Raw genomic sequence first — 144,179 nt, 5'->3', positions numbered from 1 at the left:
TCTGGTCATCGTTATGCCTTCACCAAAAACTTCACTGTGAAACAATGGGACTATTTCCTCTTCACTAATGGTGATATGGGATGGGGAGGGAAACAGGGAATTGGGGTTCAATATGCTAGAAATATTGTTTCCTAAGTTGTGTTATACTATAGTTGATAATATGTACCATGAGCAATGTCGTTCTATTCTTCATACCATGTTTGAACGGAAATGTTTGTATTAAAATGATGAAGCCTTCTCCTGTAAAACCAATAAAACAAATTAAAAAAAAATCTTAATGGATGACCCAAAGATGCTAAGTAAAATGATACAGTCTGCACTAGATGGCACAAATAAAGGGGAAGCTAAAATAGTGGACCATAAAATGTTACAATGCCACAATGCCCCAAGAATACAGCTTCATTGGAGACCTGGATTTTAGGAAAGACCTCAACTATTAGTGTTTGGACAGGTATATACCTCAGAAGAATGGGTCGAGGGGATCATGGGATGTAAATCACATGCACTTCTGACAGTACCAGTAGAAGTGGTGCAGAATGCAAACAATGCAATAATGTATGTCTTAAGGAATGGACAAATATGCTAAGTCAAAAATTAAGCAGGTCCTATACTTATAATACCCATAGAAAATGCAACCTTGTGTTTTAAAAATGATGGCCCTGTGAAGGTTGGAGAAAATACTGGATGCCAGCGCACCTTTTCTGTACCAGGCATGAAAATAGAAACAGCTGTGCTAATAGAACTCTATCGGACCTGTGGTTCAAAGGCATATATGCAACTTCCTCCAAATTGCAGAGGATTGTTTTCTCTTCTGGTAATAAGTACACCATCTCTGGCAGTATCCCAGAGTGATATACAAATTAGTGATTTCCCTTGGATGGATACACATTTGAGAAACAAAAGGTCTCTCACCCTTAAATGCAATAAAAGGGATAACTATTTCTCAAAGGTGTCAGGAAAAGCATACGAAAATATAACAGATGAACACAAGTTGTTCAGTTAGAGCGCAATTATTTTCACATACACTGTTGTCCCTGGGTTGCAGGCAGCTATAAATGTGAAGTGGCTTCAGATAAAAAGATGGGAGTTGTTGCAAACAATCAATGCAACAGTGAAGAGTTTTAATGCCATAAGAGAGGAGCTCAGGGCAATCAGATGTATGACTCTTCAGAACAGGTATGTCCTGGATCTGATAACAGCCAAGGAGGGTGGCTTGTGTGCATAAATTGACCCGTCTTGCTGCATGTACATTCATGCTCATGATGAGGAGAATGTGACCTTCACAGAGGCCATAACAATGTTAAAACAATTACAAACAAGAATAACGTAGGAGGTGGGAGATATTGAAAATGATGACTGTCTCACTGATCTGTTAGTTAGCATGGATTCCCTCCTAGCAGGCTAACACCATTTAAATACTAAAAGCCATTCTAGTCTTAGTGATAGTTGCACGCTGTGTTTTGAGAATTACAATACATGGCTGTAGAAAAGCTGCTATAGGGGCAGTTGGAATAAAAATACTAATAAACGTGGATACTCAAGTGTATTAATATACACAAACTGATAATCTACCTCATGTCCATGTAAGAGAAAGCCCTAATATCCCTCCGGGTACGATATTTACTTCTCCCTGTGACACTTGTATTTATCTTGGATGATGGATTTATTCTGATTCAAATGGGGAGTGCTGTCATATAGCCTGGACTGTGGATGAACATATAAGACATGCAAATGACCTGAGAGGGGGTAATTAAAGTATGGACACCCAAAATACCTTATTTGAGCAAGTGCAACAAATGATGAACACGATGTGAGCTAAACATGAGAATAACCAGACAGATGATTGAACCATACATATGCATTCAAAAGACATGAAGCACATGTGCATACAACATGAAGAACCCACACTAGGTCAAATATGCATTTATACATGAAGAATATTAACATTTGCATACCATATTGACATGAATGATGTAACATAAGCAATATACAAGCTGCATGTAACACTAACAGTAGGCAAGTATAGCTCACTAACACAGAAACGTGGTATTAACTGGCAGACATCTTTTTCTAAATGGAGGCTGCAATGTGCCTCTCTAATAGTTATCGAGTCCTCCAGTTACCACAAATTGTTGATTTAATAAAGAAAACTGATCCATGCAGAGCTCTGACAGTAGTACAAAGGCTGAACCAAAGTTACTGAGAATGTATTGGGGGCTTCAACATTACAGAGAAGGCACCAGATAAGGATTCCAAGGATGCAAGAAGTATACTCCTGAATTAATTAGATTCCGGAAATCACAACTTTCCATTGTGAGCCAGATGAAGGGCAATTATACGTCATCAGAGTCTATGAAGAATAAGCACATGGACGTCTCCAGTGTGTAACTTAAGTGGTTATGCAGCAAACTATTTAACAGATTCTTTTTTTTAGTCCTATCTCAGACACATATCATGCCCCTTGTGTCCCTCTCCCCTGAACTAACAATGAGCCAAGAACCAGGCCGGTGTAAGGGAAATATATTGGTATTTATTTAAATTAAAACTAATAGAAATTAGCATGAAAAGGTCAAAACACCACTTTATCTGTGGCAGAACACAATCAACTTCTCTTAGCATAAGCAAATCACAAAAGTGAGTTAAAAGTACACCGCCACAATTCTTCCTTTTCTGTAAATTTTACTTCACAAAATAATTACACTGATCAATAAAGAAGGAACTTATGTAATGTTGTGCAATTTTGATATTCCTGCAGGCTTAAAAGGCTAGCAGTGGATTTCAAGATTGGTTCAAATACATGTGGCAATTATGATTTCACCCACACTTTTGGTTTAAAATAAACACAGGGTAATTTCGCGGTTTGTTTTTCAGACTGCCCTTGCTTTGGTCTATGTTGGGATGTCAGACAGAAAAATGTGAATGATTTGGGGAATTTTGGATTTCAGACCCCCCCCCCCCCCTTACTGGAAGGCCTGTGTTGGGGAAGCTGGATAAAAAGATTGGATTGATTTAAGAACAAAAACACCCATCTTCCTTAAAGAAGTCTGGGTCAGCTGGACAACAAGGATTACCCAATTCAATTATAGGCTATAGTTTTCAGTGCACACTGGGAAGTGAGCTTTGTTAATTTCAAATTGTATCATAATCCACCCAGTAGTGTTCTTCCAAATGGGGAATTAATTAAATGCATATTTGTGGTTACATAGGCTAAGGATCTACACAGTTTTGCCCCCCCACCCACTATAAAGGGAAAGAATTCAAGGCAAGCAGACTCAGCCACCTTTTGGTTTCCCAGGGCTCAGTTCTACTTACACAGCAAGCCTCTGTTTAAGGTTCAGGAAAGCAAGCTGCATCTCAGGACACTGTGGAAAAATATGGCAGGGGTCTGGTCACTCCACTCTCCACCATCGGACCGAGTCAGCTTTGAGACCTTCCTAAAGATAGACAGTTCCATCTAGATGCACTCTCAGCAGTCTACTCTGGTGTCTCCTTACAACGGTCAGATGGTGTTAGCCCTTCCGATCTGAAGAATGTCAACACACGGAATAATTCCAATAAGTTACACTAACCTGATTGAAACTGGTTGGTCTGGAAGCAGCAAGAGCAGCCGATAAGAATCACCCCGAGGTCCCTGCTCCTCCCCTCACCCGGAACTCAGAACCAGCGAGGAAGGAGCACGAACCCCAGGGAAACCCTCTGGGGAAGAAAACCCTGGGAGGCGATGATGACCGGAGCTTAGGAAGGGAAACTTCTAGTGAATGGGATCCTGGGAAGTCCGTAGCTTGCAGTCCTCTGAAGAGAGAAATGACAGGTAAGTATGAGGAAAAGGTAAGTGTTAGAAAATAGAAGGAAGGATGTTCAGAAGCTTACGGGGGGCCCCAAGATGAATTCGGATCCTATCAGTGAGCTGGCTCTTATCGAGGTAAGATGGCGAGGGTGTCCTGAATCCTCCTGAATGGTCTGAGAGAGGAAAAGTGGTAAGTAAAGAAGAAACAAGAACAAGAGGAAAGAAAGTTCCTCCGAACTGAAAGCGAGAAGACTCAAAGCAGTTAGCCACACGGGGAATGCGAAGCAGAATGAATAGGATATTACGGGAAGCGGACCAGGGAGTGAAAGCAAACCCGGAAGTAAAGACGCCTTCAGAAGCACTCCCGAAAGCCCGTACGGAATGGAAATTCTGAGGAGAGAGTAAGGGAGAATAGATTGGGTTAGATTGCAATCGGTTCTTGACAGAAGAAAAAGAGCCTAGTTTTCGAACTTACGGAGCATCTATCACAGTAGCGACGCATTGCAAAGACCGTCTGCGATCCTTAAATATGATCATGTGATTCGTCGTCGCCCTCTGCTGGAAGCGTGGTGAGATCATGTGACTCATGGCAGTCGTACTTGGAGAACGTGAAACAACTAGACTGCTAATGCCTGAATACTTCACCCTTCCTATTCTTGGTACTACATCAGGACGAATCGATCCACATATTCGTTTCTGATGCAACCAAGTCCAACGTCGGAAAAGTGTAACAGATGGTATGTTTCAGCAGGCTTCCTAATGGCCTGTCTCTTCTCTATGTCCTCCTGTCTTTCTACTTTTTCTGTTTTTTTTATCTGTCCTGGTGCAGTCCCCCTTATATAGCAGTGATGACACCACACATTTTACAATCTTTTCTGTTTCTGCTAATCATGGGGAATTACATAAACCCACCACCAAATCTGTATTATGTAGCATGGCCATGTGGCACCTTTCTGCTGTTTCCATATGAATATGTAAGCTATTAAGCATATCCCTAATTTCAATTTCCACCCGCTCACCAACTCTTACATTTGGAACATGTTCAGATCAGTCAGAAACCTAGTTTAACTCCCCGTTACAGTTCCTAGAGTCCCAGGACGATGAATTTTATGTCCCCAAAATCACCTGGAAATTACATAAAAAATGGTACATAGATGAAATCCTTCCGCCTTTTGATGGCTGAGAAAAAGGCCTAAATGACAATAATCCTTTTAAATAATCTGTGAATGTTCATGTGGGAAAAATGGTCCTGCTCCTGCTTCCGGCCATTTGTTTTCACTGGGTCAGCCTGTACCTTTATCAGTCTCCTTTGTATTGGAAGCTTGCTCTTTGAAATGGGTGCCCCCATTTTCACACATATTAGTTGCGCTCCACCCAAGTATGACTTTTCTTGAAGTCCCTGCTTTCCGACCCAGCAGGTCTGGATAACACTGAATTTCGATGCCTTTAGCAGGACATTTTTATTGTGGTTGGTCATTAGATTGGAGATGTGACATCCAGACAGGAAGTGGGAGATGTCCTTGTAAAGTTTTGTCCGCAGCCAGAAAAAGGGGTTGCCTTTGGCTGTCATTCTTTTTATGACGACAAAGTGGCTCTTCAAATGTCAGTGGAGTTTTGTGGGTGAAACATAAAACACATTGCTCTTTGTCAACCCACATATCATGTTTTGTTTCCCTGACATTTTTCTGTGAGCAGTGATATTTTTTTCACTTTTACTTTTTTTGAAAAACGTTTTTATTTGCACACACATTTACAGGCTGTTTTTGTTTTCAATGTTTAAAAATCATGTTTTCCATGTGACAGGGATCTTTTAATACTCCTGATTTTGTAAATTAAATTGCTGCTTATTCATTGGTAATGACATGTAGGCTCCTGTCCACATGGCTCTTTAATTTTAGTAGAAAAGAAAAAACAAATGCCAGGACGTTTTTGTTTCAGTGTTTAAAATCTTGCTATTCATGTGAAAGGGACTTCTGTTTGGGGCCTTTAAATGCACCCACAAGTGGTAGAAAAGACTATAACACTCACATTAACATTAATCCAAATAGTCATAAATGCAGGGTGAAATTATTCAATATGTGCTCCTCTCACATGTGACCCATAATTCAAGAACATTGTCTATTCATTAGTGCAGACACAGATAAGTCACCTGCTTCACTCCTTATGACTATTTCCAGACATGAGGTGCCTCACAAGGTTAACTAAGCACCTTGGTTCATGGCCTAGGAGATGAGAGATGGTATTTTCTTGAACTAAGGGAAAGCAGTCCACAGACCCCTCTCCCCCTACTCTCAATTTGTCTCATCGCTTGATGACTTGTCAGTTGCTCAAGGTTGGTGAGAATAAACCAAACCAATAGAAACCCTCAGTGCTAGGCTGCCCAACATGTATTCAGCTGTTTGCTTTATTGATGATGTGTTTTTGTTGTTATCAATCTGGAGGTGGTCCCAGGAGGAGGAGGCAGTAGATATGAGTTACCCAATTAGAAGTTAAACACTAATGGAAATGCATATGTAGTCAATCCACTAACCAATCCCTTTCCCCCTGTAGTTTTAAGTACAACGTGATGTCATTCATGACGATTATACTGTTTATAGACTGTTGTTTGCAATGAGCTCCCTGAGAGCTGCATCTTGTTTGTTTGTATGCTGTCCCTGCTTTGTTTTTCATTGTCAATAAAGTGGATTTTTCCTTTCGCTTTGACTATTTCCCATCCCATTTGGGATTTCCCAGCCTCTCCTCCTCTGCTTATACAGGGGTTTTCCAGAACACCGGAACCATATTATCTAATATAATTCTTTTTAATATTTAAATGAATGAGACACACAACGATTTGAGATGGGGAGGACCAGGAGTGTTCAGGAACGAGGCACGTTGCCCACATCTAAAAATGACTTAAAAGTCAGACCACGGAGTCTGCACATCCAGCATTTTCAAAATCGTTGGAGAACTCTCAGAAAATACCGTGATAATATGCAATTAAGTTCACAGTGCCGTCCATAGAAAGAATCAGTTCAAATCGATTCCACCCAGTTAGGCTCATGATGGGTTTTCGTCAGGTTATTGAATTTCGGTGTCTAGCAAAAGTGTTGTGGTGCTGATTGCATATTTCATCACAGCGATGCCTATAATTAAACATTCAAAAGTTCTGATTGGTTAATTAGTAGCCCGTGAAAACGGTTCTTATTGCTTTTAAATGCAAAGAGAAAATAACAATATTTTTATTGATATTTACAGCTTTCGGAACATGGCTTGGTTTTAGTGGTCACGCCAAAGAACAGGGTCTTTTTCCAAATGTATTCCCGGAGGGAGGCTGTTTGATTCGTAGAGAAGTTGGCAGTGGCATTTCTGCTTTACTCTTGACGTATTCTTCCATTGTGTGGCGTAACAAATGAGTAAGACTGTGGTACTCCTGGTAACCTCTTTGTGAATTGAATAATCTCTTTCCAAGAGCCTGCCAATAGTAAGACTGAGTTGCTACCAGTTAACTCTTTGTGAGCCAATCCTTGGGAGTGGCCCAACATTCAAAGCAAGGCTCTTGCTCTAGAGTAGAAAGATAACGACACATTATTTGCTCATAATTGACCTCACCACTTACATGTAATGTTCACAGGAACAAAGGAAGTCAAACTACATCCAGAAAAAGCTAATGACCATCCTTATTCACGCCTCCCAAAGACGTTAAGAGAGGGAAAAGTTTCAAAGCAGGGGCTTCTGCATATTCATTTGGACTGTGGAAGCAGACCAATGCATTTGGAATTGAAAGGAAATAGAGAATTGCCACTGGCATCTTTTCAACAAACTCACAGGTGCAGGAAAGGTGAAATTGCATGCCTTGTGATGCTGATGATCATGGAGGATGCAAAAGTCCATGACGTCAACCAGATAACTCTGCAAAAAGGGACAGACTGTGACCCTAAAGAAATCACACGACAATATATAACAACATGAATAATTATTAGCACTATTTCACGGAAACATGAAATCCAGTGCTTGGGACCCTTGCACGCCATGATGGCATATGTTACTGTGCCAATGAATTGCTGGCTGTTCATCCCTTGCTTATTCCTGCAGGCTAAGCTGCCTTATCTTGCTCCTGGCTGTATCGTGTTCCCGTCAGAACTGTGGACTTGTTCTGAATGAACTTGCTCGGGGATAATTGGACCTACCTGAAACCAAGGTGATTTAACGTGTCACAAACATTTAGAGCTTTGCTCGAGAATTTTTGGAAACGTTTTAGGTCAGGGGTAAAATATGAGGACTTTCCAGGGAGGTCAGGTTCCTGTCATCCCCACAAAACCCCTTTGAGGTACCCCAGAGACCTAGTGGGCTGTGGCAGTGCCTCTCAGAACATTGGCATATTAATCCTTTTTTTACCCACCTCTCTTGCATTGGAAATATAAAAATATGTTTTTCAACCACATCATAGGGAGCAGTGTGGGAGTGGGGGGTATAGGAGGGCTCTGGGTGGGTGCGAGGAGCTGCTTCACAACCCTAAAATTGACCCAGGAATAATCGCAGGCCACTGTAACTTCTTACCCGCTTTCTCCCATTGATACCACCCATGTCCTGACCTGAGATGACAGTAAACTCTCAATACCCACATGGTGGAGTTTTCCATTACCTGCCTTTACAGGCCCTTAATGTTTTATGTCTTGTCTGTCTTGTCTGCGCCCTCACACCTGTGGTTTTATGGCTGTGCTCTACAAATGGAATAAAGTAAAGTAAAGGGATCTGCATCCATCGTGGAGAAAGGGGCAATCACTTGGACCTTCTGTAATGCCTGGGCAGTCTTAATTCCAAACTAGCTGCTCTTTCAACCTCATTTGAAATGAGAAGGGATTTTTAATTGCTTGCCTTACTAGGGATTTGCCCCTTCCTAAACCCAGTGACCCCTGCTTATCTGACACCTTAGTATAACTAATCATGACTCCGTTTCTTAACAGTTTCCTGCAAAGGGCACTGAGGTGAGGTGCAGCGTTGCCTTAGCGTGCCTGTCACTGGGATAGAGAATAGCTTCACAGTTTCCTCCCTGTGTCCAGATTGACATGTCAAATGCATATGTTTAAATCCCCTTAAGTCTAGGATACTCAAATGTAGGCAGTTTCATCACTGCCTGAATTCCTGAAACACTCGTATCAAGTTACAGCTGAATACTTAATGCCCACTTGAAAAATATGATCTTTCCTTTCTTATGAAAAGGTCAGCACACACAGGAACATGAAAGTGTTGGGCCGCCTTCTTCTTCAGACATAGGGATGTTATTACGGGTGATTCGTTTCTGCTGGGCACACATGTTAATTGGTTTGAGATCAATAGAAATACCTTACCTTTTCCCTTTTGCGTCCACTCGAAATATATGACGCTGAAAAAAAACAAGAAGCTCCTGCAGGCAAGGAAATCTCAGAGCAGGTAATGCCTCATTCAAGTACAGACACCTTATAGCCTGGGTCTGAGAAATGATCATTGCTGTCATGTAACCAGCATGGCCTTCTTGTTGTTGTAGTCCCTCTTGGGGCATTATTTTCCAGTATAGTATGTTACAGGTAGGTCCAGCTCCCCACAATACCAGTGCTCATCCAGCACCCCCTGCTCCTCTCAAGCATTCCAGGCACTCGGCACTTGGACACAAATAATACAGAGACAAGAAGTGGGGTGAAAAGTGCTGTAATGCTAACACACACCAGTGCTTGGAAGGGCTGTACCCAGGCCTGGCTCATCCTTATGTGTAATTCTCCACCCATTAACACCATGTATCATAACAAAACAGGTCATTTCGCTGAACAGGGGGAAAGAAAGTAGATTTCATAACAGTAGACTGTCTCTGCATGGCAGCCTCTAGCAGCCTTGGGACTTGAGCCAGCAGCATCATCACTGTGTACTTCTCATGCGGGGCTGTTATCATGCTCATCTCTGAGGCCTCAAAGTATCCACAGATCAGCTGTGCTCTGCGTCATCGCTTCCATGGCTGACTTGTTAGGCCAGTCTCTTTGGCAAGTCTTTAGGCCAGTCCATTTGTATCCGATGAATCTCAAAGAAACCAAAAGAAAGTGCAGAATCAGAAATGTAACATGTGCCCACTTTTTTTTCACTCTTCTCATTTTATCTATGAATCGCTGACCAAAGCCTTGCACTATTTCTACATAAAGCACACTGCAATACAACTATTCTGATACATTCAAACTCAATAAGGAAGCTAAAAATGTCAAAACATTATCAAACTAAGACAACTTATGTATGTCTTAACTCGTCTAAAGCCATTCATTCACTGTACTGTATTGCATAAACACCCCCACCTATTAGCATCAGCCATAATCTAGAGTGAATCTAAAACAACAAAAAACAGACATAACTACATGTCCCTCCCTTTCTAGCTCTGGGCATCACTGTTATTCTAACATTCAGCAACACCCTGTTCATATGCCAGCCATGTTTGTTTGCACTGTCCAAGTAACAGTCAATGTTGCTCTCACTTTCCGGTATATAGTAAGCCTCTAGTACCTCCCACTCCATAGGTGCACCCGCAGTCAATGTCAGCAGTTCATTGTCACTGCTCTCTCAGTAGTCCATGGAGAACAAATGACAGCCAGTCTTCCCACGGTGTGCCTTTCACATCCATTTGCTTGAACTGCTCCTTCCTTTGCTCCTCTTTCTGTTTTTTCTTCCAATGAGCCACAAAAATGTCCACGTGCTCCTGCCAGCCTTCTTTTGCTGTGTGCCACCAGGCATCCCAGTCGGGCACTTAAATGCATTGTCTTGCTTCTCTGCATTGATATATTGCATTATTAATTCATCCTCTGCTTTCCAAATCGTCAGGAGCCGCTCACATTTCCTTTGATCTTCCTTCTTGCTCTTCTGTAGGACAATCTTCAGCACCTCAAGCTGTGGGCCCTTGATTACATGCCACTCCTTGTCTTCTATGGATGCCATTAGCTGTGGCTGTATGTCATTGCCAGGTGTCATGGGCCACTCTCGCTCAGATGGAATTATCTTCTTTCTTCGCAGAGCCAACACCACTGATTGGAATTCACCATACGGTGCTCTTTCCCCCCAAACACTATTAAATCACTCTGACACGGACCACCTTCTTTACATGTGGGCCTGTCAATGTCCTTCTCTGGTGCACATGCCCTGAAAGCATTCTGGTGTGATTTGACAATCTCTGACATGTATTCGCCTGACACTACACCTTCCATTGGCATTTTGTTCACTGCCCCGTCTAAGGTGCACACTGTACAGTCACCCGTCATTCTGAAATCCAATTTATTTCATGCCCCTTTGTCTGGGGATGTCTCCCCCCATGTTGTCAGGACCCCGTTTGCCATATCCGTCATTGCAGCTCTTTTTTCCAAAATGTTCCCCTTCCCCTCTGTTGCCCACAGTTGCCTCCTCCAATACCCAGCCAGACTGCGTCTCCCCTGTTTCTCCCCTTTCTCAGAAATACAAGGAGCCACCAACACAGCGTTCTGCGTCATCCACCCCAACCCCTGCAGGCACTGGTGCTAGCACCTTACAATCCTGCCCCTCTGTGTGTTCTCCCTCCTCCTGCCACTTGCACTCCTTCACTGGCACTGCTTTTCTTACTCTCAGCCATGCGTCATCAGCTGCATTCAGAATCTATGCACACCCCTGGTTGGATCTTAACTTTTCCTCCAAATCCACCTTCACTTCCACCACCCTCATATCTCATCTGGCAACAGCAGCCATATTGTGGCCTTGAGGCCTGGAGTTGGGCAACCCTCTAAATAGGTGGACACAACTTTGCAGAACTTCATTCATTTTACACGCTGTATCCACCTTTGATACGTCAGTGCTTATCAGCATTATTAACATGTTAAAAGAAGTTGCTGTGGTGCCCATCACGAAGCATGAATTGTAAAACACTTTGGAGAAAAAAATAAGATCTCGAATTGGGATTAGAGTTGAATTGCTGGAGAAACAAATTCATAGTGTAGATGAGGTAATTGGCAACATTGTGAATTGGCAAAGTAACAGTATGAAGAATGAAAAGTGTACTTTACCTAATATGATAGGCATCACATTGGAAAGCAGTCCGTTTTACATTTAATTTTCCTATTACAGATAGAGCAAAAACAGGAAAACAACATTATCCAAGAGCACCCTGAAGGCATCACTGATGATCAAATCCTAATCGAAGAAATTCCAGTGCAGTTATTTGATTTGAATCCCTATAGCTTTGAATTTGTACATTATGCATGGAAGCAGCTTGTTATAAGTAGTATCCTGGAATGATTGGAAAAGTAGGAGCTTCAGCGTTTGTGATACGATAAAAGGTAGTCTGTGTGGACAAAGTCACTTCCACACCATACGATTCCACAGCATGGTGGTGAAATGAGAAGTTGTGGGTCATGTTAATTGTGGCTCTGCAGCAGACCAGAGCAGGATTGTAATGTAAACGAGATGGAACAGTACAGCCAAAATGTTCTCGGTGTCCCCTTGCCGCCTCCATGCATGTCGCAAGGCACCGGACATACGCTCCAGATTGCTGCACAGAGTACTTCCACCTCGGGCCACTGCACATGAAGGTGAGGAGTCTCCAGTGTCCATAAGGAATTAAATACCCTTTGTCCGAGTTAGGCTCGAGTGCGGCTATCGGGAAACCAGCCCACGGTTCAACCCGTGGCGTACCCCTTCATGGCTAGGACTGCCCCGAACTCCGCCTGTGTGACAGTTAATACAAAATAAGGAAGGAGGCTCTAGCTTTCTGGTTCTAGCCTCCCAACTATGGAACTCCCTCCCTACTGACATCATAGCCATACAAGCATTTGACATCTTCAGGAGAAGTGTTATATCCTGGATACTCAGCAAAAACTAACCCACTGCCACCCAGCTTCACATGAACTCTTCCAAGCGCACTCCGCAAATGCTTACCTGCCTGAATTTTGCCCAGTCTTCTATTACAATGTTGTATGTTCTATAAGCTATGCACGTTTTCAATAGAATGATGTATGTACCATAGACTATGCACTACCTCAATGCCTTGTATATGCTACCATGTATGAAAAGGGCCCAGATACCCCTGGGTCAGGCACGCTATATAAATAAAATAAACAAACAAACAATCCCTTTCATTTTATATCACAACTGTTTCTCTGTTATGCTTCACACCCTTCATGTACTGTATTGTATGTTTGTTTCCTCATTCACACAGTAAATCCCAATCATGTCGCATTCCTACTGGTTGGTTGGTTCTGGGACTAGAGTCTGCAACCTTTGCTCCACACATTGAATGGCAACTTCCCAGTCCTCCCCAGACATTGAAGTCAATAGTGAGGGACCATTGGAATGGTGTGCCAACATATCAGGAAAGCAGGAGGTTGCAGATCCCTGCTTTAGAACCTTTGTGAGGAAATTGACTAGACTTGTAATCATGTAACATCTCAATTTTATCTGTGCGAAACTTGAGGGCAGCATCAGCTAGCACATCTTATAAACATCTTACATGCATACAATTCTGCATCATTACTGTTCATCAAAGAATGAAAAGTAATGTTGGTATGTAAGTGGTATCTCATACTACTTGTTAGCAAGGGTGACAAATGCGCTCTACAAGAACCATTGGTATGCCCTGTTCCACTGTTACCGCACAATGGTCATCCGTATTTGTCGAAAGTAGCTATATCTATTTAATCAGAACTTAGCATTTTGCAACCATGTTTATAGTCAACCTATAAAATACAAACACGCGTCTACCTATGTATTCACATTGCTCTGCGGTGCTGGAGACACAAGACTCCATCAAATCCATTCAGGGGCTCTAAAATAATTCACCAAATCAATTGACACAGTTAATCATCAGTGTGTGTGTAGGGAATGCAGAATCCCTACAAGAAGAAATGACACATAGTGTCATTAAAACAAGTAGATGGTTCACCTGTGAGATGAACAATGCGCCTTTGCTTGCCTTAAACAGCACTGAGGTAGTTAATACAAAACAAGCTCCAACACGATGTCTAAGTTAATTACACTCTATGGGTGCAATGAGTTAACCCATCCCAGGTAGGAAGGCAAGCAGAATATCTCCTTAGTCTAGATGTGTCTAGTGCCTAGTGACTTACTGTACACTGAAGATCTGCTGAGTCTACTGCTGGATCTGCCCCTGATCAGGACTAATTTACGACAGAAGTAGGCAAAAGCCCTGTAAGGACAGCACTAATGTCCAGCCCATAAGAAACTCTTGCCACTTCTTTGACTTTGAGAACCGTACCCAATTTGCATATGCACATTATTGAGCTATGACTAAGCTCCCCTCTTTGGTCCTATCACACTCACCCCCTATCAGTGGGTAACATTAGCCAAAGCACATTAGAATGTCAGATCTTGCCCCCCTTTCCACATAGCATATCCCCAAGTGTCGCTGTCAAGCACATAGAAACACACAGGACCAGGGTACTCCCAAAATACACCCATCAACACCACAGGTTTCGCGTCTGCCTCTCTCGCTATGCAAATAACAAAGTCTTACACTTTTCTTACAAAGCCAAGCAGAGCGAGGCCAGCGAACACAGGGCAGACGGGCCCTATAGAAGACCACTTTACAGACCTACAATATGCGCGAGAAGCAGGCATATATCGATTCTCCTGATGAATCATTGACAATATCAATGGGGAAACACGTGTCGAGTTAAAGACATTGGAACTGAGTTAAAGGCATAGGCACTGTACTGGAATTGAAGTAAAATAAGGATTCATGTACATCAACTGATTTGAAAGACATAAATTGTAAAGCTAACACCAGGCAGGATATGATTTGGTTGTTGTTTCCAATTAAAGCAAGATAATAAAGAGGGTTTTGCTAATACTAGCAACATTGATTTGGATTCCTTTCAAAAACCTTATTTTGGACCAAACACCAATCCAACATTATTATTTAGATGACTCACCTGTGAACATTTCAGTTTGGCGCATTAGAGTAAATTGTTTCCCAGTTCTTTATTTTCTTACAGTGAATCTGTGTAGCAGCCACACAGTCTTTGGGAACTACTCATGCTGACAACCCTGTGTAACACTCTTTCTGTAGCTACTAAACACTATTTATTTTCAAACCTCATATAAATTGGTGCCAAGGGAGTGCTTTGTTGGCTTTTAGCTTTCAATATATCTATTTAATTTTAGTATCCTTTTTGTTAAACCACAGTGCAGCAAATTCACAGAGCAAAACATGTGCCAAATGTGTGCAGCAAAGTGGAGAAATACACAGGTCAGATCCCTCCAGACGGTCATAATTGTGGATTCAGAAAGCACACATCCTCTCTACATTATGGCTGTGAAAGCCCCAATGCAATGACTCGCCACATAGAAGCGTTTGACCACATGACAGCTGGTGCTTTTCACCAGTAGAACTCAGGCATCCTCAAATCCTAGAAGCCACTGTGCACAAAGCACATACCACAGATGCATTCCCTGTAATTGTTGAGTAAGTGAGCAATTGAATCAGAGCTATGAATGGTGCAAGAGAAACCGATGGCGCTTGCCTCTTTCAAACATAATACCATCTTCTGGTGGAGTGCAAGTACAGAATGCCCTAAGAGAGGGGTCAGCAACCTTTGCCTCCCCAGATCTCTTGGACTCCAATTCCCATGAGCCATAACCGGTAGAGTCAATGGTGAGGGACTATGGGCGTTGATGTGCAAACATCTGGAGACCTACAGCTTGCAGGCCCGGTGCCCTAAATCAAGTATATTAATTGTGGATAGCCACATGGGTAGAGTTTTGATCTCTGTCATAGGCGCAAGGTTACATCTCATCACAAGGTTAAATCTGCATGAGGGCAATCTTACCCTTTCAAGGTCAAGAAATCAGGTACCAATAAAAATGAGGCTCTGATAACACCTGTTACTACAGCACTTAGAAGCCCAGGCGCCTGGCACAAAATGTTATATACGAACATACTATTATTTTTATAACACTAAAGTTTAATGAAGCAGCACAAACACTGAGTTATTTTAGGAAACTTTTGTGGAAGATTAAAAGACATCTTAACCTTTCTGGGAAGCAATTCTTCCAAATACATGGCTGAAGAATTCTGAGAAGGTGTGTAGACATTATAATAATAATTGCATTTTTTAATATCTCTCTTAATACCGCAGAAGTGTCTGAGTGCGCACTGGGATTCCAACCTGTGTTGCTCTGCGCCGTCTGCGTGTTGCCACTGAGCCATGCTAGCCTTGTCATCATTGAGCGTGGCTGAAAAATATGCTGTGCAACCGGCGGGAATGGTACAAGGAAATAATTCATGGGAGCACACAACATTTCCAAATGTATCCAAGTAGGGACATCAGCAGGCATCATTATGGCAAATGTTCCCTCCGATGCTCAACATCTCTTTACACATGCACATTGTTTGAGCATGAAAAAACACATCACCTGCAGTGCCATTCCACTTGCTGTGTATTTACCCTGACACTGTTGTGATTACACATGTGCAAACATACCTTAACACTGCATCCCTGTGAACTTGAGCATCAACTATGTAATACGTTGAAATCTAACTCAGGTTGCATAAAGGGGAAAAGGAAACAAGATTTAAAATGTGCCTGGGGATAGCGCTTTCAAAACATTTTACTTTAACTGACATCTGTCAGAAGCTTGACATGTTAGAGCTGACAGTGGAATCAAGAAACAAGCTTGATTGAAATTACCTACCACCGCTTGAAACTCTTACAGAACGTGCCATCAGGTCTTGTTCTTGGAATATTGGTATTTAGAAAACATTTAATGCAGCATGACACTCAATAAACCTGCCCTTTTGTAAATGTATTTATTTATTCATTGTGCATTTGTAAGGCGCTTATACATCAAGTACATTGTGTTTCAAAGCGCCCTTGTTATTCCAGTGGGTCTCTCAAGGGGGCCCAGGTAAGGGCAATGGAAAGGAGGCACACTCAGTAACTTCCATTTCATGGGGCTGCAACAACCACACGTTAGTTGTCGGGTTTTCTACACCATTTACCAATGCATGCATGTGCGGTTCACTGACTTAACAAGGGCAATGTCCAAATGCCATGGTAATGTCATTACAGGGTGGCATTTAATAACCTTGTTATGGTAATTGGTAAAACATCAGAATTTCAAATGAGAAAAGGAGAATAATATGCCGCCAGAAACGAGGCCCGTGACAATGAGACTGCACTCAAAACAAGGAAACGCTTAGCATTTTTCTTTACACGACTGTGTGTCCGATTCACAAAGATTTGGACGGGAGTGAATCAGGAGTTTCCTGTGAGCATCCCAGATATGTACATGATTCCTCAAGCCCAAAACTGGAGCACGTATGGAGCTGGCCGGAATATCTGTGAGATGCCTCTGAGCAAAGCACAAGAGCAGCTGAAAGATTATGCGTGCATTTCCAGACGTGCTCCCTTTTAGACTCAGTAGGTCAAAGGAAGCAGGACATCGAATGCACTCCAGTGCAAATCTCTCTGACTCAAGCCCTTTCTGTGCTGTGCAGGAAGATGTGCTGCTTATATAGCAGTATAAGATTGAGTCTCTGAATAAGTGACCACCAGAGAGGACAAGGAATGAGAGCGCATGATGTCTAATCTTACTCCACACTCCCTACTATTGCAGAGTCTGAGGAGGCACTAGCCCTTCCTAGCTGAGTTCTGATACTTGGCGCTGTACCAGCACATCTCAGCACGGTGGCTCTATTTTGATTAGGTAGTACTAGCATGCCATACACCCTTCTGCTATCCCTCTAATGGAATAGTACTGGCATTATTAGCAGGTGTAATAGACTGGCATTGAGTCAGTACCCGACTTTATCAGAAGTTACAGCAGTTCTCAGAAGGGCAATAATGCTTCTGATGGGGCAATATAACCAAGTTACAGTAGAATGTCTATATTTAAATAATTGAGGTCTACCACGTTTTCTTTATTAATAGATTTTTTAGTCTGTAACCGCACTTCATGCATGCAAAGTCACCTCAGAGCACCTAAGAAGGATGGGGTGGAGTGAATGGAAAAGAGGGTTAATGAGGGTGTGGGGGAAGGGCTAGTAGGAGCCCAGGAAAGGACCAGAGTTGGCTAACATAAGTATCATAGCATGTATCTTCCTAATGGAGATCAGTTTGAGGGCGACACTTGGATGCGTGGCGTTTTTAGTGCCATTTGGCTCCTATCTCACTTCACATGGAAGCTTGCACCAGAGTTCTGGTCCCTTCCCGGTGATAAATGAGCCCCCCGCCTGTTTTCCTGTGCTGATTTGCAAAGTGATCATTCTTTGTGGGAAAGAAGTTGTAAATTAGTTTGCTGATGCGTTAGAGCAGTGATGTCCAACTCCAGGCCGCGAGGGCCGGAAGCATGTCGGATTTTCAGGATACCACTCATTAATTAAATTGAATTGATATTTTATTTATATTGCGCTCGTACAAAAGTGTTTCAGAACTCGACAAGGCAAGGGAGAGGATCAGGAGAGAACAAAAGCACGATCTTACTAGTCCCAGTGACATTGAGAACGCACAAATGCATGGAAGAGGGAGAGGGGAAAAGTGCATGTAAGGGGGAGAAGTGGAAAGCGCGGAGCAAAGGATAAACAGATAAATAATAAATAAATAAATAATAAAGGCAACAAACAAACAAACAGTCAAAGTGCCGCCAGCAAGTGGCAAGTGCTGGGTTTAAGGCAGCAGACAGGGTAGGTTTTATAAGTGCAGGAATAAAAAGGGGGGGGGGCTGTATGGGTACAGATGCAGACCCCAGTGCAAGGAGTGGCCTGGAGGCAGTGCGGGAGGGTGGCAGGGTGAGCAGGTACCTGGGCCCGGAGGATAGAGGGTGGCCAGGTGCACAGTGCGGAGAGAGAACAGATCAGCAGGGGGGAGGGGGGCGAAGGCAGAAGCAAAGAGGAAGGTCTTGAGGTGCTTCCGGAACCAGAGATAGTTCTCCTCAAGTTTCAGAGTGGCAGGGAGGCTGTTCCAGAGGGAAGTCCCAGCCGAAGACAGAGATCTACCTCCAGCTTGTTTCTTTGAAAAATGACTGACCCCGAGGGAGTTAGAGGTAGAGGAGCGAAGAGCTCAAGTGGGGAGGTATTTGCAGAGGGATAGCTGAAGGAATTTTGGACCCAAGCCCCAGAAAGCCGTGTGGACAATGCAAAGGGTTTTGAATTTAATCCTTGCGTCCACTGGGAGCCAATGAAGAGATCTCAGAGCTGGAGAGATACGATCCCAGGGCTTGAGGCCAAGGACAAGTCTTGTAGTCCTGTTCTGGTTTAGTTGCAGAGGGCAGAGAGTAGAGGTAGGTAGATTTAGAAATAGGCTGTTACAATAGCCCAACCTAGAGAGAACCAGAGCTTGGGAGACAGTGAGCTTCTGGGGAAGGAGAGGAAAGGCAGAGTACCTCTGAGTAGGTGCAGTAGGAAGATTTAATTTTAGAGACAGATGTGGGCGGAGAAGGAAAGTCTGGAGTCAAAGGTGACCCCAAGGTTCTTAGTCTCGCAGGTGGGGTAGGAGGAGGGTCAAGAGAGGCCGGCCAGAGAATGAGGGGAAAGGATGGTGAATGTGTGCCCATGAGGAGGATCTCCATCTTGCTGGCATTCAGACAAAGATCGTTGGTGGCACACCAATCTTGAATGGCAGTTATGTTATTTATTTTATTTATTTGCATTTATAAAGCACACAGAACTGCCCTGAGGCATCGTGGCGTTGTTACAGCAGGCTTGAGCTTAACATAGGTATGATGTAACAGTCGGTTGCAATAGTACAATGACAGGTGGTAAGAGACCGAGAGGGTCAAAAGGTTATGCGTTGCTATGGTTACAGTGCAAGCATAACTATGCATGTTGGTTGAAACATTAGCGGAATAGAAAGGTGTTTAGGTTTTTGCGAAAGGTGGCGTATGATTTTTCAATCCTTAGTAAGGTTGGCAGGGCATTCCAGTTTTTGGGTGCGAGATGTGGGAAGCTAGACCCTCCAGCTCTGGTTCTATTGAACGTGGGAACATAGATCTGGTTGGCATGGTGGGCTCTGGTGGGTCTGTTAGAGGAGTTGAGAGTGATTCTTTCTGAGAGATAGGGTGGGGCATCTGATGTAAGGCATCTATGTGTTATGGCCATGGCTTTAAAGAGTATGCGTTCCTTTACCAGTAGCTAATGGGCATCTTTCCTTGCTTGAGAGATGTGTTCCCTTTTGGGAATGGTCAGCGCTGCCCGCAGCGCGTTGTTTTGCGTGATTAGGCAATCAAAGATGAGAGAAGGAGGGGAGGTGGCTGAGGGCAGCCTAAAAATGAGTTGAGTGTCGTCAGGGTAAGAGGTTAGACTCCTGGGGAACACCACAGGTAGAGAGGGAGATAGACAATAGGAAGGACCCAAGTTGGACCCGATCAGAGAGGAACGAGGTCAGCCAGGCCAGAGCCTGATCGGTGACACCTAGGTTATAACAGAGACCGTTGAGCAGGATGGTATGGTTGACCGTGTCGAAAGCAGAAGAGAGATTGAGTAGGATGAGGACAGAGGGAATGTGAGAGTCAAGGTTGAATAGGAATGGAGGTTGAGTTGAGGGATGGCCAGATTTTCCAGGGGTTTGCCCAGAAAGGGAGTAATGGAAATTGGGTGATAGTTAGCCAGACAAAAAAGATCATCTGTGGGTTTCTTGAGAAGAGGATGCACACAGGAGTGCTTCAGAGGGGAGGGGAAGGATCCTGAGGCAAAGGAGAGGTTGCAAAAATCATCAAGGGCCGGAGCGAGGGTATCAATGTGGTCCTTGATGAGATACATTTTAATACAAAGATTCTAAATGTATGGACATTTAATCTCATGAATATTAATGAGGGATATCTGAAAACCCCTCAGGATTCCAGCCGCGAGGCCTGGAGTTGGTGTACCAGAAGTCTCTGTATTTGATGCATAAGAGCTTGATGGTTCATTGTTGCTGGACTGAGAGCCATTATGGTGAATATATAGCATCTTGAGGAGTGTTGATGAATGTTGAATCCTAAGATTAAGTGGGCTGCCAAATGTTTTTAAGTTAACGCTTCTGAATCTTATTTGGTAGGAGTAGGTAGAAGCTCTTGCATTCGTACATTTTTCAGTGGGCCATGTCGTTAACTAATTCTACTTTGTGTTTACTGTCTATGATTTAAGAGTTCCTTTAAGACAGGGAGTTGGCAGTGGCATTTGCTGGACAGTCCCGTTATTTGCAGGCAAGTGAGAAGTCAGCATCAAAGATTGTACCAAGTGTTTTCTTTAAATTAGCAAAAGGGACTGGTCTGATTGCCTGAGTGGCCGGCTGGTTAAGAAGTAGCAAACAGTGACAGAGGATACTTGTTAGCTTCAATTGGCTGATTCTGTTTCAGCCCAGACTGATCACAATCTGAGATTTATGGGCATACAAGTGGAGAGGCAGGTTAAAATCCTACCAGCAGTTCCCAGCAGGGCGGCCATTCCTGATGAGGCACGCCAGGATTTCTTAGCAGCCTTCACCCAGAACCCCGGGGAGGTTTATGTGCATTATCACATTTTTTAAATAAGAATGAATAATAGAAATGATGCGGGAACTGAACTTAATGCAGACTTGAAATGAGGTGCTTAGAAACTAGTAGGGAATGTATATTATGTTAAACGCCTGATTTAATTATTTTTTACATTTGTATATCACACGCAAGCCCTCGGGCATCAGGGCGCTTGAGAAAAAAACAGTTACATGAGGTCCATGGGCAACCAACTTCTTAAATGAATCGCTTAACAGAGGTGTTTATACACGTATATAGACATGCATGTAACATAAAAACACATTTCCTTCATGGGTTACAGAGAAAGGTGCAGTCTGGTATGTCCTGACAGAGATTTATTCACAGAACCACGTTTTGAGGGCTCTGCGGAAGGCCAAGAAGGATTCTTCTGCTCTAAGTGTCCTTGGGAGGGCGTTCCATTGTTTTGCAGCGAGGGTGGGGAAACTAGAGCCTCCCACTCATGTTCGCTTGAATTGTAGTTGTACCAATCTGCAAGTGTAGGGTGTTCTAATTGGCCTGTCTGTTTGGTGTATAATAATGTTTTGGGCCAGATACAGTGGGGCCAATTTTGATATACACCTGTGTGTGATGGTAAGTGTCTTAAATCGGATTCTTTACCGAATAGGAAGCCAATATCCTGATTCCGGGCATCTGATATGTGATCAGTTCTGGATAGGTTGAGGACGTCTCGTAGGGCATTATTTTGAATAGTCTGAAGTGTTTCTATATTGTGTGAGGATGTACCAGCGAAGAGGACATTACTGTAGTCCAACATGGTTCCTACATCCACTCGGGCAGTTGTAAGAGACAGATGTCATTACTGCATATCTTTCCTCAAAGAGAACCTGGGTTAAACAATATCTTTAACACTTTACAGGAATCTTTTCTCTCTGTATTGCCACGTGGTTTTACTTATGGTTATACCACATGAAAGCATAAATTACAAACATATATATTTTTGTAAAACAAATAAACTGTAGGAGAATCTACAAACAGTGTATAAAGTGTTCTTGAAATTCTATCAAAGTCTCTATGTCTGTGTATAGCTACGTATGGAATGTATATAGTGCAAACCAAGCTCACAACAGAGCACTGTATTGAATGCAGAGATGGAAGCGTAGGGAGAGCAGGTGGAGGAGAGGAGAGAGGCTCAGATGGGGACATGGTGCTTTAAATGCTCAGTGAGTGACAGGGCACTCCTTGAAGATAAGGGTCTTGCACACCTTCATGAAGTTCAGGAGAGATGAGGCCATCTGGACGTGGATTGGTCTGCCATTCCAGATTCCAGAGCATGGTAGAGCTGTTTTCTGGTACTTTCCTTTGTGCATCTCTTAGATTCCAGTTTGGCGATTTTGTGATTGCTAGTGCTGCGGAGGCCAGAGGTTTGTTGGTCCTTGCCTTGCCTATGATTGCAGGCATTATTATTATTATTATTATTATTATTATTATTATTATTATTATTATTATTATTATTATTATTATTATTATTGGACTTGTTGAGTGCAGACCTAGCTTCGAGAAGCAACAGAGCGCTTTACAGAGGTATACAACAGCACAGATGCATAACAGAGAGCTTTTCAGAGGTAATAACAGTACATACATACAGCGGGGAGTAGGATACAGTGGGGCACAGAGATCGAGTACATCTGTACCGGGTGACGGGGGAGGAGAGGGCAATCGGTATCAAATGAGTCAGGTTGCGTCGTGATGGCCTAGATGTTGAGGAGAGACTCGTTGAAGAGGTGGGGCTTGAGTTCTTTTCTGAATTGTAGGAGCATGGGGTGAGTATGATGCCGGCGGGCAGGAGGTTCCATAGTCTTGGGGCGTAGGCAGATTTCCGGGCAGTGCAGGCTTCGGGTGGGGTGGTGGTTAGCACAGCAGATCCCTGACGACTGAGGAGATGTGGTCAGAGTTCTTACCACATGCAATGAGACAGGAGCAGCATGAGACACAGCTTTCAGAGGGGCCGGGAAAGAAGACAGAACTCGGGAGAGGGGAACCTTACTTATTTCAATCCTGAAAGAACCAGGACCTGGGCAACTGTTCTGAAGTCTGTGGTTTTTATGAAGAGCTTGATTGGCTGCCTGGGTTTTTATTTGCGATTTTCCACAGAAGTGTGCATCATGCAACCATTTGAGAAAAAACTGTTTTTTATACGTCTAGCGTATGGCCCCATTGCATGAACAAACCACTGGCCATACCCTTTCCAATAGGTTTGGCTTTGCTTGCTACCCTGGCTCAGTCTGGCAGCATGGAGTATCAGCTAAGTACACTTTTGATGAAAAGGGGCTAATTGCATTAAGCAGCTGGTTTCACCTTTGCATACCGTATTAAAATGAAGATTTAATAAAACATATTTAAAAAAAAAGATGTGTTTGGGAGTTAAACCTCTTTATGATTTGTTTAACAATGAAACAAAAATGAAATGCTGGGTCATGAATTCTGGGAATGTCATATTGTTATGCCAATTAAGACGGCCATTTTGTCGTGGTTTATTATGCAGTCACTCTCAACTCAGGGAGTTCCTTTCCCCCCACAAACAAGGTGGTGTGCACCCAAAGAGCTCATACAGATTCAACTTTAGTGAGGCCTCCAACCCCAACAACTACCCTCTGGACCAACAATAAGCTAGGAACCAGGCTGATGTATAGTAAGAATGTAGATATTCATTTAAGGTTTGACAAAATGGAACCGCAACCAAAACTTTCACCATCAATGCTTTGGCACAACTCCATATCACAACTCCAAATGACTTTATGTTAATAAAACAATACAGGTAGAATTTTTAAATATGCAGTTACAACTTACATCAAATTTAATTGCAAATTAACCAATCGAAAACATTCACAATACAATGGAAACATTGTTTTCGCTTTTATTTTGAGAAATGCAATGTTTGGGAAAGAAACTCAATGGGAAAATCGTTTAGGGCTTTTATTTGAAAAGCAAGGATTGGAAAAGGAACTCAAATGGAGGAATTGTTTTTAGGCTTATATTTGAAAGTCAATGTTGGGAAAAGGAACTCAATGGGAAAATCGTTTTTCAACACACATTCAAAGGGCCTGCAGTGCTTTGGGATACTGGTTTGGGATGCACAGGAATAAATGAAACATTTTGTTTTCCCCTTGCCCCATTCACTTGAAAGGTAGTGTTTTAGTATTATTTCTTTTGGGACTCAGGGCCCCCCTTCTGGACAGAAGACAGGGATTTTGGAAAGGTAGTCACCCAAGGATTTTATTGTCTTTACTGGCTCTAACACACTGGGCATGAACTTTGTTAGTTTCAAACTCTAACAACACTCATCCTGTGGTTCTCTATGTGGGAATTAATTGTTTTAACTTCAATTCAGTGAGCTAAGGATCTACACAGCTTCCCCCCTCCCCACATTTTAATGGAGAGGATTAAGGCAGGCTGTTCCCAAAACAATTCAATTGAAATGGATAGGGTAATTTTCTATAGTGGAATTCATTTTAATTGGATTTAATGAAATGTGCCAACGGTCTTCCCAGTACCACCCCCTACCCGCTGGTGGAGGCTCCTCATGCCCACTCAAAGTGTACCACTTGACCACCAACAAAATGGCCACGAGACACAGACACAACCCAGTAATCAACATGGCCCCCGGACAACCCCATTGCTTGAATAGGCTGACCGGTCTAAATGCACAGGTTACGATCTGGGCCTAAAAATCCATGCCCTGGCCCACACCCTGTGCTTTGCGTTGTTTCTGCAGCTACAGCCGCAGGTTGATGCTTACCACTCCGTCTGTCCCTCATGCTTACTGGACCTCTGATCCTGCCTCCAGCTCTGCCACGCTCCTCCTCTGAGCTTCGCCGACAAGAATGGACAACCTGGTGAGGCCACACAGCACAGGGAACATCACTCTACCCATATTTGCCCACCTTGCTTACCTGATAAACTCCCACTCTCCGGGTTCATTTCCTCATACCCCATTGCTGTCGGCATGTGAGCAAGTGCAAGCAAGTCCACCTAGAAGCAAGGGAAACATAAAGGACATTAGAGCCAGCATGTTACTAAGAAGCAGACATTAAAGGGACATGAAAGCAGCATCGCATTGTGCTTGAGAAGACATGAAAGCAGCACTTTGAGTGCATGAGAAGAGGCATAATGAGATAAGGAAGTAGCACCACACTTTATATGCTTATAAGAGACTAGAGACTTTAAAGAGCATTAGAAGAGGTAAGACAGAGAAAGAATCTTGCTGCAGCACTACGTGAGTCACAACAGATCTGGCCCGCTCATCACCAGTGAAGGAACTGGTCTGGTGCCTCATCCTGCACACTTGGGTGCATTCAGCAAAAACAAGAGGTGAGCCAGTCTGGAGGAATGAGAGAGACAAAGGCGACAACAATTGTGCTTGTATTGTGGCAAAGTGGGACATTTCCTGAGAGACTGCACAAGCAAGCCACCTCGAAAACCTTTGGGAGGAATTGACACAGTAGCCCTACTCAAGCTCTCCAAAAACTACCAAGCTCTGCAAGAATAGACATCGCCTTGTCGAGTAAGGAGAAGGCACCAACGGTCTCACATCTCATGATACCCATGATAAACCTCTGTTCCAAACAGCCACAGAAAATGCATGCCCTGGAAGCGTACGTGGATTGTAGAGCCGTGGGGAATTACATGGATGTCACTATCGCCCATCGTGTTGGGATTCCCATAAGACACAGAAAAAACAGACAATGTTGTCTCCGTTGACAGAACACATTTATCTTCAGGACGGGTGACCCAATGTACAGAGGAAGTCATGCTACTCTGTTTCGATGGCCACCGGGAAAGTATCGTATTTGATTTGATCAATGCACCCCAGTTTCAGCTCATCTTGGGAATGTGCTGATTGTAGTGCCACAACCCAATCATCGATTGCCGGATACAAACCCTAGCCTTCCCCGCTGATGGCCTGCTTTCCGGATACTTCTGTCATCGTGCACTCGCAGATTACAGTGACACAAAACAAGAACCATGGCCCAGTATTAGGTATCACTGGATGGCTACCACCTGAGTATGAGGCTTACTAAGATGTGTTCCAAAAGGAGCAGGCCAATACCCTGCACCCGCACTGACCCTACGACTGCCAGGTGCCCTGCAGTCATATTTATGTTATGATGGAGAAATAAAATCAACACCTCCGTACCTACCTTGACCAGTACCTAGCAAACGGGTTCATTTGACCCTCGTAGTCACTGGCAGCCTTGCCCCTTTTCTTCACCCCCAAGAATAGACAACCTGTTGAGGCCATGCCGCACAAGGTACATCACGCAACCCATATTTCCCCATCTTGCTTATCTCCCCTCGTTGCCAGCCGGCATGTTAGCAAGTGCAAGTAAGTCCGCCTAGAAGCAAGGGAAACATAAAGGACATTAGAGCGAGCATGGAACTAAGAAGCAGACATCAAAGGGACATGAAAGCAGTGCCACATTGTGCTTGAGAAGAAGACATGAAAGCACCGCCACACCATGCTGTGCATGAGAAGAGACATAAAGAGATAAGGAAGCAGCATTGCGCTGTATATGCTTATAAGAGACTAGAGATTTTAAAGAGCAAGAGAAGATGTAAGACAGAGAAGGCTTCTTGTCGCAGCACCATGCGAGTCACAGCAGGTCTGGGCCTCTCATCACAAGTGAATGAACTGGTCTGGTTCCTCACCCTGCACAGTTGGATGCGTTCAGAAAAAACAAGAGGTGAGTCAGTCTGCCAGAACCACTAGGAGGCATAGAGGTGATGGGAGGAGGTCAGAATAACTACAGAGGGGTAAAGGTGAGAGCATTCCGTAATTGCCCATTATCTTGCCCCTAGATTCCACACTGTATCCACACTTCGGCCCTGCAACACCAGTGCTGGGACCTAACAACCGAACGCTGAGGAGATCTCATCCAACAACTCCCTACTGCACCGCGCACAGGGCTAATTTCTCCAACTGTGTAGCTGTGGGGGAAGGAGTGGTTTGGAACACGCACTTGACATCAGAAGGACGGACGCTCCTGCAGGGCCTCAGGTAAGCGTTACACCCACTATTTGAGATGCAGATTAAGGCTGGCAGATTCCCCCCCACACTTTTGATGGCATTTAGATGAATCTACTTACATGGGAGGCATTGGTTATGGGGCATGAGGGGAAACAGCAGAACTCCTCTGAGGTCAGCACAGGTCTGGTTGAGGGCTTCAGTCAAGGATTTTCACCTGCACCCAGACTTCCTCTGACTCCTCTGATGGGGGTCCCAGCTAGCTTCTAGATTTCCCTGTCACTGTTTCCAATGAAATGATTGAAGCCTCTCTGTTAGTTGTTCCTCGCAAGAGTTCATCAGTAGAGTACCTCCAGGAATAAGTGTACAAAAGGCACTGTTCTGATGCAAAATTGACCTCTTATTAGGCTGATGACACTCCTACATTATCATAATTCCAACAATAAGGATTGGCTAGTACTTCCCCTTCACCTCTGAACAAGGCGTCTACTGGCTGCTGATAGGACAAGGAGTTGGGGGTGTGTATGATGTAGGCTGAGGGAGGAGTAAAAACACATAATTTCAAAATGACAGGTGGGTTTTACCTTTTTGGTTCTGACAATCTAACAACATGGCAGATATGGTAATATTTCAGATAACTACATAATTCATTATATTTTTGGATTCTTCATTTTATGGACAATATTCATTTAATTTTGGCACGCCCTTCTTGGGTGAGGTATTGTTTTTGTGCTTTGTGGCTGCACTGTAATAGTTACAATGCTGACACTACATAATTCCAACATTCATTTCACTTTCTATCACTTTATCAATTTTTCCAGTTTCTCAGATGTATGAATGCCATAATCATAATTTTTATCATAAATTAAATTACATCCCTCACACAAATTCCGTGTGTATATGATCCTGACAGGCTCTTTATACCCTTTAATATGAATCCAGGCTGGGCTAACTGGAATGCACGATTTTCGTTTTATTAGGGAAAAAGGAGTACAATGTTAATCAATGGTGCTGCATAATATGTGCTCTTAGTTCCACTCTTATGGACCCCACAATTTCTTCCCTTAAGTTAGCTAATGCACAATTTATGGGGTGGCTTGACCTTAAGGGTCATTTCTGTTGGTCATGTTATCTGTAATTCCCTGCAGTTCAGAGCTCTCTCGCACATTTCTTATATTTGTAACTAAATCTTCATGCCCGTTTCCTTGATAAACCCAGCCCAAAGGTCTGCGGGTCACAGTTCCAGATACAACCAGTTCAGTTCAATGGAGGAAAACAACAAAAGCCAGTTATACTCATAATTCTCGAAGAATAAGCTTTTACATTGGCACACTGTGTTTACCATATTGCATTTTGTATTACACTTAGGCCTGTTGTTCATAGAGAAAATCTTTACTACTATATTAGAACAGAGGTAGATTCCTTCTTGTTTCCATGCACACAGATAGGCCACAGTTAACATAAAGAACCAGTGTTCATTTATGCAAAAACAAAATAGATCTTTCTCTTTACATGCTGTCATTTTATGCAATGGAAATTCAGGGGCGATTAATGGAATTATGTGCACCGAAAAACAGGGATTTGTGCGCCATTCTGACCGCAAATCCCCATTTGTTAAACAGGGATTTGCAGGCAGAATGGCGCACAAATCCCCGTTTTTCGGTGCAAATAATTCCATGAATCAGCCCCTAAGTCTCTTTATTCCTAATAAATTCAATCTGTCACTTGACTTTATTTCTTAAATGTCAAACATCATTCCTCCTTTAATCTTCTGAATGTCATCTGTTTCAAATGTGTATTATTTTCTTTCCACGTGTACTGCTGCAGTTTTACACAATTTCTTTCCATTTCACTAAGCCTTATGTCGGAATCACTGTTTTGTACTGACTTTTTATGTTTCAATGGAACTCCACATTAGCCAGCTTCACTCTCATATTTGGGCGTAGCGTGGCCTGTCCATCTCTGTCATTCCGGGGCTGCCATTTTACCCCACAATATAAACTGATTTACCGATAAAGCTTATGCAGCGTGCAGCACTCTGCCCTGTTCTGGCTTTATATCAGACATTTGGGAGCGTATTACACAACATTGTGACAGTGCACTGTAGACTTTGCATCAGAACAAAACAGAGTCAACGCAAACATTTAATGAAAAAATATTTTTTTTTCTGCTGGTGCAAAAATTGCACTGTACTGTCACCACCTTGCTGTAATATGGACCCAGTAGGGTTTTCGGCTCTCGAAGTAGGTTTGAGGATCTAAAGAACTGAACAGTATGTGGCCAGTTTCAAACCCTAGGCTAGTCATGGGTGATATAGTTTGTGGAAAACTCGAACCACCTAAATATTTCGGGATGGTTTGAACCTTTCTGCTATCCATCCAAACAATTTGAGTTCACTGCCATTAGGGGCATGTTATCGACGGAGGCATGCTACTCCCCTTTGGGCTCCTACAGCATTCCCAATGTCTTCGGCTGAGCAGGCCCCTGTGCAGCGCTTGCACATGTTACATTACTTTTTATTTCGGCCAGGGGTGGGGGTGGAAATTAAAAAGAATAAAATATGTGGAGTGCCACGGCAAACAGTAACAGACCTGGCACAAAGGTGCCAGGCAATCCAGCATCATACAATGCCAGGCTGGAACTACTGGCATAAGCCTGCATCCTAGGGCCGTAAGTTGCTTCTCCCCCAGGGGCCGGACTGCAGTGTGCTGCCCCCCTCCCTATATGATCTCCAAAATTAGTAACGTCAGAATGTGACAGTGATTTTTTAAGACTATTATTATGATATGCATGTAGCGCTGTTATTGCGAGGATACACAGTGCACTCTGTTTGCCCACAGACAAGGTTTTACAGCACAGCCTAAGTACCAGCGAACAACAGTTCAAATCTCTCTTAGTATATGGAGCACTGTGCTCAAATTGGAAGCAGAAGAGAGAGAGGGAGAAGCAAAACAAGAGAGGAAGGACAAGGGAGAGGGAGAGAGAAAGAGAGAGAGAAGGGGAGAGACAGAAAGAAAGAGAGATAGAGAGAGAGGGGGAGAGAGAGAGAAAGAGAGAGAGAGAGAGAGAAGCAAAGCAGGAGAGAAAGGGGAGGAGAGTGGGGAGAAAGAGAGAGATGGAGCGAGAGAACGTGAGAGTGAGAAAGAGAGAGATGGCTAGAGAGAACATGTGAGGGTTTGGGAGAGAGAAAGAGAGGGAAACAAAGCAAGAGAGGAAGAGGAGGAAGGGGAGGAGAGTGGGGGAGAAAGAGAGAGAGCAAGAGAGAGTGGGAGTGAGTGATATAGAGAGAGAGGGAGAAGCAAAACAAGAGAGAAAGGACAAGAGAGAGGGAGAGAGAGAAAGAGAGAGAGAAGGGGAGAGACAGAAAGAAAGAGAGATAGGGAGAGAGAGGGGAGAGAGAGAGAGAGAAAGAGAGAGAGAGAGAGAGAACGTGAGAGTGAGAAAGAGAGAGATGGCTAGAGAGAACATGAGAGAGTGAGGGAGAGGGAGAGAGAAAGAGAGAGAGAAGGGGAGAGACAGAAAGAAAGAGAGATAGAGAGAGAGGGGGAGAGAGAGAGAGTTATAGAGAGAGAGAAAGAGAGAGAGAGAGGAGCAAAGCAAGAGAGGAAGGGGAGCAGAGTGGGGGAGAAAGAGAGAGAGGGAGTGAGAGAGAGTGAGAGTGAGAAAGAGAGAGATAGCTAGCGAGAACATGAGAGAGTGAGGGTGAGAGAGAGAGAAAGAGAGAGAGAAACAAAGCAAGAGTGGAAGAGGAGGAAAGGGAGGAGAGTGCGGGAGAAAGAGAGAGAGAGCAAGAGAGAGTGGAAATGAGTGATATAGAGAGAAAGGGAGAAGCAAGGCAAGAGGGGGAGAATGAGAAAGAGAGAGATGGTGAGAGAGAGAGCAAGAGAGAGTCAGGTGAGTGGCAGAGAGAGAGTGAAAAAGAGAGAGAGAGAGATGAGCAAAGCAATAGAGGAAGTCGAAGGAAGAGAGAGAGAGAAAGAGAGAGAAGCCAAGCAAGAGATGAAGGGGGGGAGGATGTGTGAGAGAGAGTGTGAGAGGGAGAGAGGTCTTATGGTTAAGCTAATGGGAATAGAAATAAGGAACCTTCCTCCTAGTATATTTCACTGCGTGAACAAACTGTGTGAATCTGAAAAAAGGGACACCTCATCTTCTTTTAACACATTTCTTTTATCTGCCTGTACTGCCAGTGCCTAACAGCGCCCCCCCTCCCGCACCCTGCAGTATTTAATGTTAGGAAGAAGGACCATTCTGTTCAGCCCAGAGGTGCTTTTTGATTCACTTAGACACAAGAGGGAACCACAGTCTGCACAATATGCTTATGATATATTTGTTTTTTTATAATGGCCTCAGGGGCCCGGTCTCCTGCCCGAAAAACCAACCTGTGCTGTGCAAAGTAAGAATGTTAATACCATTTCAATTCCACTTTCGTTGAATCTGGATACCAGCACCTCCCCAGCCCCCCAGGAAATTCATAACTTGTCTTCTCAGTTCACCAGGCCTTTGTGTTCACCTTCTGCAGTTGTATAACTTTTGATACTATTTTTCCCCAAACGTCTGACTCTGTTTCACTGTCACCCCCACTCTACCAATCTCTTTTATTTTATTTTTATTTTTTGGATTTGTAGAGCGCACAGGCATTGAGGCGCTATTAAAGGGGGAAAGTAGGTAGCATTAATTCAGGATCACAGGAATGTGGTTCAACAGCAAGTTTACTCGGTACATGTTACTCTCTCGTTTGCAGACACACACCTGCCACGCCCCCCACCAGCTCTTCTGCTGATTGAAAACCAAGGCACCTGCATGCATGATGGCACTCTAAGCGAAGGAAAAAGAGTTTCACACTTAAACAATGAAGAATGTCTCCATCATCACGCTGCTTCCTCCTCATGGGGCCTGGCTGACATTTTGCAAAGTGCTGACTACACCCAGTGATATGAGGGACCTGGGCAAACTGTGAGCTCCCATAATCTCACTTATAATGATCAAAACAAAGATGATTATTCTTATTTTTTGCAAGGACTTAATGACATTTTAATACACTTGTGCTATAGAGAAACATGTTGATACGTTGAGCACTTACAGTGCTAAGGATTACAGTTAGGGCGAGCAATAATCGACAAGGAGCAGGTGGAGTCTGAGAGATGGAGGGTGGGGCACACGTTTGAAGTTAAATGGGGGAAGTGAAGGCAAGAGTTATTATGAAAAGGTCAAAGACAGGTAGTGATTGGTAGGTCAAGTAGAGGCAAGGGGTATGGTATGATATGATATGATCGTTTATTTATATAGCGCCTATACACAATGTGCTTCAAGGCAAGGGAGGGAACAAGGGAAAATACAACCACATTCTTACAGGCCATGAACAGTAAGGATGTGAAATTAACTATCGTACTCGGCCTGACGACATTTCAGATAGTGCAAGAGCTAAGACATAGATAAGGAAGGGAGGGGGAGAGTGGGAAGGAAATGGAAACAGACAGGCGACTACCGTACTAGGCCTGACGACATTTCTGGTAGAGCCGGAGAAAAACAAAAGGTGAGGGAGAGGGGTGCAGAAATGGAGGGGAGGAACAAAACAAGTGACTATCATACTAGGCCTGACGACATTTCAGATAGTGCCGGATGGATGGTGGGGAGGAAAAAAACAGTAATGGGAGGGTGGAGGAAACAGACGAGGTTGCTATCATATTAGGTCCAGGGACAATTCTGATAGAATAAGTGCATAGAAGAAAGTAAGGGGAGGAGATAGGAAAAGGGAGAAGGGAAAGGAGGAGAGAAAAGAGAGTAAGCAGTGAAAAAGAGTGGAGAAGCAAGAGTGCAGAGCGAATACAATTGCAGAAGTCAGTAGTAACACATCATGGTGCAAGCCAGGATACAAGATGAAGATGGGAACTGCATGATTCAGGGCCACCATGAGTACAAGATGCAAAGGAAGTCCAGCATGAGAGTTGAGAAAGAGTGACACACTGTGAATGAATGAAGTCCATAAAAGTCAAATCCAGCATTGGCCACAAGGGGGGTAGGGGTCATTATAGACGCAGAGGGCTTTGATATTGACATGAACACTGATAATGATTAAAGGGTCCTGCAAGGATTCATGCCAGGCCTGGATCCAGCAGGGGTGCTCAGGGGCCCACACCCCACAAGGTCACTCCCTGGCCCCCCTAGAAAGGACGCCTTGAATGAGGGACCAAAGGGAGTGGGGGATTTAGGGTGTGGGGGGGATTTCGCTCTAAACGTGCATCAGGAACCTCTGTGATTAGCTTTATGGGAGGCTGCACTACAGGAAGCCAAGGCCAGGATTTGTTTGCTTGCCCTGGGCAATTATCTATGCCTCACATACATGAAAGCACAAACGACCAGGGAGATGAAGGGCCATTCACACCTCTAAGTGAGGTAGCACACTTACTCAAGCATACTCAAGCACATTTACCTAAGCATGCCTACAATTATTTTCGGAATTCCTAAAATCACAAAGTTTGTTTCTGTAATTTAAAGTATGTTTATTTTTTGTGGGAATATAGTTTTTTTCACAACATGCTTAATTAAATGTTTAACTATATCAAGCAATAAATTACACATGATGTTACTTTCACACAGATGTCTGCAGAAAGTGGGGTCCCTTACAAATTACATTGACAATATATATTCTGCTGTAATACCAACTTAAGTATAAGTGAAAAAATAAGGTTGGTATTAACAAAAATGTAATTCTGGAGCGGAGAGGAGTAAAATCAAAAAGTGATATATACAAGGATTTCAATTAAAGATTACCACTATCATTGCTCTGCACAGCATTTAATGCCATAATTCTTTAGTATGTCTGTGCCATTACAGAGGGGGACAAGCCATTAGCAAATGCCTCTTGGTTCTGCCACCAAAAGGTGCAGTTCAGTTTTAATTGCTGGACCATGTATCCTCTGCACTGGAACACAAGCAACCACAGACAGTTTTAGGCCTTCTGGTCTAGCAGTCTAACAGTCTGGGGAATCTTGCTCACATTAGTGGCAGGGCCATGGCTGATTTGCAGACAATGATATGGAAGGCTGACCAATGGAAGGCTGGTGCTTATGATTGATTCTGAGACTTGCATCCATCCTTTTTTGCTGTGCCTACTAAGGGTAAGCCCAAACTCTTGCAGTGGAACACAGTTAGGATGGATACAGGATCTGAGGATAAACCCACATCCTATGGGCGTGTTTGGTCCTTTACCCACCCAATGACCAGCCATGGCTATGCGAATTCCTATCGCATTATTACCAACTAACTGCCCCTCACCACCAAAAGGTACCCTTTGGGAACTCTTTGAGCAAGCTCTATCACAAAGTAACGCCAATCTTTGTGTTGTAGAGGACCTGCCAATTGTATATCTAAGCATTCTCTTGGGTGTTTATTTACTTAATTGCCTCTGTAAATGAGCTCCTGGTGTGATAAAAACAAAGTAGATTTTATGAGCAATATATGCAATGCCTCTGTTCCTTGTACTGGAGTCCTGTCTAAAATAATCACAAAGCCACCAGTGTTGGTTTGCTTATAATTATTAGAGAGATATTTGCCAGGCACTGAAATCATATGCACAGGTACTCTGACAGTTTCCCAGCTGTTATTATGGCAAGGTGGTACCTTCATGGCAGTGCCTGGCAAATAACTAGCCATGCCTAATCGAAAGCAGAAGCTGTTGGCTTTGCCAATGTGTTTTGATTTCAGTTTGTCTGCGTAAGTGAAAATGTGTATGCCCAGATGTGGGTGCCTTGTTTGCCAGGCCTAGGAAATACAGCTGTACTATACCGGTTTCCTCCAATAAGGCCCTCCATGAATATGACAAGGCTAGGATGGCAAGTATGGACTAGTTTCAGATCTTCTAATGCGTACTTGCAAGTGGGGTTCAGACCTAAAGAGAAAGCCTAGTCTACTCTGCCAGAACCTTTCATGATTCAAACTGGTAAGTACTGAATTGATAACCTCATACTGTTGGACTAACTTAACAGAGTTTGCATGCAAACAGAACATATCATGTGTTTTGTGGGCCTTGTTTGGAAAGTGTGATGTAAATCCTGGGTGCTGGGTTATTAGGCAGTGCCAGAAATGGAAATGATTTCCTGTGGGACCCCACCAGTGATGGGGAGGGCAGTGAGTTGGGAGGATTATTACCACCTCCCCACCCCTATAAACATTTACCTTTCAGAAGATTAATTATGAACACCTGGAAGATAACACAAGAGAAGAGTATTTTCTTTAATATTGTGGGCAAAGTATAAAAGGTGCACATCTTTTAAAACTAAAAAACTGTATTTAAATATGTCCTAAAGAGTGCAATCAGAGGTGGACTTAACATATGGACAAGGGACACATGCTCATGCCCCTTCCTCCTGCCCTGTCTCTCGCCCCTCAAACACAAACAGCCAGGGAAACACAGACCCTCCCCGTGAGGGCTTATCTTTTTAATGTGTCTCAGAGGCAGAATATTTACAACAGAAAGTGATCAGAGATGCAAAAGGGTCACTGGCAGTGAACATTGCTGTGGCACTTTTTTCTTAAAATTATATAATGTGTGACTGTTGGGTGATTAGAAATAGTGTCTTATCAGATTTCTTTCAAATTCTCATTCATTTCTTTGCTGGAGTTTGTAGGCTGTCATTCAGGATGGGGAAAATAAAGCTACAATCATATTGGATCATTTTCCAAGTCAAGCGAAGTGGAAAATGTGGCGTTAAAAGCATTTATCACAACTTTTTATGCACTGCAGGAATTTGGTTGATGTGGCAGGCGAAGCTGGAGAGCAGATCTGACTTAACAAGTTTGCCTGCTCTTAAAGGTCCCACTGCCGAATCCAATTGGTTTTCCACCAGCATGTATTTTTATGTTGGTGCAAAACCAATTGATTCCTAAGGAATACGCCTGACTTTTACACACTGGTAAAAGCAGGCAGATAATAAAAGAAACCATTGTGGATGGCTCCCACAATAGTTAATTGTGGGAGAGATTTACACTTTTTCAGGCACATAGTGGAAAAGTGAAGATCAAATGTGATATTGATCAGTGTTTTATGCTTTACTTTACCAGTACATGGTGGAAACAACTAGAATTGCATAGAGGGCCCTTTTGCAAAAAGCTGCAAACAGGAGTGGTGCCATTTAGGATTGAAAGCAAAATGACTCCCTTACTCTTTTTCATCAACACGTTTCTACAATGATGACCTTGTCAGGTTGGTTTATAAGAAATTGTGTAAAATTGGGTATTACTTTAGATATTCAAAACCAAACTCCAACACATATTTGTACCAACTTGAGCTTGAGGGTGCATGGTCAAATACCTATATTTCAAGGGAGTCGCAAATTCTGGCTTAACCGCTTAACCAAAGTGTGTGATCCTGGGCAAATAATGTAATCACACTGTCCCTTACCTGCCAAAATAGGATGCCTCTAGAAGTGATTCAGTTCACAGTACAAGTTATTTAAAAAAATAAAAACTCACTCATGGTTTAATAGATGAGCAGCACATGTGTCAGGACCTGCCAAGAACACACTTGCACCATTCTTTGAAAATATCAGGCCACGTGTATTGAACAAAATTGTGAAATTGAATAGCAAATCAAAGTTAACACATCAAACAAAAGCCATCATGGACAATTGCATATTTTCTAACTAGCATGTAACAGTATGTACCAGACAATGACATGGAGGGGCATTGCAGTGAAGGGAGGGACTCTCCTCCCTGCCAAGCCCCACCGGGAGCGATACCAGGAAGCTGGAAACCCCTCAACCTGCACTGTCTGCCTACTGATCCTACCCCCCCCAACCCTAACTCTCTCTCCTGCATGCTACCACTCCCTCGTACACTCAACTCAATTAAAGTGTTCTTCAAAAATGCAAATGTTTTACTTCGAAATGTCATTTTGTAAGAAACAAGATGTCCTATTCCTTGCTTCACTATTCTGGAGGGGGGAGGTGGGCTGTCTTTTACACCTAGATGGCAGGACAACAAGTACCTCCTTCGAGGTATGCTGGGAGTAGCCACAGTGTTTAGGATGGCATTGTAGGGCGCACGCTGTCTGAGATGGAATAAAGACTGGGGGCCTCGCTGCTCAGTCCTCGCAGAGGAGGAGGAAGCATCACCCTTCATTCTCCTCAGCCAGCCCAAGAAAGACATGGGGCCTCATTAGGATCCGGTAATGAACGGTGGCAGTACGGGACCGGCACCGTTCATTACAGGCTGGTCTGATCAGACGTCTTAAGCGGGAACCGCTAGCAGTAGAGGGTGCTAACAACGGGCCCGTTATCAATGGGCCCATTGTTAGCACCCTCTCCTTTCCCATTGAGCCCTATGGGGGCTGAAATGGGAATGAGGAAGTACTGGGGCCGAGTCCTGCAAAAGGGATTTACCGGGCCCTCCAAAGTCGCAATGGGCCGGTAAGTCCCCTTTCGCGGGACCGGACCTGGAACCTGGTATGGAGGCAGCCATGCCCATGTTAAGGGCATGGATGCATCCATACTCGTAATAAGGCCCATGGTGTGGGTTTTTGGGGTAGGTGGAATTGAAGGTAAATGGGATTGGTGGTCAGGGGGATTGGGCGTGAAAGGTGAAGGAAAAGTGGACATAATAGAAACAGGAGGAGCAGCTGGCAAGGGAAGATAGGTAGATTGATGTTGCAATACTATTTTCCAAGTTTCTCTTTTGCTCTGTGCTGTTTTTTAGAGAGCGGTGCAAATGTATTTTTGTCTGGATTTGGGAAGACATTTTCTTCTGGATTATGGATCTGGGAAATCGGGATTAATGCCAGCACTTTGTTTAGGGTACTCATACTCCCACACAGAATAGAAATTGGCACCCCCTGATCACAAACCTGACCCACCCAGATGAAAATTCCTGGAGCCGGGCCTGATTCATGCAGTCCCAGGTGATGGGTAATCTTGCACCCGCCCTTACAATGAAGAAAGATTAGATGCTCTTAGCTCCAAAATGGTGCCTCGTGGGGATCCCAGCCTTGGAAGCTGCCCAGCAATGCATTACAATTGCCATGCCCTCATTGGCATGGTACCAAATGCATTTTGACATCCTCTTTGCTTTTAATGTTTAGGGCAGGGAATGAAGTCCTTTACGACTAAACAGATCGTTACTACTTGTCCCGAAACACTAAATCTGAACCCTTGGCAAGCCTTAAAGATTCTGCCTCACTGAGAATCTAAAACTCCATCTTCATGCTCACCTTTTTCAAAAGATGGATGATTGCCGGCCGCCCAAATAGGGTCATAATGTAAGAAATTCCTAGACAAATTGGATCTTTTTCAGACATGTTTATATAAGTTGTAAAGGCAGTTAAAGGGTAATATAGAGTGGAGTACTCCAGCCCCAGGATGATATGAAGACATGATGGCAGACTTGTTCATCCTCTTCAAAATTTCATACAGTAATGTGCACGTAAACCTCCATTTATGAATGCTTCCTTTAAGTCATAATGGGCCTCATTATGAGACTGGCGGTAGCGGTGCCAGTAAAACCTGCACGGGTGCCGCCGGTATCATTTTTTTTCCAGTGCCCAGCAACGGGCAATTATCGGGTCATTACGGCCCACCTGACCCAGTAAATGCACATTTGCGGGTGCCAGAAAAAAATGCTCCCCATTCCCATTCGAGACCCATAGGGCTCAGTGGGAATCGGAAGGCTGGATGCACCGGCACCATTCGTGAATGCTGTGGGTGCATCCGACGTGGGCTGCTCGCTGGTGCCGGTCTGCCTGCCAGATCAAACCTGGCGGGCAAAAAGGCACCTGCGAACAGACCTCGTAGTTTGCCGGTACGGCAACAACGGTACCGGCAAGATTACCGGTCCTATTGTTACTGTACAGGCAAACTCATAATGAGGCATAATGCCTCTTTCAATTGTCTTGATTTTGTTCACACTTTTAATCATATGGCTATTTGCAAGGTATCCGATTCAATGTGCACTTTAAAACCAACACGTGTTTCGCTCTACTGCTGTTCTCCAAGGCGTAAGATAGGTGGTTTAGTCCGGGGAGAATAGCCCAGGGGCAACGCGCTCGCCTTGGAAGCAAGGCTACGAGGAGCAACCCAGGTTCGTCCGATCCCCGGTCCATCTGCGCTTAGAAACCTCTGGGTATTAAGAGCGTTATTAATAACCAATTATATAGCAGACCGATTACAACATGTTTCTCAGACATTTTTAGATCGCTGCAAACCTGATGCACAACCGCGAGTGTGTGAGGTGCAGTCTAAACACTCGAGTACTCTCTTCCAAAGTCCCATGTCTTAAGGGCCTGCCGTGCCTTAAACCAGTCCCAACCAAATAAATATGTATAGCTTCAAAGATGGAATTTATATTTTTATTCGCATTGAGACAGCCAAATTGGAGCAAATGTCTTCCGACTCAACAAGCAACAAAGCAAGCGTTCTCAACCCGCTAATTGGCATCCATTCACGCGTACAATATATTTTAACTATTTCATTTGTTTTCCAAAACGTAGGAAATTATGTATCAAAAATGTTTTATATGGCTGGGAGTGGTGTTAAATTAGGGGGTGTATGGGGATTAGAACTTTGTAAATAAACTGTTTATCAGAGGTACATCCAAGCATTATAATGGTGGCATATTGAAAACGTTCCCAGGGTAATTTGCCTAGTTGTATCTGAAAGGATGAAACTTTATTAATATATGTACTATAAGATTACCAACTAACGTTAGTCATGCCAGCCTTGCTTTGTAGAACAGATGTACAATGGTGCAGCGTTTCAGGTGCAAGAAAATGTTTGCATATTCATAAACAGCCACATTTTCCCGATTTCAGATGCACATATAGGACCATGGGGCAGTGCTGGGAACTGACCAGGAAGGCAATTCCAATGCATATGGCTTATGCAATGTTGACAAGAGGAATCCCTCTAAAACATAATGCAGCAAGAATTGAATTGTGCGATCAGCACCACATTTGTTACGCGGGTAGTGCAATGGGGTGATGAGCCTTGGCAAGCATCATTCCAGTGTATTTCCTCCTGCTAGGAATTCCCTTTACACATGGGGTAAACAAGGGAAGGGTATCTGCATTTTAATATATGGTTATTTATTTAAAAGTTAAGTATGCCCTGAACCAGCTCAGTTAGACTAACTAAAATGCAAAATAATAGTGAGCCATTTTGTTTTCAGGAAAAAAATATAAAATCGGGGCAAAAATATCACCTGTACAAAAAATTTACGCAAATTGCCATAGTTTGATCCTTTAAAGGTGTACCCCATTACTCCATTTAAGGTGAGCAGGGATTGCGGGGGTGTCTCCCGGATCTTTTACATGGATTGCGGCGGCAAAACCACAGCCTTTTTGCCACAATATTTTATGGCCACAGCCATTTTTTGCTGCGATTTTAACACATGGAACCCAGCAGACGTACATGTGGGTAGATCAGTTCAGACTGATGCATGTTAATGCTTGAATCTTTCAACATTTATCTTCATTGCAATGTATGTTAGACTGCTACTAAATATATCCTGAGAATGCCTGAGTGATGCTAATGTCATAAATTGGATAACTGCATCCAGATGTCTTGCCAAGTATCTGGGGACCAAGATGTATCACTGTGATGGGTATTTTATCTTGTCAGTGAGTCTGTAATAATCCTGGCAACTGAAAGTACATTTCTCTTATACTTTGCAATTCCTTAGCGCACTTGCAACAGCTGATGGAACAGATGGAACAGATGTGTTGGGGTGTACTGGAGACCTGAAAATCAAACAAGCTCTTAAGCGGGGTTCTCACAGGAAAACTAGGGAAGATTTCAAAGCAGATTTTTCTGCATGTTTAAAGGGCAGATTGAACAAGGTGAATAGGTTTAGTCCATGTGAAACCCACTTAACTGTTGGTTGAAGCCTAAGTAGTTGCCTCAATGGCTCCCAATAAAGGAAAGGATCGTCTTTAAAGCTCTGACACTGACCCACAAGTGCATTCACCTCACTGCGCCTGCCTACCTCTCAAAAAGTATATACCCCGTCTGCACTACCAGGCCAACTAGAAAACCGTATACCAACATGCTCTCTGTGCCACTAGTAAAAAAAGCCAGAGCGGGCGGATCCAGTTTCCCCTCTCTCGCACCCAATCACTGGAATGCCCTACCTCCCACGATCCGAGGTGAGCCCTCCCTCACCACTTTACGCAACGCTATGAAAACCATCCTCTTCACATAAGGCCCCGCACACTTGCATGAATACTCACCACATGACCCAATGCATAAGTTGTAACACAATGACCAAGTGCAATGTCTGTAACAACAGTATGATGTTCTGTAATATCCATAATGTATCAACAACCGCCACCATGCCTGTACCTGTGTAACTAAGTTCTTGCAAGCAATAGCTCCTCAGTGCCCTTGGACTGCTTGCACGCTATATAAATATAAATAAATACAAAATAATAAAGGACATCAATGTATTCAGATATGGCACAACATTTGACCACTTTCTAAATTGAACACTGGTCATGAAGTGCCAAAATTGTACATAGGTAAACTTATTCAGCCAAACTCAGCATCTCCCGATTGTGAAGTCAGCGATTGACAAGCCTCTCAGGCTTTTGAGAGGTCTATAGGATAGTTTGTGGTTCATTGCATGACATTTTCAGACTGATAAACATGTTAGTGACCAGTGGGGTAGGAATGCCAGACTTTTTTCCTGTAGCAGAGCTACGACATTTAGAAGGCACGGTCGACTTGCTTGCAGCTCCAATGTTGGGTTATCTTGAGTCGAAAACAGCTGAACTGTGTTTCTAAATAAGCCTTTGCTGTTGTACTTTCTTTCCACAGTAACACAAGCTGCCATGAAATCATGTCATTGAAACATTACTCAATGTCATGATGCTCATGTAAGCAACACTCAAGGGATGAATTGCTCTTCCATGCATGCTTGACATATGACTGACTCTGTTTCTATCTGACAGACCTTTTGCATGTAAAGTCTGAAACAAACTATTCATATTTATATGATATTCACCTCATAGTACTCATTTGCCAAATTTCTGAAGGCTAAATGAGAGGCAGCATCACTCACATGTCCTTTCCCCCAGACATGCGGACACCAGAGATCTCACATTTATCATGGCCATGCGTGAGAAGCCCATTAACTACTTCTGCTTTTCCCCTTTGATTCTGGGTCTTGTAGTTTTTTCTTTCCCGTTTGAAACTGCAAGTCCCAGAATTCCAAGCAAAGCCAGAACTGGATGGCTACGGAAAACTTGATAGCTGGGAGAAATGCAGGTCTGGTTTGATTTCTCTCGGCCTCCCACTTCAGCTGTACCTAACTGATCATCTTCAGAAAGAAGAAAGGCTGCCTTGTTGCCATCAAGTGCTGAAACTGTGGCTTGCCGACTGTGCACAGATCCTCAAAGCAGGTACATGAACCTGCTGAGATATCTTACTGCAGAATTGTGTTTTTTTATTAGACTAAAACAAAGAGTTGCACAGAATATTTTTTACCTATTACTACTGCCACCCACCGTATTCGACCATCTCCTCCAGGCTCATGGCACTGGAAGTAATTCTAGGAAGAATTAGGATATGGGAGCAGTTTGCAGGGACCCGTGAGCACACCCAAAGCTCACTTTACGAAAGTCTGCAAGCTACTTTTTTAAAGATACTTTTCGGGCAGGGAGTAGTAAATCTCCTTCTTTCTTACCACTTCTCATTTGTCTTTAGTCTGTTCCTTCAAAAATCCTTGGTATTATTAAGCAGAGGATTTACAATCAAAACAGGAGGACATACTTGAACTTTGAAAGAATAAGTCAAATCACTCTAATATAGACTAGTAACGATTGATGAGTGGCATGGTATATGCAATGCAATTCCACATTCATTTCATAGTTAGAGAAAGTTTCCAGGTTTAGATAAGACTAAAATCTGAAAACGTTATTTGAAAAAATAAATTTGCCAAACATGTAGACTTGTAGATCATCATAAAAGCCCATACTGGGAATGGGTAAAAAAATAAACTATTAGGTGAGGGGAGGAGCTAGATGACCATATGCCAAGAGGGCTGGTGATTGCTGGAAGAACAAGATATTGTCAAAAACAGCCAAGTTTGTTCTGTCTCATTGTTATAAAGGAGGATTTCTGGAGCCGTGGGTAAGTCCTTGTAATATGTTAAGTTATTAAGTTACATTCCACTAAGTGCACACGGCGAGAAGAGATTCACTAGTGCTCCCCACCCAGGCTGTTTCTCTGCAAGTAGTGCTGTTGGAACCCAGCAGTAGAGCAACATTCTACATCCACACGTACATTTCACTTATGACCTCACATACACTCTGACATCATCCGGCCAGTCACTCTCAAATGCTTCAAGGTCACAAATACAACACACCTCCTCTCTTTCCAACCACACACAGGTGGACAAAGATACAGCACCCCTCCTCCCTTTCCACCACACACACAACGTGGATACTGATATGTTAGAATGCCCTAACCCAGATGTTCCACGCAGAGTCAGTAAGAAAGATGTATCTGGATGGTGGGCAACAGTGGCTCTTCTTTATGGAAAGGACTTACTAGACGCATCTTAATAAATGAATGTTGAAGTAATTTAAATTTAACTGAGTCTCAGAACATCTCACTTTTCAGCACAAATTGAAAAATAGCTTTTATTAAAAAAGATGCTTCGAGATTGAATCCAAGAATAACTATTTCTAACATAGTGATAACCACAGGTCAAAAGCCAAATAGCCCTCTAACTGGTGTTTGTCAAATAAGAGACAACACAGGGTGATTGTGGCATACCAAATGCAAGGTAACCCAGCTTTACTCCAATATAGACTGGGGGGAAAAGCAAGATTAAAAGCCAAGCTCTGACTCAAGAATGTCTCCACATATTAACAGGAAACAGCAGGTAATGTGATGTCACAGTTGTGAAAATCTACTGTGCCTGGTCATTGGCTCCCTCTACTAAGCTACATATATAATTCTATATGTCCACAACTAGTGCTTGATCAACCCTTAGCTAAGATTCCACCCATAAACCAACCCATGAAATAATGTTGCTACTCATCATACTTGAATATTATTGGTAGGCCCTAAATTACTACTACAGTGAAAGTGTTGCTCATGTGCTCATCGGTTAACAGGCGGTCACGCTCTCCATGAACTAGCTGCATGATGACATGTTTTATGTAGATGGAAGGAGAGAGAGAACAAGCGTATCGCCTTGGTCTTAATTAAATAAAACTGCCCATGTTATCTTCTGACATGACGTCGCCAAGCCTCAAGGACCTGTTCTCACAACAGTGACCGCACCATCCTGTCTTGACACATTTATGAATAACTATTTTGTGAATCATGTTACTTCCACCCTGTTAAGATTTCATCACAGCAATTAGTAGTCTTTTTAGTCGCATTGTATTCCTCTGTCACGCCAAGCCTATCGCAGAGGCATTAATCTGCCAACTACTTATGAACTTCCTGGGATGTTCAGTATGTCCCATAGACTTGAAATGGTCTGACGTGTTATTGTAACCTAATTTACCTTGAAAGCTGGATGCTCACAATCGTATCTTGTTCCACCATGCAACCCTCCCCTATGAAGTCTTGGGTTTTCAGATTCCTTGTTAGAGGCTATGTCCAGCTACCACAACATTTCCCTGAATTAAATGTATGTGTTCAAGCATGCTTAACTTGGCCTTTTCCTTAAAGCTGCAGAGCTCAATTTTCTGCTATGCTGGTGCAATTTAAAATGGCAGTTGCTTGTCACATTATTTCCCTCTGTAGGACACATTTGCTCTGCATTGATTTTGCTATCTACCAAGTCCTGGTGCATGCCTCGCACATGATACATCTACTTATGGGTAGCTGCAACCTAATTCTACCTACAGTCATTCATCCTTACTTGTGTAGTGAGCCCCTATCTTGGGGACACGCCTCCCTGTCACCTAGTCTATTCTGTTTTAAAACACACTAATTGTGCAAGCTAATGCCTTATCTGTCCCCTACTTGTGTAACAAAACTAACTATTTTTTGCGCCAGCTGCATTTCCAGGAAAATTTAATGTGCTGTTTCAAATGTTTCCTTTCTCATTTTATAATTCTGTTTCTTCTGAGGAAGGCAGGGGGCACATACTCTCTAGTCAACAAATGCCCCACTATCGGCACAAATGGCCCGGTTGTTAGCACCCTCCCCATTCCCATTGAGCCCTGTGGGGGCTGAAATGGGAATGGGGAAGTACCGGGTCCGGGTCCCGCAAAAGGGATTTACCGGGCCCTCCAAGGTCAAAATGGCCCGGGAAGTCCCCTTTCGCGGGACCTGGCCCTGGAACCTTAATAAGGGCATGGCTGCCTCCATACTCATAATGAGGCCCATGTTGTGGGTTTTTGGGGTAGGTGGAATTGGAGGTAAATGGGAATGGCGGTCAGGGGGACCTGACCTGATGGAAGGTGATTGGGCGTGAAAGGTGAAGGAAAAGTGGATATAATACAAACAGGAGGAGCAGATGGCAAGGGAAGATAGGTAGATTGATGTTGCAATACTATTTTCCAAGTTTCTCTTTTGCTCTGTGCTGTTTTTTAGAGAGCGGTGCAAATGTATTTTTGTCTGGATTTGGGAAGACATTTTCTTCTGGATCATGGATCTGTGAAATCTGGATTAATGCCAGCACTTAGTTTAGGGTACTCATGCCCCCATACAAAATAGAAATTGGGCCCCCCTGATCACAAACCTGGCCCACCCAGATGAAAATGCCTGGGGTCTGGCCTGATTCCTGCAGTCCCAGGTGAAGTGCGATCTTGCATCTGCCCTTACAATGAAGAAAGATTATATGCTCTTAGCTCCAAAATGGTGCCTCGTGGGGATCCCAGCCTTGGAAGCTGCCCAGCAATGCATTACAATTGCCATGCCCTCATTGGCATGGAACCAAATGCATTTGGACATCCTCTTTGCTTTTAATGTTTAGGGCAGGGAATGAAGTCCTTTACGACTAAACAGATCATTACTACTTGTCCTGAAACACTAAATCTGAACCTTTGGCAAGCCTTGAAGACTCTGCCTCACTGAGAATCTAAAACTCCATCTTCATGCTCACCTTTTTCCAAAGATGGATGATTGTCGGCCCCCCGAATTGGGTCATAGTGTCAACATTAGGACTGCCAGTAAAAAAAAAAGAAATTCCTAGACAAATTGGATCTTTTTCAGACATGTTTATATAAGTTGTAAAGGCAGTTAAAGGGTAATATAGAGTGGAGTACTCCAGCCCCAGGATGATATGAAGACATGATGGCAGACTTGTTCATCCTCTTCAAAATTTCATACAGTAATGTGCACGTAAACCTCCATTTATGAATGCTTCCTTTAAGTCATAATGGGCCTCATTATGAGACTGGCGATAGCGGTGCCAGTAAAACCGGCACGGGTGCCGACGGTATCATTTTTTTTTCAGTGCCCGGGAACGGGCAATTATCAGGTCATTACGGCCTGCCTGACCCGGTAATTGCACATTCGCAGGTGCCAGAAAAAAAATGCTCCCCGTTCCCATTCGAGCCTCATAGGGCTCAATGGGAATCGGGAGGCCGGATGCACCGGCACCATTCGTAAATGCTGCCGGTGCATCCGACGTGGTCTGCTCGTGGGTGCCGGTCTGCCTGCCAGGTCAAACCTGGCGGGCGAAAAGGCACCTGCGAACAGACCTCGTAGTTTGCCGGTACGGTAACAACGGTACCGGCAAGATTACCGGTCCTATTGTTACTGTACAGGCAAACTTATAATGAGGCATAATGCCTCTTTCAATTGTCTTGATTTTGTTCACACTTTTAATCATATGGCTATTTGCAAGGTATCCGATTCAATGTGCACTTTAAAACCAACACGTGTTTCGCTCTACTGCTGTTCCCCAAGGCGTAAGATAGGTGGTTTAGTCCGGGGAGAATAGCCCAGGGGCAAGGCGCTCGCCTTGGAAGCAAGGATACGAGGAGCAACCCAGGTTCGTGCGATCCCCGGTCCATCTGCGCTTAGAAACCTCTGGGTATTAAGAGCGTTATTAATAACCAATTATATAGCAGACCGATTACAACATGTTTCTCAGACATTTTTAGATCTCTGCAAACCTGATGCACAACTGCGAGTGTGTGAGGTGCAGTCTAAACACTCGAGTACTCTCTTCCAAAGTCCCATGTCTTAAGGGCCTGCCGTGCCTTAAACCAGTCCCAACCAAATAAATATGTATAGCTTCAATGATGGAATTTATATTTTTATTCGCATTGAGACAGCCAAATTGGAGCAAATGTCTTCCGACTCTAAAGGCAACAAAGCAAGCGTTCTCCACCCGCTAATTGGCATCCATTCACGCGTACAATATATTTTAACTATTTCATTTGTTTTCCAAAACGTAGGAAATTATATATCAAAAATGTTTTATATGGCTGGGAGTGGTGTTAAATTAGGGGGTGTATGGGGATTAGAACTTTGTAAATAAACTGTTTATCAGAGGTACATCCAAGCATTATAATGGTGGCATATTGAAAACGTTCCCAGGGTAATTTGCCTAGTTGTATCTGAAAGGATGAAACTTTATTAATATATGTACTATAAGATTACCAACTAACGTTAGTCATGCCAGCCTTGCTTTGTTGAACAGATGTACAATGGTGCAGCGTTTCAGGTGCAAGAAAATGTTGGCATATTCATAAACAGCCACATTTACCCGATTACAGATGCACATATAGGACCATGGGGCAGTGCTGGGAACTGACCAGGAAGGCAATTCCAATGCATATGGCTTATGCAATGTTGACAAGAGGAATCCCTGTAAAACATTATACAGCAAGAATTGAATTGTGCGATCAGCACCACATTTGTTACGGGGGTAGTGCAATGGGGTGATGAGCCTTGGCAAGCATCATTCCAGTGTATTTCCTCCTGATAGGAATTCGCTTTACACATGGGGTAAACAAGGGAAGGGGTCTGCATTTCAATATATGGTTATTTATTTGAAAGTTAAGTATGCCATGAACCAGAAGTAAAGCTCAGTTAGACTAATTAAAATGCAAAATAAAAGTGAGCCATTTTGTTTTCAGGAAAAACAAATATTTAGGCACAGCAGCAGACGGTATGCAGTGATAAAATCAAGGCAAAAATGTCACCTGTACTAAAAATTGAGGCAAACATGCCGTAGTTTGACCCATTAAAGGTGTGCCCCATTACTCCATTTAAGGTGAGCAGGGATTGCGGGGGTGTCTCCCGGATCCTTTATATGGATTGTGGCAGCAAAACCACAGCCTTTTTGCCACAATATTTTATGACCACAGCCATTTTTTGCTGCGATTTTAACACATGGAACCCAGCAGACGTCCATGTGGGTAGATCAGTTCAGACAGATGCATGTTAATGCTTGAATCTTTCAACATTTGTCTTCATTGCAATGTATGTTCGACTGCTACTAAATATATCCTGAGAATGACTGAGTGATGCTAATGTCATAAATTGGATAACTGCATCCAGATGTCTTGCCAAGTATCTGGGGACCAAGATGTATCACTGTGATGGGTATTTTATCTTGTCAGTGAGTCTGTAATAATCCTGGCAACTGAAAGTACATTTTTCTTATACTTTGCAATTCCTTAGCGCACTTGCAACAGCTGACTGAACAGATGTGTTGGGGTGTACTGGAGACCTGAAAATCAAACATGCTCTTAAGCGGGGTTCTCACAGGAAAACTAGGGAGGATTTCAAAGCAGATTTTTCTGACGGTTTAAAGGGCCGATTGAACAAGGTGAATAGGTTTAGTCCATGTGAAACCCACTTAACTGTTGGTTGAAGCCTCAATGGCTCCCAATAAAGGAAAGGATCGTCTTTAAAGCTCTGACACTGACCCACAAGTGCATTCACCTCACTGTGCCTGCCTACCTCTCAAAAAGAATCCACCCCGTCTCCACTACCAGGCCCACTAGATCACTGTATACCAACATATACCAACATGCTCTCTGTGCCACTAGTAAAAAAAGCCAGAGCAGGCGGATCCAGTTTCCCCTATCTCGCATCCAATCACTGGAATGCCCTACCTCCCACGATCCGAGGTGAGGCCTCCCTCACCACTTTACGCAAAGCTATGAAAACCATCCTCTTCACATAAGGCCCCGCACACTTGCATGAATACTCACCACATGACCCAATGCATAAGTTGTAACACAATGACCAAGTCCAATGTCTGTAACAACAGTAGGATGTTCTGTAATATCCATAATGTATCAACGACCGCTACCATGCCTGTACCTGTGTAACTAAGTTCTTGCAAGTAACAGTGCCTCAGTGCCCTTGGGCTGCTTGTACGCTATATAAATATAAATAAATAAAAAATAATAAATAAGGACATCAATGTATTCAGATATGGAACAACATTTGACCACTTTCTAAATTGAACACTGGTCATGAAGTGCCAAAATTGTACATGGGTAAACTTATTCAGCCAAACTCAGCATCTCCCGATTGTGAAGTCAGCGATTGACAAGCCTCTCAGGCTTTTGGGAGGTCTATAGGATAGTTTGTGGTTCATTGCATGACATTTTCAGACTGATAAACATGTTAGTGACCAGTGGAGTAGGAATGCCAGACTTTTTTCCTGTAGCAGAGCTACGACATTTAGAAGGAACGGTCGACTTGCTTGCAGCTCCAATGTTGGGTTATCTTGAGTCGAAAACAGCTGAACTGTGTTTTTAAATAAGCCTTTGCTGTTGTACTTTCTTTCCAAAGTAACGCAAGCTGCCATGAAATCATGTCATTGAAACATTACTCAATGTCATGATGCTCATGTAAGCAACTCTCAAGGGATGAATTGCTCTTCCATGCATGCTTGACATATGACTGACTCTGTTTCTATCTGACAGACCTTTTGCATTTAAAGTCTGAAACAAACTATTCATATCTATATGATATTCACCTCATAGTACTCATTTCCCAAATTTCTGAAGGCTAAGTGAGAGGCAGCATCACTCACATGTCCTCTCCCCCAGACATGTGGACACCAGAGATCTCACATTTATCATGGCCATGCATGAGAAGCCCATTAACTACTTCTGCTTTTCCCCTTTGATTCTGGGTCTTGTAGTTTTTTCTTTCCTGTTTGAAACTGCAAGTCCCAGAATTCCAAGCAAAGCCAGAACTGGATGGCTACCTCACGCATGGCTGTGGGAAACTTGATAGCTGGGAGAAATGCAGGTCTGGTTTGATTTCTCTCGGCCTCCCACTTCAGCTGTACCTAACTGATCATCTTCAGAAAGAAGAAAGGCTGCCTTGTTGCCATCAAGTGCTGAAACTGTGGCTTGCCGACTGTGCACAGATCCTCAAAGCAGGTACATGAACCTACTGAGATATCTTACTGCAGAATTGTGTTTTTTTATTAGACTAAAACAAAGAGTTGCACAGAATATTTTTTTCCTATTACTACTGCCACCCACTGTATTCCACAAGCTCCTCCAGGCTCATGGCACTGGAAGTAATTCTAGGAAGAATTAGGATAGGGGAGCAGTTTGCAGGGACCCGTGAGCAAACCCAAAGCTCACTTTACAGAAGTCTGCAAGCTACTTTTTTAAAGATACTATTCGGACAGGGAGTAGTAAATCTTCTTCTTTCTTACCACTTCTCATTTGTCTTTAGTCCGTTCCTTCAAAAATCCTTGGTATTATTAAGCAGAGGAGTTACAATCAAAACAGGGGAACATACCTGAACTTTGAAATAATAAGTCAAATCACTCTAATATAGAGTAGTAACGATTGAAGAGTGGCATGGTATATACAATGCAATGCCACATTCATTTCATAGTTAGAGAAAGTTTCCAAGTTTAGATAAGACTAAAATGTGAAAAAGGTATTTGAAAAAATAAATTTGCCAAACATGTAGACTTGTAGATCGTCACAAAAAAGCCCATACTGGGAATGGGTAAAAAAAATAAACTATTAGGTGAGGGGAGGAGCTAGATGACCATATTCCAAGAGGGCTGGTGATTGCTGGAAGAACAAGATATTGTCACAAACAGCCAAGTTTGTTCTGTCTCATTGTTATAAAGGAGGATTTCTGGAGCCGTGGGTAAGTCCTTGTAATATGTTAAGTTATTAAGTTACATTCCACTAAGTACATACGGCGAGAAGAGATTCACTAGTGCTCCCCACCCAGGCTGTTTCTCTGCAAGTAGTGCTGTTGGAACCCAGCAGTAGAGCAACATTCTACATCCACACGTACATTTCACTTATGACATCACATACACTCTGACATCATCCGACCAGTCCCTCTCAAATGCTTCAAGGACACAAATACCACACACCTCCTCTCTTTCCAACCACACACAGGTGGACAAAGATACAGCACCCCTCCTCCCTTTCCACCACACACACAATGTGGATACTGATATGTTAGAATGCCCTAACCCAGATGTTCCACGCAGAGTCAGTAAGAAAGATGTATCTGGATGGTGGGCAACAGTGGCTCTTTTTTATGTAAAGGACTTACTAGACGCATCTTAATAAATGAATGTTGAAGTAATTTAAATTTAACTGAGTCTCAGAACATCTCACTTTTCAGCACTAATTGAAAAAGAGCTTTTATTAAAAAAGATGCTTCGAGATTGAATCCAAGAATAACTATTTCTAACATAGTGATAACCAGAGGTCAAAAGCCAAATAGCCCTCTAACTGGTGTTTGTCAAATAAGAGACAACACAGGGTGATTGTGGCATACCAAATGCAAGGTAACCCAGCTTTACTCCAATATAGACTGGGGGGAAAAGCAAGATTAAAAGCCAAGCTCTCACTCAAGAATGTCTCCACATATTAACAGGAAACAGCAGGTTTTATAGGCAATGTGATGTCACAGTTGTGAAAATCTACTGTGCCTGGTCATTGGCTCCCTCTACTAAGCTACATATATAATTCTATATGTCCACAACTAGTGCTTGATCAACCCTTAGCTAAGATTCCACCCATAAACCATCCCATGAAATAATGTTGCTACTCATCATACTTGAATATTATTGGTAGGCCCTAAATTACTTCTACAGTGAAAGTGCTGCTCATGTGCTCATCGGTTAACAGGCGGTCATGCTCTCCATGAACTGGCTGCATGATGACATGTTTTATGTAGATGGAAGGAGAGAGAGGACCAGCGTATCGCCTTGTTCTTAATTAAATAAAACTGCCCATGTTATCTTCTGACATGACGTCGTCAAGCCTCAAGGACCTGTTCTCACAACAGTGACCGCACCATCCTGTCTTGACACATTTATGAATAACTATTTTGTGAATCATGTTACTTCCACCCTGTTAAGATTTCATTGCAGCAATTAGTAGTCTTTTTAGTCGCATTTTAGTCACCATGCTTCCGAAGTGAGACAGTGGCATAAACTGTAGCTTAAGGTCCATCAGGAGCTTTCAGGAAGGACCACTGTGCTATTAATCAGTAGTCTTCATAGTAAAGACCTATTGTTGCATCATGAGCATTGGGGTCAATGGGAAACATCTTGAAAAACTCTTTGTGATGGTGGACACCTTGGTTCACCGGGACATAGCACAATCATGTAATGTTCCTTTGCTGACCAATGCAGTACATTTCCACTGCCTCTTTCTACACAGCATTAATCGCATTGGTGCTGTGATCTGCCCAACAGTAATTAGCAAAAACAGCTGCAATTTGAAAATAGATTATCTCTGGGAAATTCTTCCTCAGTGTCTCCACAGGTGTTCCAGTAGTTTTCTGCTGATTTGGAACAAATAGGCAACCTATGACACACCAGGATTTCCCTGGGATGGTGCTCTCGGCTTGTTAGCCGCAACCAAAGCAGGTTGGTGCCTGTCTGCCATAGCAGAAGAACATAATGCTTCAGTGCTACAACTGTGGGTGGCTTCAAGGGAGTGTGACCCATAAGGCTGCAGATGGTAGCACACTATGCAAAACATGAAATCCAGAGGGTGTTACATGGTACAGACACAGCTACTAAAGTTGCAGTATTGGAACAGCACCAGAAAGAAGGTGTGTGAGTGGCTCCAGTCAGAGAAACACTACAGACATGGCATGGCATATTCCCCAAGGAAAGAATTCATGCCAAAGTGGCATAACAATTAAGCAAGTACATCATAGAAACAGCAGTTTCAACTTCAAAAATACCGCAGATGACCGCCCATTGTGCATTCCCAGTCACACAAGCGATATTATAGCCTTATAAAACACTCCATCAAAGGAGGGGTCATTATCGCGGGATAGTGTCCCACCATCGAGATATGGACCATTAGCTGGGGAAGGGTCATTATCCCAAGCGATAATGACCCTCACAAGGTCCCTAAGGCTGTTTGCACATAGTGTTAGTAGCAATACATGTTTTGAAGTTTCGGTGGTGAAGTAAAAATGCTTCTTTGATAGTGATATAAGTAAATAGACAAAATGAGTTCGTAAATTCAATGTGGTTTTATTTTGTAGCATTTAAATAACAAGGTTGTCATCATAAATTAAGCATTTTAATTGCAAACATGGTTAAACAGAAGTGGCTTTAAGATGAACATGCATTAAGGGTCATGTAAAAGTAAATGGTTAATCCATAAGTAAGTGAACGCCAATTACCATGTTTTAGCTTTCTCTCATGTTAAATGGGATGTTTCTGTGAACAAAAACGTCCTTCCACAGGGGGAAGTTTCTTGATGACAGAAACCTTGTCTGGAAACTGCATTGTGGTTTCCCTGTCGACCTTTGAAGTTCGAATGTTCAGAATGCAGTCAGTAGCACTAGTTATTTATCGACTGCACTCTAAATGTTTTTATTGGTTGAGAGGAGGTCAATAACTATCTCAGTGTTCTAATATGTATTAATAAATTGTGCAAACAGTTGACAATGGAAGAGGAAGAAAGGCATGTTCAATTATGTTTTATAAAAAAAGGAAAGAAGGGAGAAACATGAACACTTACCTGTATTGAAAGTTATGATTTTCATGACTACAGCAAAATCTACTAAAATAAAGAGATCTCAGTGGGTCTCTTATCTGTTGTTGAACCCTATAACAGTAGGCCATCGGATTCCCCTGTTACTAACTGCAGGCGTCGCCGTTGCCATTGCTGGTAAACCCCAGGCGCTTCAAACATTGGTCAGTTCATGGGTTCGTGGAATATGAGGGTTATTATTTCAAAGTTAAAGGTATTTCACTCAGTGCCAGGGAGAACATAAGCAATCTTTTGTAATGGAATACCTACAGACTTCGGCAATTGTTATGACTATCCTGGTATAGGCTTTACCTGGACCATCCATATATTACTATCCCATTCAGTGACACAGTCCAGTTCAACCATCTTCCATTTTGCTGGATCTGTATGGAGGCTGCAATGCGGGGGACTGGTATTATCCAACCCTTAGTTATAATGGAGAAGGCATTATTATTACAACTTTTACAGTAACCAAACTCAGCATCAGCGTTCACAATCCATTGTGAAATGAGAGCCCCACACATTTTGGGTATAATACAATGGTTCTGCTCCGGGGATCTATACGGTCCAACCAGGGGCCAGATTACAGAAACTTTGCACCGGTGCAAGTGCTAAGTTGTACAGTATTTGCATTAGGGCAAAGTTTGCCCTCTTTTTAAAAACAATGGGCCATATTTGAAAACTCTTGCACCATGACAAGTGCAGTTTGGCATGGTGTAAGCACCAGGGAAACAATTGACCTTTGGCAAAAAAGATACATGTTCATTGCATTATTGCAACAGGACAATGTTTGCCCTAGTGCTAATACGGATTGGTATTAGCACTAGGGCAAACTTTGCCCTGGTGAAAAAACTAATTGAAAATGGATCTTTAAGGTGGGTGCTGTTGCGCGCAAGGAAGATGGCCGCCTGATCGGAGAGCTCCGATCCCCTTCTTATCCTTACATTAAATGAATCCTTGCCGGAGCCACTGAGTGGAAAAATACTTCGTCGGCCAGGAGTCTTGGAGCCTGCAGCACACCGGGAACAAGTCTGGGAAAAAACCATAACAGCAGCACTGAGCCTTAAGGACATTCAGAGGCAGTGGGAGGACTCGCTTGCCGCGATCCGACGCCCATCACCACAGAAAAGCTTTGCCACACCGCAGCCGGACTATCCACGCAGGGCCGGGAAAGGGGAGGAGCATTCCCCCTGCTCTGGAGTCACGATTGCTTTAACGGACTATGTTCTGAATGCAACATCAGCTAAGGGTGATCTATGCCCACGAACTTCAGATACCGGTGCCAGATCGCAGAATACCCGACATCTCTTCCTGTATATATTAACGCGAGACGCCACTAAACAAACTGCTGCTGGAGCATCAAGAGCGGCCGTGAACCTATCTGTGCAATGATGAGACACGCTCCCTTCAGGCCTTCAGGTTACAACACGCAGCCCTGTGGAGGAGATGCTCCGAGCACCGACCCCAGCCCTGACCAGCCAAAGTTCCGACCTCACCCTCAACCGTGACTGTAACATCAGAAAAGCAGCGAGGACAAGTGACGAGCAACGATCAGATTGAGGGGCAGGACAAGGGTACAAAGGTACGCGCTGAGGGGCGCCCTGCATGCCTTTCCCCCCACTTCACAGGGGGGCCCAGCGATAGTTGAGCACAGCACCACGGTCCCGGATTATGTGGGAGGAAACAGTCCCTCTGTGGTGTGGCCTGGCAGTTGAGACCTCCCCAACGGATCAGACATTAACATTGAGCGAGTATTTTGGAGGGGCTGGCCAGTGACGCTTTATACTATGGTAGGTTTCTGGCCTCAGCAATTAACGGCACAAACTTAGTCACAAACCCAATCAAGTCCAAGACGCAAGGTGTTCATATTGGGCAAGAGGGAGACTGTGCTCCTCAACTCCCCAAGCTCCAAAACAAAGATCTTCACCTGGCTTTATCTGAGACTGGGCCTGTACCCATTCTACGCGAACCCAGTGACACCCTGGGGGCACAGAGCATATTTTAACTCTATGTCCCACTGTTGATAGATCCCCACTCACCTTGGAGGAGCAGAGACATCCCAGAGTGTGCATTAAAGGCAGAAACAAGGGTGCATGGGATACATTAACTGTTGTGCATCTGCTTCCATGTACTACACCGCATTCTCTCATCATTGCAGGAAGGCATCTGATTTCTTTGCATACGCGTGCATGAACGCAGTCTCCTCAAAGGAGCCCTTTCACGACACAGAACGCACCAGCGTAGGCACATACTAAAGTTTGGCCCAAACGGCAGTCTACAATACAACAGAGCTTATAAAACAACAGTGTGAGGCCCTGATGGCACAAATTAGGCATTACCTATGAGAGGCTACTTAGGCAATAACTCCAGGAAGCTCCTTACAACTTAACACCAACAAGACCCTCAGAGGCAGGCATTGCAGGTTCTACAGTAGGGCAATCCGGCCACCCAGGCCTGAATCGCCCGGCCTGCTCTGGGATCACCAAAACAAAGCTGTCCCAAACAGTCGCGAGACATGGGAGAACACAGTCCACTCTCCGTTGGCACTTGCACCATATGGGCCGCCACAAGAAGAAATGTACAGGAGCCAAAAAAAATGGTCCAATGGACTCCTTTGCTAGCTCTCAGCCTCATGGGTCTGCCATGACACCGATGTCGATGACGGACAGCCAGGTCGAGACCCCCGCTGATGCAAGAGAAGACTGCCTAATGACAATTGTGCAACATGGCTTTTTAGCCATTGCTAAGCTAGATGACAAGATGACATTGTGGCAACAATCAGCTCCCTGAAGGCGAGGGTGGACAAGGAGAGCACACTTATCACTGATGCAGAAAACAGGACCAGTACAAACAAAGATACGATAACCCAACACAGCCGGGACATCGCACAACTAAAAGGTGAACTACATAAAACCCAAAACAAGTGTGAGGATCTCGAATCAAGATCCAGAAGAAATAACATCCGGATTATTGGGATCTCAGAGTCCTTTTGTAAAGGCCAAATGGAGGGACACATAGAAAACCTTTTGAAAACCCTTTTAGGCACAGAATCCTTCTCAGACCACTTCCTTGTTGAAAGGGCCCACCGTGCCTTGGCACCGCCTCCCAGGCCCAGGGCGCCACCTCGTACGAAAATTGCCCATATGCTCAACTATAGGGATCGAGACACGATTCTAAGATTATCCAAAGGAAAAGGCACATTACACTATGAGGAAAATATGGTGCATATCTACCCAGACTTCTCAGCCAATGTTCAAACACAGAGGAGGTCCTATGAACCGGTCAAGAGACAACACAGGCAACGTCACGTTCCCTATCCTCTCGTATTCCCGGTGAAGATGAGAATCCAACATGGGGGCAGAGCACATTTTTTTGAAAATCCTACTGAAGCCATGGCATACATTGAGGCTTCTATCCCTATACCCCCAGAGGATCAAAATATGCGACCACGATCAGGTGAGGAGAGACTTGACCCCACCGATTCAGAGTGATTTAGATGCATTTCCTTTGCATTGTTTGATGTCTTTAGTAAGAAAGAGTGGCTCCCATTAATAGCTGTTGAAACTGGAGTCATGAGCCTCTGTTGATGGCAGCCATGCAGCTGCAACAAGCGACCCTCAGGAGAATTCCACAAGTTATGAGAAATGGGATACATCATCGTGTTGGGGTTGATGGTGCGGGTGGGGTTGGGGGCAGAGCAGGAAGTATGACTACACTTGGCACTCTGCCAGGCTTTGTTGGGGATGTTAAAAGTTTAAAATCAGGGAGTTATGTGGTAGCGGACACCGCACGCTGAACGGAAGCACATTGATACATGGGGAACAGAACCAAGATAAGTGATGGTCATGACACAGGTTGATAGGGGACTGATGATTAAGCTGCTCTCCTGGAATATTCAAGGGCTCAATAACCCAGTCAAAGTCCAGAAAATCGCAGCCTATTTGACTAGTCATAGCCCTCAGATCCTCCTTATACAAGAAACACAAACGTTCAACAAAGTTAATACAAGCTTTCTTCGATGCTGGGGGCCGCTTAGATATTACACAGAGTACTCGGCCCAGTCTAGAGGAGTGCTCACATTGATTCGCCCAAAACTGGGTTTCCGATACCTTTCAAGCAAGATAGATGCCCAGGGCCGATACGTTCTGGTATGGGGGAAGTAGCGGAACGACAAATAGTGATAGTCATTACCTATGGACCTAATGTCGATGACCCAAATTTCTATTGCACGATATGTTGATCACATCCAGAGACATGCAAGTAATATGGGGGAGGGACTTCAATACAATTCTTGACGTTTCCTTGGACCGTTCTTCAGTGGTCCCCCATGAGGGCCGCACTTGCCCTAAAACAGATATTGCAACAGACAAACATAATTAACATATGGCGGGAATTACATCCACAAGAAAAGAAGTTTATTTATTATTCGTCCATACACGATTCACACTCACACATAGATTACTGGCTCATTGGCTCAACCCTCTCAGATGCAATGTCCAGCTGTGAGATTCATCCCTGCAGCCTCTCAGACCACTCCCCAATAACACTTACCCTTACTCTCTGTGACAACGCACCGCCTGCTAGACGATGGATTTTGCTCAGAGACCCCCATGTCTGCGAGGAACTTCACATCGAAATTGAAGAGTTTTTCAAATTAAATGTAGGATCGGTAAGTGGCTATGCCACTCTATGGGAGGCATTCAAGGTGTGGATCTGGGATGTCATTCTGGCAAAAACCACTGGGCTATTGAAAACCGTCAGGAGGGAATTAAGCATAGCTGAAGCAAAACTAGACATGCTTGAAGTTGAATATAGCACCACACATAACAAAGAGACCCTTTCCGATATACATACAACACAAATTCAACAAACTTGCAGACAGAGAAGTCCTGTATATGCCCACCCCAGCCAGAGCCTGCAGATACGGGAAAGCAATAAAGCGGGTAAATTCTTATCTAATATGCTCAAGGCTGAGAGTTACCGTAACCCCATTTCCATTATCCAGACAACTCAAGGGACGATAGTGAACCAGGAGCAGGATATCAACACTACATTTTCTGACTTCTATACATCCCTATATTCCAACCATGATGGGAAATCCAAGGAAGAAATAACGAGGTACTTGGATGATCTAGATCTCCCAAACCTTACACCCGATACACACAATATACCAGACATGCCCATCACACTTGAGTAAATTACCAACACGATTAAAGCATTGACTTCCAGCAGAGCCCCTGGCTCAGATGGCCTGGGAGCTGAACTATAAATAATAATAATAATAATAATAATAATAATAATAATAATAATAATAATAATAATAATAATAATAATAATAATAAAAATAATAACTTCCAGCAGGGCCCTGGCTCAGATGGCCTGGGAGCCGAACTATACAAAGAATTTCATGACAAATTGGCACCCGTACTATTGAGGGTTTGCGAGGAGGCAATGGACTCTGGCACACTCCCCTAATCTATGCACAAGGTGGTCATTACAATCCTCCTTAAACCCTGTCATCCTGCACAGGACATGGCATCATACAGACCACTCTCCCTGATTAATACGGACACAAAGATCTTTGCTAAAGACCTTGGCACTAGTCTCTTACCGTACATGCCCACCCTGGTCCACCCCGACCAGGCCGGCTTCATCGACACTCGATCTACAGCCTTAAATTTAAGACGCCTCTTTGGTGTGATGGCACAGATTGACCCGAAGGCAAATACGCCCATTGCAGCACTAGATGCCAAAAAGGCTTTCGATTCAGTCTCCTGGTCCTATCTATTTCTGGTCCTGGAATGGTTAGGGCTGGGCCAATACTTTGTTAAGAGCGTTCGCATACTGTACACAAACCCGACAACCAGAGTCCTCACTAACAACACCATGTCATCCATATTCACATTAAACAGAGGTACCCAACAGGGATGTCCCTTCTCTCCCATCCTGTTTGCACTTACCATTGAACCTATGGCGGAATACGTACGAAAGAACCATTCCTGTAGAGGACTCAGGATGATGGGACCACCACAGATAATATCCATATACGCGGATGATAGCCTGTTATACATCCGCAACCCGCAAGAAAACATGGAACCAATCATGACTAACATACATACATTCTCTGACTACTCTGGATACAGAATTAATGGGTCCAAATCTGAATAGTTCCCACTGACACCTAACACCGGGGATCTATCTGGGATGAGCAGGTTTAAATAGGCCCCCACACAAGTTTGCTACCTGGGAATAATGGTATCCAGGGACAAACATACACTCTACACGTAAAACCAAGGGGAATTGCTGCAGAATCTGACTGTCACATTACAACTGTGGGCTAACCTCCCCATCTCTCTTTATGGCCGAATGGCCCTTCTTAAGATGGTGGTACTCCCCAAACTATTATACTATTTTGGTAACATCCCGGTCTGGCCTGGGAAAGCCTTTTTTGCAAAACTTCAGTCATTTGCCACCACCTTTGTATGGGGCAGAAAAATGGTCAAGTTGGGGTGGATAAAGATGGTGGAACCATTCTCGAGTGGTGGCATCTCCGCTCCAGACTTTGAGTTATACTACTTGGCGTCTAAGGCACAATTCGCAAAACACTGGTTTGACCCAGATGACACAGCCATACATATTCCTTTAGAGAGACATGCCGCTTCCCCCATTGATATACGATCAGTTATCTTCGGATCTAAACATAAAGACCCTTGTGAATTTGACCCAGTAAGCACCACCACACACGCATGGTCCAAAATATACAAGAGGATTGGACTGGAGACCCCATACGACCCAGACATTGCTCTATGGAACTTCCCCAATATTGCACCCACATTTGACAGGGCGCTACGGGAGTCATGGGACCTGAACAGACACTTCAAAATGCACTGTATGTTCCCAGGGGGTACATACTGTGAACTTGGGGACTTAGTTGAGATGGTAAGAGATGGGCAACTCAAACACTTTCAATTCCACCGAATGAAGGCTGCATTTGCCGCTAAATGGCCATCATTTCCCTTGGAGCCCCCAACTCACGAATGCATAAGAGCCATGTTAGCTACCGGAGGGCAAAGGAAAGGGGTCTCGATGCTATATACCTTAGTGCAGTCACACTTCACGCAATACCATCAAAGAGGTTTGGAAACGAAACTTGGCTATTGACATAAATGAAACTTGGTGGCTCCTATGCAGTCAACGCACAAGAACTGTGTCCATGAACTCGGGGCTAAGACTGATTCAATTTAATATATTGAATCAACTGCACTATACCCCAGCTAAGTTGGCCAAATATGTGGGTGGCTGTGCGGGGATATGCCTAAAATGTGATACACCAAATGCAGATGCATACCACATGTACTCGGCGTGCCCTCTGGTTATGGAATGTTGAGGAGAAGCAGAACTCCTAGAGGAAATCACAGCAATTCCTGCATCCCTATCTCCGCTAAAATACCTATTCAGGGATATCGGTAATGTGGCAGAGACCACTAGGCGACTGTTTAACATCTCATGTGTTATTGCAAAATGATGTATCTTGAAATGCTGGAAGTCCACAGGGAGACTCAGTCGAGTTGACTTCCTTAAGGACCTGTCAATGGTGAATGAAAACGAGGAACAATTTGTATTAACCGTCCCATCAACCTGTCGGCCCAAGGATATTGGTCCCTATTCCGGCTCTAGCTATGCAATTTGCTACCAGATGAAGACACTACACCCCGATATCTCCATAACCTACTATGTTTATTGTTAAATATGCAAATGTATGTCACAACTGTATTTGATGTTCTATGCGATGTCTATGGCGCAGATCTGCTCCAAGGTAACACCCTATGAAAAATAAAAGTAAAACAAAAAAAAAAGAAAATGGATCTTTAATACACTCTGGCAGTTTTTGCCCTCATGCTTATACCATCCCAAGCTGCACTTGTCATGGTGTAATAGTTTTCTACTATGTTCCAGTGTTTTAAAAAATAGGGCAAACTTTGCCCTAGTGCTAATACTGTGCAATTTCTGCACTTGTACAAGTGCAATGTTTCTGTAATCTGGCCCCTGAATGGGTACTTTACCCAAGGCCTGTTTAATGGTCATTTGGGGACCGTTGTGAACAACCCTATCCATGGTTAAGACCAAAACTGCCATTCGAACATTATATTTACAAGATTCTGAACAAATGTATTGTCACTTTGTGCAGCGTCTCTGTAATGAGAACGTCTCGGAATTGCGAAGATACCATGTAACTATGATGCAAATATTGTTGAGAACATATTGTATTTCAATTTTTCTGACCTCTTTGAATAAATAGTGGGACATTCTAGTTGATTCTCTAATTAGAACATATCAATTGTAGACAATGTAGACTGGCACTGATGTTTTTAATGATGATTGCTATTCCATTGATATGATATGACATGATAGGTTATTTATAATGCGCTTAATACCCATAGGTTTCTAAGCGCAGACCCGGGATCAAACCTGTGTTGCTCCGTACGGTCTTGCTTCAAAGGCGAGAACATTGTCCCTGAGCTATCCTCCCGAGACATGCATTCGAAAAACAATCGGATGCTACCTGCGGAGACTTAGGAATGTTTTGATGGAAGAAGAAAACGCTCCTTAATGATTCCTTTTTTAAGCATCAATTGATATGTTTACCAGGGGTGTTGCTAGGTCTGGGAAAGATGTGGGGCTATGCTAATGTCGGGAAGGTCGGGACTCAGGGCTAGCTAGTCTTTGAGTTATAGCCCCTGAGCTTCTATCCAAGCCTACAAAGAATAGACCTGGGGCTATAGCCCTCTCATCCCACCCACCCAGCAATGCCTCTGCGTTTAGCATTGGCACCATTCTTTCCCACTGCTTCTGATATGTTTAATGGAAGAAGCAACAGATTTGTTAAGATGTTATCTTATGTATGGATTATTAGCACATGGCGATCGGTGTTGGCCTTCTCTCAGCCAATCAGAATGTTCATAGTGCAGTCAATAAATACTGGTATTGACTGCATTCTGAGCATTCTGTCTTCAGAAGCAGACAGGGATAAACAATGCCATATCCAGAAAATGTTTTTTTTTCAACAAGACACTTCCTCTCTGGGAAAACCTTTTTGTTGCTGCAACATCCTGTTCAACACATGCAAGAGAAAGCTAAAACATTGGAAAATGATTTCACTTTGTTAGAGTAACCGCATGACACCTAATGCATACTCATGTTGAACCTGTTCCAGTTCAAACAAGTTGCATTAAAATGATTAACATATGAAGAGTATCATGTTATTTAAGTCCTACAAGACAGAACCACATTTAATGTGTTAACTATTGTCTATTCACTTTACTCACTCATAAAGTAAAACATTTTTCTTCCCCCTACAAAACTCCAAACCATTTATTGGTACTATCACAATTTGCTAATCGCCTTATAGACCGTCAGAATGGGTAATTATCGCTTGGGATAATGCCCCTTGCCCAACTTGTGGCCATCACCTTCGCCTTGAGCCATAACTTGGTGGCAGGTAATTATCCCACAATAATGACCCTTGCCTCAGTCTATAAGGCTGTAATGTATGATGCCAGAAAGGCATTACTTCTCCTAATGTAATTGAAAGGCTAATTGATGAGAGGAAGGTAAAAATTGGAAAAGTTATTTTTTTTTCTCATTTGGATGTGTCATTACACTTGAAATATTTGCGACCTTTCTCTGTGGTTTCCCATCCCCACTTAATCACATTGAAATGTACTTTGGCCCATTGATTCATGTATCTAGAAATAGTATGATCTTTTTCTATTTCTTTTGATCATTGTCAATGTATTTGTGGTGACTCTTTGTCCTACTGTGTTTCAACAACAGTGTTTGTTTGAATGTGTTGAATGCATTCATGGGATTTTTTATTCTGAAATAAAGCTTATGGTTACTTATGGTTGTTCAGTCTCCCCAATGTAGTTCCTTCAGGAATGGAATCAAACAGTGCCAAGATGAAGCCCAGTAAGGCAGTAACACACCTGGGATTGCATATTCTATCACACAGTTTGGATGCATCCAGAGAGCTCAGGCCGTACAGATGTCATGAACCATCGAACTCACCCCTTCTGGGTCTCCTGGTCCCTGACACGTCGGGCCTTACACTCCATAATACTACCAACATGGCGGCAAGCTCAGAACGCTGCTCGGCATTCTTCACGTTCTACGCAGAGTCCTCTATAAAGAAGCCACACTCCCGCGGCCCTGCGCGTCTCAACGCTGCTACTAGCTGTGATCGGACGTGTGCTCCGAACCTTCTCTAGTGCTACTTACTATGCCCTGGCCCCTGGATTCCCTTATCCCGACTTCTTCCCTCTTTCCTACTTCCCGGAATCCCTGTGCCGCTTCCGTGTGCCCCCAACACCTTCTTGAACACTCCTGGAGTTTTCTGTGATCCTGGACATCGAAGCTGAACGTAATCTGGAAGCCGAGGATGGCCGAGCAGGCTTATTTAAGTCCCGAACCATACAAAAGAAGACTCCACCTAAAGAGGACATCAGGCAACATAGACAGGTGAGAAGGGGGGAAACCTGTGACAACAGATCATTACTGGCACGGTTCAGGTGATTTGCTTAACGTTGCCCTCTTTTGTAATGTAGCAGCAGTAGCTAAAGCGTTTGTTGAGTTCTTCTACTGCAAGCAGAATGGGTGTGACCAGATGAGAATCGATTGGCCAGCTTACCCAAAAACTGAAGCTTCATGACCATCAACAATGAGGCTAAAAATCATACAGGGTTACTTAATATCTTGAGAAAAGCAGACAACGCCTAGTTGTGTTGTGCAGACTTCTCATTTTGGAGTGAGGATGTAATGATTTTCTTAACGCTTGGCCCTTTATTTAATTATATTGGCAGGCATTAAATATGCCAAATGAAGGAAAGGTGTGACCATCATGAGTGTACCTGGGCTGGACAAAAAAGGAGTGGAAAATATGTATTACATATTTCCTCTCGGCTCTCCCTGGCTGCGATTATTTCTGTGCTGAGCTACTTTCAGCTACAAGAAAAAGAAACACATGATGGCCTAGTGTTTATTACCAAAATGACCTGAACTTAAGTGGAAAACGCATGGATATAGGAGCCTAGCTTTCTGTCTTCATGTGCCCACTCTTGTAGGTATTATGGTGGCACTGGGACGATTGACCTCCCTGCAAGGAAAGGTTGTCCTTAACTTGGACAAAATGGAGCCCTTCTGGATCTTGAGTGTGGACTCACGCATGACTTGCTCCTTGTCTTGCCTCCTGCAGGCCTTGAGAGCCACTAGTGCCAAGCATCCCCCGCCTAATGGAGAACTCCATGTGGAATCTGATTGGGGTGCTGTGCATCCGTGCAGAGTCCCTGTTTCCATGGAAATGAAAGCAAAGATGCAGCCTTGAACCGTAAGTGCCATTGGTTCTAGTGGCTGCCTCATAGCGAGAACGCTCTATTACCACAGGGGCGGAGGGCAGTGCTGTGTGTGTCTTTGAGACTCCGTGGGCCCTGTAATCGTTTTCGGATGAATGCATGGCTGCCCACTGAATCTCTGGAACCCCGAGGACAGCTCCCTGCTCTCCCACAGAAGAGTTGCAGCACTAAAGTGTGGACCTGCATAAGGAAACCAGAGGAGTGAAATGATGGCGAGGCAGGGAATAGGTAGGCCAACATTCTAGTCAGACTGCACATTGCAGCATGCACTGAACAGGGACCAAGAAGACACACCAACATATGGCAATGAGAAGAGAATGGCAGTGAAAGGAAAACCGCAACTTCATCAACTGAAGAGCTACAATTAAAGACAACATTGTCAGGTGAAGACCTAGGCAGAGCGGAAGACAAACAGAACCTGTGATCTCCTGGAAAATTAAGATAGGTTACGTTTGAAAGTATATTTGCTGCTTTCTGGCTACAACATCTGGTATGAATTACTAGGTTTTCACGCACAAGCAATGGGGACGACGTGAACCAGAAAGTAATTGAGACCCTGAATTTGAATATGATGTAGATACATTAATGCAAAGAAATATATCAGCAAAGGTTTGCCCCCATTCGAAGTGGAGACCCAGTGTGTTACTGCATGCATCTATCATGAGTCCAAAGAAAGGTGGAACTTCACAGGCTCTGGGCAAAGACAGAGGTGGCATCTGCCTCCCTTCTGGACTTTCGGACTAGGGGCCTCATCACGAGTTGCCGCCTGGACTAATAGTGTTACCGCCACCCAGTCCGGCGCTATTAGCTCTGGGTCAATGGTTGGCCGGTAATGGGTCTTCCCCATTGGGTCCATGGATCCAAAGGGGCATTTTCAGTGCAATTAGCAGGCGCTAATAGCGCCCAAAAATGGATGTTAAATTGATGCACTTACCCCCAGCTTAGAGCCGGACTCGTGACTGGGCGGACCCTTAAATGCGGCGGTAATAGTGTTATCACTGCATTTGAGGGCTACCGCCCAACTCGTGATGAGGCCCTATGTCAGGATAATGTTATGCAAGTAGTGCCAGCTATGGGCACAGGCTTGATTTTTAAACATAGGTATCCAGAGTGCCCTATCAGAATGGAAGGCTATGAGCTAGAGGCTGCCAAGCACTGTTTGAATCCTGAAAGCAAATGTGTGCGAGGTTCGGTTCAGAAAAAGGACTCAACATTGCAACCAATCCTCACAGAGAACTGGCTGTGCGCCTGAAAGGCAAAACTTAAAAAATAGGAGCTACAACCTCCACTCCCCCCGCCCCCCACTCTGCACTTACATGATCTGAAGGACACAAGGCCTAGTAAGATAGTTTGTTTCAGCCTCCCTTGGTCTCCCATCTTGTCGTGTCACTCCGAGAAACACTTTTGAACAGACGCATTATGAATGACTCATTATGTCATATCATATCAAGTCAATCTTTGAAAAACTAAAATGAAAATTCACAGGGAAATAATTGCGGAAAAAAGGCTTGGTACTGAACTTTCAAATAGTTCTTGGAAAGATGCGTATCTGATGGCGGTCATAGGAGAATGATGCCAGGGCCCTCCAAGTGGTGATTGGAAGTTGGAGTTGTGATGTGCATGAATGTATTCATTGTTACAGAATGACACACTTCTCCAGTGAGGATTCTCTCCAGAATTGAACGCTTAGAACGGGGGTCTGTACCTTTCGGCTCGGCAGATGCTTTGGACTACAACTTCCATCATCTCTAGTCAATATAGTCAATGCTGAGGAATCATGGGAGTCATAGTCCAAAACATAAGGACAGCCAGACCCATGGCTTCGAAAAACCTCACCAATGTAAGATAGGATCCCAGAACATTTGTATCACATATGCTTTTCTTTACGATTCATTTCATAATCAAACACATGTATTATCAGATTTCAAAAAAGCCCCAACTCTTAAATCCTTTATGTGTGCACACCACATGACAATTGAAATAGTGGCCAAAACAGCCCTCGCAGTGTCTGCCGACTTTGCTGTTGCATTTAACATTTGCAGTGCTGTTCTGTTGATAAAAGCCAAGTCTCAATGTGCTGCTACCCGGCAACCACCAAACTCTACACTGGCTCCCTGCACTTGCCCCCTGTCTGCATACAATGGAACCAAGCTGCGCTCCCCAATCCTGCCAACCACCCTCGCCGCCGTATCACACCCAAGACTAACCCACATGTAGGTGACTGACTCTGGCTTTTGTGAACCCGGAAAAACGCGAATGCCCACTCTTACTAGGACATTTGCGCATGGTGGCCTCACACCATTGATTTCATAGCAACCCTTCTCTGCTCTGACCAACCCACCCGTACCCGCTTTTTATTTCTACTACCAAAAGTGCTAGAGCGCCATGCAATTGGTGAAATCCACACTACACTAATAACCAATGAATAAACACCATAGGCTTATCTGATGTAATTCTGAAATGATTAACATGCAAATTCCACTTATGAAAAGTTGTTTTACATATGTGCAATGTACGGACACACTTGCAACACAGTTTTTGCTAAAGGCAAGGTATTTTGCATTTTGAAGCAAGGGAAGCAGTCCTAGTTCCTTAGAGACTACCGTCTAGCCACAAAACTAAGAAAATCATTTAAAGAGTGTTCCAACTATCCTAAAAGATTTCATGGGAATGCTCATAGGGTTAAGGATTTGAGTCAGATGGCAATTAACAATTCTTGCTTTAAATATGGATGGGGGTACACGTGGCAGCTCTAGATATCGCTTGGGTTCTCGGTTAAAAGTTCAAAAACGAAAGGCTCGAATGCCTTTTTTTCGACAGTAAAATCATCGAAAAAAAAGGTCGATTTTTTTTATGGGGGAGTTTCCCACCCACAAACCGCCCCATTTTCTTTTTATGAAAAAAGTTTTTTATATATGCTAAACTAAAGAAAAATATAAATAAATAAATAAATAAATAAATAAATAAATAAATAGAAAAATGTTCATCCTTTTTTTCGGTCATTTTAGTTTCGATCAAAAGGTCATTCGACCCTTTGCATTCGAACATTTGGTAGAACAGCTATAGAGAAGGCAGCGATAGCTCAATTTCTCTGAGTAGAATTAGATCTAACTTGGCACACATGAATTACCCTTTTCATTTCACACTTCTATACAGGATGCATGTGTTTAGGCACACGCCTACAGCATTGCTTTGTATTGTGTTTGTGTTACATAAAGTGTGCACCTTGCTCAGGAGCAACAGAGCTCTCTCTAGGCACTCGAGAAAACAATATGATAAATGTACGGTTCCATGTAATATTGTCCCTACAAAAGGACGCCTGGCAAAAAAGCCGCTGAAATATTGCTGTTTTTTGCAGGGACATTATTACATTAAACATGCAGGGTACATCCCTGCAACCCCCGAAACCTTTTTTTTTTTTTTCAAGGGGAGTGGCGGACACCCTTGCCCCCTTGACCCCATATATATTGTCACCATATTTAATGTTGCCACAACCTTTTATGTATGACGACCATATTTATGGGGATAATATTACCTGATACCAAATGCACAAAGTGATGTTGAAGCGAGGGTATTCCGGTGACAGAGGTCCCAACTTCGACTTGGGAATTTTCTAAAACACAGGGTTTTAATTTCTTTCCTGCATTGTAGGAGCCTTGGAATTGTCATGAATGAAACCAGGAACGTGTTCCAGTATGGCGGTCCATAAGAGGAGATGGACTGTTTCATGGCGGTCTCTCAGTCTACCAGTTTTATTTCATGCCTTACAGTGGTTTGGCTACTGGGGCTGAGTGTGCCACCAGAGGTGATATGTTTGGCAGCAAGGAAAGCAGGTGTTCAAGCGGTGGATGCCTTGTGTGGAAACAAGATACTTGGAAGATAATACTGGTGTGGATAGGTAGCCAGTGTTGCTCACACAAAATGGCTGTAATGCAATCACATTTCTTCAAACCTGTTATAGGTGTGACGCAGCCCGACAGACTGCCTTGAGATGGGCAAGGTGTACGGCAGGGAGGGGAACCAACAAGAATGGCATTCCCCGCATCAATGTTTGCAATCACAAGTGCCTGTGCCATTGTCCAGAGCGACAGTGGTGAGAGGAAGGGCTGAATCTTGTTACTATGCTGCTGAAAGGAGATGTTACTGTCTATGATGACACTCAGGGATTCGGAACCCATCCAAGCACATGACATTCCATTATCCTTGGATCCTTCCCTGTTTGGATGGGTAACCAAGGAGAACACATTCCAATATGTTTGGGTTGAGCTTTAGCTCAGCACTTGTCATCCACCTTTGAAAGGGGGAAAGGTATTTTCAGAGGTCTTTGATATTGTAAGAGCAGTTCACTCTGGGGTACAGCTGGGTATCACATGCATATTGGTGTAGAGAGATGTTAGGATCATCGAGTAGTAAAATTACTGGTCCTATGTACAAGATGAACATCACTTGACTGGGGAGAGTATGAGCCCAGTAGAACTCTGCAAGTAAAACGGTAGCAGTCAGATATGAAGGTTCCTGTATGAAGAGCTTGGTGTCTGGTAAGTAAGAGGAGTACCAATTGAAAACCGTGCCTGCAAAACCAATTCTTTGAGCAGTGACACTGATGAGAGTATCGTGGTCAACTTATCGAATGTGGCAGAAAGGTCCAGAAGATTCAGGAGGCAAGAGTGCCATTTGTTCGTGATCTGGAGAGCATCATCAACCAACTGGATAGTAGCTGCTTCCGTGCTGCCTTTTGGATAGAACCTAGATTGATAACCCTGTAGCAGGCCATGGTGGCTGATTTGATCATGGAGTTTATTGGCTGCTGGCCTTATGAATTGTGTTACTGATTAATCAGAGCTAATGATTGGCCAAGGTTCTCTGGGTCCAGAGTGGATTTTTCATGGATCTGACTTGTTTTTTACACTGCCTGGAAAGATGCCCCGAGTGAGTAAAATGTTAACTATTTTCAGGCGAGTGGGGAGTGTTACATTTTTTAATGTGGCAGAAGATAGGACCCTGCCATTGAAAGAGTTTGCCTTTAGTAATGCAAGAGCCTTGGGGATGAGAGGGTGAAGGAAATCCAAGGGTCAGATACATGAAGAGGGATTGTTATCAATGGTGTAAACAATTTAGATGCATTGGGCCTCATTATGACCCTGCCGGTCCGGAAACAAAGGTGCCGGTAAGCTTACCCGCAACGTTGTTTCCAGACCGGCATATTACAAGTCTGCCTGCCGGAGTCACCGTGCCCGCCAGGTCTGACTCTGCCAGGCACAGCATCCATGGTAGGCAGACCGGTAAAGGAAGCACCAGCACTGTTAGCAACAGTGCCGGGGCTTCCATGTCCCCATTCCCATAGAGTCCATGGGGACTTACAATTTACCAGTGCCTGACTTTCTGGGCCGCCGGGGTTGTAATCTCCTGGTGGCACCAGGAAGTCAGGCACTGGTAAATATTTTCGGGTCCAGCGGCAACCCTCCGGTAGCACCGGTAGGTTACCACTGGACTCGTAATGAGGCCCATTGTGGCAATTTTAAAGACAAATAATAGATGGGGTGGCATCTGCCCTGTGGTTATGGTATTTCCCCATCTGGTAGTTGAGTGGAGAATTGTTTGACTGCATCAAAGAGAGCTCTGCATCTTAAAGGGGCTGCCACAAGCTGTATTGCAATGTATAAGTAACATCTGCAAATGGCTGTTCCTGTGTTTTTCGTACAACCCACAAATCAACTTCTCTCTATGATAAGCTATTAAAAATAATGTGTTATGTCTTTACAAAATAGGATTTTGTAAAAATTGCCCTCTTGTGTTCCTAGCAGATGTATAAAGATAGCATGCGGGCAAACCAATGTAGGTTTTGTTATTTGAGGTGTGCGCAATTACAAAAAATGCAGGGTGGAATAGAATTATTAAAATATATCAAGTGAGCAGACCATACCATTTTATGCAGTCAAATCAGGTTTAACAGCAAAATTAGATCGTGTAGCACCATTAATCTTAATTGGGATAATTAAACTGTCTGCAAATGTAGACATGTCTATTCAACACACTTGATGTGAATTCAGTTGTACTGCAATGCAAAAATAACAAGTCAAGGAAAAACTGTCTTGGGTTAAGAAGAAAAATTACAGCATTTGAGGTTATTAAGATGTCTTGAATACTTGTGGTGCCCAAAGCAGCACAGCCATCTTAGTCTGAGGCTGTCTTAAATTCTGTGCATGAAAAGGAAACATTATATTATCTGCAGGCAGCTCTTGAACCCGAATGGAGGGACCAATGCCACAGCCATTCTATTCTCACACCCAAGTCCTTCAGCTGTCTGAATCAGTATAGATGGTGCAATGTGAAGGCATGCCCCTGAACGTCCATGCCATAAAAAATACAACTTGATAGGGAAAAAGGTCAAGAGATTTCTTGCAAGGATAGCAAGTCTTAATTGCAGAAAAGGGTGCAAGCAAAGAACTCTGCTGCTCGAGAGCATTCTGCCAAGAATTAGTACAAGCAGAAGCCTATAAGGCAGCACATCATCAACACTATACAGTAAAAACCTGCGTGGCTGGTTGGTGAGACCGTATACATGAGCCTGTTCCATAGGTGAGGTCAGGCTGCAATTGGTTCCAGCCCCAGACGTCCATCTTCCATCACGTGGGATCAGCTGGGCTCATCTGTCCAGGGACCGAAGGTCAAGGTCCTCACATGTTGCTATTACAGAGTTACTATTGCAAGATAATGCTACTCTATCATTATGTCATGCACCTGGGAAGCTCCTCAGGGCCTGGCACACGGGGAGGAAAATGATGATGCTGACCCACACATTCTCTGCTCAATTCATATCGCACTCTCCACACCGAAGGCTTCCACCTTCGTTTTGATCTATAATTTATTCCTCCCTGTACCTCGTATTACAAAGGGTGTAATTATGGTACAAAGTGAAATGATTGTGTTCGTTTAGATCTTTTATGACCATTGGTTTTATGATTGATGATCTGAGGTTACCTACCATCACAGACTTCATCGGCCTGGGTCTAGGTCAGTTGTGGGTGCCATTACTCCTATTGGGCTGTGCGGGGTTGCAGGTCTGATGGTGGCCTGGCTGTGATGTATGTGCATGGCGGGGAGCCTGGTGATGTCTCGTGGCCTTGCACGGCGCATTCCTTTTCAGGATAACAAGTAATTGCAACAGTTAAGGAAGAAAGGAAGAAAGGGAAGTTTCCATGGGAATTAGCAGCGCAGTTTGTTCTACCATCAGCGCTTGGGCCTGTTCAGGTTTCTCCATCGGGCCTACGGTCATGCAAGACTGAATGTGTCTACCATAACTGCAAAATGGTGCCTCTTTGTATGCGCGCACTAAGTCTATCACATCTGTAATTCATGCAATATTGTGTTTGTGCTGGGTTTCTTAGCACTGCCCTCTCCCCCGTGGTACATTGCATGTCTATCTATGGGACTCGCCTCACTCTAAAGCTCCTAAGGGTGTGGGAAAGGTTAATTTCCTTCCCAACATTCCCCCCTTTCGTTACTTCTACAGTAAAAAATTCCTCTGCATACTTACATTCATTTTCCCTCCACACTGCAGCTTCATATGGTGATGTTCCCTTTATTGACATTCATGCCCTATATACACCCCAGAGGTTTTCTCCTGCTTGCACATACTCTCCGGAAGTGTATGTCAGGTAGATACATCCAAATCCCCTGCTAAATCTACCCATACTTCCCTATAATTTTCCGGGTCAGGGGGAGGAACAATGATCGCCTGGTATAGTCTATCTACTTCATCACTGTAGGGTATGGGGACCATGCTGGTGATAGGGTGGTCAGTGTGAATCTCGATCTCCTTTGTGCTATGAGATACTTTTGAAACACCAATTGAAACCATCATCATATGTACTGCTTTGGTACAACATCGGAGTCCCAGTTGGCACGTGCAGAAAAGAACCAGGGTGAACACAAAGACGGGTATCAGCATCTTCACCAGGGCTCCCAGCCAGGATGGGGCCCAGCTGAACACCATTGTAATCAAATCCTCATCTTGGATAACATCTTCTTTTTTCATTTGGACCCCCAGGCAGTCCACTGCAGCTATGACGTGGGCCAAGAACCCATTTTCTGTGTCTTCAGAGGGTACAAACGTGCAACATGAACTCTAAATATTTTTCCACACGCCTCTTTCCGTTGCTGTCTGCATATCCAGGATGTAACGGTTCTGCATCGTCATCAACCTTAGGGCACGCACCTCAACCTTTATGACATTGAACCACTGCCCGGTGACATTTGCCAACTGGACCAGTTCCCAGCATATGATCTGCAGCCATTTGGCATTGAGCCATGTTTGTACACCGGGTAGCAAGAGCAAGGCAAAGAAAGTCTCAGCTGAGTTAAACAATAGGTATTCTTCGGGTATCTCTTCAAGTAGTGCTGATGAGTCTTTGGATAGATAGTTCAATGTTCTCTTTTTTCTTCGGAGTTTGTCACATTGGCTCTTCCGAGGGAGGACATGAAATTCTGGCAGTGGCAGTGGGGTTTGTTCTTTGACTGCAGGGAAAACTGTTGGTACTAAACACCCCTCTTCCAACCCTTACCTAAACTCACCTGATTTATGGTTAAAACACTTTGCCATGAAACCCACACTCAACCAACCGTGCGTGCTACACCTTAGAAACATTAGACTGGGCTCTAGAATCCCCCGTGTTGTAAACCACACCCAGAACCATGGTAACATTACAAAATCTCCACTGCCTAGTTTGAGACACTCTATGCCCACCACCTCCTTATGTCCTCGAAAGGAGCTGGAAATATCCACTCATGACATCCAAGTTACCACACCCAAAGATTTTTTAAAAAAAATATTTTTATTATTTTATTGACAACACTCCAGACATTAAAAACGTTGAGGACATCCACATTTAAGCTTCACATCATTATATTACAAATTAAACGTTTTGGTCCTCCCCCCTCCCGCCCCCTTAACTCGAGCCCCTGCTTCCATGTCGCTGTCCTACTTATCTCCAGGCGTATCTACTTCAATATTCTCATCCGTATCATCTTCACTATGGTCGGCCGGGAGGGTCCCACCATCGAGGCCACCAATTGTCTCCACGCTATCAGGGGCCCCACCTCCCCCCCCTGCTGACTGCTTCATACTAAGCAGCCGTTTCTGCCTCTGCCTACTTCATGAGGTCCGCCCAACGCATCTCAATTCTAGGCCGTTGGGCTGCCTTCCAGCACATTGCAATTCTCTGTTTGGCCAGGATGTAGGCCAGATCTTTTATCTTACTGATGTGCTTCAGGTTGCGTGGTCTGGAAAAACCCCCCAGCATGCATGCCCAAGCTGACTCCACCTCCAGCGTGATCCCCTTTTCCGCTAGGCGTATATTCAGTTCTGTCGAAAACCTACCCTCCTCCGGGCAAGCCCAAAACATGTGTAGCATCCCAGCCTCCTCCTCCCCACACCGTGGGCATTTCTGTGCCACCGGGCCTCCAAACTTGGCGATTTTACTGGGGGTCATGTATGCCCTATGAGTAACATATAACTGAATCTGCTGAAGCCTCGCAATTCGGGACACCTTCTTCTGATACCTTTGACCTCTATCCCATTGCCCATCCGACATGGGTTCTCCCACCTCCTCCTCCCAGTCTCCCCACAGTTGGAGCGGCTCCTTGCCCACCCTAGTCCCCAGTAGCTCATATAGATGAGAAATGTCGTGCCTACCCTTGGAAATATCATACGTCGTCTCGATTTTTGCATCAGGTTGTTCCGCGAGCACTGCCTCAGGCCACCTTTCTTGCACCCGTTTAATAATTCTGGTATAAATTATGTGTTGGCCCTTATGCACCCCGGTGTCCTCCATTGATCGCTGAAAGTCTAGTACCACCCCCTCTTGCCATATATCTCCAAGGGTCGCCAGGCCCATCGGTTCCCAGTATCTGCAGATCCCTTTTATCATTTGGGAGTCCTCCCCAAATAGCGCCACCAACGGCACCTGCAGGGAGAATGGGGTTGGGTTTCCCACTATTTGCCATGCTTTGTGCCATATTTCCCAGCCTAGCACCAACAGTCTCGCCATTCCTAGCACCTTTGGTTTAGGCAACCACACTGTCTCTCTAAGAAAGAAGGGGGCTGGGTCCTTGTACAACAGCCATTTCTTCTTCAGACAACAACCTGGCCACATATTGCAACTGTCCTGCCAAATAGTACAACTCAAAGTTCGGTAGGATTATACCCCCCCTGTCACACGAGTTTTGTAATTTCCAGAGGGCTAACCTGTTCCTAGGGTTGTGCCATATGAAACCCCTGCACAGGCTGTGGAGTTTGACAAAAAAAACGTTCGGGGATCACATATGGGATGTTTACAAAAAAAGTAACAATCTGGGCAGGACTACCATCTTAATCAAGGCCGCTCTACCCATCATAGCCAGGGGTAGCCTGGACCAAAACCCCATGCTATTCTTGATACCTTCAACTGCCTTTTCCGTATTGTGTTTGTGTTCCTCTTCTGTCGTGTGGTATATGTCGATTCCTAAATATCGGAAAGTCTCGGTCCGCCACGGTATTGGCAAGACTGGTAGGCTCCTCGGCAGGGTGCGTCTGTATCTCCCCAGAGGAAACATGCTTGATTTCTTGGGTTTTACTGCTATGCCCGAGAGGGTGGCATAACGTTCCATCACCTCCAGGACATATTGTAGATTTTTCTCTGGGAAGCGCAGATATAAGAGTATATCATTGGCGTACAATGATATGAGGTGCGAACCCCCTGCAGTATGGATCCCTATCTCCCCATACTGTTGTCTGAGGCAGACTGCCAGTGGCTCCAGCGCAAGGATATACAGCATGGGAGACCAGGGGCAGCGCTGTCTAGTGCCCCTGCTGAGTTGCCATTTGTCTGAGATTGTCGCGCCCGTTTTGACCTTAGCAATTGGGGAACTATATAACATTTTGACCCACCTCAGATACCCCGGCCCCATCCCAATTCTCTCAGAGCCGCTAGCAACCAAGGCCATCTCACCGAGTCGAAGGCCTTAACAGCATCCAGCGAGACTATTACCAGTTTGTCTGGGTCTTTCTCTGTTTGATCAATAATGCGGTGGAGTCTCCTATGATTGTCGGTTATGTTCTTACCAGGAACGTAGCCTGTTTGGTCAGAGTGTATCAATTTACTGATGACTCGCTTGAGCCTGTTGGCCAGCGCTGCTGTGAGGATTTTGCTGTCTTGATTGAGCATCGATAGGGGTCTGTATGACCCACAGTCTGTGCTTGGCTTACCCGGTTTTAAGAGCGGGATGACCACTGCCTCCCATAGGGACTCTGGCAGTCTACCATGCTCAAATGCCTCATTAAGCATGGCCAGCAACGGGGGGAGCACCTCTTGTTTGTATGTTTTATAGAATTCACTGTGGAGCCCGTCTGACCCCGGGGCTTTGCACGTGGGCAGGTGCTGGATCATTATCTCTAATTCTTCTAATGTGATTGGGGCGTCCAGGTCTTCCCGCTCCTGATCGTCTAATTTGGGCAAGCCTATGTCTTCTAGTGTTTCCTGTATCTCTTCATCCATCTCTTCCGCTGCATCCCCATAAAGACATTTGTAGTATCTAAGGAACCCTTCATTTACTCCCTCTTGGGTATCCCAGATCTGGCCTTCATCCCCTCTGATTTCTCTGATCACTGGCCGTGGTGTTTCATTCTTGTATAACCAGGCCAGCAGCCTGCCCGGCTTGTCTCCCCCCACATGTTGCCTTTCAATGTATTTCTTATAACTCAGCTTGCATAATCTGTCCCAGTGCTCACTGCAGGCTTGTTGTAGCAGCTTCATCCTTTCCTCATCCTCCTGTGAGGTGGCCCCCTTACGCATTATGCCTTCCAGCTCCCTCTCTGATTCTTGTAACTCCCGCTCTATGCCCCCTTGGAGCCCTCTGGATTTTGATATGGCTGCGCCCCGTATTACTACTTTGAATGCATCCCATAAGGTTCCTACCGATTGTACATTTCCTGTGTTAGTGTCGAACTACTCGTTGATCGCCTCCCTCAGGTCCTCGCGGAATCCCGAGTCCTGCAAGGCCTCAGCTCTGAGCTTCCATGTCGGGATTCTCGCTCTAGGGAGCTGGTGTTGCCACTCCAGGACCAAGGGGGGGTGGTCCGATAGCAGTCTAGCCTTATATTCCGCACCTGTCATTTCTCCTATCAGCTCTGAAGTGGCAAACATGTAATCTAGCCTCGTGTGCAGGTTATGTGGGGCCGCGTAGTGTGAGTACTGCCTATCTGCTGGGTGCAGCTGTCTCCAGATATCCTCGAGTCCAAAGTCTCTCAGCAGAGCCTGTAATGCCTTTGCGGCCGGAGTGGGTCTATCTGGTTTACTGTCTGATCTGTCCTTTTTGGGATTTAATGTGCAGTTAAAGTCCCCTCCCCATATGATCACGCCGCCCAATAGGGGGACAACTTTGCCATATAGGGTCCTAAAGTAGGCCACTGTATCTTGGTTAGGGGCGTATACGTTTATAATGCTCACTTCCCTGTTTTGCAGCATCCCCCGCACCACTGTCATTCTACTTTCTGGGTCTATTGTGGTCTGAAGCAGCTGAAATGGTACATGTGGTGCCACCCACGTGATGACCCCCCTCGCATAAGCTGACCATGTGGCTCCCATGGTACTCCCTCTCCACTTTCTCTTGACCACCTCCATCTTCTCCCTAGTAAGGTGGGTTTCCTGTAATAATGATATGTCAATCTTCAGCCTTCTCCGATACATCATTACTTTATTTCTCTTCAGATAGCTTTTGAGGCCCCTCACATTCCAGGCCACCACTCTGAGGCTACAACGCCATCTGAGGGTTGTCCCACCTCCCCTCCCAGTCTCCCCCTCCCGCCTGGTTTGACACAATATTGGGCTTGTTCCCCTCCCATTTCCAACAAAAACTCCTCAACGAACCCCCCTCCGCCCTGCTCAACTATAAACTACTGCACACAACCCCTTCCTCCCCCACCCTACCCAACCCCAACAAGTGCCCAGCTCCATCCCTGGATCTCAGGCTCCCCTGCGTTTGGTCCTGCATCGGGATGCCGAGGTCAGGAACCTGGCAGGGTGTCACAGGTCTACCGGTGACCCAACTAATCTATTCGTTCGGGGTGTATGAGGGCTGGTTGTGTTAGGCACCTACGCCATTAGCTAAGTTTCTCATACTCAAGGATCTTGCATATATGTATAGCCCCAGTCACAAGTCTCCAGCAGGCTATGTCCTGTACTATATTCAAATCCAAATGTTTTAGATTGCGACACAGTGGGTGCCACAGACACATGTTACTTATCTGCGCCGTCTTCCTCTGGATACCCGATTCTTGGGGGCAGCTCTGCATGTCTAGCCATTTCATTGTATCCTCCGGGGTTTAAAAAAAAATATTCTGCTCTTGTGGAACACTTTCAGTTTTGCCGGGTAGATCAGCATATACTTGTGGCCTGCTTCACGCAGCCTTCTTTTCACGGCCCCAAAGTTCATGCGTCGGCGTTGCACCTGCAAGGTGTAATCCGGTATATGCAGTTATGTTTGCCGATGCCCTTTGTATCGTTCCACCCTTCCGGAAGTGCTCAAGTATTTTTCCCGATCACGATAGTTCAGGATCTTAGCTATCACCGGCCTGGGGTGAAAGGGGTTCCTGGTGGTGGCTTCTTCATCAGGGCCCTCTGCGGCCTTGTTAGGCAGTATCCAGGGCAGTTCTCTTAGGGAGCACTGCCCCAGATTAGGACTACAGGTGAGAGCAATAAATCCCCTTTGGTATCAATCTGTACCACAAAGATTTAATTGGTAGCTGTGGCTGAGCAGTCAGACTTATCTCAAGAGGGAGATGAGCAGTATTCAGGGTTGACACAATAGGTAATACAGTACTATGGAGCAAGGAAACACTGACCAACGTTTTGTATTAAAAAGAGAATATATATTTATTTTATACACTTCTAAGTCAACACATAGATCACCGTTAATAAAGTAAGTTAAGTTTAGTCAAAAGAAAAGCATATACAACTCCCTATTCAATTGTAGACACGTTTGCGGTAGAGTGAAAACTGAGCAAAATGGCACAGTGAAAACCAACTACAAATGGCACTCTAACTATTCAACGAAAGGGAGGGAAAGTACAAGTTAAGTCGAAATATCTTCAGACACCCCCTAGCAACACTCCCCTGAAGTTTGGTGGACAACTATCGCACCGTAACACTTTAACCAAAAGATAAGTGAATGAAAACTGAGCACAATGGCACTCCACAGGTTAAAACAGTAGGAAGGAAGAGGGGTTTAGAAGATTACAGTGCATCAACACATTTCTTATTGAAAACTGATCTAGTGAGAGCAGATCTAACAAATCAGCCAAAGTCAATAGGCCTGAGCCAGAGTCAGTGGTACAGGACCAAGAGCTTAGGAGCAAAAATGTTCTTGTTGCTGCAGTCAAGTCTTTAGTACAAAACTTTTGAAGAGGTAGATGCAAGGCGAAAGACAATGTTAAGAGAGAGGGCGACGGACCGCACAGGCAGTTAAAGGATTTCAAACACCTTTAGGGCTACCACGGAGAAAGGGCGGCCTGGCGGAACAATGTACCTTAAACGTGGAGAAGTGGCTCCTGCGGTGGTGGTTGTTCCTGGTAGTTCCTGCAGGTCGAGGGATCCAACAGAGGAAGAGATGCTCTCGTCGTGGAGTAAGGTTCGAGTCGCTGCACTACCCATGGATGAAACCAACCGCGGTGCTGCCAAACAAAGTTTAAAAGGTACGCTACTTTTAATCGCGATCCCGGTCGATAGCTGCCTGGCTATACGGTCTCCAAGTGAGGGGCACTGTCGATTCGACCAAGGCAGGTCCGAGGATGCGATGGGCGAACTGGTTGACCCCACCAGCTCAAGGGAAGGAGGCACTTCGCTGAAGATCTCCTCACGTCGTGTGGAAGAAATGTGGGGAGACGATCCGGCAGGGCTGCACCGGTGGTGTAGATGCTGAAGATGTCTCTGGCTTCTCTTCCCTTCGGTTCCGTAGTTCCAGTGGCGACGTCTTGCTCTTCCAGTCCTCAGGACCCTGCTTTTATGCAGAAAGAGACCCATTCATACAGCCTAGCTGTCACTCATGCAGTGGAGTGGTCTTCTTGGCGGGAGACCCTCCAGCCTATCAGGTTAGAGTGCGACCTGAGTTGTTGTGGCAACTCTGTCCAGGGGTTCTACTCCCCCTCCAAATAACAGACCCATCCCAGACTCAGTGGCGCCAAAAGGGCATATTTTTCTCCAGGCCGTTTAGGCACTTATCATATATCTAATTCAGGGGGTACATACTGTGAACTTGGGGACTTAGTTGAGATGGTAAGGGATGGTAAGGGATGGGCAACTCAAACACTTTCAATTCCACCGAATGAAGGCTGCATTTGCCGCTAAATGGCCATCATTTCCCTTGGAGCCCCCAACTCACGAATGCATAAGAGCCATGTTAGCCATGTTAGCTACCGGAGGGCAAAGGAAAGGGGTCTCGATGCTATATACCTTAGTGCAGTCACACTTCACGCAATACCATCAAAGAGGTTTGGAAACGAGACTTGGCTATTGACATAAATGAAGCTTGGTGGCTCCTATGCAGTCAACGCACAAGAACTGTGTCCATGAACTCGGGGCTAAGACTGATTCAATTTAATATATTGAATCAACTGCACTATACCCCAGCTAAATTGGCCAAATATGTGGGTGGCTGTGCGGGGATATGCCTAAAATGTGATACACCAAATGCAGATGCATACCACATGTACTCGGCGTGCCCTCTGGTTATGGAATGTTGAGGAGAAGCAGAACTCCTAGAGGAAATCACAGCAATTCCTGCATCCCTATCTCCGCTAAAATACCTATTCAGGGATATCGGTAATGTGGCAGAGACCACTAGGCGACTGTTTAACATCTCATGTGTTATTGCAAAATGATGTATCTTGAAATGCTGGAAGTCCACAGGGAGACTCAGTCGAGTTGACTTCCTTAAGGACCTGTCAATGGTGAATGAAAACGAGGAACAATTTGTATTAACCATCCCATCAACCTGTCGGCCCAAGGATATTGGACCCTATTCCGGCTCTAGCTATGCAATTTGCTACCAGATGAAGACACTACACCCCGATATCTCCATAACCTACTATGTTTATTGTTAAATATGCAAATGTATGTCACAACTGTATTTGATGTTCTATGCGATGTCTATGGCGCAGATCTGCTCCAATGTAACACCCTATGAAAAATAAAAGTAAAACAAAAAAAAAAAGAAAAAGGATCTTTAATACACTCTGGCAGTTTTTGCCCTCATGCTTATACCATCCCAAGCTGCATTTGTCATGGTGTAATAGTTTTCTACTATGTTCCAGTGGTTTAGAAAATAGGGCAAACTTTGCCCTAGTGCTAATACTGTGCAATTTCTGCACTTGTATCAGTGCAATGTTTCTGTAATCTGGCCCCTGAATGGGTACTTTACCCAAGGCCTGTTTAATGGTCATTTGGGGACCGTTGTGAACAACCCTATCCATGGTTAAGACCAAAACTGCCATTCGAACATTATATTTACAAGATTCTGAACAAATGTATTGTCACTTTGTGCAGCGTCTCTGTAATGAGAACGTCTCGGAATTGCGAAGATACCATGTAACTATGATGCAAATATTGTTGAGAACATATTGTATTTCAATTTTTCTGACCTCTTTACATAAATAGTGGGACATTGTAGTTGATTCTGTAATTAGAACATATCAATTGTAGACAATGTAGACTGGCACTGATGTTTTTAATGATGATTGCTATTCCATTGATATGATATGACATGATAGGTTATTTATAATGCGCTTAATACCCATAGGTTTCTAAGCGCAGACCCGGGATCAAACCTGTGTTGCTCCGTACGGTCTTGCTTCAAAGGCGAGAACATTGTCACTGAGCTATCCTCCCAAGACATGCATTCGAAAAACAATCGGATGCTACCTGCGGAGACTTAGGAATGTTTTGATGGAAGAAGAAAACGCTCTTTAATGATTCCTTGTTTAAGCATCAATTGATATGTTTACCAGGGGTGTTGCTAGGTCTGGGAGAGATGTGGGGCTATGCTAATGTCGGGAAGGTCGGGACTCGGGGCTAGCTAGTCTTTGAGTTATAGCCCCTGAGCTTCTATCCAAGCCTACAAAGAATAGACCTGGGGCTATAGCCCTCTCATCCCACCCACCCAGCAATGCCCCTGGGTTTAGCATTGGCACCATTCTTTCCCACTGCTTCTGATATGTTTAATGGAAGAAGCAACAGCTTTGTTAAGATGTTATCTTATGTATGGATTATTAGCACATGGCGATCGGTGTTGGCCTTCTCTCAGCCAATCAGAATGTTCATAGTGCAGTCAATAAATACTGGTTTTGACTGCATTCTGAGTATTCTGTCTTCAGACGCAGACAGGGATAAACAATGCCATATCCAGAAAATGTTTTTTTTCATTTTCAACAAGACACTTCCTCGCTGGGAAAACCTTTTTGTTGCTGCAACATCCCCTTCAACACATGCAAGAGAAAGCTAAAACATTGGAAAATGATTTCACTTTGTTAGAGTAACCAACCACATGACACCTAATGCATACTCATGTTGAACCTGTTCCAGTTCAAACAAGTTGCATTAAAATGATTAACATATGAAGAGTATCATGTTATTTAAGTCCTACAAGACAGAACCACATTTAATGTGTTAACTATTGTCTATTCACTTTACTCACTCATAAAGTAAAACATGTTTCTTCCCCCTACAAAACTCCAAACCATTTATTGGTACTATCACAATTTGCTAATCGCCTTATAGACCGTCAGAATGGGTAATTATCGCTTGGGATAATGCCCCTTGCCCAACTTGTGGCCATCACCTTCGCCTTGAGCCATAACTTGGTGGCAGGTAATTATCCCACAATAATGACCCTTGCCTCAGTCTATAAGGCTGTAATGTATGATGCCAGAAAGGCATTACTTCTCCTGATATAATTGAAAGGCTAATTGATGAGAGCAAGGTCAAAATTGGAAAAGTTATTTTTTTTTCTCATTTGGATGTGTCATTAGACTTGAAATATTTGCGACCTTTCTCTGTGGTTTCCCATCCCCACTTAATCACATTGAAATGTACTTTGGCCCATTGATTCATGTATCTAGGAATAGTATGATCTTTTTCTATTTCTTTTGATCATTGTCATTGTATTTGTGGTGACTCTTTGTCCTACTGTGTTTCAACAACAGTGTTTGTTTGAATTTGTTGAATGCATTCATGGGATTTTTTATTCTGAAATAAAACTTATGGTTACTTATTGTTGTTCAGTCTCCCCAATGTAGTTCCTTCAGGAATGGAATCAAACAGTGCCAAGATGAAGCCCAGTAAGGCAGTAACACACCTGGGATTGCATATTCTATCACACAGTTTGGATGCATCCAGAGAGCTCAGGCCGTACAGATGTCATGAACCATCGAACTCGCCCCTTCTGGGTCTCCTGGTCCCTGACACGTCGGGCCTTACACTCCATAATACTACCAACATGGCGGCAAGCTCAGAACGCTGCTCGCCATTCTTCACGTTCTACGCAGAGTCCTCTATAAAGAAGCCACACTCCCGCGGCCCTGCGCGTCTCAACGCTGCTACTAGCTGTGATCGGACGTGTGCTCCGAACCTTCTCTAGTGCTACTTACTATGCCCTGGCCCCTGGATTCCCTTATCCCGACTTCTTCCCTCTTTCCTACTTCCCGGAATCCCTGTGCCGCTTCCGTGTGCCCCCAACACCTTCTTGAACACTCCTGGAGTTTTCCGTGATCCTGGACATCTAAGCTGAACGTAATCTGGAAGCCGAGGATGGCCGAGCAGGCTTATTTAAGTCCCGAACCATACAAAAGAAGACTCCACCTAAAGAGGACATCAGGCAACATAGACAGGTGAGAAGGGGGGAAACCTGTGACAACAGATCATTACTGGCACGGTTCAGGTGATTTGCTTAAAGTTGCCCTCTTTTGTAATGTAGCAGCAGTAGCTAAAGCGTTTGTTGAGTTCTTCTACTGCAAGCAGAATGGGCGTGACCAGATGAGAATCGATTGGCCAGCTTACCCAAAAACTGAAGCTTCATGACCATCAACAATGAGGCTAAAAATCATACAGGGTTACTTAATATCATGAGAAATGCAGACAACGCCTAGTTGTGTTGTGCAGACTTCTCCTTTTGGAGTGAGGATGTAATGATTTTCTTAACGCTTGGCCCTTTATTTAATTATATTGGCAGGCATTAAATATGCCAAATGAAGGAAAGGTGTGACCATCATGAGTGTACCTGGGCTGGACAAAAAAGGAGTGGAAAATATGTATTACATATTTCCTCTCGGCTCTCCCTGGCTGCGATTATTTCTGTGCAGAGCTACTTTCAGCTACAAGAAAAAGAAACGCATGATGGCCTAGTGTTTATTACCAAAATGACCTGAACTTAAGTGGAAAACGCATGGATATAGGAGCCTAGCTTTCTGTCTTCATGTGCCCACTCTTGTAAGTATTATGGTGGCACTGGGACGATTGACCTCCCTGCAAGGAAAGGTTGTCCTTAACTTGGACAAAATGGAGCCCTTCTGGATCTTGAGTGTGGACTCACGCATGACTTGCTCCTTGTCTTGCCTGCTGCAGGCCACTAGTGCCAAGCATCCCACGCCTAATGGAGAACTCCATGTGGAATCTGATTGGGGTGCTGTGCATCCGTGCAGAGTCCCTGTTTCCATGGAAATGAAAGCAAAGATGCAGCCTTGAACCGTAAGTGCCATTGGTTCTAGTGGCTGCCTCACAGCGAGAACGCTCTATTACCACAGGGGCGGAGGGCAGTGCTGTGTGTGTCTTTTAGACTCTGTGGGCCCCGTAATCGTTTTCGGATGAATGCATGGCTGCCCACTGAATCTCTGGAACCCCGAGGACAGCTCCCTGCTCTCCCACAGAAGAGTTGCAGCACTAAAGTGTGGACCTGCATAAGGAAACCAGAGGAGTGAAATGATGGCGAGGCAGGGAATAGGTAGGCCAACATTCTAGTCGGACTGCACATTGCAGCATGCACTGAACAGGGACCAAGAAGACACACCAACATATGGCAATGAGAAGAGAATGGCAGTGAAAGGAAAACCGCAACTTCATCAACTGAAGAGCTACAATTAAAGACAACATTGTCAGGTGAAGACATAGGCAGAGCGGAAGACAAACAGAACCTGTGATCTCCTGGAAAATTAAGATAGGTTACGTTTGAAAGTATATTTGCTGCTTTCTGGCTACAACATCTGGTATGAATTACTAGGTTTTCACGCACAAGCAATGGGGACGATGTGAACCAGAAAGTAATTGAGACCCTGAATTTGAATATGATGTAGATAAATGAATGCAAAGAAATATATCAGCAAAGGTGTGCCCCCATTCGAAGTGGAGACCCAGTGTGTTACTGCATGCATCTATCATGAGTCCAAAGAAAGGTGGAACTTCACAGGCTCTGGGCAAAGACAGAGGTGGCATCTGCCTCCCTTCTGGACTTTCGGACTAGGGGCCTCATCACGAGTTGCCGCCTGGACTAATAGTGTTACCGTTACCCAGTCCGGCGCTATTAGCTCTGGGTCAATGGTTGGCCGGTAATGGGTCTTCCCCATTGGGTCCATGGATCCAAAGGGGCATTTTCAGTGCAATTAGCAGGCGCTAATAGCGCCCAAAAATGGATGTTAAATTGATGCACTTACCCCCAGCTTAGAGCCGGACTCGTGACTGGGCGGACCCTTAAATGCGGCGGTAATAGTGTTACCACTGCATTTGAGGGCTACCGCCCAACTCGTGATGAGGCCCTATGTCAGGATAATGTTATGCAAGTAGTGCCAGCTATGGGCACAGGCTTGATTTTTAAACATAGGTATCCAGAGTGCCCTATCAGAATGGAAGGCTATGAGCTAGAGGCTGCCAAGCACTGTTTGAATCCTGAAAGCAAATGTGTGCGAGGTTTGGTTCAGAAAAAGGACTCAACATTGCAACCAATCCTCACAGAGAACTGGCTGTGCGCCTGAAAGGCAAAACTTAAAAAATAGGAGCTACAACCTCCACTCCCCCCGCCCCCCACTCTGCACTTACATGGTCTGAAAGACACAAGGCCTAGTAAGATAGTTTGTTTCAGCCTCCCTTGGTCTCCCATCTTGTCGTGTCACTCCGAGAAACACTTTTGAACAGACGCATTATGAATGACTCATTATGTCATATCATATCAAGTCAATCTTTGAAAAACTAAAATGAAAATTCACAGGGAAATAATTGCGGAAAAAAGGCTTGGTACTGAACTTTCAAATAGTTCTTGGAAAGATGCGTATCTGATGGCGGTCATAGCAGAATGATGCCAGGGCCCTCCAAGTGGTGATTGGAAGTTGGAGTTGTGATGTGCATGAATGTATTCATTGTTACAGAATGACACACTTCTCCAGTGAGGATTCTCTCCAGAATTGAACGCTTAGAACGGGGCTCTGTACCTTTCGGCTCTGCAGATGCTTTGGACTACAACTTCCATCATCTCTAGTCAATATAGTCAATGCTGAGGAATCATGGGAGTCATAGTCCAAAACATAAGGACAGCCAGACCCATGGCTTCGAAAAACCTCACCAATGTAAGATAAGATCCCAGAACATTTGTATCACATATGCTTTTCTTTACGATTCATTTCATAATCAAACACATGTATTATCAGATTTCAAAAAAGCCCCAACTCTTAAATCCTTTATGTGTGCACACCACATGACAATTGAAATAGTGGCCAAAACAGCCCTCGCAGTGTCTGCCGACTTTGCTGTTGCATTTAACATTTGCAGTGCTGTTCTGTTGATAAAAGCCAAGTCTCAATGTGCTGCTACCCGGCAACCACCAAACTCTACACTGGCTCCCTGCACTTGCCCCCTGTCTGCATACAATGGAGAGCGGACAAACCAAGCTGCGCTCCCCAATCCTGCCAACCACCCTCGCCGCCGTATCACACCCAAGACTAACCCACATGTAGGTGACTGACTCTGGCTTTTGTGAACCCGGGAAAACGCGAATGCCCACTCTTACTAGGACATTTGCGCATGGTGGCCTCACACCATTGATTTCATAGCAACCCTTCTCTGCTCTGACCAACCCACCCGTACCCCCTTTTTATTTCTACTACCAAAAGTGCTAGAGCGCCATGCAATTGGTGAAATCCACACTACACTAATAACCAATGAATAAACACCATAGGCTTATCTGATGTAATTCTGAAATGATTAACATGCAAATTCCACTTATAAACAGTTGTTTTAAATATGTGCAATGTACGGACACACTTGCAACACAGTTTTTGCTAAAGGCAAGGTGTTTTGCATTTTGAAGCAAGGGAAGCAGTCCTAGTTCCTAAGAGACTACCGTCTATCCACAAAACTAAGAAAATCATTTAAAGAGTGTTCCAACTATCCTAAAAGATTTCATGGGAATGCTCATAGGGTTAAGGATTTGAGTCAGATGGCAATTAACAATTCTTGCTTTAAATATGGATGGGGGTACACGTGGCAGCTCTAGATATCGCTTGGGTTCTCGGTTAAAAGTTCAAAAACGAAAGGCTCGAATGCTTTTTTTTCGACAGTAAAATCACCGAAAAAAAAGGTCGATTTTTTTTATGGGGGGGGTTTCCCACCCCCAAACCGACCCCATTTTCTTTTTATGAAAAAAGTTTTTTATATATGCTAAACTAAAGAAAAATATAAATAAATAAATAAATAGAAAAATGTTCATCCTTTTTTTCGGTCATTTTAGTTTCGATCAAAAGGTCATTCGACCCTTTGCGTTCGAACATTTGGTAGAACAGCTATAGAGAAGGCAGCGATAGCTCAATTTCTCTGAGTAGAATTAGATCTAACTTGGCACACATGAATTACCCTTTTCATTTCACACTTCTATACAGGATGCATGTGTTTAGGCACACACCTACAGCATTGCTTTGTATTGTGTTTGTGTTACATAAAGTGTGCACCTTGCTCAGGAGCAACAGAGCTCTCTCTAGGCACTCGAGAAAACAATATGATAAATGTACGGTTCCATGTAATATTGTCCCTACAAAAAGGACGCCTGGCAAAAAAGCCGCTGAAATATTGCTGTTTTTTGCAGGGACATTATTACATTAAACATGCAGGGTACATCCCTGCAACCCCCGAAACCTTTTTTTTTTTTTTCAAGGGGAGTGGCGGACACCCTTGCCCCCTTGACCCCATATATATTTTCACCATATTTAATGTTGCCACAACCTTTTATGTATGACGACCATATTTATGGGGATAATATTACCTGATACCAAATGCACAAAGTGTTGTTAAAGCGAGGGTATTCCGGTGACAGAGGTCCCAACTTCGACTTGGGAATTTTCTAAAACACAGGGTTTTAATTTCTTTCCTGCATTGTAGGAGCCTTGGAATTGTCATGAATGAAACCAGGAACGTATTCCAGTATGGCGGTCCATAAGAGGAGATGGATTGTTTCATGGCGGTCTCTCAGTCTACCAGTTTTATTTCATGCCTTACAGTGGTTTGGCTACTGGGGCTGAGTGTGCCACCAGAGGTGATATGTTTGGCAGCAAGGAAAGCAGGTGTTCAAGCGGTGGATGCCTTGTGTGGAAACAAGATACTTGGAAGATAATACTGGTGTGGATAGGTAGCCAGTGTTGCTCACACAAAATGGCTGTAATGCAATCACATTTCTTCAAACCTGTTATAGGTGTGACGCAGCCCGACAGACTGCCTTGAGATGGGCAAGGTGTACGGCAGGGAGGGCAACCAACAAGAATGGCATTCCCCGCATCAATGTGTGCAATCACAAGTGCCTGTGCCATTGTCCGGAGTGACTGTGGTGAGAGGAAGGGCTTAATCGTGTTACTATGCTGCTGAAAGGAGATGTTACTGTCTATGATGACACTCAGGGATTCGGAACCCATCCAAGCACATGACATTCCATTATCCTTGGATCCTTCCCTGTTTGGATGGGTAACCAAGGAGAACACATTCCAATATGTTTGGGTTGAGCTGTAGCTCAGCACTTGTCATCCACCTTTGAAAGGGGGAAAGGTATTTTCAGAGGTCTTTGATATTGTAAGAGCAGTTCACTCTGGGGTACAGCTGGGTATCACATGCATATTGGTGTAGAGAGATGTTAGGATCATCGAGTAGTAAAAATACTGGTCCTATGTACAAGATGAACATCACTTGACTGGGGAGAGTATGAGCCCAGTAGAACGCTGCAAGTAAAACGGTAGCAGTCAGATATGAAGGTTCCTGTATGAAGAGCTTGGTGTCTGGTAAGTAAGAGGAGTACCAATTGAAAACCGTGCCTGCAAAACCAATTCTTTGAGCAGTGACACTGGTGAGAGTATCGTGGTCAACTTATCGAATGTGGCAGAAAGGTCCAGAAGATTCAGGAGGCAAGAGTGCTATTTGTTCGTGATCTGGAGAGCATCATCAACCAACTGGATAGTAGCTGCTTCCGTGCTGCCTTTTGGATAGAACCTAGATTGATAACCCTGTAGCAGGCCATGGTGGCTGATTTGATCATGGAGTTTATTGGCTGCTGGCCTTATGAATTGTGTTACTGATTAATCAGAGCTAATGATTGGCCAAGGTTCTCTGGGTCCAGAGTGGATTTTTCATGGATCTGACTTGTTTTTTACACTGCCTGGAAAGATGCCCCGAGTGAGTAAAATGTTAACTATTTTCAGGCGAGTGGGGAGTGTTACATTTTTTAATGTGGCAGGAGATAGGACGCTGCCATTGAAAGAGTTTGCCTTTAGTAATGAAAGAGCCTTGGGGATGAGAGGGTGAAGGAAATCCAAGGGTCAGATACATGAAGAGGGATTGTTATCAATGGTGTAAACAATTTAGATGCATTGGGCCTCATTAGGACCCTGCCGGTCCGGAAACAAAGGTGCCGGTAAGCTTACCCGCAACGTTGTTTCCAGACCGGCATATTACAAGTCTGCCTGCCGGAGTCACCGTGCCCGCCAGGTCTGACTCTGCCAGGCACAGCATCCATGGTAGGCAGACCGGTAAAGGAAGCACCAGCACTGTTAGCAACAGTGCCGGGGCTTCCATGTCCCCATTCCCATAGAGTCCATGGGGACTTACAATTTACCAGTGCCTGACTTTCTGGGCTGCCGGGGTTGTAATCTCCTGGTGGCACCAGGAAGTCAGGCACTGGTAAATATTTTCGGGTCCAGCGGCAACCCTCCGGTAGCACCGGTAGGTTACCACTGGACTCGTAATGAGGCCCATTGTGGCAATTTTAAAGACAAATAATAGATGGGGTGGCATCTGTCCTGTGATTATGGTATTTCCCCATCTGGTAGTTGAGTGGAGAATTGTTTGACTGCATCAAAGAGAGCTCTGCATCTTAAAGGGGCTGCCACAAGCTGTATTGTAATGTATAAGTAACATCTGCAAATGGCTGTTCCTGTGTTTTTCGTACAATCCACAAATCAACTTCTCTCTATGATAAGCTATTAAAAATAATGTGTTATGTCTTTACAAAATAGGATTTTGTAAAAATTGCCCTCTTGTGTTCCTAGCAGATGTATAAAGATAGCATGCGGGCAAACCAATGTAGGTTTTGTTATTTGAGGTGTGCGCAATTACAAAAAATGCAGGGTGGAATAGAATTATTAAAATATATCAAGTGAGCAGACCATGCCATTTTATGCAGTCAAATGAGGTTTAACAGCAAAATTAGATCGTGTAGCACCATTAATCTTAATTGGGATAATTAAACTGTCTGCAAATGTAGACATGTCTATTCAACACACTTGATGTGACTTCAGTTGTTCTGCAATGCAAAAATAACAAGTCAAAGAAAAACTGTCTTGGGTTAAGAAGAAAAATTACAGCATTTGAGGTTATTAAGATGTCTTGAATACTTGTGGTGCCCAAAGCAGCACAGCCATCTTAGTCTGAGGCTGTCTTAAATTCTGTGCATGAAAAGGAAACATTATATTATCTGCAGGCAGCTCTTGAACCCGAATGGAGGGACCAATGCCACAGCCATTCTATTCTCACACCCAAGTCCTTCAGCTGTCTGAATCAGTATAGATGGTGCAATGTGAAGGCATGCCCCTGAACGTCCATGCCATAAAAAATACAACTTGATAGGGAAAAAGGTCAAGAGATTTCTTGCAAGGATAGCAAGTCTTAATTGCAGAAAAGGGTGCAAGCAAAGAACTCTGCTGCTCGAGAGCATTCTGCCAAGAATTAGTACAAGCAGAAGCCTATAAGGCAGCACATCATCAACACTATACAGTAAAAACCTGCGTGGCTGGTTGGTGAGACCGTATACATGAGCCTGTTCCATAGGTGAGGTCAGGCTGCAATTGGTTCCAGCCCCAGACGTCCATCTTCCATCACGTGGGATCAGCTGGGCTCATCTGTCCAGGGACCGAAGGTCAAGGTCCTCACATGTTGCTATTACAGAGTTACTATTGCAAGATAATGCTACTCTATCATTATGTCATGCACCTGGGAAGCTCCTCAGGGCCTGGCACACGGGGAGGAAAACGATGATGCTGACCCACACATTCTCTGCTCAATTCATATCGCACTCTCCACACCGAAGGCTTCCACCTTCATTTTGAGCTATAATTTATTCCTCCCTGTACCTCGTATTACAAAGGGTGTAATTATGGGACAAGGTGAAATGATTGTGTTCGTTTAGATCTTTTATGACCATTGGTTTTATGATTGATGATCTGAGGTTACCTACCATCACGGACTTCATCGGCCTGGGTCTAGGTCAGTTGTGGGTGCCATAACTCCTATTGGGCTGTGCGGGGCTGGAGGTCTGCTGGTGGCCTGGTTGTGATGAATGTGCATGGCGGGGAGCCTGGTGATGTCTCGTGGCCTTGTACGGCGCATTCCTTTTCGGGATAACAAGTAATTGCAACAGTTAAGGAAGAAAGGAAGAAAGGGAAGTTTCCATGGGAATTAGCAGCGCAGTTTGTTCTACCATCAGCGCTTGGGCCTGTTCAGGTTTCTCCATCGGGCCTACGGTCATACAAGACTGAATGTGTCTACCATAACTGCAAAATGGTGCCTCTTTGTATGCGCGCACTAAGTCTATCACATCTGTAATTCATGCAATATTGTGTTTGTGCTGGGTTTCTTAGCACTGCCCTCTCCCCCGTGGTACATTGCATGTCTATCTATGGGACTCGCCTCACTCTGAAGCTCCTAAGGGTGTGGGAAAGGTTAATTTCCTTCCCAACATTCCCCCCTTTCGTTACTTCTACAGTAACAAATTCCTCTGCATACTTGCATTCATTTTCCCTCCACACTGCAGCTTCATATGGTGATGTTCCCTTTATTGACATTCATGCCCTGTATACACCCCAGAGGTTTTCTCCTGCTTGCACAAACTCTCCGGAAGTGTATGTCATGTAGATACATCCAAATCCCCTGCTAAATCTACCCATACTTCCTTATAATTTTCCGGGTCAGGGGGAGGAACAATGATCGTCTGGTATAGTCTATCTACTTCATCACTGTCGGGTATGGGGACCATGCGGGTGATAGGGTGGTCAGTGTGAATCTCGATCTCCTTTGTGCTATGAGATACTTTTGAAACACCAATTGAAACCATCATCATAGGTACTGCTTTGGTACAACATCGGAGTCCCAGTTGGCACGTGCAGAAAAGAACCAGGGTGAACACAAAGACGGGTATCAGCATCTTCACCAGGGCTCCCAGCCAGGATGGGGCCCAGCTGAACACCATTGTAAACCAATCCTCATCTTGGATAACATCTTCTTATTTCATTTGGACCCCCAGGCAGTCCACTGCAGCTATGACGTGGGCCAAGAACCCATTTTCTGTGTCTTCAGAGGGTACAAACGTGCAACATGAACTCCAAATATTTTTGCACACGCCTCTTTCCGTTGCTGTCTGCATATCCAGGATGTAACGGTTCTGCATCGTCATCAACCTTAGGGCACGCAGCTCAACCTTTATGACATTGAACCACTGCCCGGTGACATTTGCCAACTGGACCAGTTCCCAGCATATGATCTGCAGCCATTTGGCATTGAGCCATGTTTGTACACCGGGTAGCAAGAGCAAGGCAAAGAAAGTCTCAGCTGAGTTAAACAATAGGTATTCTTCGGGTATCTCTTCAAGTAGTGCTGATGAGTCTTTGGATAGATAGTTCAATGTTCTCTTTTTTCTTCGGAGTTTGTCATATTGGCTCTTCCGAGGGAGGACATGAAATTCTGGCAGTGGCAGTGGGGTTTGTTCTTTGACTGCAGGGAAAACTGTTGGTACTACACACCCCTCCTCCAACCCTTATCTAAACTCACCTGCTTTATGGTTAAAACACTTCGCCATGAAACCCACACTCAACCAACCGTGCGTGCTACACCTTAGAAACACTAGAATGGGCTCTAGGATCCCCCGTGTTGTAAACCACACCCAGAACCATGGTAACATTACAAAATCTCCACTGCCTAGTTTGAGACACTCTATGCCCACCACCTCCTTATGTCCTCGGAAGGAGCTGGAAATATCCACTCATGACATCCAAGTTACCACACCCAAAGATTTAAAAAAATATATATTTTTATTATTTTATTAACAACACTCCAGACATTACAAACGTTGAGGACATCCACATTTAAGCTTCACATCATTATATTACAAATTAAACGTTTTGGTCCTCCCCCCTCCCGCCCCCTTAACTCAAGCCCCTGCTTCCATGTCGCTGTCCTACTTATCTCCAGGCGTATCTACTTCAATATTCTCATCCGTATCATCTTCACTATGGTCGGCCGGGAGGGTCCCACCATCGAGGCCACCAATTGTCTCCATGCTATCAGGGGTCCCACCTCCCCCCCCCCTGCTGACTGCTTCATACTAAGCAGCTGTTTCTGCCTCTGCCTACTTCATGAGGTCCGCCCAACGCATCTCAATTCTAGGCCGTTGGGCTGCCTTCCAGCACATTGCAATTCTCTCTTTGGCCAGGATGTAGGCCAGATCTTTCATCTTACTGATGTGCTTCAGGTTGCGTGGTCTGGTAAAACCCGCCAGCATGCATGCCCAAGCTGACTCCACCTCCAGCGTGATCCATTTTTCCGCTAGGCGTATATTCAGTTCTGTCGAAAACCTACCCACCTCCGGGCAAGCCCAAAACATGTGTAGCATCCCAGCCTCCTCCTCCCCACACCGTGGGCATTTCTGTGCCACCGGGCCTCCAAACCTGGCGATTTTACTGGGGGTCGTGTATGCCCTATGAGTAACATATAACTGAATCTGCTGAAGCCTCGCGATTCGGGACACCTTCTTATGATACCTTTGACCTCTATCCCATTGCCCATCGGACATGGGTTCTCCCACCTCCTCCTCCCAGTCTCCCCACAGTTGGAGCGGCTCCTTGCCCACCCTAGTCCCCAGTAGCTCATATAGATGAGAAATGTCATGCCTACCCTTGGAAATATCATACATTGGGCCTCATTCCGAGTACGGCGCTAACCAATGGCGCTATTAACGCCTTGGTTGACGCCGTACCCGGACCGGCAGCGCCTTGGTGGATGGCGGAATTACCGCCCCATTCCAAGGTTGGCGGGGCGGTAATTCCCCATTCACCAAGGCTCTTCCCCATTCCCAAATGAGCCCCCATAGGGCTCAATGGGAATGGGGAAGATGCAAATAACGGTGACCGTTCATTACGGTCACCGTTATTGGCTTGGAGGCCCCTTTGCGCCCTCGACTTTAACACCTGCTCAAAGCAGGCGTTAAGGGCGAGGGCGCAAAGGGAACTCGGAGTATGGCGGTAAGGGATCACCGCCACCGGTCTCGTTACCGGTGGCCACTATCCCTTAAAGCCATACTCGGAATGAGGCCCATTGTCTCGATTTTTGCATCAGGTTGTTCCGCGAGCACTGCCTCAGGCCACCTTTCTCGCACCCGTTTAATAATTCTGGTATAAATTATGTGTTGGCCCTTATGCACCCCGGTGTCCTCCATTGATCGCTGAAAGTCTAGTACCACCCCCTCTTGCCATATATCTCCAAGGGTCGCCAGGCCCATCGGTTCCAAGTATCTGCAGATCCCTTTTATCATTTGGGAGTCCTCCCCAAATAGCGCCACCAACGGCACCTGCAGGGAGAATGGGGTTGGGTTTCCCACTATTTGCCATACTTTGTGCCATATTTCCCAGCCTAGCACCAACAGTCTCGCCATTCCTAGCACCTTTGGTTTAGGCAACCACACCGTCTCTCTAAGAAAGAAGGGGGCAGGGTCCTTGTACAATAGCCTGGCTTCAGCCATTTCTTCTTCAGACAACAACCTGGCCACATATTGCAACTGTCCCACCAAATAGTACAACTCAAAGTTCGGTAGGATTATACCCCCCCCTGTCACACGAATTTTGTAATTTCCAGAGGGCTAACCTGTTCCTAGGGTTGTGCCATATGAAACCCCTGCACAGGCTGTGGAGTTTGACAAAAAAAAACGTTTGGGGATCACATATGGGATGTTTACAAAAAAATGTAACAATCTAGGCAGGACTACCATCTTAAGCAAGGCCGCTCTACCCATCATAGCCAAGGGTAGCCTGGACCAAAACCCCATGCTATTCTTGATACCTTCAACTGCTTTTTCCGTATTGTGTTTGTGTTCCTCTTCTGTCGTGTGGTATATGTCGATTCCTAAATATCGGAAAGTCTCGGTCCGCCATGGTATTGGCAAGACCGGTAGGCTCCTCGGCAGGGTGCGTCTGTATCTCCCCAGAGGAAACATGCTTGATTTCTTGGGTTTTACTGCTATGCCCGAGAGGGTGGCATAACGTTCCATCACCTCCAGGACATATTGTAGATTTTTCTCTGGGAAGCGCAGATATAAGAGTATATCATTGGCGTACAATGATATGAGGTGCGAACCCCCCGCAGTATGGATCCCTATCTCCCCATACTGTTGTCTGAGACAGACTGCCAGTGGCTCGAGCGCAAGGATATACAGCATGGGAGACCAGGGGCAAACCTGTCTAGTGCCCCTGCTGAGTTGCCATTGGTCTGAGATTGTCGCGCCCGTTTTGACCCTAGCAATTGGGGAACTATATAACATTTTGACCCACCTCAGATACCCCGGCCCCATCCCAATTCTCTCAGAGCCGCTAGCAACCAAGGCCATCTCACCGAGTCGAAGGCCTTAACAGCATCCAGCGAGACTATTACCAGTTTGTCGGGGTCTTTCTCTGTTTGATCAATAATGCGGTGGAGTCTCCTATGATTGTCGGTTATGTTCTTACCAGGAACGTAGCCTGTTTGGTCAGAGTGTATCAATTTACTGATGACTCGCTTGAGCCTGTTGGCCAGCGCTGCTGTGAGGATTTTGCTGTCTTGATTGAGCATCGATAGGGGTCTGTATGATCCACAGTCTGTGCTTGGCTTACCCGGTTTTAAGAGCGGGATGACCACTGCCTCCCGTAGGGACTCTGGCAGTCTACCATGCTCAAATGCCTCATTAAGCATGGCCAGCAATGGGGGGAGCACCTCTTGTTTGTATGTTTTATAGAATTCACTGTGGAGCCCGTCTGACCCCGGGGCTTTGCACGTGGGCAGGTGCTGGATCACTATCTCTAATTCTTCTAATGTGATTGGGGCGTCCAGGTCTTCCCGCTCCTGATCGTCTAATTTGGGCAAGCCTATGTCTTCTAGTGTTTCCTGTATCTCTTGATCCATCTCTTCCGCTGCATCCCCATAAAGACATTTGTAGTATCTAAGGAACCCTTCATTTACTCCCTCTTGGGTATCCCAGATCTGGCCTTCATCCCCTCTGATTTCTCTGATCACTGGCCGTGGTGTTTCATTCTTGTATAACCAGGCCAGCAGCCTGCCCGGCTTGTCTCCCCCCACATGTTGCCTTTCGACGTATTTCTTATAACTCAGCTTGCATAATCTGTCCCAGTGCTCACTGCAGGCTTGTTGTAGCAGGTTCATCCTTTCCTCATCCTCCTGTGAGGTGCCCCCCTTACGCATTATGCCTTCCATCTCCCTCTCTGTTTCTTGTAACTCCCGCTCTATGCCCCCTTGGAGCCCTCTGGATTTTGATATGGCTGCTCCCCGTATTACTACATTGAATGCATCCCATAAGGTTCCTACCGATTGTACACTTCCTGTGTTAGTGTCGAAATACTCGTTGATCGCCTCCCTCAGGTCCTCACGGAATCCCGAGTCCTGCAAGGCCTCAGCTCTGAGCTTCCATGTCGGGATTCTCGCTCTAGGGGGCTGGTGTCGCCACTCCAGGACCAAGGGGGAGTGGTCCGACAGCACTCTAGCCTTATATTCCGCACCTGTCATTTCTCCTATCAGCTCTGAAGTGGCAAACATGTAATCCAGCCTCGTGTGCAGGTTATGTGGGGCTGCGTAGTGTGAGTACTGCCTATCTGCTGGGTGCAGCTGTCTCCAGATATCCTCGAGTCCAAAGTCTCTCAGCAGAGCCTGTAATGCCTTTGCGGCCGGAGTGGGTCTATCTGGTTTACCGTCTGATCTGTCCTTTTTGGGATTTAATGTGCAGTTAAAGTCCCCTCCCCATATGATCACGCCGCCCAATAGGGGGACAACTTTGCCATATAGGGTACTAAAGTAGGCCACTGTATCTTGGTTAGGGGCGTATACGTTTATAATGCTCACTTCCCTGTTTTCCAGCATCCCCCGCACCACTGTCATTCTACTTTCTGGGTCTATTGTGGTCTGAAGCAGCTGAAATGGTACATGCGGTGCCACCCACGTGATGACCCCCCTCGCATAAGCTGACCATGTGTCTCCCATGGTACTCCCTCTCCACTTTCTCTTGACCACCTCCATCTTCTCCCTAGTAAGATGGGTTTCCTGTAATAATGATATGTCAATCTTCAGCCTTCTCCGATACATCATTACTTTATTTCTCTTCACATAGCTTTTGAGGCCCCTCACATTCCAGGTCACCACTCTGAGGCTACCCAACGCCATCTGTGGGTTGTCCCACCTCCCCTCCCAGTCTCCCCCTCCCGCCTGGTTTGACACAATATTGGGCTCATTCCCCTCCCATTTCCAACAAAAACTCCCCAACGAACCCCCCTCCGCCCTGCACAACTATAAACCACTGCACACAACCCCTTCCTCCCCCACCCTACCCAACCCCAACAAGTGCCCAGCTCCATCCCTGGATCTCAGGCTCCCCTGCGTTTGGTCCTGCATCGGGATGCCGAGGTCAGGAACCTGGCAGGGTGTCACAGGTCTACCGGTGACCCAACTAATCTATTCGTTCGGGGGGTATGAGGGCTGGTTCTGTTAGGCACCTACAACATTAGCTAAGTTTCTCGTACTCAAGGATCTTGCATATATGTATAGCCCTAGTCTCAAGTCTCCAGCAGGCTATGTCCTGTACTATATTCAAATCCAAATGTTTTAGATTGCGACACAGTGGGTGCCACAGTCACATGTTAGTTATCTGCGCCGTCTTCCTCTGGATACCCGATTCTTGGGGGCAGCTCTGCGTGTCTAGCCATTTCATAGTATCCTCCGGGGTTTAAAAAAAAAAATTCTGCTCTTGTGGAACACTTTCAGTTTTGCCGGGTAGATCAGCATATACTTGTGGCCTGCTACACGCAGCCTTCTTTTCGCGGCCCCAAAGTTCATGCATCGGCGTTGCACCTGCAAGGTGTAATCCGGTATATGCAGTTATGTTTGCCGATGCCCTTTGTATCGTTCCACCCTTCCGGAAGTGCTCAAGTATTTTTTCCCGATCATGATAGTTCAGGATCTAAGCTATCACCGGCCTGGGGCGGGGGGAGATCCTGGTGGTGGCTTCTTCTTCAGTGCCCTGTGCGGCCTTGTTAGGCAGAATCCAGGGCAGTTCTCTTAGGGAGCACTGCCCCAGATTAGGACTACAGGCGAGAGCAATACATCCCCTTTGGTATCAGTCTGTACCACAAAGATTTAGTTGGTAGCTGTGGCTGAGCAGTCAGACTTATCTCAAGAGGGAGATGAGCAGTATTCAGGGTTGACACAATAGGTAATACAGTGCTATGGAGCAAGGAAACACTGACAAAAGTTTTGTATTAAAAAGAGAATATATATTTATTTTATACACTTCTAAGTCAACACATAGATCACCGTTAATAAAGTAAGTTAAATTTAGTCAAAAGAAAAGCATATACAACTCCCTATTCAATTGTAGACACGTTTGCGGTAGAGTGAAAACTGAGCAAAGCGGCACAGTGAAAACCAACTACAAATGGCACTCTAACAATTCAACGAAAGGGAGGGAAAGTACAAGTTAAGTCGAAATATCTTCAGACACCCCCTAGCAACACTTCCCTGAAGTTTGGTGGACAACTTTCGCACCGTAACACTTTAACCAAAAGATAAGTGAATGAAAACTGAGCACAATGGCACTCCACAGGTTAAAACAGTAGGAAGGAAGAGGGGTTTAGAAGATTTCAGTGCATCAACACATTTCTTATTGAAAACTGATCTAGTGAGAGCAGATCTAACAAATCAGCCAAAGTCAATAGGCCTGAGCCAGAGTCAGTGGTACAGGACCAAGAGCTTAGGAGCAAAAATGTTCTTGTTGCTGCCGTCACGTCTTCAGTACAAAACTTTTGAAGAGGTAGATGCAAGGCGAAAGACAGTGTTCAGAGAGAGGGCGACCGACCCCACAAGCAGTTAAAGGATTTTAAACACCTTTAGGGCTACCACGGAGAAAGGGCGGTCTGGCGGAACAATGTACCTTAAACGTGGAGAAGTGGCTCCTGCGGTGGTGGTTGTTCCTGGTAGTTCCTGCAGGTCGAGGGATCCAACAGAGGAAGAGATGCTCTCGTCGTGGAGTAAGGTTCGAGTCGCTGCACTACCCACAGATGAAACCAGCCACGGTGCTGCCAAACAAAGTTTAAAAGGTACGCTCCTTTTAATCGCGATCCCGGTCGATAGCTGACTGGCTATCCGGTCACCAAGTGCGGGGCACTGTCGATTCGACCAAGGCAGGTCCGAGGATGCGATGGGCGAACTGGTTGACCCCACCAGCTCAAGGGAAGGAGGCACTTCGCTGAAGATCTCCTCCCGTCGTGTGGAAGAAAAGTGGGGAGACGATCCGGCAGGGCTGCACCGGTGGTGTAGATGCTGAAGATGTCTCTGGCTTCTCTTCCCTTCGGTTCCGTAGTTCCAGTGGCGACGTCTTGCTCTTCCAGTCCTCAGGACCCTGCTTTTATGCAGAAAGAGACCCATTCATACAGCCTAGCTGTCACTCATGCAGTGGAGTGGTCTTCTTTGCGGGAGACCCTCCAGCCTATCAGGTTAGAGTGCGACCTGAGTTGTTTTGGCAACTCTGTCCAGGGGTTCTACTCCCCCTCCCAAACAACAGACCCACCCCAGACTCAGTGGCGCCAAAAGGGCATATTTTTCTCCAGGCCGTTTAGGCACTTATCATATATCTAATTCATTTTTTCTTCATAAATTGTTCATATTGCATTTAATCAAATTGCATGCACCATGGAATTACATGGTGCTTAATTAGTAACGTTCTGGCTCACATTGATTTCCTCAGCCAAGATGGCGGCCCGCAAGTAGCGACCTTGCTATGGCCCCACAAGGTATAATGTCTGAGTCACCAGGAGATTTTCACTTTTACTTTTACACAGGCTCGCGCTCTCTCACACCCACATTAGCAACTTGTAATTATTCCTGACATCAGGAAAGAACCTTTGCCCACGGCCCCTCAGCCACAATAGCGCGCTTCATTAATTAAGGCGCAATCCGTTCCTTTTCAACCTGCCATGATAGTTGTTACTAAATTACCTTTTTTTATCTCAAAGTGTTGGGCTGCCAAATTAGCAATTGCTGCTATCTTTTAGTCATTATGGACGCATTGTCAATATCTGGACACAATTAGTCCTCTTTTTGTATTACTTATAAATATTTTTCCTCTACCTCAGATTCCGCCGCACTTGCGAAGCGGTAGAGGTATGCTTTATTTATTTTTCTACTGGCAATACATAAAGCATTTTAGACTATATGCCTAAGTCTAACTTATAAAATGGTTAACCTCTTATTTCAGTTGTATGCATATTAGGAAATTTTGCCTACACAGAATTGGATCTTGGATTACCATCAGAAAGGTATACACCTTAACCACACTTTGTTATCTTAACATTTAGGTCAAAATGTGTTTCTTTTGGTCCCGCTAGCCCAATTACATTAAGACTAATGCTGTTGTTCCTTTTTATTTTTTATTTTTTCTTTCTTCTTTTTTTCTTTTGTCTACCCCAACGTCTGTTTCTACCCTTGGTTGGTATGATTTGTTGTAATTGGCTTTCCATGTCTGCATAACTTGATATCCAATAATTTCCTTTGACCTTATTTGACTTTTTTGGGTTAACTACACCTTGCTGTGATCTCATGTGTTGCCTGTCATTGATATACATGTTTATTTATTTATTTTTGTTTGACTTGGAATATCATTTGTGTAATGTATTCACTTCTATTAATTGTCCTATGATATCAACCTCAGATGGAGAGCTAGGAAAGCTCGAAACACGTGTCAGGCTGTCGCATTCTTCAAATAAATACAAAATTGTATTTCAATATCTTGTACTTATTGGCGCAGTGTCACTGGGACCTTGTTTGTTAATTGTTTTCGTATTGTGGTAGTATATTTTCAGTACACCCACACCCCCCTGATACCTGCAGCCTCTGTGCTACTTTATTAACCATGTACAAGCGCTGTGGATAATATTGACTTAAATCTGCCATCATTCCTCTAGTTTCTTTAAATTGATCACTGTGAAGTGCGTTGCTTCCTTAGGGATGCTGCATAAAATGGAGGCAGGATTCAGAACCAGAGGAAATTCTTTTTGTACTACATCATTAAGTGGACAAATATCCTGGATCATTCTCCAATTACCCCCCACTGCCTTTTTGACAGGGTATATGGCCATGTTGCATGGTGAGATAGAGCACACTATTATCACTTTGGGCAGTAAGGCCTGCTTCTGCCTCCCTTCATAGTGGGTATTGTTTCACTTGGTGTAGTGCAGCTCCATTTCTTTGTGTGATTCACAATGGGGTTACTTCCTTTAGTAGCCCTACATTGTGTGGGTTGGTTGTCTACAATTGTGTTGGCACATGCTCTAAGTAGACCTGGATGAAGGGAAGTGGCATGACAATGGCCATAACGAGGTTCTATACTCTCCTTTAAGGCACCATGATATCGCAGGGGATGCAAACCTCAAGTATTATTTACCGGTCATCATCATTGTCTTGAAAGAGTTCTGTGTCTATCACTTCCTCGATGGGTACAGTGGGATCCATGCAGAGTACAGTGCATGACACCCTTGACTGTCTGTTCCGAGAACAATTATTCTTTTTGCGGATACCACCACCCCTTGGTAAGTTTAAGAACAGTATGGTGCCTGCTACCAATTCTGGTGACACTACAGGGCGGAAAATGAATCCATTTGGCACTCTCCAGCAGGCTTTGGTAATTTGCGGCACTGCTTGCTCAAGCACTTTTATACCATGCATGCCTGGGTCAACAGGAATGCCTCACACAACTACGGCATGGGCCATGGCGTGTATTACCAGCATTGCCCGCATTGAGCACATACCTGGCGTGGCACAGACAATGCCGTTGTCCATGAATCAGCTCGTCATTTTCAACTTGCTAAGCAGATCCCTATCATGGAAGTTGACCAGATAGCTCTCAGAATACCATAGGGGAGCACAAACTACCCTTCCTACCCTTTTTTACATCTAAGTCCTTTGCATATGCAACCGTTGAAATAGCCCCAGAGAATCCCTGCGTGTCAAGAGTTTTTCCAGATAGCAGGAAGTCACCTTCACTGAAGCATGATTTCTCAGCACCTGAATGTACCACAGTGATGAATTGTTTTGTTCCTATCTCTGCCCCCACCAAGTGTTCCTCTTCTGGCCTGAGGGTCATTGACAGAACTGGACATGAAAGTGCTCTCTGTGGGCTGTCCTAGTTAGGATATGTGCCTGTCCCCCAGAATGAGAAACAGTCCCTCCCACCAACAAAGTACCTTGACACAGGGCCACTGTGCCATTGGGGGCACTGCTAAATGTGTTCACGTTCCCTGCCTGCTGGAAGTTGTTGTGAGGTGGGTAGTGTTGCATTGCATGTTGGAGGTGTTGCAGTGTGGCAGGGCCTGGAATCTGTGGGGGTAGCTGAGTGTAAGCTTGGTGTATCTCATGTTGCATTCTGGGGGTCTGCCTTGAGGGGCCCCTTGGGGTGGTGGGCCATAGCTTTGCTGGCCATAACTATGTTCCATTCCTATATCCCATTCCTTGTCTACTTCTGCCCCTACTTCTCAAAGTTCCAACATTGCCCCATTCCTCCTCCTCTGCATCTCATTGCTTCACCCCCTCCCCTTGATCCTCTGAACCCACCTCGGCTTCGTGCCATGGCTACCGCCTACAGTGTAATGAGGACCTCTGTCTTGGTCACGTCACATGCCACCCGCAGTCTGGCTAGTTCTATGCGTGTCAACTCCAGTGCTATTTCTAGATCTCTTGGATTAACATCGGCATGCACTGCAACATTTGGAGAGGAGACATATGGAGGCGGTGGGGATGTCACCAGTGTTGCTACAATGGAACTTGTTGACACATACATTGGATTTGTGCATCCCACTGTGGGACGGGCTGCTAAAAGATATATTGCCTTTTGTCCCGTTGATGCCTTCTCATCTTCGCTTGGGCCCAACGAATGTTACAAATATTTGAATGTCAGGGCAAGTGTTTTTAAAAAAATTATTATCAAGATCAATGGCCCTCATTACGACCCTGGCGGTAAGTATCGACCATTAACGGCATGGCGCAAATAACATGTCCGTGCTGCCCAGAGACCACTAAAAGCGGCACATTACGACTTCTCGGACACGAGCATTGCGCCATGCCGGTAATGTAATCTCCGCCATGCTGCTAAAGGCCATAAAATCCCACTTACCGGCATCGTATGCCGTGAAAATAGCACATCCGCCACCCTAGCCATCGACATTAGCGGTCACCGCTAATAGCGGTAACCAAAATTAACGGGAACCGCTATTAGCAGCGACCGTAAATAAGCAGATCCGGAAGTAGCATCATCGCACAGGAACGGGAAAGAGCACGGCGGCCATCTTTAAAAACACAATCCATTGCCATCCTCTGTAACCAGTGGACACCTGAGCCCCACAACCTCCACAAACCTTCTGCACCACCCATTCCACATCACGATGCCAAAGTTCTGAAGAAGAGCGGAGATCGGCTGCGGCAGGAGTGCTTTTCAAGGGAGGAGCTAACTATGTTGGCCGAAACCCTCCAAGAGCATGCTGATGTTGTGTTTTCCACGGAGATGACCAGACCGGCGCTGCAGCGAAAAAAGGCCATATGGGCCATGGTAGCCTAGAGGGTCAGTGCTGTCGGCACAACACCCCGCAATGCCAGACAATGCCGAAAAAGGTGGGACGATCTACGTCTCCACGTCAGGAACATACTGGCGGCAAATCGGAATCTCAGCATGGCGACTAGCGGAGGAGCTGAGTCGCCCATCAAACTACAGCCGTGGGAGGAGATATGTGCCGCCACCATAGGCACAGAGAGCATTGAGGGAGTTGGAGATATGGAGAGAGGAGCCCCGACATCAGGCGACGCAGGTAGGTGCCTTAAGTCCAACTATGCCAATCTCACCACAATGATGTACACATGCATAATGCACCCCCTTTCTGTAGCCACCCACATGCCTCCATGCTTCTACCACCTAAGAGTGAGACAACCTGTATGTCACTGCCTCCAATGTGAACCATATAGCAATCAAAATGAATGCAGCCATCACAATGCCTGCTCAATGTCCGTAGACCCATCACTAACCCTCTCCCTCCTTTGGTCCACCACAGGCTCTCATTCGGACAGTGCCGATGAAGACACAGGCACAACACCTGCCAAGAAGCCCAGGCCCGAAGAGCCACAACACCGTCCCTCCACCTCAGGTAGAAAAAGCAAACCCCCACAACAGGAAAAATCCCACAGCACAGCACAGGCCACGGCACCGATGTCCAGCAAGTCAACCACTTTGGTGCCACCGACTTCAACCATCCGCCCAGTGGTGTCCACTGAAGGCACTGGATCCACAGAAAGCAGCACCATCGGTGAGACTGCTGCCACCGCAGCTATCTCAGACAACGAGGAAGGGGATGTAGATATTGTCATGGGTCCCCCCACTGGCCCCCTGCATTCCCTCAACCTGTCCCCGTGCAGCCAGCATGACACTAGCATACAGGGGCAATCTCCTGGAAACTCTTAGCCGGCTACTCCCTGTCCAATAGCAGATGTGCAGGAGGGGAGCAGCATAATGGACACGCCACAACCATCAACCAGAGGCCACAACACTCAAGAGTAAATGCAGGAAATAATCACACGGCAACAGCAACTTGCAGCCCTGTTGACACAGCATGTCACAGAATGCGCCAGCGCTAGGGGGGAAATGCGCGAATGCGCTCATACGGTTAGGTCTGCCATCGAGTCCACTTCTAAGGACATTTGTGCCGAACTGGCCGCGGTGCGGCACATACTTTCAGAGCTAGTCCAAACAATGCGGGACATGTGTCCATGTGAGCAACCCAGTTCTCCTCGGCTGCCAGTTCAACCCGAACCAGCCCCGTCCGCAGATCGGGCAGGAACCTGCGGCGTACTGACAGGGGTGCACCGGGTGCACGGAGAGGGAGGTGCCAATAGGCGCAGCCTCGTGTACTGATGCCACATGATGCACTTGTGCACAGTCATCCACACCATGTTATGGGGAGTAGAGGGGGGAGGGGGAAGTGGGTGTGTTGGGGAGTTGAGGGGAGAGGGGGAAGCGGGTGTGTTGGGGAGTTGAGGAGGGAGGGGGGAGTGGGTGTGTTGGGGAGTTGAGGGGGAGGGGGGAGTGGGTGTGTTGGGGAGTTGAGGGGGAGGGGGGAGTGGGTGTGTTCACTTAGATTTACCTTTTCAATACACTTTTTGGTTATGCACAAATCACATGTGTGTACATTGCTCATTGCGTACGTGTGCTTTATTGGTGAACAGTCTACAGTGTCCATGTCCCTGACACACCCAATGCCCCAAGTGCCATCTCCATGTGACACCCCCTATCCATGTCTGCTAGAAGAATTGGTTGATCAGAATCCGACGCATGTCACGTCCCTCCTGTGCATCGCTTCCTCCCGAAGGTGCTGCCCCATCCCCACCCTCCTCATCCTCTTCGTCAGGTGGTTGCTGTTCTGCGTCAGGGGGCAAGGGCACATTCCGTCTGATGCACATATTGTATAGCATCACACATGCCATGACAATCTTTGCCACCTTCTCATGCCGGTACAGGAGTGCCCCACCAGACCTGCTGAGGCAGCGAAACCATGCCTTCAAGAGGCCAAATGTCTGCTCAATCACCACACGGGTTCGTGTATGGGCACGATTAAAGTCCTCCTCGTGCCTGTTCTGTGGGTTTCGGACTGGGATAAGGAGCCACCGCTTCAAGGGATAGCCTGCATCACCTGCATGTGGGCAACAATGTATGTGTAAGTTAACTCATCATGTTTGACCTCATTAAGTGATACCATGGCATGCTTTTGTTTCTTCATCTCAACCCCATTTCCAGGCATGGATGGAGTCACACGATGAGACTGCTCTGTGTGTATTCCTCTTATGGACTGTTTTGTCATTGATTAGTGTGCGCGGGGGGGTCCAGTTCCTTGTGAGTGCACATGCACTCTGTCAGTCCACGTCCGTTGTTTCTGTGATCTTGCAGATGTCCACTTATTTGTATGCTGTCATCCTGGCAACGTTGATGTCAGCCTCATGATGCTCTCACTACGCACAACAAAAGGTGTCATGCAATTTAGTTTTTCTTCTGTGTCAGTGTAGCGGTGTATTATGTATTTGACCCTCATGTGACTCCTTTGTACGCAGTAATGGGGGACGGGCCTTTCAGTGCATGGTGTTTTGTGCTTTGTATTGGCTATAGTCATTGCTTGTGGCTGCATTTCGTTGTGGGGGATGCAGTCGGATTTGGTACAGTGCACATGCAGATGTCTGTGGGATGATTGGACACCGCTTCATTCGCATGGTAGGGCGGCTTGCATCTTGCATTATGTGGTCAGGTGTCAGGTCCAGTCTGGGCGGATTTTGGGGTGTGTGCTTCCTCCATTCCCTATGGCACTTGCAGCTAGGTTATGTATGCATCTCCCCCCCCATCTCAGCCAGGTGAAGTATGCATCTATGCCTCAATCACCTACCCACATCACATTTCTATGAGCCTAACATGCGACTCATCGAGAAGCCAGGATCTGTGCCCTGCATGTCGCTCCATGTAGAGTGGAATCGTGGAGTTCCACAGGACCATTGAATCATGGGTTGATCCGGGGAATCGAGCACAACAATGTGTGATGATCTTGTTTGAGTCACATACCATTTGCACGTTTATTGAGTGGTATTGCTTACGGTTGCAGTACACTACCTCCAAGGCATGTGGGACCACCAATTCCACCTGGGTGCAGTCGATGGCGCCAATGCAACCAGGGATGCCGGCCAGTGAATGGAAACCCACTTTGGTGTTTGAGATCTCCTGGGCAGACCGTGGTAAGGAAATGTGTTCGTCTGTGTGCTTGATGAGGGCATCAAGCACTTGGTTCAACGTACGTGAGAATAATGGTTGTGAAATGCCATGCAGTTGCCCCACTGTGTGTTGGTAGGTGCCTGTGGCCATGAAGTGGAGCACAGTCACCACCTTCAGTAGGGGTGGGATGGCGGTGTGTTTTTCAATGAGGCTGACTATGTCGTGATGTATTATGTCCACAATGGTGGTGATGGTGTCCTGGTCCAGGCGGTACAGGGTGTGGATCTGCTCAGCGGTTAGGTTGAATGGACTGGCTCTGATGGATGGGATTGGGGGCTGCCTGCGTGGTGGCACTGGCTGTGCTGGTGGGGCATGCTGGCCCTGCCTTGCCCTCCTTCTCCTCCTGCGTCTCCTCTGTGCTGCCTGTTGTTGTACTTCTTGTAGTTGTTGTTGTAGCACTTCCACTGCAATCAGGTCCTCCAGCCCCAGCATTGCTAGTAGTATTGGATTCATTGTGGAGTGTAACTGTGTGTGGGAAGGGGTGGGGTGTGCTCCTTTTGTGCTTGCCCAGTCTGTATTGCCTCCACCTGTGCTGATTGTGTGCACCTCTGGCAGCTGGGAACACTGCACATGGCCATTTACGGTTGGTCCGCGATGGCGGTATTAGCACCATGGAGGTAAGGTACTTTACGGCCTTCACAAAGGCGTTATTTCCATGTCCGCGTGACTCGTAATGTTCCCAACTTAGCGCCATGGCGGCATTTACAGCATGGGAGTTGTATGCCCGCGCCCTTGGCGCTCTTAACGGCACTGTTGATTACAGTCTCGGGTCATAATCGGCCCTAGCGGTAAGCGATGCCAGTAATCCTTTACCGGCATCGTTTTTCACTTACCGCCAGGGTCGTAATGAGGGCCAATGTGTTTCAAATATGCATACATTTTGCATGGACATATTTGTCAAATATGAAGGTCTGTGATCATTCTTATCTTGCCAAAATGTAAGTTAGTTGTATGCAAATCAGCCAGGAACCGATATTGGTGTTATTTGTTCCCTTCCTCTTTCTCATAGCAGTATTCGAAAACAATACAACAGGAGTATTCCAGACTGACCATCTTAGAATGACAACATTTTATAAGAAAATAATGTATACAGTGATTCTAGGTTCTGATATTGGGCTTTGGTCAGTAAGCCGAGTGTAATGGTCTTTTTGGGACTCAAATACATACTGAAAGTTAATATTAGAAATTAATATTGTAGCATTTTAAAAAGAGCTCTTTGCAATGCAAATGAAAATAAATAATATAATTTTTTAATATGTGATTTTGCAACATAAAAAAACACAGCTCCCCCTCCACTTGAGATATCTGTTTCTCTTTTCCTCTGGATGTTAATTTGTCAGCAACGGCTGGGGTGGTTTTAGCAAATGTACAAAAGTCAATGTGACTCTCACCAGTATAGAAAAATTGATGCAATTTGCTTCTATTTGGAAACAACCTTTCACCTAAAAACCAGTATGGTAATGATATGTGCAGTATGAAAGATTCTTAACATCGCATATAGTTTTACAGCTTATGGATTGGTAAAAAAAAAAATCAAAGCTAACCTGGAATAAGAACATACAACTCATTGGCACATGTTAGACACGCATTCGAGTTTTTCAGAGGAGTGTAGCTAATACATGTATGGATAGAACACCCAGCACCAATGAAAACAAAATGCTCTGTAGAAGAAGGTGATCCATAAAATGTGCAAAAGCTAGAAAGGAACTCTGCGTTTATATTTCAGGGAAGATCCTCCCAAATGACGTACATAAATCACACCAACTGCATCCTATTTTTTTCAGTCACGTGTGTATTATCCCAAAATCCAAAATGTTTAAGCATCGGGTTAATAAATATATATATATGTAAAGTAAGCCATTTGGGCCAAGTCACACATGCAACAGAGCCACCAAGTAACTATCACTGGAATGAAATCTCCATTTCAGAGCGAAATGAGCAAAGCATTGTAAATATGCATGTTACCCAAAATACAAGTCTTTAAAAAATGGTCTTTGTACTATAAGGAGGTGCTATTTTATACATAGCTTTTTCAAACCAGGACCAACAGCTCTCAACCAGTGGAGCATATTCTGACAGCCTTGGCGTTAGAGAATGTGTAGAAAACACCAGCAAAGTTATAGTGAGTTTAAATATGGTATGAATGTGTTTGTGTGTGTATATATATTGTTATGTTAATGTTAATGTTAAAGAACATTTGTACCGCGCACTATCACCACCGGAGTGGTCCCTTGGCGCTCTGGTGGTTCTGAAATAGGAGGGGAGGTTTAGTTAGTGGGAGGTAGCAGGAAAAGTGCAAGGGAGCAGTGATGTGCTGTTGGCGGCCTCAGCCCGGTGGGTGTGTTGGCTGGGCCTGGGGTGTTTGCGGCCGGTAGACCTCGTGTACTGTTGTGCAAGACTATGTGTGTTTTTGTTTTGTTGTTGCAGTGTAGTGAAGTTTGTGCAGTTTGTTGTGCTGTAGGTTTGGTTGTGTTTGGTTTGGAGTTTGAGAGGTGTATGCAGAAAGGGAAATTGTTAGTAGGGTTGGTTAGTTTGCGTCTCTATCCTGGATTGAAGCGCTCGGCTTGCGTGGTCTCTCTTGATTCTGCTCTGTCCTGATCTGGGTCCGACTGGCATATAAGGTTCCTTACTCTTCTGGCCCCCACCTCTAACATTCTATCTCATAGCTCCCCTTATCCTCCCTTCATACTCCTGTGGCCAGTGCACCTCCCAATGTCAACCTCTCAGGTAGTGTGGTGATTGCCAATATCTCGACAATTCCACACCACTGTAGTATCTGGTGGTAACTCAGGGACGTGTGAAAGTGTTGGCGGGATTGTCTGGGGTAGTTGACTCAGTCTCCGTGCGTGCCGCCTGTGTTCCCGTCTATCTGGTGTCACCCGTCCAGGTGCTGTGGGAGTTACCCTCTCGGGTCGGGGATGTCCGTGTCCTTTCCGGTTTAGTCACCCTTTTTCCGGTTTTGGTTTCCATATTTAGTCTGTGGTGTTGAAGAGCCAGGTTTTAAGTGATTTCCTGAATTTTAGGTGATCTTCAGTGTTTCCTATTTCTTTTCGGATGATGTTCCAGGTTTTTGCGGATAAGTGGTAGAAGGAGGTGCCTCCAAGTTTTTTCTTAAGGTATGGTTTGAGTTCCAGGCGGATTTTGTTGCTTGATCGGAGGGGTCTTGTTGGTTTGTAGACTGTTATTTTCTTCTGTAGGAATTATGTTCCTTGTTTCCTGATTGCCCTGTGCGTTATGCACATTGTTTTGAAGGTGATGCAATGTTTTACTGGGAGCCAGTGTAGTATTTTTAGGGCTGGAGTGATGTGGTCTCTTCTGGATAGTTTGAGGAGTAGTCTTACTGCTGCATTTTGGATCTGTTGCAGTTTCTTCAGGAGGTATTCTGGTATTCTGAGGTAGAGGCGGTTTGCATAGTCGATTTTTGACATGATTAGGGCGACGATAGTGAGTGTTTTGTGCATGAAGGAGAGGAAAGGTAGAATTCTTCTTGCCGTGTGGAGGAGGAAAAAGCATTTCTTCACTGTTGCATTTATTTGTGGTTCCAGGGTTAGGTTGTTGTCCATTAGGACTCCCAGATTTTTTACTACCTTCGATGGTGTTGGTGCATTTCCCATTTCCGTAGGCCATGAGATGGTGGTTTCGTTCTCTTGGTCTTTGGATACAATCATGATTTCTGTCTTTCCAGGGTTGATTTTCAGGTTGTTGGCATCCATCCAGTTGAAGACTTCTGTTGAGTGGTTGGCATCGGTGTCTTTGATTTTGTAGATGATCTGAGTGTCATCTGCGTAGTTGTAACATGTAATGTTGTATTTTTTGAAGATTCTGATGACCGGAGTCTGATAGATGTTGAAATATAGTGGAGATTGTGAGGATTCTTGTGGCACTCAACAGTCGTTAACTCGTGGAGTGGATTTGAAAGGTTTTATCCATATGGTTTTGTTCTGTCTGCTAGGAATGATTTGGTCCAGCGTAGTGCTGTGTCTGTTATGCCTATGTCTTCTAGTTTGCTGGTCAGGGTGTTGTGGCTAACTGTGTCAAAGGCTGCGGAGAGGTCGAGCAGAATAAGGGCTGAGGTAGTGTTTGAGTCTGCATTAGTTTTGAGGTCATCTCAGATGGATAGTAATGCTGTGTCCCTTCCTCTTGCTGGTCTGAAACCGATTTGAGCTTGGTCCAGCAGGTAGTGTTTTTCTATGTGTTCTTGTTTTAGTTTATATACGTAGGTTTCTAGAAGTTTTGCTGGGTAGGGGATATTAGAGATCGGCCTGTAGTTGGAAAGGTCATCTACATCACCACTTGTGTTTTTCAAGAGTTGCTTGATGTATGCTGATTTGAAGATCTTCGGTACAGTCCCTGTTGAGAGTGAAAGATTTAGAAGGTTTCCGTAGTGTTCTGCTGGCGATCCTTGCGCGAGGAATGATTTGTAGATGTCTGGGGGACAGGGGTCCATGGGTGATACTGCTTTCTTGCTTCATTTTACCAGCATTGCGAATGCCTCTGCTGATATTTCAGGAAAGCTTTGGAGTGTGTGCTGTGGTTCTGTGTTAGGTTTGTCTGGTTGTGTGTTGCGGTTGGTTGGTTGCTCTTGTATTTGGATGTCATTGATTTTTTTTTGAAGTGGTCTGCCAGGTCGTTGCATAGTTTCTCTGAGGGGTTTGGGGTGTTATCACAGCATGGTGGGTTTCTCATTTCTTCGATGATGCTAAACATTTCTCATTTGTGTGTTGGTGGCATTGTTGATTCTGTCATCGTAATGTCTTCTCTTTGCCTTTTGAATTTCTTTCTTGTATGCGCGGATTTGTTTCTGGTACAGTGTTTTTTCCCCTAGGTTGTATTCTTTCCTCCATTCCAATTCCATCTTTTTGTTTTCCTTTTTCATGTCGTTTAATACTGAGGTGAACCATTTTGCCATTGTTCTTTTTTTTGATGGGGTGAATGGTTTTTCTGGGGCAATTTTGTCTATTGTATCCACAATCCATTTGTGCAGTATCTCTGCTTTCCCGTCTAGGTCCGCTAGCTCCAGTTCTGTAGTTGAGGGTTTCGTTAATTCCAGTTGTTAGAATAGGTTGCTTTCTTTGACGTGTTTCCAGTTTCTTTTGGTGGTGGTTGTGAGTTTCTGATGGTGGATGTAGGCTTGGGTAGGCAGAGTGATCACGAATGGGATGATGAGATGGTCGCTCCACAGTTTTTTTATTGTCAGTGCCGTGGTGGTGAGTTTTTCTTTGGCAAAAATTGCGTCTAAGGTGTGTCCTGCCGAGTGCGTTGCTCCTTTGACTAGTTGTCGTAGTTTCATGGTGCTGCGTTGTTTAATTAGTGAGTTTTGGGAGTTGGCGTGGCTGTCTTCAAACCAGATGTTGAAGTCCCCCAGGATGATTAGGTGTTTGTGGTTGATGGCTAAATTGGTGATGCCTTCTATGAAGTTATCGACGAATGTTGCATCATATGTTGGTGGTCGGTATACCAGGATGAATTTTTGGGCTCACTGTTAGGTGTATTACCATGGTTTCACAGTTGAGGATGTTGAGTGGTTCATCAGTTTTTCTTTTCAGGTGTTCTTTGAATGCTATAGCGATGCCTCCTCCTTTTTTGTTTTTTCTGTTTATTTGTAGGCATTTCAAGTCGGTCGGAAGGCAGCTTTGGAGTGTGATTTTGTAGTTGTCGTTCAGCCATGTTTCTGTGATGAACAGGATTACAATGCTGTCGAGTAGGTCAAAGATCTCTGTTGAGTGTTTGGACATGGATCTTGCGTTTATTAGATTGCAGTGAAGTTTGGAGGTGTTGTTTGGTTTGGGCTTTGTCGAGGTCGTCTTCTGTTCGGTGTCATCCCGAGATGTCATCACTTCTCCCTAGGGAGGAGCCCCTTCCCATGAGGTCAGGGTGGTGAGGCCGCCTCCCGATAGTCCCCCGGGGGTGGTACTCTGTGGGAGGATATCATGGAAGGAGGCCTTCCCTCTGGGGACAAGGGGGAACATCTTGGGAGAGCAAGGTGGAAACACCATCCACCCTTACGCTACACACTCGCTCAGTTATTAGAACCCTATAACACACACTTGCATGATCAAGGTAGGTCAATGTACTTTTGTAATATCTGTAAAATTGAAAGGTACTGAGACTGAGAATATCCTTAAGAATCCAAGGGATTTGCCTCTCCAAAGTACTGGGACGAGGTGGGCCCTAGGAGGAGCAGGTATTGACTTGACAGCTCTCACTGCAAGTGTGGACATTGCGCCTGTGTGGAGCTTCTGAAAAAGAATTTGGCGTCTTCTTTTTCGGCCCGCAACAAACCCGAGAGTTTCAAATCGTGTGCAAGAAAGAAGAACCAGGTGGAGTGGTGGACATAGGCAAGCAGTCGTCGAGGTCCCAAGGATACGCAAGAGACAACCTCCCCGCTACTCTTGAGGAATCGTGTGGTGGCACGGCCAGAGGAAGCTGAAAGCATTGAAGAGAACCACAGACCTGAGCAGCCGACTAGAAAGAATTCTTGTCTTGCCATGAGTACACCCGATCCCTGGAAGGACCAGTAAGCTACTCGACCCCAGTTACAGGTAAAGTGGTATTTTGGAGGCCCAGTACTTCCTTTTAAACAGAATCTCAAACAGAATTGCCATTTTAGTGGCAGAGATAAGGGGGTGGCAAATGGGCGTCCGGCTGCCCCCTCAGTCAACTCAGTGTTCCAGTGGCATTACAAAATCCACTAACCACCAGGGAAGGGTCTGGAACCCACAACAAGAAGCACGCAATCTCCCATGCATCAGTACTTGGTGTGAGAGCGAGCCAAGACAGCTGAGCATAAGAAGGAGGGAAACAGGGGTCGGGAACCCCCAGGAGAAGCAAGGCATCGCCCTCACTAGGTTGGAGAGTGAGCCAAAAGTGCTGAACACAAAACAAAAAGAAACAGTGTTCTGGGACCCACATCAAGAAGCAATGTATTTCCATTGCATCAATAGTTGGTGGGAGAGCAAGCCAACAGTACTGAACCAGTGAGTGAGAGAAGCAGGGGTCTGGGAACCAAACCAGAAAGGAAATGTTCTTCCTAATGGTCCCACTTGGCAGGAGAGTGAACTAAGTGGACCAAACTGAGCAGCAAGAGAAGACAGGGTCGAGGACACGAAATCCACATACAGCACAAGTCATCTGCCTCGTCACAGTACTTGGTAAAGAGAAGTTACCAATTGCATCCAATCCAATTCTATTATAATTATGTAACTGGGTTTTTATAACACGCTTAATACCTAAGAAGTTTCTAAGCATGGACCTAGGATTCAAACCTGTGTTGCCCAGCGTCATTTTGTTTTCAAGACAAGACCCGGAGAAGGGAGTTATTCCCCATGGTTGTGTGGAACTTTGCCTTTTGTGTTGTAACCTGGGAAAGGAAACTCTTCCCTTTATCTGACAAGGAGAATTGTTTGAAACCGTGCCTTTTGTGTGTGTTTTGCCCAGGGCAAGAGAAACATCTGACTGGTATTGCCAAATCTCTACGAACAAGACACCTGGAGAACAGAAGAATACTAAAACCCAATAGTGAGGAAAACTATTGGCAATAAGAAATGTTGATGTTTGAGCTGGAACTTTACATTTTGAACTTGAACTGAGAACTTGGCCGATTTTTGTGCATTGAATCTGAAAACTTTGTGTTGTGTTTTGAAAAGGAACAGAGACCTGATGATGAAGGGAGTCACTCTCCAGTGTAAAGATTTTGCCTAACAGTGGTAACAGTGGTCCGCTGTCCAGAAGAAGGGAGCCATTCTTCTGGACCAAGAAGACACACTACCTTTTTAGTTTAGTATTTAGTGTAAGAGACAGGAGCATGGTTTTGGCACAGGATGGGGGACTATTAATTTGCACAGACATTCTGACAGCACCATTAGCATTTAAAGTTGAGACAGGCCAACCCCCCTTAGAGTTAGGGAAAGCTAGGTTTTCTTGTTGGCTTATGCCAATAACCATGTCACCTGTGTTTCAGTCTCCTCCTTCTGCACCTTTACAATAAATACAAATCAATCAAACACTGTTTTCTCCTTTATTAGGGATAATCAGTAGGACATTGACATGATTGAAGCATTAGGATGTGTTTAGCAAACACTATGAATGTTATGAAGGGTAGGGAAATGCATGAAAAACCCTCTATGACCTGAAAAGTGACTGTAGAATAGGCCGATTTCAGCTAGCAAGCAACACATGCCAGGGTGTTACCCAATAACCATCTCTGCAAGTTCCCATCCATTTCAGAGTCATTGTGTAATGCACTGTGGGTATACAAATTAGGTCAAATATACATACATGTCTGTACATGCTAGGCATTATCTTAAGGATAGCATTTAGAGTGTATGCTGCATAGCACTGAATAAGGTGGCATATTGTGTATGGCAGCAACTCGTTCCATGGATAATGTGATTTGTGTCTAGCCACACACTGTGGACATTTGGAGTTATGCAGTAAATTTTCTTTTAGTGTATCTATGATAGGAGAAATAAGTACATTTTTACGGCTTGGCTCGCCCAGATGCAGGGCACTGTGCTGCGAAAAAGGGGGCATTGCTCATTACCAGAATTGGAGGCCTTTCACACTCCTTGTGAAAGGTTCCCTATCAGAAAAATTAAAATTGGGTATCAAGTTTGACTCTGTTATCACATCTGCGTGCTCATCCCGGTGTCCTGAACCTATCTTGTCTGTCCCTTGTTGCCTCTTTCGAAGTATGTAGATTTCTTGTTCAAACCTTTGGCATAACAGACTAGGACCTTTTTACTGGATTCCAGAGACATAATTAGATTTATATAGGAACGCGAAGATGTTTATTCTAAGAGTAACATTTTTGTCATCAATGACATTGAATCATTATATGCCGATATCCCCCAAGATAGTGCATTCAAAATAATATTTGAGACTCTTGCGAGCTGACGTAGACAACATGCTGTACCCTGTTTCTTCACTACAGAAAGTGCAAAGGTTTCAGTCACTAGGAATTTTCTCCTATGGTTAGTGTAAATGCATGGCTGTGGGAGCAGATTTTGCCACAAATCAAGTCAATTTTTATGTATCTAGATTTTATAAGGAGTTTGTTTTCAGAGGCCAAACCATTCAGTGAATTGACAAAGACATGGAAGTGATTTATTGATACACTTACAGGAGTAGCTGGCAGTAATACTGATTTCCCAGGTTCCTCTAAATCATACAAAACTAAATGATCAGGATCACCTCGGCTAGACAACTACTATTATATCTAAGTTCAACTCTCTCTGCACTATATAACTTTTTTTTGGGAACCTATATTTTATTGATTGTAAAACATGTTTTATCAAATCTTTTACTTGGAGTCAAAGGTTAATATATACAAATCACACACATTACATCTCAGCTATTCAACAACGAATATGATTTAAAATCACTGTAATACCACCAAACATTGAAATGGTGCGCAACACTTAGGACAAATACATCGTTTTTACAAATTGTGACACTTAAATGAGGTTTACAAGAATGACTTGTGACACAAGAAACAAGACAAAAACAATGGGCTTCATTACGAGTCTGGCGGTTGCCGTGCCGGTAAAACCGGTAGGCTGCCGCCCGGTTCATGATGGTTTACCGCTGTCTGAGTTCCCGGAAACACTAGGGCATTACAGCCCAGGCGGTGCGGTAAGTCAGGCGGCAGAAATTGTTAGTCCCCTTTCCCATTTGAGTCCCATAGGACCCATGGGAATAGGGACCATTGAAGCACCAGCACCGTTAATAACAGTGCCGGTGCTTCCATGAAAGTCTGCAGGCGGGTGCCATTCTGCCCGCAAGCGCAGACTTGGAAGGCGGAAAGGCAACCTTCCCGCAGACTTTGCCGGTCCCAAACAATGGTGCCGGTAAGCTTACTGGCATCGTTGTTTCCAGACCGGCAAAGTTGTAATGATGCCCAAACTCTCTTAATTAACCAGTGACTGGTTATGTCAGGGGGGTTTCACATTTTCTTCTTTTGGGTGAAAGCTGTCAAAATGGAGGGGGCTCTTGCGGTCTGTTGGCTTTCTTCATAGATCTGTGTGGAGCTTGTCGCCATTTTTGTATATTACTAGATTGAGAAAACTGGCAGAGTGCTTATATTTTATAATAGTAAACTTGCTGTGCGGCCCAGATTGAATTACCCAGGCGAAGCAGTCAGTTAACTGTACTTGATCGCCTGTCCATATCATGAAAATGTCATCTATGTACCATTTCCATGGCGACACAAACTGTTGGTATGGGTTGGAACTGGAATAGAAGTGAATGTTTTCAAAATGTGCCATATAGAGATTTGCTACATCTGGGGTAAAATTAGCCCCAATGCTAATTGGTCTGATTTGTTTTAAAAACTGATTTTTAAACAAGAAAATTGTGTTGTCATGGCCAATCGTGTGCACTCAAGAATAGACTATGTGGGAATTGTGTGTGGATTTGCGCGTTTATGTAATAATGTATGTAAACAGTCTAATATGGGTATGGACCTGTATAATGATTCAACGTCCAATGTCACAAGGAAGTCTGTTGTTTGTATCACTTTGTCTTCAATTATGTGGTTCATATCTGTGGATTCCTTGACAAATGATTGCATGTTGTTTGTGACTGGTTTTAGAAAATTGTCCACATAAATTGACAGCAGCTTTAAGACGGAATCAATGGCCGAAACAATGGGTCTTCCAGGAGGATCATAGTAGTTCTAATGAATCCTTAGTAATATGTAGAAGGCTGACACAATGAGATTATGTTTGTTAAAAAACGTATCCTCTCCGTGGCATATCCACACTTCTAACTCTGCATGGTTGGCCAGGCTTTTAATCTCTTCATGTAGCCGACTAGTTGGATTGTTGGCTAGTTTTGTATATGAGCCAGAATTGTATTTTATGGTGTCCATTAGAACAATATCTCCTCCTTTCTCAGCAGACTTTACAGTAATGTGGCTGTAGGTGCTTAGGTTATTGAGTAAATTGTGCTCATCTCTACTCATATTGTCTGCATAAAACATTTTATTGTTGCATAGACTCTAAGACCTGTTTGGTGACTCAATTTTCAAAAGTGATTATCTCTGCAGGGATCACGTTGTTAGGGGGATTAAACTTCGAACTGGGCTTTAAACCCGTGATGATTTTGGGTGGTGCCTTCTCACCTTTATTCATTGTGTTCCCTGCCAGTTGTTTAGGGATACATACCTAAAACAAAATGACCTTTGTCGTATATTGCGAAATACATTTTTCACTTCTATTTCTGTTGTAAAAGCTTCTGCTTACATAGCTGGGACAAATGATTCCAGGGTGGGTGAAAATTACACCATAAGTAGTAGAAGCCCTGAGCTTTGATACATGAAAAAAATAGACCACACACAAGTTAGGTAAGTGACAAAATACAAATTGATAAAAACATGTTAGGAAGAATCCTTGTACATTAGTACTTTACAATTGTTGTAGACAAGAAAAGCACGAGACGGGACAGGAAGAGACCCTGATAGCATTGAATTTGTTCAGTCAACATATTGGAATATAATAAAAAGTTAGGAATTTTTCTTTCACAAAATAATGATACATTGTGAGGAACACACAACGAGTGTGTGAGGAATTCGAACATCTGCATGGTGGGCGTGCGCTCGCCTGGGCTTTTTGAAATGTATATTTAAATGGAATGATGGTAGATCAATATCAGGAAAATGTGTGGTTCACACCACAACAAATGCAGAGACCTGTGTACTCTGGGTGGACACAGCCTACAGGCACAGTCCACCCTGTCTTATTTAGTTGGAATGCGACAGCCAGGAGTGCACCATGTCATCTCCAGTAAGGGAGAGGGCCAATCTTACCCCTGCCATAGCCAGCCTGATCGACTAACGAAGGCTCCTGATTCACTAACAAAGGCACCTTGCGCTACAATGCCTCTACATGGTGCTTAATATTGTGGATTACTCCCCCCTTATACACTACATCACCTAATATGGTGTTTGCCTCACCTGAAAGCGCCTAGGGGGTGGGATAGACTCATTTCCATCCCAACATTCTACCCTTTCATTCCTTCTACAGTAACAAATTCTCCCCCACCATATTTATGCTCAAGTACATGCCTTTCTGCTTCATCCCACGCGGATGTTCCCTTAATTGGCATCCATGTGCTACACACGTGTTGTAAACATTCTCCCCTCTATGCATACTGCTCCAGTGTATATGTCATGTAGATGCACCCTACCCCACCGGCAAGGTCCACCCACACTTACTTGTACTTCTTGGGATCAGGGGCAGGGGCAATGGTTGTGTGATACAAGTTATCAACTGCATTGCTAATAGAGCTTGGGACCATGTGGTGAACGGGGAATTCATTTTACTCAGTATCTCTACTTCCCTTGTATTATTATTTCCAATACTGACCATCATCATTGTGCTATTAGGCACAGCTTTGGCACAACACCGGAGACCCAATTGCCACATGCAAAAGATCACCAGGATAACCAGGAAGATGGGGACCAGAAATGTTACCAATGTTCCAAGCCATGATGCAATGCAGTTAAAGGGCATGGTCAACCAATCTTCTTCCTGGACCCCAGCTTCCTTTTTCATTTTCACCCCCAATGTGCAACATGAACTCCCAATCTTTTTGCAAACACCACCCTCCATAGCCGTCAGGAGATCCAACACGTAACGATTTTGCATAGTCATTAGTCTTAAGGCCCTTAGTACCACGTTTATGACATTAAACCCTTATTCAGTATTGTTCGCCAGTTGGATCAGCTCCCACCGGACTATATGGAGCCACTTTGCATTTGCTTGTGTCTGGATGGTGGGTATTAAGGATGCAAAAGATATCTCAGCTGAATTATAAAGCTTGTATTCATCGGGTATCTGTGTGAGCAGGTCGGTTGAGTCGTGAGATAAATAATTTGAGGACTGTTTCTTTCTTCTCAGCTGATCATGATGTTCTTTTTCAAGGAGGATGCAGAAGTCTGGAGGTGGCATGGTAGGCAGTACTTCTGTGGTAAGGGGCACTGCCTGCTCTTCATCAGGTAAGGGTCCCCCCTTTAGGTGTTCTTCTGGTACTACTAGCAGGGCCTAGTGCAGCATTGCAAGCAACCAATAGCCCCTCCAAGTAAGTACACCTGCAGGCCGCAAACCCAGTAGTAATCCATCAGCACCACTGTGCCTTTTCTGAGATCTGGAATTAGTATAGTTCTGTTACACCGTCTGTTTGATCCCCCTGCGACAGTTCCTTCGCTGTAAAAACATAGATCATAGCTTTCTTTTTGGTGCACCTTCACTGGCTTCTCGATTGCTGTGATCCATGACAATTTTGTGACATGCTCTGTCCATATTTGTGTGCATGCTTGTTCTACAAGGGCTAATGTCTTTTTCTGGACATCCAACAAGTACTTCTGCCTTACACATGAAAGTTGCCTCTTGCCATTTATTGTTTGTATACTTCACCCCTTTTATTGCCAGGTGTGCTTCCTTAAAACACTTTGGGTTGGTGGAAATCATTGTGCATTTTCAGATGTCTGGCTCGATGAGTTTTAGGTGGAGATTGTGTGCCTGTAAAGTGCTGTTGATCCTACATAGTGCAAGATGAATCTGGCATTGTGTCTCTATTATGGGTACTTCTTGTGGTACTAAGACCTTTGTTGGCCCAGATCTGTGCGGTATTAAGGAACAGACGTAGCAACTCCCATTAGTCATTTGCCTTCCCATTGCACTCATGTCGGAGTACCAACTGTTCGAGTATTAGGGATGACAAATGTCTTCCACTGCATCTAATCCTAAGCTATGATATGCATCATATGTATATTAGCGTGCTTGCCTTTTGTTTCTGCTACTGCGCAACACATGCCTTTTTCCTACTGGCATTGTTTCCCTAGTAATATTTCCATTGCAGCTGGCATTACATAGGGACCTTTTTACACTTGGCATTAGTATTTTAAAGTTTTGCTATTGCATGTTTTGGCTTGGGAGCTTCTACTATTTGCAAGGGTGTCGTTATACATTGATCCATTGGTTTCCATGGTGGTTGGTTCTCAGAATTTTACTGGTAAACTTTCATTAATTCTTTCATTTGTGTTCACGTTTGGGCTGGAACGTATTATTGTGACAGCGAAGGAGGTAGGAGTGTGACCCGTTTTAGTCACTGTGGAGTACATAGGGATAAAACTAAGGGCAGTGGATGGTACGTCCGTTACATTTGAAAGAAATAAAGTAACATTGGAGTGTATTTTAGTCCTATTTAAAAACAATCCTGTAGCATTTAAGGGTGTACTCATGTTTCAGGTCCCTTTAGACCCCTCCCGCCCTTAGATGGCCAGCCCAGATAAAAGACGTCCTCCAATAAACAAAATGGTTGTAAAATAGAGGCCACAGTTGTCATAACTATAGGCTCTCCATCAGTGTTGTACCTGCATATTCTGGAGAGGAATGGGAGGGGTGGTAGATGGGGAGAAGAGAGAGAGAGAGGGAGAGAGAGAGAGAGATAGTTTTAGTTTACATAGCTCGTGCTCTAGCAGCAATGCATGTACTGTAAAAGTTCTCACATGCACAATTATGGTCAGCATAGAGCTAATGTTTTGAGGTAGTGTTGTGCTCTACTATCTGGATGCCTTTGGTGTCCTTTGGGGGCCTGCCAACATCAGAGAGTTGTATCCAATATCTTAGCCGTTTCACCTTTACTGCGAGAGGGGTAGAAATCACCACTTTGTAGGGTCCATGGAACCTTGGGTTGTTCCATTTTCACACAAAGCGTCTGACATAGACCCAATCCCCAGGCAACAATGGTTGTGCAGGGGTGGTGTTGGTTAGTGGGGCAGTCATAGTCTGTGTTTCCTCTGTGTGTGGTGGTGCCATTTGTTTTGCAATGAATCCTATTGCAGGTGTTATTTGGGACAGATACTGATTGAATTCTTCCTCCAGAATTGTTGCGGGCCTATGAGCATCTTATGCTCTCCTGACCAGTGATAAGGGTGTCTGCATGCGCCTGCCAGTCACTATTTCATGGGGGGAAAGGTGGTGGTCCTTACTGGGTTGTATGTGTAGGTACAACAGGGGCAGGAAATACACCCAATTATTTTTCAGAGTGTTGCATTGTTTGGATAGTCTGCTTTTAAGTAGGCTGTTGATTCTCTCCAGCATTCCATTTGCTTGTGGGTGGTAAATTGAGCACATTTGATGCTTTATTCTTAACAGGGTTGTGATTTCTTTGAACAACTCATTGAAAAAATGAGTGCTGTTATCTGACCTCAGAACATCACATACACCCCAATGGGGGAATAACTCCCTGATGAGGAATTTAGCAGCACATTTGCCATCTGGGTGGGCACATTGGCCGGCCTCAACCCACCTTGAAAATGGACACACCACCACAATTAAATGTTGTGCCCCATTGCATTGTTCTCCCATGTCTGCATAATCAATGTGCAGCTCACAGAATGGTCCAACAGGGCGGGGCAATGCTCTTCTCAGAGTTCTCAGTGTCATCCTCCCTGTACCAAATACTTGAAATGTTGTGCATTGGACCACCATCGTTGCTAGGTGCACCTGCAAGCTTGGGATAAACCAATCATCCTGAATGTCCACTGCAATGTGCTGTTTAGAGCTATGGGACGGAAAATGCAACTGCTCCAAGGCTGTATGCAATAATTCCACAGGCATTACTGCCTTCCCTGTATTCTGCTGTCTCCATAAGAGATATGTAGGTGATTCCATGCACCCAGTTTGAGCCATGTGTTCTGCTCCCCTAGGGGTGCCTTACGCTGCAGAGCAAATAATGTGTGCGATAGGAAGGGCTGTGTATACATCTGTGTCGGGCCTGGTGATTGCAGAGGTCACTATGTATTCTGTTGATGGTTGTACTGGGAGACATGCTGCAGCTTTTGCTGCTGTGCCTGCGGCAGCATTCCCCGATGAGATTTTTTCTGTGTTCTGTGTATGTGCTGTGCATTTCACGACCACCACCACAGAGGGTTCTGCAAAGGCAGAAATCAATGTGTTGAGCAGCGCTTCACGCTGTACTGGAGAGCCATCTGCTCTCCGGAATCCCCTCGTTTTCACGCGCAACAGACCTCCATGTACTATGGTGGTGCCGAAGGAAGAGTCTGAATAGATGATAACGTGGCACCCCTTTGAGGCCTGCAGGCCGTCTTTGAGTGCTACCAGTTCAGCTGCTTGTTTAGAATAATGCCTGGGTAGTCTTTTCATGACCAGTGTTTCATATTCTCCCTCTTCCAGGTGCACCACTGCCAACCCAAACATGTTTTCTCACCTGTTTCCTGGTCTTCTGATGCTGACCCATCAACAAAGTGCACTTCTTCTTCTAGAGGGCTGTCTTGTGCTTTGGGGGATAGCATCACCTTCCCCTTTATAGGATGCACAATCATGCTGCTGCAAATCCTCAGCCGTGCATGCCTGAGTGAGAAACGTGGCAATATTTACTATTTTGCACCGTACTGCATGGATGTGGGGGCTGGATAGTATTATTTCATATGCTGATGCTCTTTGTGTGGTGGGTTTTGACTTGGAGAGGCTCATTAGCGCAAAAAGTGAGTGTTCCACGTAAAAAGTTACTGAGCACCCCTTGACAATTGTAGAACTTTTCTCAATGTCAAAGGCTGTGTTAGTAAGAGCTTGTTCGCAAGCAAGTTGTCCCGGCATGACAGAATCAAGAGTGCCACTGTAATAGGCTAGTGGTTTATGGCCCATTGTGCTTTTCTGTGTGAGTACTGCTGTCATGAGTGTGCAGTTTGAGTGTGACAAAATGTAGAATTCCTGTGTGTAATCAGGGGTGGCAAGGACAGGAGCTGTTGAAATTACCTCTTTCAAGTCATTAAAACTATTTATCATCTCTGCTGTCCACTGAATCTAGTGTCTCTTCTTTTGGGATTAGTTGAGGCCCTGTAGGAGTGCTCTTGTATATGCTGTATATTCTAAGATAGATCCATGCTCTGCAATAATTGCATAACCCTAGGAACATTTGCATGTCTTTCACTGTGAGTGGCTTGGGAGTGGAACGTACTGTAGCTACCCTGTCAGGAATTCTCTGCTTGCCATCCTTGGAAATGAGTTGCCCTAGGTAAAGCACTTCCAGTTGGCAGTACTGAGCTTTGTCTTTTCCACTTTGTACCCTTTTCTTGCTAGTAGCTGCAGAAGTGACATGGAGTCTCTTCGACAGCTCTGCTCACTGTCGCTGCAGACAAGTAGGTCATCTACGTATTGAACTATCATGCTGGTCAGTAAGATGTTCCCTTGATCTTCATGTAGTATCCTGTTAAAAATACTGGGGCTCTCACAGTAACCCTGGGGGGGGCAAGCAACAGTGTTCATAGCTCTTCCCGCCTTGGGTGGATGCTGTAAGGTACTGTGAGTCTGGATGGAGGGGTACTGAGAAGAATGCTTTCTTCAAATCGACCACCGTGAAATGGGTAGCCTCTTTGGGAATGCCACACAAAATGGATGCTGGGTTGGGAACAAGTGGAAAGGGTCGTAAATCCTGGACCATATTCCAACTGCCCCCTGTTGCCTTTTTAATGGGGTATACAGCAATATTGCATGGTGAGGTGGAGGGCACTATGATCCCTTGGTGCAATAGGGCCTGCAGGGTTTCCTGAATCCCTTCCTCTGCCTCTCTGGACAGCAGGTATTGTTTGACCGTGGTAGTATTGCTCCTGGTTTGAAAGTTATTTGTACAGGTGTCACTTCTTTTAACATCCCTACATCATGTGGGTTTGTGATCCATAAATGTGTGGCGACATATTATAAATCTGTCTCACTGAATGGGTGTGATCCGCTAACAACAACCATGAGGGGGCTCTGCACTTTCTTGTATTGGACCATTATTTCACATGGTATGCACATCTTGAAGAGGATTTCCCCATCATAATTGTCATCCTCGAAAAGCTCTTCATCAGACAATTGCCGTAGGGGCCCTTTGGGGTCAATGCATAGTACTGTACGCCGCTGGCACCCGTGAGGGTCAGTACACAACACTACACTCTGTTTAGCAGACACTCAAGGCCTTACAGCTCTAATGTTAGGACTGAGCCTACAACCAACTCAGGGAGCACTACAGGTAAGAAAATGAAGTCAGTGGGTACTCTCCACTCTTTTCTGGTAATCTGAGGGACCGCTCGAGCAAGCACCATGATGCCATAAACAAACATGTCAGGATTTACAGGGCTACCTCTCACTGCCACCTCGCTGGCCACGGCATGTATCACCAGCCTGGCTGGGAGGGAGCACATGCCAGGTGTGGATCAGACAGTCCCCCTGTCTGTGAACAATATTGTAATGTTTAATTTGCTAAGCAGATCCCTATCGAGCAGGTTGACAGGAGATTTATTCGAATAGAGGAGGGGGTCTCGTACAACCTTCTTGCCCACCTTGATGTCTAGATCTTTTGTGAAAGGAACTGCTAAAAAAGTCCCAGAGAATCCCTGCGTGTTGAGAGTCTTTCCTGATAGCAGGAAGTTACCTTCACTAATGCACATCTTCTTCGATCCTGAGTCCACCATGAAGATGAATTGCTTGGTCCCTATCTCTGCCCCCACCAGTGGTTCCTCTTCTGGATTTAAGGCCATCGACAGGAATGGACACGTAAGTGCTCTCTGTAGACTGTTCTAGTTGGGGTATGTGTTTGTCCCAGGGAATGAAAAAGGGATTCCCCCTACCAACATTGCTCCCTTATAGGGTGCCGCTGCTCCGTTTGGCGCAGTTGCAAATGGGGGTCTGTTCTCTGCAGCCTACTGGTTGGGGCGGTGCTTGTGTGGCTGCATGGCTTGGGTGGTAAGGGCCAGGGATTTGGGGAGGTAATTGTGTCTATGCCTGGTGGATCTTGTACAGGATCGATGACATTCCCGAGTGGGCCCTTGGGGGCTACCTACATGGGGTACCCATAAGGTGGTTGGTTGTAGTTATAATTCCCTCCCTGTCTGCTGCAACATTCTCTCAAAAAATGTCCCCACCTCCCCTTGATCCTCGGAACCCACCTCGTCCTCGTTGTTGCCCTCCTTGCCCCTGGTGTCCTGAAAAATGCTGGTTTCCTCCCCACTGTCCTTGTCCACTGTCTGACCAAACAGCTGCCATCCTCACCTAGGTCGCAATGGAGACATACCCATCCTCTCCTGTCTACTCTGGGGGCAGCACTGTTGATAGCGCAGCTACCTTCACTTATTTTGAACTAGTTTCACTTCCTCTGTCTGTCGCCTTGAACATTCTGCACTTCCTTGGGTATCACGCTTTTTACAATAAAAAAGAACAATGACGTTGATTGATCCCAAGCACTGCCCGTTTCTGCTCTCCACATCTCTTGAACCTTGAGAATATATTGTGCAGCATCTTCTTCATCCCCCATTGTGCACTGCATTATTGATTGTAAATCTGGGGTGTCTGGGAAGGTGGGTCACAGCACATCCCATACTCGCGCTCTAATCTTGTTGAATAATGCTCCATCATGGGGATCGTTACTTAGGGTCACTCCCGGGTACCCAGCTTTAATCCACACCGTCTCCGCCTGATCTCCCCCTGCTGCTACTAACAATGGGCCTCATCACGAGTCTGGCGGTAACCCTTAAATGTGGCGCTATTACCGCCGCATTTAAGGGTCCGCCAGATCATGGCCTTGGCGGATTTCCCCCCAGCTTTGAGCGGGGGGGAAATTCGTGGCAAATTTGCAGATTTTCGGGGCTATTACCACTGGTGGGAAATCCGCCGGCGGTAATAGTGCGAATTTTCCCCATTGGGCCCAATGGGTAATGAGGAATTCCCGAATGGGCCCAATGGGGAATGGGCACTAACCGTTCCACCAAACCCGTGATCCGGCACTAATAGCGCCGGGGGTTTGGTGGTAGGGCTAATAGCGCCGGCGGTAATAGCGCCAGCGTTACCGCCCAACTCGTGATGAGGCCCAATCTCTTAATGTCCCCTATAGCTAGGGGGACCCCTGCTGTGGTTTTCTCAAATGCGGAAATCCATTTTCACACCCCCGCTGTGAGTTGTGGGAGGGATTTGGAAGATTGTTTTTTTCCATTTGTGCCCAGGGGACATAACAGGGTTTCCCTGTGCCCTTATGTATTAAGGGCATTTGCAGTTTCACCTTTCTTTCCCACCCTTACTTGCATTTCCTTTCTTCTGTGCCAATGCTATCCTACCAAACCTCTCCCTTAATCTTCCTTCCCATAGACTCTCTACTCTCGGTGTAGTAAAGGACGCTTGCTCGGCCCCCTGTGTCATCTTCTGTATCATCGAAGTCACTCCAATACTCCTTGTCCCCTAATGGGACTCCACATTATCCTACCCCAAACTATCTGTCCCCCTGTCCTGCTCTATTTTGAACAGGAAGTTGCCTGACTTCCATTCATCCCCGGGTGGCTGTGGGAGCATTCCTGCAGGCAACATTGGAACATCTGCCCTGCCGGTGGCTTTACAGTCTGAACCTTAACCTTGCCATTTCTGTGCATGTCAAGCCTAATGCTGCCTCTAGGACTCTCGCGCTTACCCCTGTGTGGGTCGACACCTCATGCGGTGCGATGTATGGTGAGGGTGGGGCCGTACTTGGGGCAGCCACTATAGTGCCCCTTGACAAATATTTTGGGTTGGAATACCCTTCTGCTGGCCGTGTGGCAAGTAGGTATACCCCCTTTTTTGTCTCCCCTTTTCCCCCCACCCTCCTATGTACTTGTCTTCTTGTTACTATCAGGTGTCGTCCTCCCTCCAGTCGGGATCTTTGTTTCTTCGAACATTCTCCAGAGCTCCAATATTTCCCTTGTACTCTGTAATTGTCTCTCCTTATAATTTGCGGTCAAGTAAGTGCACATATGGTCCAGGGCACATCTGTCAAATGATCCCTGTTCAGGCCAGCAGGCCAGGAGTGGGGCATTCTCCCCCCTTGAGTCTCAGTCACCCATCGGTTATGATACTTTCTGATTTTCTCACAATATAGGAGCAGGGCTTTACATATATAGTGTAGGGGTGTGTCCATCCCCATGGTCGTGTCCAGTGAGTATTTTGTGTCAGTGCTATGCTTGTACCACAGTTGAACCCGGGATATGTCCAATATCAATTAAAACCTATGCACCTTAATCATGTCTCTACTACCAGTCAATACTGTCAAAGGTTTCATAACAAAAGAAACATCAATTCACTTTTCCCCTTCCCATGTTCCCCACTAGAGCTTCTTCATTCACTCCCTAAATGATCCCCGGTCGTGCTTGCACACGTCACACATGCCCCCCTTGGACCTCCTCTGTCCATGTTAAAATACACCAACAAAATTCACGAATATAACAAGCTAAAATAACAACCACTACACCTACCAAGCTCTCTAATTATACAAAGCTACTATATTTCCTCTTGTATTTATCTCTCGCACTGGTCGGGACAGTGCATTGTGGCCCCACCCTCTCTCCTTACTCAGGGAGGCTCCTGTATTCCTTTTTCCTTATCCTTAATATTCCTTAAAAAATAAATGAAAATAAATGGCCATAAACCTTCACAATCTGAAAACCAAAATACACTCTCACTTTCATTCACCACATGTTCATCCATTTCACACTGTGCTATACACCCAACCCTACTTTGTTATCCTTTGCAGGCTATACTCACAGGTTTATGTTTTTCCGAAAGCCTTAGTTCATGGGGGATCAACAACAGGCCTGGGCCTCTCCCAGGGGCCGTACCCCGCTTCAACGAGCAGGCGGGAATTCTGCAAAGTCAGCACCCCAAGGGCCACTTAGCATACGCTTTTTGGGGCTGGACACCGTAGGGGGGCACAGCCCTTTTGCAGAGGCCACCTGGATACCTCTGCAAGTATGAGGGTCACCAAATGAAGGCAAGTCCCTTTTTACGCACACTCCAGAATAAAGACAATCTGCTGCAAGGATAACAAGGTTTAATTTGACAGAATACAAATATCAGCAAAGGACTCTCCTGCTCGACAGCACTCTGACTCGTCCTGATACAAACAAGGGCTTAAAAGCCCCAAAAATGTCATTACATACAGTAATTACTGGTGCCACTGATTGATGGCACCCTACACATGAGCCTGCTCCATAGGGGATGGCAGGCTACAATTGGTTGGTTCTTTCCCATCGATCTGGATCCACGTGGGCCAGCTGAGCTCATCCTCACGGTGAAGATCGGAGCACACATTACATTGTTTCTTTCTAAACTAAACATACTAAGCCTGGTTACTATATCATTGTGGTATGCACCTGGGCGGCACGGGAAATGGTGCCGGGGGAAGGAAGAATAAAATACAGTCACACTGACACAAACATTCAGGACTTCGTTGATACTGCAGTTCCCACACTCAAGGTATCCACCCGGGGTTTGATCATTAATTTATACCTCCCTGTACCTCGTGTTACATAGGATGTGTTTTCATGCTTGAAGAAATACAGCCGTGCATGCTAGATCTTCTGTGGATCCTTGATTTGTGTTGGAACATGGAGATAATTAGCTTATCGTGGAGGGCAAAGGTGTTGTGGTTGGGTCAGTGGTGTGGGGCTGGCTCTGGACTGGCTAGGTGGGGTTTAGAAGCCTACTGGCAGTTTAGTGGAGATAAATGGGCGCATTGCGGAGACTTGTGTTGTCTCACGCTCTTGCAGGGCACATTCCTTTGGAAGATACTAAATATCTGCAACACTGGAGGGACGAGGGGGAAGTGAACTTCTGTGGAAACAGGACTCTGCGGATCTATTCTATTTTAATGAGATTGGGCCAAGTGAGCTGGGTTCGCGATTATGCACGCTCCTACTGTTTGGGCCTAATACAAAATGGTGTCATGTGCTATATGTTTTCTAGTGCCGTGCATCTACTGTAGGTGCTACAGTGCCTTTACATGGTGCTTAATAGTGCAGATTCCTCCCCACGTATACACTACATCACCTCATATGGTGTTCACCTCACCTGAAAGCGCCTAGGGGGATGGGATATGCTCATTTCCATCCCAACACTGTCCTCTGCATTCCTTTATAGGGTGAGTTGTATTTCCAACCCAAGCTAATGATAGAGCATCTAAAAATAAGAGATGTGTATGCTTCATCAAGACTTCCTTCAGCTGACCGAGTTCAGGAGATGATAGCTCTACAGGTTCTCCAACCAAATAAAGACAAATAAAGGGTTCAGGAAGAGGGAGAGGTAGATCTAAAAATAGACATAGGTGACAACAACAACATTCCAACCAAAGTAGTAGAAGATCGTCTGCATCACATTTTTTAGACAGGGAACAAATGGCATGGGAGTATGAACCGTGACATACAAGAAGACGGACAGCTTACTGATTAATATTTCCTCTTATTCCCCCTTGGTAGATGAGCTTTTAGTACTAGAAAAGGGCTTCAGTTTTATACCAACCACGAAGTACAATAGTTTTACTACAAGAATAGAAATTCAACAACTCTTGTAGAAAGTCCACCTCAAACTATATTTTCAAGACAATTTGTTTGAGAGAGAAAATAACAACAGTGGGCTTCTTAAACCATCATCCTTCAATCCACCTATGATGAGCTACAGTCCTGAATTAGTGTTTGAGAATAGAATTCTATCAGAATCACTAGAAGCCAAGATAGAGAAAAAACATGTTTATTTTTACAATTGCTCTAATGAACAGCGTAAGGCTATTACATCATTAAAGACAAACAAAGAGATAATTATAAGAAGAGCGGACAAGGGAGGTGCCATAGTACTACAAAATCAAATTGATTATATTAGTGAATGTAACAGACAACTAGGAGACACTTCTTTTTATAAAGTATTGGAAACAGATTCCACAGAATGACTGTAAATACTAATAAGGAACAAAGTACTAAAAGTATGTGCTCGCCAATGGCTCACCAAAAAGGAAGCTGAGTAATTGACTACTACTAATCCCAATACACCTAAATTCCACACTCTGCTTAAGGTCCATAAAACTCTGGACAAACCTCCAGGCAGACCGATAGTATCAGGTACAGGTTCTACAATAGAACCACTAGCTAAGATTGCTGACCATTTTCTGAAGGGATATGTGGTAGAAATACCATCCTATATACAAGATATCACTAGTGTAATCAACCTAACAGAAGAGTATTCTTTTGATAATCAGACGGACATACTTGTGGTCTAGTTGTAATATCTCTGTACACAAAAATTCCACAGGAAGCAACATTGAATATGATGGAAGAACTACTACTGAGCAGGAAAGAAGTAGGAATGACTAATAATGAATTCATCATGTGGTGATATGAATTAAAAAGATACATCGATGATGTGCTCTTGATATGGCACGCAGATTAAATCAGTCTACAAGCCTTCTTTGAATGGCTTAATAATCAAAATCCCTTCCTGAAATTCTCCAACCGCAACAGTGAAGAGAACATTGATTCTTAGACATTACTATCTATGTAGCTACCCAATTGAATGTTCAAAACGTTAAACCTTTTCACAAACTGACCGATAGAAATCATTGTTAGCCTATAGTAGTTTTCATACCAAACATTTACGACACAGTTTACCTTTTGGTCAATGTTTACGTTTGAAGTGTAACGGCACCAATAAAAGCGAATTTGAAAGAGAAGCCAAAGTGATGAGTAACAACCTAAAGGAAAGAGGCTATCCGAATAAGATCATTAAAAAAGCACTTAAACGTGCATCTAACAATCATTGTGGTGCTCTATTACAATATAGAAACAGAAAAGATACAATTGAAGAAATCGTCTTAATGAGTACTTACAACCCAATGACCAACCAAATTAATGAAATAATAAGAAGAAATTGCCACATCTTATTTAAAGGATCAGAGCCAATACAAACACCTAGATGTGCATACAGAAGCGGGAGAAATCTTAAAGCAATGTTAACATTCAGTGATGTCGCTGAATCAAATCCCAGACAAACAACTATTACTGGGCAATGGGAACTCAGTATTTAAAGAAATAGGTAAGTGTGAGTTGAATTGAAGACTTAATACTTGATAGAGATTAAAAACGTTTATGCAGTGAACAAGTAATCCTTTCACTCAATCACAATGAACTATTAATTAATATGAGTTCCTTTCTATTTCTATATACAGGCGACCAATAAAATCTGAAAATGAGTCATTGATACTACCTAGTGAAGCACCCCCATCATAATATAAGAATAACAGCCATTGAACATTCCCCTGAAGAATGTCCTAGCACGCACTTATGAGAACAAAATCAAAGGAAAGAAACATGTTGGGATAATATTAGCCTGAATTAATTCTTTAAGGCTACTTATTTTAAAATTTGAATTTTGATTTATCACATGTAATATTTTAAATGTACTTGTATATGCACTGTGATTGTATGTTTTGTTGATAATTTGTTTATTTTGTGTTGGTACTTTTTCTGTTTGACAAATATGGTTCTTACTACATTTTTCTAACATGTTATTTATTAAATGTACCTGTAGTTTTAACAGAGTATTTAACAGCTCTTTACCTCAATTAATTATTTTTTGCGTATTTAAAAGAAATAAAATAATTTTTAAGAATACCCTTTCATGTACTTGATTTACACCAATAAAATTGATATGTGAATATAAGTGAAAACATAGGAAAGAATATATTAATTTATTTCCTCTCTATATTCAGATTACATGGTCTTTTGTACAAGAAGTGCAATACACCCTTTGTCTATATAATTGCTTTATAACATTATTGATATGACCTTGAGTGGACAGCCCCTTTTATCATTGGGTAATAATTGTATTTTCACTGTGTTGAAACTAACTAACGATCCACAAGCTTTCAAAGATAAGCCTGCTGTTCCGTCCAGGTTACCAACATTGAAGAAGAAGGTTTATAATTTGAATGTTATTTCAATCTGTTCAGGTCCCTTCTGGTGCATTAGAGGTGTGGAGCTGATTGATGGTTTAGAAATCGATATTCACCCCTGGCCCACTGGTACCCCAGAAGTTGATTTGTCACAGAGTGTGAAGAAGGTTCAAGTGGTTAATTACCAGTTTGAATTAATACATTTGGATACACATTTTACAGTACAATCACAGTAGGAAGTCACAAACACTTGTATCTATACCTCTTATAGGTGCTCCAACATTGAAACACATTTATGGGAGAAGCCCCAACTATACAGTCCTGATGAAGGGCGACACATTCATAAAATGAGCACATGACCAGTAGCTCAAAGAGGCCAAAACACACTCTGTCGACAATACTTTTTAGAACAACACCCCAGAGGAGTGGCAATTTGTTCACAACCTACATTCTGAAAAATGCACATCAGATTTAATCGATGAGAAAGAAAGGAAAATGTGAAAACTCCCTGAAATAACCAGTCACAGTTTAATTAAGAGAGATTGTTTTTGTCTTGTTTCCTGTGTCACTATCCATTCTTGTGAACTTTGTTTAAGTTTCAGTACAATTTGTAAAAACTGTGTTGGTTTCATCAGTGTCGAGCAACATTTCAATGTTTTGTGATTTTACACTGTTTTAAATTGTATTAGTTATTCAATATTTGATATGAAATTAGTGTGATTTCTATATATTAACATTTGACTCCAAGTAAAGGTTTTGATAAAACATTTTGTACAATCAATTGAATATTGGTTTCTCCCAAAAAGTTATATAGAGAAGAGAGAGCTGATGTTAGATAGAGTGCTAGTTGTCTATCCAAGATGATCTTCATCATTTCGTTTTCTATGAGTGATTTATTGATGACATTTATCTAATATGAAATGGTTCTGTACAAAATCTGAATCGTTTATAGCTAGGTTGAGCAATGCCAATGCAAATTTAAAGTTTAAATATAGTTTCAGCAAATCAGAAATTCTATTTATGGAGTAAAAATTGTTCTCTCATTAAAGTCAAATATACTGTAGCATTCTAGTGTTGCCAATGTTGTAACACAGAATCAGTAGGTTGATTCCATGTTCCACAGAGAAGGATAACAGCAGTTGAAACGGAGACGACGAGGCTAAAAGTATTCAAATAAACTTGTTCCTTGAATTCACCGCATGTGGAATGAACAATTCAATGGCAACAAGAATGGGATTCGAGGAACACGTTTACTGTAATACCCTTATCGCCACTGGCTCTGTTTCAACTGTCGTTTTGATATTGTTTGTCCTGGAATCAGCAGAATGATTCTATGTTCCACAGACACATAGCATCCCTAACTTGTATTACTATGTGTATATGTTTTAGATGTGTTTTTACTCTGGTATTGAGTTTTTTCTAGCTATTGGTCCTCTTGTTTGCTGATTATTATAATCGATTCGATTTTGACTCTTTGCATTGTGTGGAATGTGTCATTAATAGACATTTGCTATTTACACATTCCAATTATTTTTGGGTCACTCATCCCCTTCACTCATCTAGGGATACCCTCGAGTCATCCTTGTGTTTATCATCAGGATTTATTACGATCGATTTATTTCCCGTTGATATCACCTCGAGGTTCACAATTGGCACTAGCACTTTACCGCAGTATGCACATTATTTCTTTATTTCTTTAATTGTACGATACAATTTCATGTATTGCACAAGTATTGTAGACTATTTAATCCCTTTTTAAACTTTTTGAAATAAATTTATAAGAAATTTAATAAACATGTTATCTTTTATCATGTGTTGATTGACGTATGGTGATCTGACTTATGACCAGCAGTGCTGTTTCTATCTCTTTAACGGTAGGACGATGTCCTTCAAGTGAATTAATATTTTGGTTTCCGCTGACTTGACTTTTGTTTACTACCACAGACAAACATAACAGTAGTTGAAAAGGAGCCGGCAGGGCTAAAGATATTAGAATAAACATCTTCCTCAAAATCACTGTATGCAGGGTGATAATTTCACTGCTGATGAGCGGGTGTCGGCAGGCGTTGCCCCACCAAGTAGCCACGCTGTTGTTGAAGACCACCAGCTGTCCGTTCATCTCAGAAGTCCCGGTGAGACTACAGAGCAGAAAGCCACAGTGTGTGTTATGTTCCAGGTGTTCAAAATAAGGCAAGTGACTGTCAAGAATGACAAATGTGGTACAGGAATTTCAAGAGGAGAAAGATAGACAGCAAGTGCTCAGTGTAGAGCAATGTACATTTTCAAAAGAAGAGTAGGATAAAGCAATGGTCTCAGATGAGATGCTGAAACAGTTAAAGAGGATATTAGAAGACAGAGTCATGAACAAAGTGTTGTGCCAGAAGTTCGCGTATGAGGCTATTAAAATGGTGTAAAATGAGTTACATTTGGAGAATTAATTAAAAGGTGACCAAATTATTCACTCAAATGGGCGGGGGCGAAACTGTTGAATGCAGCACATGAAGGTCACCAAGTCATGCTCAAATTTGGACAGGTAGTCAGACAAGATTATTGGTGGCCGTAGATGTGTGTACAGATTGTAAGAATGATCGGGAATTGTAGTGCATATGAGAATTCCAGTAATGGTTGTGTTATTAGGTCAACCCCTTTGACGATTGTGGATATTCCCACTGCGCTGTGGGAGAGAGTTTATGTTGATATTGTTGGTCATGTGAGGAGTCAAGGGAGACAAGAATATTGCATGGTGCTAATTGATTTTTTAACAGGGTGGGTAAAAAGTACACTGAGTGCATAATGTATGTACCTGTGACATCATTTTGTTTTTGGAAACACTTTTCCAGAGGGACGGTTATCCCACGGTTCTAGTAACTGACAATGGAGTACAGTTGGTATCTAAAGAAAAGAAGAATTTTCTAAAAAGAAGTGCAATAGAACATCACACGAGTTGTGTGTTTTATCCTTAGACAAATGGATTAGTTGAGTGGTTTAACTCTGTGATAAAGGAAAGTATCCATGGTGCCATACCAGAAAGGAGGGACTGGAAAAAAGCAGGGAGGGGCGCTATTGTAGCTTACAGGTTCATATCACATTCCACTACAGGTGTGTCTACATTAGAAGTCTTCAGAGGGAAGAAACCCAACACAAGAATGTGTCCAGGGTGGTTGTTTAGATCACATTTGATAAGAGTTGAATTGGAGAGTGTCAGGAAAAGTATGAGCAAAAGGCAGGAAAGGAATGAAGCTGTTTATGATGTACATAAATCAGTTATGATATGCAATGTTTCAAGGGGTAGTTTGTTCAGATTAAATTACCTTCTGGGTTGCAGAATAATGGTTTGACATGGTCTTGACCCATAATGGTGCCAAAGGTAATGCATGTGGCTGTTAGGACATCTGATGGGAGAGTGTGGAATATGAGTAGAGTAGGTGCAAGGGTGGTGTGCGTTGTGAGGATGTGGTAAGGGTGGGTTCTGTACAGCACCAAGATGGTGTGTGAGGTATAGGGAAGCGTGACTGATCATGCCTGGGTCATCAATTTTGGGCAGAGTGTGAGAACTGGTGAGACGAATAGTCCTAGAAGGGAAAGAAAGAGGCCAATGTTTCTGGATGAGTATGTTGAGTAGATTCTGCTGTTTATCAGAGTTTTTCCACAATTTTACGTAGTCTTCCTTTTGTGTTGTGTGTGCTTTACGTGAGGAAGGGAGATGTGTAGTATTCTACTGTTGCCAGTGTTGGAACATGGGATCAGGAGGCTGTTTTCATGTTCTACAAAGAAACATCACCGCAATTGAAACAGAGCCGGCGGGGCTAAAGGTATATCAATAAACGTTGTCCTCAAACTCACCGCATGCAGAGAAATCATTGTACATACGTAATATTGTATAGAAAAGTAACATGCAAAAATGTGACTTTATCGTTCTCAAGTCAGCATTTCAAGGCATTGAAATAGAGTTTAACCTATACTCAATTGTTGACAATTTGATAGAACTGTTCCACCAGTAGGGACAGAGAGAAGCTCAGGTTTTGAAATTAAAATTACAAGCCTGAAGTTAGCCAAAGAGACTTGTTGACAAACAACTCAAGAGTACAAGAAGTACTGACCGAGAACATCTGCTGAAAAGCAAGCAAACTTAGAGGAATGAAGTCAGAACATTTGGTCTGTGTGTCAACTTTTTGTGTAAATTGATTATAAAAAAAATAGGCGTATTCTCCAGGAAACAGAGCCATTATTGTCTTTACTTCTATTTGCCTTCATGAAAGGGAGGAACATCAAAAAGACGTTGGTACGTTTATTAAGGTTGGAATGTGGAATGTTCGTGCATCTAACAATCATTGTGGTGCTCTATTAGAATATAGAAAGATACGATCTAAGAAATCGTGTTTGTGAGTACTTACAACCCAATGACAAACCAAATTAATGAAATAATAAGAAGAAATAGGCACATTTTATTAAAAGGACCAGGCCCAATACAAACACCTAGATGTGCATACAGAAGCGGGAGGAATCTTAAAGAAATGTTTCTATTTATTTGTATTTATTTAGTTTATATAGTGCTTTACTCCAAAGCGCTGAACATTTTAACAACTTGATACGTATAACATTATAACAGTAGAAGCAAACTACAATTGTGAATCAGTCCAACTAAACAGTAAGAAGAGCAATTAAACTGAAGGGAAGATGGAGAGTTGTGCAGTAGGACTGAGAAGGAGAGGGGGGTGAGGAGGAGAAGGAGGAGTGAAACAGAAGGTGAAAAGGGAGAGAGTGGGGTGGTGGGGGAGGGGAGGGAGATGATCAAGGGGAAAAAGATAAAGGAAGGAGGGGGAGCAGGAAGGGGCAAGGGGTTTCATGGAGTGGAATGGCAAAGGAGAGATTTAAGGGAAGTGTGAATGCGGGTAAGGTGGGAATAGAGCGAATTGAGAGGGGTAAGGAGTTCCAGTGCAGGGGGGCTAGGAGCTGGAAGGAGCGGAAATGGGAGGGGGCACAAGCGGATGGAGGACCAGTGAGATGGAAGTGGTCGGCAGAACGAAGGGAGCGCGAGGGAGTGTAGAAAGAGAGGAGGGATGCGAGATAAGGGGGAGCAAGACCATGTAGAGATTTAAAGACTAAGCAGAGAAAATGATATTTAAGTTGGGAGTGAAAGGGAAGCCAGCCAAGGGAGGAACGGGAAGCAGAGATGGAGTCTTGGGAGGGAAGGAGATAGAGGGTACGGACCCCAGAATGGTAGACAGATTTGAGGGGGGCGAGATGAGAAGTAGGTAGCCCAAAGAGTAAGGAGGAGCAGTAGAAGAGGCAAGAGAAGATAAGGGAGGAGATTCAAAGTTTAGTAGCATGAAAAGTGAGAGAGGGGCGGACTTTGCAAATATTAAAGAGGTGGTAGTGACAGGCACAAGAGGTGAGAGAGATATGGTGGGAAAAAGAGAGAGAGGAGCCAACGTGAATGCCTAGGTTGCAAGCGTGGACAGAGATAGGGAGATTAGAAGGAGGAAAGTGAATGAAAGGTAGAGGAGAGGGAGGGGGAAGAGAGTTGGAGGGGAAGAATACAACTTCAGTCTTGTCAGTGTTGAGGGAAAGAAAGCGGGAAGACATCCAGTTTTTTGTGGCATTAAGACAGGAAGAGAGTTTCAGGTGGAGGTCGGTAGAGAAGGAAGAGATAGAAAGGAAGAGCTGAGTGTTGTCAGCATAGAAATGGTGGGAAATGCCGAACGAGGAGATAAAAAGGGCAAGGAGGGAGGTGTAGAGTGAGAAAAGGAAAGGGCCAAGCACTGAACCTTGGGGTACGCCGTGTTCCAGAGGCTGGGTTGGATAGGACCGTCCTCCGCAGGAAACAGTAAAAGAGCGGGAGAAGAGGTAATAGCCAGTTAAGAACAGAGCCTTTCAATCCAAAGGAAGAAAGAGTGATGAGGAGAAGGGGGTGATCGACAGTGTCAAAGGCAGCAGAGAGGTCAAGAAGAATAAGGACAGAGGATTGCTTAGAGTGTTGAGCGGAGAGGCGGGAGTTAAGGATGTAGGTGAGGGCAGTCTCAGGAGAGTGTTTAGGATGGAAGCCAGATTGAGAGGGGGGTAGGAGAGAGCGATTGGTGACAAAGGTTGAGAGCTGATAATAGGCGAGGCGCTTGAGTAGTTTAGAGAGGAATGAGAGAAGAGAGATAGGACCGAAGTTAGGGGTGAGAAGGGGATCGGCAGAAGTTTTCTTCAAAATTGGAATGATAGTGGCATGCTTGAAAGCAGAGGGGAAGGTAGCTGAGGAAAGGCAGGTGTTGAAGAAAGAAGTTAAGTAGGGAATAAGAAGAGGGCAGATCTTAGGGATAAGAAGAGAGGAGAGAGGGTCTGTTGGAGCAGACGTGGGGTGGGCTTTGGAGAGGAGGATGGAGACCTCAGAAGGGGAGACAGGTGAGAAGTCGGACATGCAGGATGAGGGGGAGAGGGGAGAAGGAGAAGGGGGGATTAAGAGGAGCAATTGATTTTTTGCTGAAGGGCAAGAATCTTTGAGGAGAAGAAGTTAGCAAAGTCAGAGGGAGAAAGGGTGAAAGAGGTAGAGGGATCAGGCATAGGAGGGGAGAGAAGTCAAGAGAGAGTTTGGAAGATGCGGCGAGGGTGGGAGGCTTGGGAGTGGAGAAGGAGTAATAGGTGCGTTTAGCCGAGACGAGACAAGAGTCGTAAAGAGAGTGGTAAGAGAAATATGAGGTTTGGTTGGAAAGCGAAGGAGATTTGAGACAGAGTCTCTCAAGACGTCGGAGGAGACGCCGCATAGAGAGAAGTTGAGGAGAGAGCCCCGGTTGAGAGGGTTTCCGGGTTGGACGGAAGAAGGAAAGGGGGTTAAGTAGATCAAAAGAGGAGGAGATATAAGAGGAGAGAGTGGATAGTGCATCATTGGCCGATGGTAAAGAGAAATCTTGGAGAGAGGGGAGAGACAAAGAGCAAGTGTTGAGAAAGAGGGAGGGATCAAAGTTGCGAAGGTCATGTCATGAAAAGATGGAAGGAGAGGGCAAAGTAGAGGAAGGATGAGGAAGGGGAGTAAGGGAGAAGGAGAGTAAAGCATGATCGGAGAGATAGATAGGAAGTGTAAAGACAGGGGAAGAGGGGCAGGAAGAGTTGAAGATGAGGTCGAGAGTGGAGCCAGAGGAATGAGTAGAAGAAGAAGGAAGAGGGGAAAGATGGTAGGAGTCAAGGATGGAGAAAAGGGGTGAGGAATGAAGGGGAGAAGGGAGGTGAAGATTAAAGTCGCTGAGTACAGTTAGAGGAGAGGGGGAGGGAGAGATGAGCGAAAGGAGATGATCAAGGTCATCATAGAAGGAAGAAAGTGGGCCAGGGGGTCGATAGATGATTAGAAAGATGATTAACATTCAATGATGTCTCTGAGTTAAGTCCCAGACAAAAAATTATTACTGAGCAATGGAGACTCAACAAACCAATGGGACACAGTCCATGTGGTAGTTGCAGATGCTGCAAACAAACTGACAGAACCACAGAAATAGATATCGGCCTGAAAGTTTTATGGCAACAAAGGAGCTTTGCAAACTGTAATCCCATGTGGGTAATTTATGTAATCTGGTGCCCTTGTAAGGAAATATACACAAGTAAAACAGAAGGCAAAATCAAAATACATATAGGAGAACACAAAAGCTGTATAAGAAACAAGACTCTTACAGCCCCTATGATAGGACATTTTATTACAGCTAATCATAATTGTGATGAAATAAAATGGTCCATGCTGACAAAAATCTGTGTCACAAACAACAAAAACGCTGACAAAAAAAGATAAACCAAAGAAGAAATATAGCTGATCTTTTCGAGTAGCAACAATGAGACAGGTTTAAATGAATATTTGGATTAGCAAGGTATGATAATATGAGGCAAAAATTACAGTGCACTGTATATTGTGCCATATGAAAACACATACAAAGCAGGATAAACCGAGAAGGTATTCACTCATTAGAAATGTGAAGACATATAGCAATCATTTGTTGGAGAATTACCGTAATAAACAGCGAAGTTCCCTCTTCCACTGAGACCAGAACTTACAAGATGGCTGCCACATTTAACTATACCATTTAGCCTATAGAAATAAAAAAAGATATTCGATATAATCAGAGTGTTTTAGTTCTACTTGCGCTGCCGGTAACTGATAGAGGTCAGCAGCATGACGCTTGTTCGTACGAAAGGACAACACTAATTCAGGTAAGCCCGTCCAATATTCATGTTCTATTTCGCTTTACAGCTCTAAACATAGCACAAACTCATGGCCAATATGTGAAATGCATAATGCACACAGATGAAGGATGGACTTATATTAATCATAGAACTCTATATCTTTCACTATTGAGAGAAACCAACTTAAAAATGATGCACAGAGTTAGATTTCTGCAATATACAAGACGAAAGGGAACTACATCCTTGCCAGTTGGACATTTTTACACACACATTTTTGTGTGTGGATTACAACTTAAAATGTTTAACGATGAACAATGCTAGAGTTCGTAAGATGTTAAAAAAGTTAATTCAATCCACATGATAGAGTTGTATTCCATATACGCAACAAAAAAATAATGATGACTTACAGACAAATTCGATCTAATTATAGACAGCTGTTACACACATCTCGAGACCTTTGAGAAGTAATCAATGACAAGAACTGAGGAGACGGGTACAAAAAAATTATAAAACCATCTAAATTAACAACTTGAACAAAATCAGTTAAGTAAGTGGATATACAACCATGGACATATACATATGAAATAGAACCATAGTGTTCAGACACTAAACTATGGCTAGATCTATTTTGTTTCTTATCAGAAAGTAAAAACAAGAAAGAATGTATATTCTTCCTTGCCTATTTCAACTATTAATTAAACAAATAGGTAAGTGTAAGTTCTACTATTAATTAATATGTGTTCAATTCTATTTCTATATACAGGCCACCAATAAAATCAGAAAAGGAGTCATTGATAGTACCTAGTGAAGCATCCCCATCATACTGTCAGAATAACAGCCATTGAACACTCCGCTGAAGAACTGAAGAATGTCCTAGCACTTATGAGAACAAAATCAAAGGAAAGAGACATGTTGGGATCATATTAGCCTGAATTAATTCTTTAAGGCTACTTATTTTAAAATTTGAATTAAGAATAGATTTTTGATTTATCACATGTAATATTTTAAATGTACTTTTATATGCACTGTGATTGTATGTTTTGTTGGTAATCTGTTTATTTTGTGTTGGTACTTTTTCTGTTTGACAAATATGGTTCTTACTAAATTTTTCTAACGGGTTATTTATTAAATGTACCTCTAGTTTTAACAGAGAGTATTTAACAACTCTTTACCACATTTATTATTTGTTGCTTATTTAAAAGAAATAAAAACATTTCTAAGAATAACTTTTAATGTACTTGATTTACACCAATAAAAGTGATATGTGAGAGAAGTGAAAACATTGGAAAGAATGTAATACTTTATTTCCTCTCTATATTCAGATTACATGGTCTTCTGTACAAGAAGTGAAATAAACCCCGTGTCTAGATAATTGCTTTATAATATTAGTGATACAACCTTGAGTGGACGGGCCCTTTTATCATTGGGTAATAATTGTATTTTCACTGTGTTGCAACTAACCAACAATCCACAACCCTTCGGAGATAAGCCTACTGTTCCAGCCATGTTACCAACATTGAAGAAGAAGATGTATAATTTGTCTGTTATTTCAATCTGTTAAGGTCAATTCTGGTGTATTAGAGGTGGGGGGTTGATTGATGGTTTAGAAACCGATATTCACCCTTGGACCACTGGTACCGCAGAAGTTGATTTGCCACAGAGTGTGAAGAAGATTCAAGTTGTTAATTACCAGCTTGAATAAATACATTTGGATACACATTTTACAGTACAATCACAGTAGGGATTCAAAAACACTTTATATCTATACCTCTTATAGGTGCTACAACATAGATTATAATTAAGGCCGACAAACTCATGAAATTAGCACATGACCAGTAGCTCAAAGAGGCCACAACACACTCTGTTGACAATACTTTTTTATAACAACCCCACAGAGGAGTGGCAATTTGTTCACAAACTACATTCTGAAAAATATGCATCAGATTTAATCGATGAGAAAGAAAGGGAAATGTGAAAACTCCCTGAAACAACCAGTCACAGTTTAATTAAGACAGATTGTTTTTGACTTGTTTCCTATGTCAC

Source organism: Ambystoma mexicanum, chromosome 11 (genome assembly GCF_040938575.1).
Source record: "Ambystoma mexicanum isolate Mex_15411 chromosome 11, UKY_AmexF1_1, whole genome shotgun sequence".
NCBI lineage: Eukaryota > Metazoa > Chordata > Amphibia > Caudata > Ambystomatidae > Ambystoma > Ambystoma mexicanum.
This window is presented reverse-complemented; position numbering follows the sequence as displayed.